The 117639-nt window shown below is 36.6% G+C and overlaps 1 pseudogene; it reads left to right on the top strand.

Annotated features, from left to right (window-relative positions):
* The first annotated feature begins 8749 nt into the window (after positions 1-8749).
* On the top strand, positions 8750-97091 carry LOC125409822 (proliferation-associated protein 2G4 pseudogene; annotated as a pseudogene).
* The last annotated feature ends 20548 nt before the right edge of the window (positions 97092-117639 follow it).

Raw genomic sequence — 117639 nt, 5'->3', positions numbered from 1 at the left:
ACCTTTTTAAATTATGATTGAAAATATGTATTCTAATTTTATACTTTAATGAGTAGAAAAGATGAACATATTTTACTGTTTGCGTCTCTATATTCACTAATTAGTAATTTCCTGTTTTTGCCTTTTCTTTTATTGAGTATTCATTTTTCTCTTGTTTTGCAAAAAATTCTAACAGGCTAAGGATAGCACCACTTGTTTAATTTTAGTTTTCAAGTTTTTTTGATTCCATCTTTGTTGACTCTTCTTGTTTTTATTATAAGTTCTTCTGTTCTGTTGGAGAATTCCTATCAGCTATTTCCATGCTGTTATTATTATCACCTAAAAAAGCATTGGGCAGATCATTGTTTTTTTCCTTTTTCACAGAGTACCCAGGTTAAAAAAAGTGGGGGTGTTTCCAGGTGAATTGAGTTTTTGAATTTGTATGTTCATTGAAACACAGTTCCTTCCCCAAAAGACCTAAGCATATGTTCACTTTCTAAATGTACTAACAGAACAGGAAGGGAAACACTAGGCCTTCACTACAGTTGGCTGGGTTGGAACACTCATCACTTATCCTTTGACAGATACTATTGCTGCTCCCCTTCTCCATTCTTGAGGGGCTGAAGTTACATGGAGAGACACCACGTTTTTTTTTTCGGGATTTATACTGTAGAGAGATGATCAAGGGAGTTTTTATCCTCTGGAAGGATATGTTCAATTCTTCACTACATAATATAAGAATCCTACATATTTTAGAGCATATAAGTGAGTCTACCAGGATTTTGCCTCATTTACAATAGAAATCATCCCAGTGGGAGCAGGTTCTCTACTTCCAGTGATATGTTTCCCTACTGCTAATGGGAAGATTTCCACCTACGTGTAGGACTCTAAAGACCAGGATATCTGAGGCAAGAGATAGTGACTTCCATATATGACATGGAAGTTATAGTCATAAAATCTCAAGTCTATGCTTGGCAAAAAATAATAGACTTGCAAAATGAAAATATCAATTGAGATGCCAATCCATATGGTGAAATTCTACAGGAACCCACCACTAAGTGAGGTGTTGAAAGAGGGAGAATCAGTTTTCTCCAAGTACAAGCCTCCCAAGAGGTTATCTGCTCTGAAATGGTCATTCTTAAACACATATACATGTGGGCAACACTGAACGGAAACTGGGGATTTATAAATATGTGTATGTTTGCAAAAAATAATTAAAGAAGATGTCTTGAATTTGAAAGAGAATGAGAGGATGAGGGAAGAATTGGACTGGATGTGGAGGGGTAGAAGGGATATAAATAAATTATACATGTTGAAAATTATAAAACTAATATTGAACATAAAAGAAACAATTCTTGAATGCAGTGAGAAGGGGTTCATACCTAAGAGAGAAAATACTGACATTTTATGGTTTATTAAGGAATAATGTGCAATGGACAGTAATTGAGTTTAATAAGTTGTTTTATTTTAATTTGTGAATATGTAGGTAGATATACTTGGGGTTGGAGGAGTTGGAGATAGTGAGTGGAGGTAGATATAGTTAAAATGCATTACATACATGTATACATTTTCAAAGACTAAATAATAAAACTATCACTACATAAATTATATTGGGACTCAGAGCAAGAATGCCCCTGTGTGATCTAAGCTAACTTCTCTGCTACATTGGATCCATAGTCTTTGATATTTAAATTTTAGAAGTCAGTGAGGTTGTTTGGAGGCATTATGAGGCCTCTAATAGGAAGATTTCAATACAAGCCTTTGATATTTTGCAGCAAAATTCATCCATCCTTCACACAAGAAGATAAACATAACTCTCCTTTTGAGACAAAACTGAGTTATTAGTTCACCCTTATGGGATGAATACTCTAGTCACCTTCTTTAATTTCTCCTCTTTGTGTTTAAACATTTCACTCTAGAGACCACAGTGTTGTTAAATTTATTCCTATGTATTTAATAATTTTTGTTCCATTATAAATGTTATTGTTTCTTATGTAATTTATTTTTTTCTGATATATAAAAATACACTTTTTGCATAAATACATTGTAGTTACTATTATTTTCATGAATGATCCCATGCTTCTCTTTTAGAATGTTTTGTTAGAGTGTCAACTTCAGTTGTTTATATATTAATATCCTCTTCTGGGCTAAGCAACATTGGGTTTTCAGACAGCTATTAGAAAGAGCAAACTTGAGGGAGGGGGAATGAAGGAAGGCTAGAAAGGGAAAATGGCAGAGAGGGACAGAGTAACTTGAAACTGACTTCCTCTTAGTTCTGTGTCTGTCTGCTCCTCTGTTCCATTGTTCTGACCTATAGAGATGTAGCCAACTATTCCCCCAAAGCTTGGGCAGTGGGAGATACAGCTCACTGGCTTCTTAAAGGCCGCTTCTATCCCTGAGAAAATGTGCTAAGTTTTTATTTTATTTTAATTAACTTGTATTTATTTAGCAAACAAAATAAAGGACTTCCTCATAACATACATATTATCTTTGTCACCATGGATTCATGTTCACATTCATTCTTCCAGTGTGTCTAGTATTAGGCTACCAACTAAAAATTTGACTTTCACAGTGAAAGTCATTATCTTCATTATATTTGTTTCATAAACAAGTTGCCAAATGTAAATATATCACTTTAATAAATTAATTTACGTAAAATAAAAAATTATTTGTTTCCTCTCATTCTCAGTCCTGAATCCAAATTTTCCTGATGCTTAATTAGTATATGTGTGTGCATTCTTACTGCAATTTGAGACCTTTAAAGCAGTAACTCTCATTATGAAAATTAGCTATTTTATTTTAATTATATAAATTTCTAAAATAATATAAAAGTTCAAGCCATTTAATAAAAAAGGATTCAGAATGCAATCAAAAGGCAATGAGAACAGATATTTTTACATGTGAAACGCCAACAAAAATTAATCAAATTATTTATCTCTCAATGATATTTGAGTACTAAATTATTTTATGCATAAATAATTTTCTTAAGATTATCTTTACTGAAATTATATTTGTATTCAATATTTCGTCCTGATTGTTTTCCTTCCCACTGTTTCTCCCAGTTCCTCTCCATCTTCTCTCCAATCCTGAAGAACCTTTCTCTGTCTCTTGCTAGGAAACAAACAGGATTGTAAAAGATAATTAAAATAATAAAAAAATGCATTGAAATTGGACAAAACAGACAACCAGAAGGAAAAGAATACAAGAGAAGACACAAGAAACAGATCTAGTTACGAAAACCCAATTTTTTGAACAATCACAAATCCCATAAAAACACTAAACTATACGCCATCATATATACTCAAAGGAACTAAGGGTCAAAAGGGAAAATAACAAATTGTATAAATAAAATTAAATTAAAATAAGATAATTTTAAAAAAAGTTCTTACACATCATTATGAGACAAGGAACCTTCAAAGATAGAGTTGTGTTCATTTTCTGCTTTCTGTCTAGTGCTGAGCGTGCAACCTACCCTGAAGAACAGTTTATTTCTCCAGCAACACTTCCTCAGAGAAAACTAAGTTTTCATTTGCATGTGGATATCAATTGGAGATAGGTTCTGAGTCAGGGATGGCGGTATATGTTTACTTCTCCTTTCAGCTCTACGATACTACCTGGAGTAGACACATGAGAGCCCTGTGAATGTTGCCTCAATCCCTGTAATTTTATATGTGCTTATATCCTGTTGATAGAGAGATCCTTGTCTCCTCAGCGTCCTCCATTCTTTCTGGGGATTACATCCTTTCTACTTCATTTTTGTGCCCTTAGGGATGATTTGATAAAAAAAAACAAAAAAAAACAAAAAAAAACAAAAAAAAACATCCGTTTTAAAACTGTTTCAAGATTTCTCATCTCTGTGAATCTCTCTATTTGTTCCCATCTGCTGCAGAAGGAAGCTTCCCTGATGATGGCTGAGGGTAGCGTTGATCTGGGAGTATAGTAGAAAGTCATTGTTTTACTGTTGCGTTCCTGTAGTTTAACCCTTGCATTTGACTTCACCTTGAGTCCTTGCCCTGTTTAGTCTCAGGTTCTTAGTCGGCCATGAAGTGTCTGGTACGGATTGTATCTTGTGGAGTGGGCATCAAGGACATTGCATATTGATTGACTACTCCCACAAGCTTTGTGCCACCATTTCAATAGCATATAGGGCATCACTGTGCATCAAAAGGTTTGTAGTTGGTTTGGTGTTTATGTTTCGCCTTTAGTAACATGCACAATACTTCTCTGTAGAAAACACGCTAGCACATAGGGCTGCATCTTGTATGTAGGCAGCAGCTTGATTTTTCCATGTTCAATGACTGGGTCTTTCTGTCAGTTTGTTCAGAACAACCTACAGTCTTAGCTCTAGCCAGGGTTATTTGGTATTTCCTTGTGACCCCATTCTTCCAACAACTGAATTATATGTAACTCATTCCCAATACTGGAGGCTTGATTTAATGACAAGACATATCCAGCTCAGGTTCTGTTTCCCCCATTATTTAAAGATTTTATTTAGATTACCTTCACATCTGTATATATTTTAGGAAGCTTCTGCTGTATCAGGTTTCATACTACCCCTCAAATGGCACTTGATTATAGCTGTCTGTAATTCCTTGCTTATTCCCTCTCTCAAAGTTCTACAATATTATGTATCAGTTAAGTGGCATTTTATCTTATACCAGAAAAATGCCATAACTTTGGGGTCATGTTCCATGCATTAAATCACATCTGTAGATGCTTCACTGAACAATATTTTTCAAATATAACCCATATATAGCAGTCATATTTAAAAATATTTTTTGTAGTTATGAACCATCTGTTCAACACTGATAAGAAGTTTAATAAAGCAGGCTGTAAAAATCAAAACTGTTATATATTTGTTAATTATCTAACACATTCCATAGCTTACTGGGTACATTTAATGAGCCAATACATATTTCAAGGTATATATGGAAATTATGCACTTACATTTAAAAGCACATTTTAACAATTCCTTCAGTTATGTTCTCCTAATCAAAATTTATAAGCAAAACATTTTTTGCACCGAGTCTGATCTTTCACTGTGAATACAATTTCTGTAAAAGTAAGACAGACAATTTATATCTGAAAAAAAAAATCTTAAAAGTACATTGTACATTAAAAATCACTGAAGCATTCTAGGCTAAGCTGTTCTTGGACTAGTTTAACGTTTTCCAAAATTATCAGTAAATTTAAGAGTCATTCAAATTTTCTCAGCCATTATATTAAATTCCAGTAACTCCAGAAACAAATGTAACTGGTCAGTGAGGCATAAAGCATCCAGGTCAAGCAGATCAGAACAAAAATGTTTTCTGATTCTTTGTGTCCGCACCTCATGGATGCCCTGTCCCATGAGCACTACCTCTGTTTCACTTCTGACATTGCTTCTCATTGTCAGCTACATAAACATGCTTTCAAGAGGTAAAAATAGCCAAGAAATAATGGGAGAATATAACTCAAAGGGTTAGTGTGTGTCTATCTGCAACCCAATTTTTATTTTACGATTCTCATTTCATTTCCCTGAATCTAAAATACCTTGGCATTAGACACACTTAATAGAAATGAACTGACATCTAACAAATTAATTGTCTTAAACATGGGAACATTAAAGAATTCACATTCCTAAAATGTGTTTTGTTTCATGAACTATGTGGTCATAACGCTAAACTTGGGAGGTAAAAAGCAAATATGCTTTGGGTTTGTCTATGGAAAAAGGTGTGTTGTGAACTTACTGTCTGTTTTGTGACTATACCTATCAATTTTAAAGTCTAAAATTCTGTATTACATATATATATATATATATATATATATATATATATATATCTTAAAAAGAGCCTAATTTCTTTCCCAAATTTATTGAGGTTTCTCAGCAACCTTTTCTTTCTGGATTATATTGCTAGATTAATATCTTTATTTCTAATTAAACTTTTTAAAATTGATTCTCTGGACTTCACATCCTGTGTTTGCATCCCCTCATCTCCCCATCCCTTTCATTCTTCTCTCTGCCCTTGCAATCTCTTTCCAGGATAAAACAAAATAAAATTTAAAAGAAAAGAGAAAAAAATTTAAAAAAAAGAAAGATCTTGTGGAAGCTGTAGCGTGACACAGCGAGTCACACAGTATACTCTTTAGCTCATCTATCGTTACTTGGAAGTGTTCATTCCAACGAATCACTGGTCTGGTTCTAGGCCTCTGGTTTTTGCTGCACCGTAGACCCTGGACCCTTACTGGGACTCCTCTTGGATATTTTGTTGTTGTCCTGTGTCATGTAGATCCTGTAACTTTGGGTTTGCAAGGTTGGCTCCTTTACATGTTCCAGTAGATCATAGATGGGGTGAATGATGGAATGGACCAGCTTAGAACTCTGGTCGTAGGTTTAGGGAGTTGCTGGATTGGTCAGATTGCCAGTTCTTCCTCACCTCAACACAAGGGTGAGCTCTCCATCGCCTCCCTGACTAGCTCACACAGCAAGGCCAGATCTTCTGCGCTCATTTCCTTCAGACCAGTTTACCCATGTCCCCATCAACAGGTGAGGTGTAGGGCCAGTTCTCATGAGTACCGCATTTGATGAGGGACATGGTCAACGCTCTTGCCTGTTGCAGGAGGCAAGGGGCTGTGGGATAAGGGAGAGGGCTTCTTTCCTTTGCCTCACTGTCACATGGAAGATGGTGAGTGCTAGGCCAGTTCTTCCACTCTCAGAACCTCAGGGCAGGCTCACCTGTGGAAACAGAATCAGAAGTGGGGCTGTCAGCCCTCTGACTGCATTGATTTAATATTGGCACGGAACTGTAGTACTCTCCCAAAACAAGCAAGGGAGTGCAAGACCTGGTTGTCAGTCTGTGAAGGTGGATTGAATTCAGCTACTCAGGGTGGTGGAAGTGCCCCCACCAGCAGGGTCAGCACTACTATGCTGGCCAGGCAAGGTACAGGGCCTGATCTCTGAGTGCTGCAGTAGGTGAGGGGCAGGGGCAGCTCTTCCATTCCCATGACCCAGGATCAGTTCTCTTGCCTGTTGTAGGTAATGAGAGTCAAGGGATAAGGGGAAACATCTCTCCCCAGGCCATGCTACTGTATGACAGATGCATAGTGGGGTACCCTCAGGCCTGGCTCACCTCTACCCCAACAGCAATGCCAGCTCTATGGTGTTGCTAAGAGGATGTGCAGGGCCTTCTCTCCCAATGCTGCAGCTGGTGAGTTGTTAGGACAATTTACTAGTTCCCAGGACCTCAGGGGAAGTTCTCCTACCTGCTATAGGTGGTGATGGGTAGTGTGTGTGTGGGGAAATCAGGACATCTTCTCCTTACTCTCACTACCATATGGCAGATAAAGGGTGATGTTAACATTCTTGGGGTAAGCTCACCTGCTCCCTAAGCAGGGTTAGCTCTACTGTGTTGCCCAGGCAAGGAGAAGGGTCTGCTCTCACAAATAATTCATCTTATGAGAGACAGGGTCAGCTCTCTCTGTCATTGATGGCAAAGGGTGATTGGGAGAAGGGCTTAATGCCTTTAATTTTACATTGGATCATTTCTTTCTCAGAATATTGCTATTTTGTCATATTTTAATTAATTCAGGAATAAAAAATAATTTCTTGTAAGGGATGGAGAGATGGCTCAGCAGTTAGGAGTACTTACTCTTTTGCTCTTTTGTCTCAGGTTTGGCTCCCAGCACCCACACAGCAGATCACAATAACTATAGTTCCAGTGGATCCAACACCTTATTCTGGACTCTGAGGGTGTCAGGAATACAGATGATATATAATCACACACATTGACAAAATGCTCATACATGTAAAATATAGTTCTTTAATCTGTTATAAAATCTACGTGGTCTTCATATTTTTCTCTAACTGCTTTTGACGGGTTCACCTCTACGTACCCTCTGCTGTGCCCAATTTATCCTTGCAACCTATATTTGTTACTTATTCATTCACGTCTTTAGTAGTTGGCATAAATGTCATAAATTCTGACTAGTTGTCCAGAAACTGCTGTCCTAATACATTTTATTGTCTCTGCACTGATGAGATCTGCTCATTGAACCATTCTAGTGCTAAAATGGATCATTTAGGAACCTTAAAAGGAAAATTTCAGTCAAATCTATTTATATTTAATTGCACATCTCTTTGTTGTATCTACTCTTGTGTGCATAACTGTATGAGCATGAATGTGAATGTTTATGTTTGTACATTTGACATTTGTTAATATTAACTTATTAAATCATGGTCAGTTGGATATTATTTAAAAATCTGTCTTTTTTAACCAGGAGATTTAAAAAAATGCATCCTTAATAGACCTCTTTGGACCAGGTCCAAACTAGGGACCTCCATGGGTGTAGGCCTGAGTCAGCTACCCTTGCCAGAACAGGCCCTTGCAAAGGACCTCCACAGGAGTAGGTCTAAGTCAGAGACATCTGTAGGACCCGGCTCAAGCTAGGAACCTCTGTGGGAGCAAGGTCAAACCAGGGATATCTGAGCGAACAGGTGTGAGCCAGTGATCACCACTGGAGCAGGACCGATGTAGTGTCTTCCACGGGAGCAGGTACAAGGGAACAACCACAAGGGAGAAGGCACAAGCCAGAGACTTCTATGAGACTCTGTCCCAGTCAGAGACTTCCAAGGGCACAGGTCCTGGGCAGCGACCTCTGCTGGAGCAGGTCCAAGAAAGCTTCCTCTGCCAGGGCAGACCCTTGCTAGCAACCTCCATGGAGTAGTTATGAGGGAATAATTGCCAAGGGAGCATGCCTGCTTCAGAGACCTGTGCAGGACAAGGCAGAAACCATGGACCTCTGTAGGAGCAGGGACAAGTCAGGGACATCCGCAGGAAAAGACCTGAGCCAGCGATCTGCCCTGGAGAAGGCCCAATGCAGTGAATTCCACAGGAGCAGGTACAGGGGAGCAAACACTGAGGGAGCAGGCCCAAGTCAGAGACCTTTGCGGACTGACCCAGGCCAGGAACCTTCATGAAACAGGTCCTAGCCAGTGGCCTCTTTGGGAGCAGGCCTGAATGACCCATGTGATTTCAGACCCCGAAGTGACCTTAGGGAACACTAAGTGACCTCTGAGATGACTGAAACCATAGTCCTGACTACACCATGAGTAGCAACCATCTGAGTTTTGGATCCACTGGCACCTGAAAGATTGGTCACCAGAGACACAGCTCCAACTACATCAATTAGAGGAAAAGATGGGTAGACAAGATAAAAAGACACTCAACACTACAAAGGGCAAGAAGACACTAGCAAAAACTAGTGTCTCTAAAATAGCAAGACTTGAACACCCCAATAGAGATGAAGCAGAAGAAAATGACCTAAAAGTAACTTTAGGACAATGTTTGAGGCCCCTTAAAGGGAAAATGAAAAATTCCCTCAATGAAATGGAGGACAGACGAACAGAAAACTGGAAGACATCAACAAATACCTTAAAGAAAACCAAGAAAAAGCAATCAAACAAATGAGAGAAACAATTCAAGGCTTTATAACCAAAATAGAGACAATAAAGAAAACACAAACAGGGAATTATAGAAAAGGAAATTATGATAAAATGATCAAGAACCACAAATGCAAGCATAAACAGCAGTATACAAAAGGTAGAAGAGAGAATCTCACATGCTGAAGATACAATGGAGGAAATAGACTCATCATTATTTATAAAATAATTAAATATAACATTAAATATAACAAAAGCTGAACACAAAATATCCAGGAAATATGGGACACATGAAAGGACTAAATACCTAAGAATAATAGGGATAGAAGAAAGAGAAGTCCAGGTTAAAAGCACAGAAAATAAATTCAACCCAAATCATAGAAGAAAACTTTCCCAACCTAAAGAAAAATATGCATATGAAGATACAAGAAGCTTACAGAACAGCAAATAGACTGGATCAAAAAAGTCCCTTTATCACATTTTAATCAAAATACTGATCACACAGAATAAAGAAAGAATCTTAAAAGCTGCAAAGGAAAAGGGCCAATTATCATATAAAGGACAATCTATCAAAATTACACCTGACTTCTCAATGGAATCATGAAGGTCCTGGTCAACTGTTATGCACACATTAAGAGACCACAGATGCCAGTCCAGACTTTATATCCAGCAAAATGTTCAATCACCATAAATGGACAAAACAAGATATTTTATGACAAAACCAAATTGAGCCAATACCCAGCCACAAACCCAACCCCATGCAAATTACTAGAAGAAAAACTTCAACCCAAGGAAATTGACTTCAACTACAAAACCACAAGCAATATATGATCACACAGCAGCAAATCCCAAAGAAGGGGAAAACACATATAATAACATCACTAACAATAAAAACCTAAAATAAAAGTAACTAGTATTTACTGGTCATTAATGTTCCTGAATATAAATGGACTCAACTCACCTATAAAAGACACAGGCAAGCAGATTGGATAAGAAAACAGAATCCGTTCTTATTCTGCATACAAGAATACCTCAACCTCAAAGACAGACATTACCTCAAAGTAAAGGGTTGGGATAAAATTTTCCAATCAAATGAACCTAAGAAGAAAGCTGGTGTAGCTGTTCTAATATCTAGCAAACTAGAACTCAAACTAAAATCAATCAAAAGAGACAAAGAAGAACATTTCATATTAGTTAAAGGAAAAAAATCCATCAAGAAGAAATCTCAATCATGAACATTTATGCCCAAAATACAAGGGCATCCTATGTGTTAAAAAAGCACTACTAAAGCTTAAATCACACATTAAACAACACACATTAATAGTGGAAGACATCAACACCCTACTTTCACCACTGGAAAGACCTGCCAGACAGAAAATTAACAGAGTAATAAGGAAACTAATAGATGTTATGACTCAAAGGAACTTAACAGATATCTATAGAACATTCCATCTAAACATAAAAAAATGTACCTTCTTCTCAGCACCTCATTGAAACTTCTCAAAAATTAATCACATACTAGGTAAGAAAGCAAACCTCAACAGATACAGAAGTTGACCTATGGAATCGAATAGAAGACCCGGATATTAACCCACAAACCTATGAACACCTGATTTTCGACAAGGGAGCTAAAGGTATACAATGGAAGAAGGAAAGCATCTTTAACAAATGGTGCTGGCATAACTGGATGTCAACCTGTAGAAGAATGAAAGTAGATCCATATCTATCACCATGCACAAAACTCAAGTCCAAATGGATTAAAGACCTCAACATTAATCTGACCACTTTGAACCTGATAGAAGAGAAAGTGGGAAGTAGTCTACAAGACATAGGCACAGGAGACCACTTCCTAAGTAGAACCCCAGTAGCACAGACAATAAGAGAATCAGTGAATAAATGGGACCTCCTGAAACTGAGAAGCTTCTGTAAAGCAAAGGACACTGTCAGTAAGACAAAAAGGCTACCTTCTGACTAGGAGAAGATCTTCACCAACCCCTCATCAGACAAAGGTCTGATCTTCAAAATATACAAAAGTCTGGAATAAGCCCACATAGCTAATTGGATCACCATGGCTGAAAATTAGAATTCAACGGCAACAGTAATTTTAGGAAGCCCACAAACCCATGGAAATTAAACAAGGCTCATCTAAATCATCAATGAGTCAAGGAAGAAATAATGGAAGAAATTAGAGACTTCTTAAAGTTCAGTGAAAATTATCATTCAACATACCCAAATTTATAGGAAACAATGAAAGCAGTGTTAAGAGGAAAGCTCACTAAATGACTACATAAAAAAGCTGGAAAAATTCCACACTGCTGAGTTAACAGCACACCTGAAAACTCTATAACAACAACAACAACAACAACAACAACAACAGCAACAACAACAAAAAACGAAACTCATCCAGGATGATTAGATGGCAGGAAATAATCAAATTGAAAGCTGAAATCAGCATAATAGAAACAAAGAAAACAATACAAAGACTAAATGAGGTAAAGACTTGGTTCTTTGAGATAATCAATAAAATAGACAAACCTTTATCCAAACTAAATAAAGGCTGAGAGAAAATATCCAAATTAACAAAATCAGAAATGAAAAGGGAGACATAACAATAGGCAGAGAGGAAATACAGAGAATAATCAGGTCATATTTCAAAATCCTGTGCTCTACAAAATTGAAAAACTTAAAGGAAATGGACAATTTTCTGGATAAATATCACTGCTGTAGGAAGGCTTGTAGCTTGTGGTTACCTGCCTACTGGGGCATGGCATCTTATACTATATATGCAGATATAGAATCTGCGTCTGCCCCTTTCCTTTCCTTTCTTCCTCCTTTTCACCAGCTCGTTTTGACTGTTTGATTGCAGGATTATATCTCTGTCTACCATTCAAGCAGAGAATTCTGATTTGTGAGTTTACCCCTAAATAAGTAACTATCTATTTCTCAATTCTGAGCTAGTGTGGGATTGCTTTAAAGTGTCCGTTCATCACTAAGTCCCCTCAACACTTGGTTCCCACTTGCATTTACACTCCACATCCACCAGCTGAGCATCCTGGTCCTTCCATGGCCCAGAGGGGCTTGCTTTTGCTTAAGTGGTTTTTTGTAGAATTGTCAGCACAGTGAAGTTTGCTGCATGTGGCGACTTGGAAATTTCCCAAGCACATGTATGCACAACTTCTGAATTCCCGGGGGCCGGGCAATTCTTTGCTGTGTGGTGACTAGAACAGCTCCTGGATTCTGCTCCCTGCCTTTAGATTCTGGGTTTCTTTCTCTGTGTATGGAATTGTTGGCTTGTAATATGTAAAGCAACACATATTTCTCAGTATTTAACCAGTACAAAGGCAAAAACTAAAGCAGTCCAGGACCGATCCCTGTCACTGGTTCCATTATTTACCGTCACACCTCGGCAACCACTTTTTGCTGGACAATAAAGATTGCTGTTTACCGGATCACATAACAGGTAATATGGCAGATTTCGTTACCAACGCAACCTTTAGTACCTTTTTTGCTAATACTATGGATTGTATTATGTGAGGCTTTTATGACTATGGGGATACCTCAATTTATTGGTTGCTAAGTTTCAGTTTTCTTCTCCATATTCTATCATTATGGAAAATATGGCACTCTTAGGAACAATACAGTCTTTACAGACTAATGAACAACTAGTTGACAGGATTAATAATCATCGAAAATCAGAGGTTATCTGAGAAAGTTAATACTATGACAGACAAAATTGAATTCATATCTAAGGGTAATAGGAAGTTATTTGAAAGGATTTATAATATTGAATTTGACAATCAAAAATTGTCAAAAAGTTATGATAAATTAACAGAAAAAATGTATCTCCAAGATGGCAATCTACATGATATTCAAGTAAAGCCCAAGGGAGAGAGGTTATCTTTAAAGGAGAAAATTCAAACCTTGGAATCACAGGTGCAGTCTGAGGACCAGAGACTAAGTGCCTTGATGAAATCACTAGAAATATATATAGGCCAGGAGATTCAGGCTTTACAAAAAACAATAATAAAAAGATTTGAAATGACTGAGGAAATTATTGGAGCTGATGAACAGGGAAAGAAGGCACAAGGACAGGATGCAAAATTGCCAGTGGCTGTCAGAAATGGCTTACCCAGGGTTTTAGATTCCTACCTTGTAATTTACTCTGACAAAGTATCAGTTTCTAAAGGCTCAAAAGGAGCCAATGAAGGTAGATGGATACCTATAGGAATGAACGATCTAAAAGAAATTAAGCAAGCTGTTGCAACTTATGTCTTGCATTCTGCATTTGTTAGGGAGATGATAAAGACTCAGGCTTCTAACGTCAATGCAACTGTGCATGATTTTTTTTTCAGTTAGTTTCAGCAGGCCTGGATGATGGACCTCTCTTGATGTTTAGAATTTATTTCAGAGAGGAAGCCAAAATTTTGGAACAACAGGGAAAAGCAAAAGGCCTTGAGATTTCTCAGGATCAAATTCTTGGTGAAGGCCCAAATGCTGACCCACATGTCCAAGCTCTTTATGATGAAGAAATTTGTCCCTATGCTACAAAGCAGCTTAAATGCTTGGTACAAGATTCAAGAATTAGGAAAAAATTTGAATCATATACCAGGGTTAGACAGGGACAGAGAGAACCATTTACTGACTTTTTACAAAGATTAAGTATGACTGTACAAATAGGAATAACAGACCCAGATGTTAGACATATAATTTTTGAATCTTTAGCTTTTGAAAATGCACACTTAAAAGGCAAAAAAATAATTGTATCTTTAAAGGTTAGATCAGCACCTACGGAGGAATGGATTCTGCATACAATGAATGTTGAGACATTTGACTATAATGTTAATCTTGGGTAGGAGAAGCAATTTCCAAAGAAATGAGGAGACATCAAACTGCCAAATGTTTTAATTGTGGTAGGATAGGACATCTGAGAACGATTGTAGAGCAAGAATTTCTAGGAATAATATCTCCTTTGGAAATGGTAAAAATAGGAGACCTCGGCCTTCAGTCAAGTATGGCAAAGTCTGATATTGGACCAATGAATGTAGATCAACAACAGACAGACAAGGCAACCCGATACCATCAGGAAACTCATTGAGGGGCATTTTACAGGTCTCCAAGCAAAAAGTGGCCCAGTCATTCCCAAGTAACTGTGGAGGACATGTCACACTAGGAAAATTGAAAAATTCAGAGTTTTCTGTAAAATACCATACTGTTCTAAACGATGGCATAAACGTGGAGGATAAGTAAAAATTTCAAATAGGAAATAAGAAACATATATTCTGGCAAACTTCTATAAATGATCAAAAAACAAAGCAAAAAGTGCATATACATGGCATTGTCATTATTGGTTTAATAGACACAGGTGCTTATGTGAGTATCATTACTCCAGAATCTTGGCATCAAAATTGTCCTCTTCAAGAGGCAGATGTTCAATTACTAGAAATTGGAACCATATCTCAAGTTAGACAAAGCACGAGATGGGTTGACTGTATTGGGTCAGAAGGTCAAAGAGGGAAGCTGAGGCCTTATGTGGCTGACATTGCGATCATATTATGGGGCTATGACCTGATACAGCAATGGAACACTCAGATTAACATTCCTGAAGTCCCCAAAACTCATAATTCTGGGCAGGATATAATAAGGCACTATGAACAAAGGTCACCAGCCATTCAGGCTGTACAAGAACATAAAGCAACTAGAAAATCTTTAGAGGTACCAAAAGTTCTACTTTTAAAAATGGTTAACTGCGAAGCCAATATTGGTTAAGCAATGGTCTCTAGCTGAAGATAAATGGGACCTCCTAAAACTGAGACACTTCTGTAAAGCAAAGGACATAGTCAAACACAGAGAATGTCAGCCTACAAAATGAGAAAATATGTTTACCAACCCCATATCAGATAGAGGGATGATTTACAAATATACAAAGAACTAAAAAAATTTGTCATCAAAAGAATAATTTATTCAGTAAAAAGAAAAATGGAGTACAGACCTAAACGGAGAACTCTTAGCAGAGGAATCTAAAATGACTGAAAGACACTTAAGAAAATGCTCAACATCATTAGCTGTCAAAAAAACACAAATCAAAACAACTCTGAGATTCCATCTTACACCTGTAAGAATGGATCAAAAACAAGATTAAAAACACTAATGACAACTTATGCTGGAGAGGATGTGAGGTAAAGGGAACACTCCTCCATTGCTGCTGGGAGTGCAAACTGGTACAGTCACTCTGAATATCAGTATGGCATTTTCTCAGAAAACTAGGAAACAACATACCTCAAGAACCAGCAATATGAATTTTGGTTTTATACTCAAAGGATGCTCAATTATCCCACAAGACATGTGTAGTCAGAGGCTGTTAATTTATTCCTAGCTGTTCAGACCTAATATAATCACACAGAAACTATAGTAATTGCAATACTGTTTGGCCAATAACTTACTCATATTTCTAGCTAGCTCTTGGTGTGGAACAATAATCTGTATTCTGTCAATTATATTTTAAATAAGTGCTGATTGGTCAGTAGCCAGGCAGGAAGTATAGACAACCAGATAGGAAGTAGAGGCCGGTCAATGAGAACAGGAAAATTCTGGGAAGAAGGAAGACTAGTTGGCAGTCCTGTTCCAGCCACAGAAGAAGTAAGATGTGACTGCCTCACTGAATAAGGTACCAAACTATATGGCTGACATAGATAAGAATAATGGGCTAACAAAAGTTATGAGTTAATAAGAAGCCTGAACTAATGGGCCAATCAGTTTATAATTAGACTTAACACACCATTTCCCCTTTTCTGTCCAAATAAAGATGAAAGTTTTGTAGATATAAAACATTGGATTCACAAAGATAAAATAGATATCATATAATTATATTGCCAGATACAAATAGACTAAATATTGTAACTCTAATTCTTGCTTGAGCTTGTACTTTCTTTTTATTCAGATAGAAAAGAGGAGATAATGTGGGATTCCCCTCTGTATGCTATTAATATGATGTGTTATCATGTGTTTCCTATAGCAGGACAGAATATAGCCTGAACTATATTCTCAGAGAGTGAGAGAGCAAGAGAGAGAGAGAGAGAGAGAGAGAGAGAGAGAGAGAGAGAGAGAGAGAGGGCAAAGCCAAAAAGATGTCATTTAGCTGCAGAAGGAAACAGACACCAGACCCTTACCAGCAAGACAAAGCCTCGTGTTGATACACCAATAAATAGAAATAGGTTAATTTAAGATATAAGAGCTAGGTGGAAATATGCCTTAGTCAGTGGTCAAGCAGCATTGTAATTAATATAGTTTCTGTTTGATTATTCAGGTCTGGGTAGTCAGGAATAAATGAGCAGTCTCTGATTACAGACATGTGCTCAATTATTTTCATATCAGCATTATTTTTCATAGCCAGAACCTGGAAACAACTTAAATGCCCCTTCACCAAAGAACAGATAAGTACAATGGAGTACTACACTGTGGAGAAAAAAATGACATCTTAAAATTTGTGGGCAAATGGATGAATCTAGAAAATACCATATTGTGTGAGATAACCCATATCCAGAAAGACAATCTGTAATATGAACTCCCTCATAAGTGGCTTTTAGACATAAATCAAAGAAAAACCAGCCTATAATTTACAATTCCAGAGAACTTAGACAAAAAAGATGGCCCTAAGAGAGACATACATGGATCTAATCTACATGGGAAGTAGAAAAAGAAAAGATCTCTACAGTAATTTGTGAGCAGGGGATCATGGGAGAGGGTAGAAGGGGAAGGAACAGGAAGGGAAGGGAGCAGGAAAAAATATAGCTCAATAAAAACAGTCTTAAAAATGCAATCATTTTTGAAGAACAAATATTACTAGAATTTGTCTTATTAAACTAAATACTTGGGATGAAGAGAAAATTTATCTTTCTTGGTTAAAATAAATAAAAGAAAAAATAGAAATATTTAAATAGAAGTTTTTATGAAAATATTGCTTTTATTTACTTATATTTAAGCTAAATGAAGCACAATCATTATTCTATTTTCTATATATTTGCTTCAAAGAAAATTTAAATATGTAACAGGAAGCTTAAAGCTTGGTTTGATTTATTACTTTTGATGAATGTGTAGGTTAAGATGATAAATGAATCTCATTCTATATTATGTCAACGAAATAAATCACTAATGCCACAAATGACATTAGAATGTTAACATTCTACTCACTCAATATACCTTCTACTTGTCTTTCATTCGCAAGCCTGTTCATTTTAGTCATACATGTCTTAAGCTTTACAAGACTAGAAAACTATTATTAATTGTGATCACTTTACCCATAAAAGCTCTTTGGTAGGCTATGCATCGCATCACTTGTTGAAACAGGCATTTGCTAGAAGAATACATATTCCTTCATCCTCCAGTTGATGAAAACATCATTTTTCTGCAAATTGGACATAGTACTTATAACAAGTGTGTTACCAAGAAGAGTTATTTTTTTCAGATGGAGTATCTATAATGTATTATGATTTGAAAACTTTATAATTACCCCTGTGGAAATTCAGTAAGTATTGAAGCAGTGTTGCTCAGTGTGATATATATGGAAGTGTACCTATGAGTATGCCATCCATTATCCCAGGAGTGAACTGGATATGCAAAGAGTAAGCAGTTGTTGAAGTGAAACCAGCTTATATTTTCTCTATGACATCATAGGAGTCATCTTCCTTGAAGCTGGAACAAAATACCTGGCAAAGTAACTTATAGGGAAAACTCTGTATTTTGACTTATTGTTTATGGGTACAAATAATATTCCAGGGCAGTTTTGGCAGCTAGAATTTGAAGACATTAGTCTCATTGAACCTACAGTCAGGAAGACGAGAGTAAGGCATGCTCATGTTTAGCAAGCCTCATATTTTTATTAAGTACATGGCCCAAGCACCTCAATGCTGCCCTGCCCTATTAGTGTAGGTCTTCTCAACTCAGTTAACACAATCAAGATGATAATTCTTCAAAGGTGCATCAAGGGGCTTTCATAAACTACATAAGTTTTTCAGGTATTCCTAGAGGCTGGCTCATAGGGGATTTTGAATTATGTCATATTGACAGTAACACTTGCCATCACAGATGGTGCACGTCGTCATTTAACCTTCCACACCGTGATGATCCATCACACAGTCCCTTGCTGGATGCCTGCATCACATACACTTCTCATTCTCTAGGACCATATATTACATAAAGGTATGCTGTTTATATCGTATAAAATCTGTGTTATTCTCATTCATCAGTAGAGAAGAGAGTAACAATATCATGAACATGAAAGTGCTGGTCATAAAAAGAGGCAAACAAATACATACATACAATATTGGTTTATGAATGTAAATAAGAGAATAAAACTCCTTAAACTTGTAATTTGAGAGCTTTCAAAGTGAATGTTAATTAACTGCATGTGAATTGACAATTCTAGAAATTCATGTATATTCAACTACAGTTGGAATACTGACTTTAGAAAAATTCTATTGAAATGTTCACGTACCAAAAAATTGAAGGCTTCCTATAAAAGTAGTAGCAAAATATTACCTAATAATAAATAATAGAAAAATTAAAATTAACAATAACCTTAGGGAAATGCTGATGAGTTTTATTATCAAATTATTTGTTTATTTATTTTTAAACTATTTATTATTAAACTATTATTAAACAATTTGTTTTATGTTCTTCTTTGGTTAATTAGTAGTTTTTTGTCATTTCAAAAGTTCATGCATGTTTGTAATATATTCTGGCTATTCTCCTTGAACACTCTAATACTACTTTTGAATAAAATTTATTGTGATATTGAGTTTAAAATTTCAGTTTATATAGATGGCAAGGAAATGTGCTCCTATTCGATGTGTATGAGCTGTTAAAGTTATGTATATGACTTCATTCATTGTCTATGTTCTTTGTGCCAAGAGCTGTGGATAATGCCATACAAAAGAAAGCCTTTGTAACTAAAAAAAGAATATTTCTAAATATATTATTTCAAGTCATCAAAAAATCTTTTTAAACAATGTGTTGCTTAAATAATCTACTTCAGCTCCAAATTTTTAGATGTAAATACATATCTCAGAATTCCTGAAGAAATCAGAAAAGTAAAACAGAATCACTGCTAGGTTAGGGGGTGAGGGAACAAATACGAAGGGAATATTAGGGTACAAGTGATATTACTGGGGCAATTAGGAAAAGGTTGGGAAGGGATAATATAAAGAAGGAGAGACATGGACAAAACAATAGAACAAATGTCTGAAAAAGTGATAAGAATTTCTGAAGGGCCATTGACTATGATACTGGGACCTGTTTCCTCTGCATATGCTGGATTTTGGGGATCCAGTCTGTTTGGACGCTCACCTTCCTGGACCTGGAGGGAGGGGGAGGGAACTGGGGCTTCCCACGGGGCAGGAAACCCTGACTGCCCTGGGGGATGGAGGGGGAGGAGGAGGGGGGGGTGGGGGAGTGGGAGGGTGTTGGGAGGGGGGGCGGAGATGGGAACTTTTGTAATTTAATAAAATTTACTAAAAAAAAAAAAGAAAATTTACTATAAGCTATTTACCTAAAAATATATTATAGCACATGTTAAGTCTGTATATAAGTGAACATTCTTATTAATTTAAATGAATTGTTTTTATCTATGTTGACAAAACTTCCCCTAAGAGCCAAAGACCACCTGACAAAACCCCCAACATTGGGCATGAGAAGCCATTTCTTGGTCAGTTTTGTTTAAAAACTCCCAAAACATACAGTCCATTGTTACTGCTGTAAGTTACTCCCATAGGTGGAAGGTATAACTCTATTGATAAAGACACCATGTACTTCAGACACAGAATGAAGTGACCCCTGAATTGGAACTGACCCGAATGCCTCTTCCCTGAGGACTAGATTTCACAGTACCAAATGGTATCATGCAATCTTTCAAAGGAAGGAAGTAACCAAACCAAAAGTCCTACCCGGTTATGATACCTATGAATCAGAACAATAACCAATATACCATGATTACCTTAAGAAACCACATATAACTTGGCTATAACTAACAATTTCCTAACGGTACTGAACACCTGTTCAGCAAGAATTAAATCATGGCTAGTGCTCGAAATCTAGCCTACTACCAGGGCTAGTGAAGTCATGGAGCTTGAAGGAGAACATACCACCACCACTTTAGAAAGTCAGCATAATTCCTAAGAACAACCTAAATCCTTGACCTTGAACTCACAATAAGTAAAGGTTTTTCCTCTGATTAAAGAAACTTTTACTTGATGTGTATGTGTATTGTGCCTCCATGTACGCCTCTGCATCACATGCACGCCTACATGCAGAGATCAGAAGAGGTTATAGAATCCCCGATTACTGAAGTTGCAAAGTTGTAAACTGTCATGTGGGTGCTGGGAATTTAACATGGGTACTCTTGAAGAACAACAAGCACTCTTAACCACTCAGCTTTATCTCCAGTATCAAAGAAACCTTTTGTGATCAATGGACTCCAATATATCACACTACAACCAATCAATATTCAGAACTTGTAGCCCAGTCCCAGTGGATACACTTACAAAGCTGGCCCTGAGGCTCAGAGAGCATTGCTGGAAAAGGGTGGAAAAGGGTTCAAAGGATCAGAAGATCAGGGAGTTTGCTGTCAGTCTTTGTTTTCTAGTAAAGCAAGAAGCTACACTCATAAAGCATCATCAACATTATCTGCCTAAATATCAAGTAGGTATGGACATAGATATGTCAAAATGGATGGGAGGAACAAGCAGGGGCCTCAAATATACATGAAGAACTATATGCAATTAAGAATTGTTGAAAATAAGAGATACAGTCTTCCCCATGAAAGAGCACCCAGGCTAGGTATCTAATACCAAGTGGTCAGCCCTGAAAACACACATAGGATTAATCTTATACAGATTAAGCAGGTTATATTCAGTAATATAAATACAACACACACACACACACACACACACACACACACACACACACACACACACACATGCACGTAAGAATAGTCAATGAAAATAGAGGCCATGAATTAAAAAACAAGGAACAAAGATTATATGGGAGGGTTTGGTGAGATGAAAGGAAAGGGAGAAGATGTTATTTTATGTGAATCTAAAATATAAATGAAAAATAAATGTGAGCTTCAAAATACTCATTATAGCCCATAATAAAATCAGGTTTAGTGTCTTATTATTTGACAATTCTAAAAGAGCATTACCAACAAAATTTTCTTAATGAGGATCAATGGCTTATAAGGAAATAGGACATTATCCTCTTAAAAGTATTTCTTATCACTACTCCTACAAACACTGAAAATAATTTTGTGCTGAAAAGTTCAGGTGTTAATAGGACTGCATTGAAAGTGCAGTCAGGGAAATTTAATGCTAATGGGGAATGAGTTTTACATTTGCTGTCACCAATAGTTTTTCACTTGTATATTTCCTTAAAAACTATGCAAGTTGATGAATAAAATCTACATCTATATTATTTCCAAATGGTGTGTATTGAATTTAAAATACTAATTATAAGTAATAAAAGGGGCTTCTTTTAGTTATATTGCAATATGTTTTCAGTAATGATGTTACTGGTCTCCTGACTTGCAGGGATTGCAGGAATAACAGAATTCCCTCACTAGACACTGCTGTTTTTTTCTTGGCATCATTGCAAAATTATTTACATTTATCTGAAAGTTTGAGTTAAGTAAAATGTTTTCTTTGTGATGATGCCCTCATGCGACCTGACACTTGGGTATAACTAGGAGCAAGAGGATTCAGTTCATTTTTGGAAAAACTTTCCAACTCTAAGGAATGCTTGATGGTGGTTCTCTGCCTTTATAAGTTAGTCTAACCATACATTGATGGCCATTTTGGCATTCTGTTCATTGACAGTCATTTAGTCTGTCTTTCATTCAAGGTTATCATAGGTGTCTTATATGAAAAGGGCCCCTATTAATTCATGTATTTGATTATTTTATCCCAATTGGTAGAGCTGTTTGGAAAGGATTAAGAGTTCTGGGTTTGTTGGAGAATATGTGACAATAGAGGGTAGACTCAGAGTTCCAAAAGGTTTTCACCATGGCCAGAGTCTCAGGTTTGTGGTGTGTCTCAAGATGAAAACCCTTAGCTATGGTTCCACTTCCATGCCTGTCTTCCTGCCTTCTACATGTTCCTGACTGTGATGGTCATGGACACTCACTGTTTGCAACTGTAAGACCCAAATCAAATACTTTCTCTTGTAATTTGTCTTGGTCATGATGTTATGTTATAGATGATAGGAAAAATCATTGACTCACCATCTTGGGGGAAAAAGGTAAAATTTTTAAACATATTTTAAAGTTGTAATGTTTTAGATAAAATCTTAGGTCTGATAACATTGTAGGTCTATTGATATGTAGTAAATTCAATGAGTAAATCAAACTGGGGAATGACAGACAAATGAAGTAGCAACTATTAAAAGAACAGTCACCTTGAAGAAATGAAATTGGCATAGAACAATAAGTTGAACAATGTAAGAGTGTTTGGAAGAGTCCCTGACACTGAAATGCTACAGAAAAGAAGAAATCATATGCAAAACTGAAGTCCCATTATGTCCAATTATTGTATCTCACACTCTTAATTTACTTAGCTTTACAGAATGTCTTCTATCATCTATCTATCTATCTATCTATCTATCTATCTATCTATCTATCTATCTATCATCAATCTATCTACCTACTATCTATCTAGCTATCTACCTACTATGTATGTATGTATATATGTATGTATGATTGTATCATCTATATATCTATGTATGCATGTATGTATCCATCTATCTATCATCTGTTACCTATTTTATCTACCTACTGTCTGTCCGTCTGTCTGTCTGTCTATCTATCTATCTATCTATCTATCTATCTATCTATCTATCTATCTATCTATCTATCCATCTATCTATCTATCTATCTTCTATCTATATTTATCTGACTACTGTCTATCTATCTATCATCTATCTATCTATCTATCTATCTATCTATCTATCTATCTATCTATCTATGATGTACCATCTACCATCTATATGTAGGTGAGGAGTTGAAAGTGGAGATAAGAGTACAGCTTGCTAAAATTGATTATCTCTTTCCAATGGAGTTCCAACTCAGATTTTCAGGTTTAGTTACAGGTGTCATTACTACTGATCATTTTTCTTGTCTTCCTAAATGATTCTGCTTTTTATTTTTGATCATATTACTTTATTAAGGTCCTAAAACATAGCACAAAATAAATAAGAGAGTAGTGGACATGCTAGCTGTGTTTTTCCTCTTTATTTAAAAACACATCTAATAAATAACAATGAAATAGAACACATTTTTAAATGGTGTTTATTAGAGTGAGAATATTCAACTCATTTCTTAATTTGTTAGAGACTTTTGTGATTGGTGAGAGAGGGTTTCCCTGTGTAGCCCTGGATGTCATTGAAACATTCTATAAACCAGACCAGCCTCAAATTTAGAGACCAACCTATCTTTGCCAACAACCCAGGTGTGGATTTAAAGGCATGGGCCACAACTGCCCTGGCTTTAAACAGTAATTTTTTTTAATGCTTCCTTGAAAATAGAGTCTCACTATAGTAGCTCTGGAAGGACTAGAATTCAATCTGTAGACCAGGCTGACCTTGAACTCAACCAGAGTCATACCTGTGTCTACCTCCAAGTGCTAGGCTTAAAAGGGTATGGTACTACCACTCAGCAGAGAAGCTAAATTAAGGAACAACAACAACAAAATTGTGAATGACTTTTAAACTTTGCGAGAAAGTTAAAAAAAACAGAAAAAGAAAGTTAATCATTTTATAAACACCTATAGCTACTTTAGCAAACAAAAATTCCAGTGCTAGATCTGGTTTAATTCTTGATGAGTTGCTAGTGCCAGAAGATCCTCAGACAACACAATCTCTTGTGCTTCTTTTGTTACTTACCAGAATAAATAGTAAACTTCTAGTGTTGAGGACACCACATACTTTAGTGTAAAACATAGAACAATAACACTGGTAAGTTCTTATGATACTAGAAAGTAAGTTTAAACCAGTTGTCTCTGTTTGACAACTTGTACTCAGAAACAAGGAACAGATAATACTATTTTGGTGGCACATGGGAAGATAGTGATTTTGCAAAATTCTTTCAGAAGTAACATTATGGTTTGTTCATTAAAAGTCATTTTCATACCATTTTTCTAATGTTAGGAAACAGAAACTTAAAAGAAGTGAAATAAAACATACACACATTTATATACTTGAGAATATACTGCAACAAGAAGTTATGTTGCACATTCAAATATTAACTGACTTTAGAGTTTCTATTACACATTTCCTTTTCTTTAGTAATAATTGTTCTATTATATTTTTATAATTAATATCATTTTGTGACTTTTTAAACTTTCATTTATGTATGAAAGGATCTATATTGACTTTCCTTTGATTATTGGTAGTTCTAAAAGTTATTTTTTTAATTAATTTTTATTCTTATGCAACATTTTTATTTTTAAAGTAATTGTGTTCAAAGCATTTGTCAGGTGGAAGTTAAAACTCCTACATAATTACTTTTAAAAATATCTGAATATCTGGGTCTTGTGAATTTTGAAGTACTTAAAGCACTATGTTTATTAAACCTGTCAAGCAAGAAATTCTATTAAAAATATAGCATTAGATGATGCACAAAGGCTAATGGTTAAATTTTCTCAGTTCCTGTTCATTTAATATGTTATAAAATGTTGAGGTACAAAAATAAACATTTATTTGTAGCCATAACTGACAGATTCTTCCATGGTGTCTAATCGAGTATATAATTAACTAAAATAACAAGCGCACAAATATGTAATTGTAGCACAATATTTGCTATTGGAAGCTGTTAAAGTGCCATGCTCCCTGCTGCTACACATAGTATTAATATTAACTATATCCTGGCACATTTACCCTCTATCAATAAAACCAAGTAAAAATGAAAATATTCATTCACCCACGGAATTTTTCTCCTTTTAAGGGCAGGTTTTCTGTTATATTCTATGCAAAAGTAGAATTAATATTTTAATTAATTATTTTCTCTTCATCTGAAGAAATTTTCGATTATGAATATGGGTACAAAAATCAATGGAATTTACCAGTAGATTGATATGAATTTTGAACAAAGGACATGTGAATGGCTTAAAATATTTAAGCGAAACAACTAGGGTCACTGGAACTAGTCAACTAAAATGTGGGAGTGTTGGTAAATATTTGTGCATGATACAGTGAAACAATAGTTTAATAGAAATTCATTGAGAGCCTCCGTTTGGATAGTTTTTGTGAATCACTAGATACATGAGTTCAGTGTTCATAGAGATCTGGTTTGTTAATATGTGTTTGATGATATTTGAATGGACATGAAACCTAAGGGATGAGATGTGACAATATTACTCACATAAAACAGGCTACAAAGAGGACGAAGATTAAAAACTGTACTGAAGAGGGCAATCCAAAAGAAGAAAATCAATACAAAATTGATATTTTAAATTTCAACTGAAGCAAACTAAATTGAAGTGGTAGTAAACAACCTCACTGGGTTTGTGTTTGGTAAAGATTAGAAAAATACAGGCTGATAAATTGTTTTATTAAAATTAGATTGTTTATTTCAGGAGAAATCTTATTTTAATAAGAAAACTTAACAAGGTATGTATTCTTAAGCTTGTAAGTGGCTAACATACTGGTGGGTATGATGTTGTGACAGATCTCAAAAACTTATTGGCCTTCTTTAATAATTTATTTCAATTCATCAGTATTTGGCAATCACTATCCAACTCTGCTTGGTTATAGGAACATAATGATTTTCTATTACATTTTACCTAATGTAAGTGAAATTTAAAAGAATTTCACTGTGTTGTATGCTCATTCTCTTGGTATAAGGATTTCAAAGTTCATCCATAGTGGTATGTACTTCACACCACTTTTCTAAGAATTAAAAATTTTACAGTATAAAGGAATTTTTAACTATTGTTATGTATAAAAGGACATTTTTATTTATTATTTTTATTGAGCTCTACATTTTTCTCTGCTACCCTCGCTACCTCTCCACTACCCTTCAACCCTCTCCCAAGGTCCCCATGCTCCCAATTTACTCAGGAGATCTTGTCTTTTTCTACTTCCCATGTAGATTAGAACTATGTAAGTCTCTCTTAGGGTCCTCATTGTTATATTGGTTCTCTGGGATTGTCATTGGGATTGTCATTTTTGGGTTGGTTTTCTTTGCTTTATGTTTAAAAATCACTTATGAGTGAGTACATGTGATAATTTTCTTTCTGTATCTGGGTTATCTCATCCAAAATGTTGTTTTCTAGGTCCATCCATTTGCCTGAAAAATTCAAGATGTCGGGTTTTTTTTTCTGATGTGTAGTATTCCATTGTGTAAATGTACCACATTTTCCTTATCCATTCTTCAGTCTAAGGGCATTTAGGTTGTTTCCAGTTTTTGGCTATGACAAACAATGCTGCTATGAACATAGTTGAACACATGTCTTTGTGGCACAAATGAGCATCCTTTCGATATATACCTTAAAGTGATATTATTGGGTTTTGAGGAAGGTTGTTTCTTAACTATTGTTATACCCATAGACTAGTCTGCTCTTTCCACACTTTAGGTATTATAAACAGAGTTGTAATATAAATGTGTTTATTCTATTCAAAAGCCTAATTGCTGAAATTTTGACAATATATGGAGCTGAAACTTCTAAATCATAGAGAAGTGGCCATTTTCAACTTTTTGAGTATCTTTGCAATCCATATACTAATTTCTATAAAGTTTCTGCAATAAGGGCACAATTTTGCATTTCTGTCTATGGTGTGCAAAAGGTCTCATTTTCACCAACACTTACCATTTTGTCTGTTTTCTCCATTGTGTTTCAGTTGTTATCTTGATAGATTTATCTTGAGGTAATACCTATTTCTTTTTTTCTTGATGAGATAAACATTTTTTATTTGTCAGGTTCTATTTGCATGTTATTTTCATACTTTGTCTATTTTTAGTGGTTTTATGTGATGGAGAGCATGAAAATGAAGGCCTGCCACATATCCTGGCCACTTACATGCTTCCTGAACTGTTACTCCACCCCCACTCCACTCTATTTGGATGATTAGTTCTTTTACTGTAGAGCTGTAAAAAGTCTTATATATTTTGAAAATTAATAGGTTTTGTCATGTAGGATTTGCATAATTTTATTTCTATTTACAAGTTCCTTTTTCTGAGTATTCCCCTGAGGGCCAGCCCAGTATGGTCTCCTGGTTCCCAGGCAGATATTGTGTATTTATTTTAATATAGTCTCACTTGTATATTTTTGCTTTGGTGAGCTTTGCTTTTGGCATCATATCCACGAGATTGATGCCAAGATCAACAACATGAAGCTTCCCCCCTTGATTTCTTCTAGTTTTTCAGTGTGAGGTGTTATATTTCTATTTTAAATAAATTTAGAGTTGCTTTTTATATGGTATGAAAAAGGGTTCACTTTTAATCTTCTATAATTTGTGTATTGATTTGCAGTAGCTATTCACCCCCTTGTGTATTATAGAAGTTTTGCTGAAGAATCTGTTCACTTCAGATGCATGGGTTTTTCTTTATTGCTGTTTGTTTCTTTGGTGTATTACTTTTCTTTATGCTAGTATCAAATTGTTTTCTTAGGATAGCCTTTGCAAATACTTCTAATTGAGGTGTGCTGCCTCTAGTTCCTTTTTTGACTCCATGGCTTTTCATAGATTCATAGGTAATAAATTTGTCCTTTGTACATGAGTGTGTATGTGTGTATATATGTGTGTGTACATGTGTGTGTGTGTGTGTGTGCATGTGTGTAGGAATCCTGTCTTAAGAATGTCTTGAATTTGTTGATATCTTACAATATAGACCTTAAAACACCAGGAGACCTCCTGATCCATGAAGAAAGAATAAATATCTACTTATGTCTTAATTAATATTTTACTTTTTCAGTTTTTCATATACTGATTCTAGAATAAATTCATTTTTCATATTTTATACATTCTTCTGTTATTGAAAATTGAGTTTGTCTCCCAATTAGATATTCAAGTGCAAAGCAGAGAAGAAAGGAAGGAAAGAAGTAAGAAGGAAGAAGGAAAAGGATTTTATGCATTGACCCCATGGATTGCAGCCTTACTGAATTCAAATTTGTTCCATAAATATATTAATGGTGTTTTTAGAGATTTCTACGTGAAAGACCATGTGAAATTTTCACATATGGATAATATAGGGTATCTACTGCCATTTATTAAGCAAAAACCACTTTTTATTTATATTGAAATAAACTATACAAATATAAAGTATCTTGGGGTAACTCTAACCAAATAGGTGAAAGACCTGTATGACAAGAACTTTAAATATCCAAAGAAAAAAAATTGAAGAAGATATTAGAAAATGAAAAGATCTTCCATACTCTTAGACAGATAGGATCAACATACTAAAAATGTCAAAAGCAATCTTACCAAAAGCAATCTATGGATTTAATGTAATCCCCATCAAAATCCAACACAATTCTTTGCAGACCTTGAAAGAACAATACTCAACTTCATATGGTAAAACAAAAAATCTAATTTAGCTAAAACAATCATGTACAGTAAAGGAACTTCTGGAGGCTTCACCATTCCTGATCTCAAGCTCTACTAAAGCACTATAGTAATAAAAACAGCTTGGTATTGGCAAAAAACAGACACGTGGACCAATGGGATTAAATATAGACAGCTGATTTTTTACTTAAAAAGCCAAAAAGTAATAATTAGAAAAAGAAATATCTTTAACAAATGGTGCTGACATACTGGATGTCAACATGTAGATGATTGCAAATCAATTCATATCTGTCATCTTTCACAAAATTCAAGTCCAAATGGAGCAAGAATCTCAACATGAAGCCAGTTACATTGAACCTGATAGAAGAGAAAGTTGGAAATAACCTTCAACACATTGACACAGCAGGCCACTTCCTAAATATAACACCAGTAGTATAGACTCTGAGAGCAACAATCAGTAGATGGGACCTCCTGAAACTGAAAAGCTTCCATAAGACAAAGTACATGGTAAACAAGACAAGAACAACAGCCTACAGAATAGACAAAGATCTTCACCAACCCTAAATCTGACAAAGGGCTGAACTTCAAAAGTATATAAAGAACTTAAGAAACTAGACAACCGAGTACCAAATAATCCAATTTAAAAAATGGGGTCAAGAGCTAAACAGAAAATTCTCCAAAGAAGAAACTCAAATGGCTAAAAGACATTTAAGAAATTACTCACCATCCTTAATCATCAGAGGATTGCAATTCAAAATGACTTAGAGATATCATCTTACACTAGTCAGAAAGACCAAGATCAAAAATATTGGGAACAGCTTATATTGGAGAGGATGTGGTCAGGGAAACACTTCTCCACTGCTGTTGGGAGTGCAAACTTATACAACCATTCTGAAAATCAGTATGGTAGTTCCCAGAAAACTGGGAACCAATCTACCTTAAGACCCAGTGATATCACTCTTGGGCATATACCTAAAGGATACTCAATCATGCCACAAGGACACCTGCTCACCAGCATTCATAGCAACATTATTTATAATAGCCAGAACTTGGAAACAACCTAGATGACCCTCCACTGAAGAATGGATAAAGAAAATGCTACCACACACAGTGGAGTATTACTCAGTTGTTAAAAACAATGACTTGAAATTTGTAGGTCAGTGGATAGAACTTGAAAAAAACATCATGAGTCAGATAACCCAGTCTCAGAAAGACACCCATGCAATGTACTCTCTCATAAGTGAATATTAGATACAACACAAAGATTACCAGACTGCAATCCACAGCTCCAGAAAAGCTAGAGTCTTCTTCTTCCAATAATTGATGGAACCAAAAGCAGAGATCTACAACCAAGCATCAGGCTCAATCCTGGAAATCCTCTGTCTGGGTCTGGCTTCATCATGAAGCATAAGTGATTTTACCTAAGCAAAAGCCTATGAAATGTGGATTCAACAAAGGAGTGGAAACAGCAACAACCAAGTGTGGAGAAGCAGACCTGGGTCTGTCATTTGCTTGTTTCTTTCTTTTCTTTCTTTTTTTTTAATTAAAAATTTCTGCCTCTTCCCATCCCCCCATTACCCTCCCACTGCTCCCCCCTTCTCCCCCTCCCTCTCCAGTCCTAGGAGAAGTCAGGGTGCCCTACCCTGTGGGAAATCCAAGGCCCTTCCCCTTCCATCCAGGTCTAGGAAGGTGAGCATCCAAACAGACTAGGCTCCCAAAAAGCCAGTACATGCGGTAGAATTAAAACCCGGTGTCATTATCATTGGCTTCTCAGTCCACCCTCATTGTCAGACACATTCAGAGAGTCCGGTTTGAACACATGGTCCTTCAGTCCCAGTCTAGCTGGCCATGGTGAGCTCCCATTAGATCAGCCCCACCGTCTCACCCTTCGCGGTCCTGACTTCCTTGCTCATGTTCTCCCTCTTTCTGCTCTTCTGGGTCTTGGGAACTCAGTTCAGGGCTCCAGTGTGGGGCTCTGTCTCTATCTCCATCCATCGCCAGACAAAATCTGCACCAAAACCTGCTTGCTGAGCTGACAAACCTCTTCAGTACTTCAGTAATTCCTGTGACTGTCTTTTTTTTTTTTTTTTTTTTTTTTTTTTTGCTTTTGCAGTACTGAGGCCTGAGCCTAGAGCTTGTTCATGAGTACATGCTAGGAAGTGGTCCATCACCAAGTTATGCCCCAGCCCAGCCCTTGTTTTTTTTTGTACATCATATCTCACTATACAACCCAAGCTGACCTAAAGTTTGTGATCCTCATCCCTCTGCCTTTGAAGAGCTGCTACCACAGATTTTAAACACCTGTAACTACAAGTCAAGTCAACAGTGTCTTTCATCGTAACACATAAAATCTATTTCCCTCACAAAATCTATTTTCCAAAGACCTGCTAACTCAAAAAATGTTGAAGTTTATCATGAGTTAGTGTTTGAAGATGTCACAAATTTAACAACCAAACTTGACATTCAAATGATACTCCCAGGGAACTTCCAGAGGGCCCAGCAAGGTGACCTGGAATCTCATTGACCTGAGAGTTACTACAGACACACTCTCAGTGTTTCAACAGTGGAGCGCATTATTCAGGAACTTAGAGAAATATTTTTGAACAACACCCTGAAAATGCATATTTCTTGTACCCTCACTGATGGAGCAGCTCAAATTCAACACATCAGAAAGGCATAATGCTAACATATACACAAGGGACCTTCTCAATCCTGAGAGTCTCTCAGCTAAGCCTCACTGTCGAAGAATCAAGGGGAAACACATGGAAAAGTATTGCACTCCATTCTACCATTTATGAAGCCCTCCATCTTCCTAATGTCAAGTTTTTCCCTAATCTATATCCTTTACTGAAGGTCCTGTGTTTTTCCCCTGTGATGAGAGTTGAAAATGAGTGCTATGAAAATGGATAAAAGCATTTAGTGCCATTTTTAAAACACTAGTCGGATGTAACAATCCTGCATTATTGTTGGGGTTGTTACTATAGATTGTCATTGTTGGGCATAAACCATGTCTTCTGTAGACGTTTCAGCCACAACTTTTGACATAATTCAGACGTTCTCCTTCATTTCTTGTGTTTAGAAGAGCTTTTATTTTGATAAGTTATTCAATTTTGTATATTTTACTGATCTATTGAAATAATCATGTAATTTTTCATCTTTTTATACTAATTTAGTGGATCATGTGCTCTTTTATCTCAAGAACAAATTCTTTTTGGTTGTAGGGTATGATCCCCTTTTTCCGTTTAGTTTATCACCATTTAACAGAGGAACTTTGTAATGTGTTTGTGGGGTTTTGACAACACGATAATATTGCCCAGACCAAAAAAAAAAAAAAGAGCGTTCCTCTTTTATGATTTTCTTTTGAAAATTAGAGCATAAACTAATCATTATTTAAATGTTACATAAAATCACTAGTGAAGGGATTTGAGATTTTTCTTTGTTGGAATATTTTTGATTTCTGATCTAGTCTCCCAAATACTGGAATTAAAGTAGATTTATCTGTGCTTGAAATATTGCCTTTTATTTTCTAGATAAGATGAAATAAATGTTAATCAAGAAGGATAAATTTCAATTTCATTGTTCCGATAGCTGGCCTGCAGCAAGCCAAGACTGCAGGCAGGGGCACCTCTGACCAGCGAGGGGCTCTGATCCTGTGGAGGGGTAAGTGTATTGTTCCTGACCGCCACACAAGGCCGGTTAGGGAACACACAATACTCCCGCCACCCTTATCTCCCTGACTACTCCAAAGGGGCAGCTTCCCCAGCTATTCCCTCTCTCCTGCAACGCCATCCCAGCTTTCTGCCTGGAACCCATACCCTCCCCTCTCCTTTTTTCGGGGCTTAAATTCCTCCATCTCAGCCGGGGTGGGCACCGCGGGCCAGGTTAGGTGGTGAGTGCAAAGGGACTGGAGTCCCTTTGTTCCAAAAGCCGGCCTGCAGCAAGCTAAGACTGCAGGCAGGGGCACCTCTGACCAGCGAGGGGCTCTGATCCTGTGGAGGGGTAAGTGTATTGTTCCTGACCGCCACACAAGGCCGGTTAGGGAACACACAATACTCCCGCCACCCTTATCTCCCTGACTACTCCAAAGGGGCAGCTTCCCCAGCTAATCCCTCTCTACTGCAACGCCATCCCAGCTTTCTGCCTGGAACCCATACCCTCCCCTCTCCTTTTTTCGGGGCTTAAATTCCTCCATCTCAGCCGGGGTGGGCACCGCGGGACGTACAGGCGGTGAGTGCAAAGGGACGGAAATCCCTTTGTTCTAATTGCCTGCCTGCAGCAACCTAAGGCTGCAGGCAAAGTGATTCCTGGATAGCAAGGGGCATTAATCCAGTAGCAAAAGACCCAGCGGAGGGAAGAGCCATTGGAGAGCCTCTGAAGGAAGAGATGGGCAGGCGCCAAGGCAAGAATTCCTCCAACAATCTGAAAAACAACACGAAAACACCAGATCCCAGCGATCTTATGACAGAAGGACTTGAACACCCTATACCGGAAGAAGTGGAAAACAGTGTCATTATAAAAGCAATAGAGTCTCTTAAACAGGGTATGAATAACTCACTTAAAGAAATAGAAGAGAAATATAACAAAAAGATGGAAGAAATGAGTAAAGAAATGGAAGACAAATATAACAAAAAGTTTGAAGAAATAAGTAAATTCGTAAATGTTACCCTGGGAAACCAAGAAAAAACAATCAAACAGGTAAAGGAATCAGTTCAAGAATTGAAAACTGAAATGGAGGCAGTGAAGAAAACACAAACCGAGGACCGGCTGGATATGGAAAATCTAGGTAAACAAACAGAGACTTCAGGAACAAGCATAACCAATAGAATACAAGAGATAGAAGAACGAATCTCAGATTATGAAGACATAAAGAAAATAGAAGACATAGAGAAAATAAATGCCCTGACCAAAGAAAACAGCAAATCCAACAAATTCTCATCACAAAACATTCAGGAAATATGGGACATAATAAAAAAACCAAATCTAAGAATAATAGGAGTAGAAGAAGGAGAAGAATTGCAGACCAAAGGTCCAGAAAATATATTCAACAAAATTATAGAAGAAAACTTTCCCATCCTAAAGAGTGATATTCCTATGAAGGTGCAAGAAGCATACAGAACACCGAATAGACTGGATCAGAAAAAAACATCCCCTCGCCATATAATAATCAAAACACAAAGCATTCAGATTAAAGAAAGGATATTAAGAGCTGCAAAGGAAAAAGGTCAAGTAACCTATAAAGGTAAACCTATCAGACTTACACCAGACTTCTCTATAGAAACCATGAAAGCCAGAAGGTCCTGGATAGAGGTACTGCAGAAACTAAGGGACCATGGATACAAGCCCAGATTAATATACCCAGCCAAGCTTTCATTCACTATCAACGGAGAAAACAAAATATTCCAGGATAAAAACAAATTTAAACAATACGTAACTACTAATCCAGCCTTACAGAGAATATTAGAAGGAAAATTACATCCCAAGGAATCCAACATTGCCAACACTGCCTACAATAACTCAGACATCTAGCGACCCTTCACTAGCACAACCCAAAGAAGGAAAACACATACACTCTACTACCCAAAAAAAAAAAATGACTCGAGTCAACAACCACTGGTCATTAATATCTCTTAATATCAATGGACTCAATTCACCTATAAAGAGGCACAGACTTAGAGATTGGATACGAAAACAGGATCCAACATTCTGCTGTTTACAAGAAACACACCTCAACCACAAAGACAGACACCTACTCAGAGTAAAGGGTTGGGAAAAGGTTTTCCAAGCAAATGGACCTAAGAAACAAGCGGGTGTGGCCATTCTAATATCTAACAAAATCGACTTCAAACTAAAATCAATCAGAAGAGATGGAGATGGACATTTCATACTCATAACAGGAACAACTCATCAGGAAGAAGTCTCAATCCTGAATATCTATGCCCCTAATATAAAGGTACCCACTTATGTAAAAGAAACTCTTCTAGAACTCAAGGCAGTCATCAAACCACACACGCTAATAGTAGGAGACTTCAACACTCCTCTCTCACCAATGGACAGGTCAATCAGACAGAAACCAAACAGAGAATTAAGAGATTTATTGGAGGTATTGAATCAAATGGACTTAACAGACATCTATAGAACACTCCACCCAAATAGGAAAGAATATACCTTCTTCTCTGCAGTTCATGGAACCTTCTCGAAGATTGACCACATACTCGGTAACAAAGCAGATACAAAAAAATATTAGTAACCACCTGTGTCTTGTCAGATCACCATGGATTAAAATTAGAATTCAACAACAATGCTAACCCCAGGAAGTCAACAAACTCATGGAAGTTGAACAGTCAACTACTAAATCACCCCTGGATCAAGGACGAAATTAAGAAAGAAATTAAAGACTTCCTTGAATTTAATGAAAACAAAGACACAACATACTCAAACCTATGGGACACTATGAAAGCAGTGCTAAGAGGAAAGTTCATAGCAATAGGCGCCCAAATAAAGAAAATGGAGAAAGCACACATTGGAGACCTAACAGCACACTTGAAAGCTCTAGAAAAAAAAGAAGCTGATTCACCCAGGAGGAGTAGAAGACTGGAAATAATCAAACTGAGGGCTGAAATCAACAAAATAGAAACAGAGAAAACAATCCAAAGAATCAATGAATCAAAAAGCTGGTTCTTGGAGAAAATCAACAAGATTGACAAACCCCTATCCAAACTAATCAAGCGGCAGAGAGAGAATGTGCAAATTAATAGGATCAGAAATGAAAAGGGGGACATAACCACAGACACAGAGGAAATTCAGAGAATCATTAGATCTTACTACGAAAGTTTATATGCCACAAAGTTGGAAAATGTAAAAGAAATGGACATTTTTTTAGATAAGTACCATATACCAAAGTTGAACCAAGAACAGGTGAACAATCTAAATAGACCTGTTAGTCGCGAAGAATTAGAAGCTGTTATCAAAAATCTCCCTACCAAAAAAAGCCCAGGACCAGATGGTTTCAATGCAGAATTCTACCAGAACTTCCAGGAAGAGCTAATACCTATACTCCTTAACGTATTCCACAATATAGAAACAGAAGAGTCATTGCCTAACTCCTTTTATGAAGCTACAGTTACCCTAATACCAAAACCACACAAAGACACAACCAAGAAAGAGAATTACAGGCCAATCTCACTCATGAACATTGACGCGAAAATTCTCAATAAAATACTGGCAAACCGTATCCAAGAGCACATTAGAAAAATTATCCATTATGATCAAGTCGGCTTCATTCCAGAGATGCAGGGCTGGTTCAACATTCGCAAATCTATCAATGTAATCCATCATATAAATAAACTGAAAGAAAAAAACCATATGATCATCTCACTAGATGCTGAAAAAGCATTTGACAAAATTCAACACCCATTTATGATAAAGGTGTTGGAGAGACTGGGGATACAAGGATCATACCTAAATATAATAAAAGCAATATACAGCAAGCCGACAGCTAACATCAAACTGAATGGAGAGAAACTCAAAGCCTTTCCACTAAAATCAGGAACGCGACAAGGCTGTCCACTCTCTCCATACCTCTTCAATATAGTGCTTGAAGTTCTAGCAATAGCAATAAGACAACATAAGGAGATCAAGGGGATTCGTATTGGAAAGGATGAAGTCAAACTTTCGTTATTTGCTGACGATATGATAGTTTACATAAGTGACCCCAAAAACTCTACCAAAGAACTCCTACAGCTGATAAACACCTTTAGTAACGTGGCAGGATACAAGATCAACTCCAAAAAATCAGTGGCCTTCCTATACACAAAGGATAAAGAAGCAGAGAGGGAAATCAGAGAAACATCACCTTTCATGATAGCCACAAATAGCATAAAATATCTTGGGGTTACTCTAACCAAGGAAGTGAAAGACCTATTTGACAAAAACTTTAAGTCTTTGAAGAAAGAAATTGAGGAGGATACCAGAAAATGGAAAGACCTCCCCTGCTCTTGGATTGGGAGAATCAACATAGTAAAAATGGCAATTCTACCAAAAGCAATCTATAGATTCAATGCAATCCCCATCAAAATCCCATCAAACTTCTTCACAGACCTTGAGAGAACAATAATCAAGTTTATATGGCAAAACAAAAAACCCAGGATAGCCAAAACAATCTTATACAATAAAGGAACTTCAGGAGGCATTACCATCCCTGACTTCAAACTCTATTACAGAGCTACAGTATTGAAAACAGCTTGGTATTGGCATAAGAACAGAGAAATCGACCTTTGGAATCGAATAGAAGACCCGGATATTAACCCACAAACCTATGAGCACCTAATTTTTGACAAGGGAGCTAAAGGTATACAATGGAAGAAGGAAAGCATCTTTAACAAATGGTGCTGGCATAACTGGATGTCATCCTGTAAAAAAATGAAAGTAGATCCATATCTATCACCATGCACAAAAATCAAGTCCAAATGGATTAAAGACATCAACATTAATCCGTCCTCTTTGAACCTGATAGAAGAGAAAGTGGGAAGTAGTCTACAAGATATAGGCACAGGAGCCCTCTTCCTAAGTAGGACCCCAGCAGCACAGACAATAAGAGAAACAATGAATAAATGGGATCTACTGAAACTGAGAAGCTTCTGTAAAGCAAAGGACACTGTCAGTAAGACAAAAAGGCTGCCTTCTGACTGGGAGAAGATCTTCACCAACCCCTCATCAGACAAAGGTCTGATCTCCAGAATATACAAAGAACTCAAGAAACTAGACACTAAAACTCTAATTAACCCAATTAAAAAATGGGGTACTGATCTGAACAGAGAATTCACAACAGATGAACTTCGAATGGCCAGAAGACACTTAAGGTCATGCTCAACCTTCTTAGAGATCAGGGAAATGCAAATCAAAACCACTTTGAGATACCATCTTACACCTGTCAGAATAGCTAAAGTTAAAAACACCAATGATAGCCTATGCTGGAGGGGATGTGGAATGAGGGGAACACTCATCCATTGTTGGTGGGAATGCAAACTTGTGCAGCCACTTTGGAAATCAGTGTGGCGGTTTCTCAGGAAACTGGGAGTCAACCTCCCTCAGGACCCAGCAATTCCTCTCTTGGGAATATACCCTAGAGATGCCCAAACATACTACAAAAGCGTTTGTTCAACTATGTTCATAGCAGCACTATTTGTAACAGCCAGAACCTGGAAACAGCCTAGGTGCCCCTCAATAGAAGAATGGTTAAAAAAGGTGTGGAACATATACACATTAGAGTTTTACTCAGCGGTAAAAAATAATGACATCTTGAATTTTGCATGCAAATGGATGGACATAGAAAACGCTTTACTGAGTGAGGTAAGCCAGACCCAAAAAGAGGAACACGGTATGTATTCACTCATAAGTGGATTCTAACCATAATTAAAGGTCTTTGAGCCTATTATTTGTGATCCTAGAGAAGCTAAATAAGAAGACGAACCTGATGAAGATTATTTACCTATCCGCCAGGAGGTAGGAAATAGTCAAGAGTCCCAGGTAATCTTGGGTGCATGGGGGGGGGGGGTGGGAGGGTTGTTGGAAGGGGAGAGGGTTAGAGAGAAGGGAGTAGGGGAGGAATGGAGAAAGCTCGGTTGACCGGGATGGGGGGAAGGGAGGAAGGATGAATGTGGGATCAGGGAAGAATATATTTCAACTAAGGGAGTCATATTAGAGTTTACAGGAAACTTGATTATATATGGGATCCCAGGTCCAAGGAGAGATCCCCAGATTGTTCTCTGGACAGAGGAGGGGGTGCCTGAACCGTCCTTGGCCCGTGACCATACTGATGAATATTTTACTTATCACCATAGATCCCTCATCTGGCGTTGGATGACGAAACAGATGGAGGCCCGCGTTGTAGCACCGAACTGAGCCCCCCAAGATCCAAACGAGGAGCAAAAGGAGGAAGAAAATGACGAAGGACTGCGAGGGATACTATCACCCACTGATACAAGTGGTCGGATCTAATGAGAGTTTACCAAGGCCAGATGGACCGTGACTGAACGAACATGTGATCCAACCAGATTCTCTGAATGTGGCTGGTTTTTCTGAATGTGGCTGGCCTGCAGTCTTTCCGAGAAGCCATTGACAATGACACTGGGACTGGTTTCCTCTGCATATACTGGATTTTTGGGATCCAGTCTGTTTGGATGCTCACCTTCCTGGACCTGGAGTGAGGGGGGAGGAACTTGGACTTCCCACAGGGCAGGAGACCCTGACTTCCCTTGGGGACAAAGAGGGAGGAGGAGAGGGAGGGGGGGAGTGGGAGGGCGTTGGGAGGAGGGGCGGAAATGGAAACTTTTTATAATTTAATAAAATTACAAAAAAAAAAAATTTCAATTTCATTTCAAAATAATCCAGAATAAGTAGAAACACATGTGCATTCATAGTTATGAGATATTTAAAATTGTGTTCACATGCATATATGATTATACTTCTGTGAGTGTTTATGTGTATACAAATATGTTTACATAGACATTTTATATGTATATTTTACCTTTGTATTGATGTATTTGTCCATTTTCTATGGTAACATTATGTCATTTTAATTACTTCAATTTATACATTCCTTTTATTTCTAAATCATGTTTTTAGAATTTTGCATTTTTTTCTGCTTAATTATCAATATTTATAACTTTATTAAAATTTTATATAATATATTTTGATCACATTCTTTCCCTTCCCAAACCCCTTCTATATCCTCCTTACCTCCCACCTACCCAACTTCATGCTCTTTCTTTTTCCCTCTCACTCTCTCTCAAAACAAAACATAATATTCAATATATTGATATCAAAACAAATAGATCAATAATATAAAAAGTCAAAACAAGACAAAACATACACACACACTATGTACAGAGTTCATTTATTTTATTTAGTGTCATTCACCTCTTACTAAAAATGATGCATTTCTTTCCTGAAATTTTTTACTGAGTCTTCTTGGCTATAAGCAATATTGAAAATAATGAGTGATTTGTTTTGTTTTTCATTGATTTTCAAATATTGGGAATTTAATATGCCTAAAACAATTGTCAAAATAAGTTATTTTTTGTAATCAATTTGTATCTGCTTTTGCTATTTGGAAAGGAGAGTTTAAATGGACTGGGTTCTTTTCTGGTGCATTTTCCTTGAATCCTTTCATATATATAGTAAAACTGTACATCTATCTATATATAAGTGGGCACAGGATCCCTTTCCATTTGGAATAAAATCCCAGTGAGACTTCTCTGAGTCTGCGTACCTGGTCAGCTTGGTACAACCTTTGACCATTCTGCAGAATACAACTTTGGGCTTCAATGAAGTTCTCAGGTTACATGCTCATTTTCCTGGGACTTAGACTCATGTTTAACATTCTGACTATTCATAAAACTGTGTCTGTAATTGTCCCCTAATGTTACTCACAATTTTAGCTTTTATATATTCATGCTATAAATTATATTCCTTCTCTTATTTTTTTTTTTTAGAAAAAGCTTTCTGGTGATTTTGCTTCTTCAAGCAGCTGTTAAGACATTTGTCTTCTAGTGAAAATCCTCCAAAGCACCATATCTGTTTCTCATTTCCAGTTATTTTTTCTTGTTGTTTAATACTCACAGGTGTCGCCCCACCCATCCCACTGGATTCCATTTTACCAGATTTATCACAATTCTAAAGTAAATGAGTACTTAGTTTTTTCCTGTCATATAAGGATGTTAGTTACTCTTGCCAAGTGCATCAGTTTTATCAGCAGCTCCCATGACAATAAATTCTCTTGATGGTCCTCTTGTTTTATGGACCCAGTCTTTTTTCTTCTTATCAATTTTGGTTTACATCAGCTTCTCAGTGTTGAACTACTACTTGGTAACCTTATTTTGCACATTTATTGTCTTGATAAATTAATTACTTACAAGGTTATAAATATAATTATTCCAACAACTTATAATTTTAAAGCTTTTGTTTGCACTTGATCCCTAATCTAAGATTCAAATGTTTGTCATAGTATCACATCCACTGGATGTAGTAAGCTCAAATTGCTCATCCACAATAAAGAATAACACTTGATATTCCATTGCTTCTATGTTTTCATTATTTTAATCAGCCAGACTCTTTACCATACACTAACAGACCTTACACCAGTCTCTGCAGCTCAATGTATTTGTATTTAAAATACACTTTTAATTAAAATATAGTTATATAACTTTCCTATTTTCCCTTCCTCCCTCTAGGCTTTCGCATGTCCTCACCCTCCACTCCTTCAGTTACTGCCAACTCTCAGACTGGGAACATTTTTTATTTTATTATTATTACATTACTACACACACACACACACACACACACACACACACACACACACACACAAACACACACACGAGAGAGAGAGAGAGAGAGAGAGAGAGAGAAAGAGAGAGAGAGAGAGAAACAAATTACTGCATCCTTTAGTGTTGTGTGTTGTTCATCATTGACCAGTTTCTATTGGATAACTTAATTTAGAGGATTAATCCCTGGGACTGGCTAATTTCCCTTCTCTCAGCATTTGTTAGTTGCTTGTAGTTCTTTGGGAAGGGTGTGGAAAAAGGGGAAAATTTGTTAACTGTCTATGGGATTGCAAACTGGTGTAGTTACTCTGGAAATCATTATGAATAACCCTCAAAAGGCTGAAATAGATCTACCATTTGACCTAATTAAACCACTCCTTGACATATGCTTAAAGGACTGGGCATCGTACTCCACAAGCATCTGCTCAATCCTGCTTAATACTGCTCTTTTCTCAATACCTAAGAAATAGAATCAACCTAAATATCCTTTAACTGACTACTGAATAATGAAAATATAGTACATATACTTCTTGCAACAGTATTCGGCTTTAAATAAAGCAAATCATGAACTTTTTAGTCAAATACTTAGACCTAGAAGAGATTATCTCGAACCCAGATAAAAATAATACTTCCATCATATTCTCTCATCTGTTATTTCTATCTCCAAATCAACAGATGCAAGTATACAACAGGGAGTAACTGCAGAAACTAGGAAAGAATAATGGGGCTTGAGACTTTCTGATGGGAATAGCAAGGTACAGGTGATATAAAGTGCACGATGGAAAAATTGTGAAAATGCGCTCCATTTGGAAAAGAAGGAGGAAAGTCAATACAAAAGAAGAAGGAGGGTCAAATAATGCTAATGTTGTTCGACAAAGTTTTAAGAATTTTATGCTACTTGGGATGCAAAATTTCACCACAAGGACAACACTAAGAAAGTTCCCAGTTCCAGTCACAAGAAATCTCCTCTCAAATGCTTGGTGAAAGTATTGCAAGTGACCCGCAAAACAATATAGACTATTACTGTTGCTTTTGGCTTCTGCTCAGAGGTTGAAGGCAAGCTCATATTACTAAAGGCACCATAGACTTAGGACACAAGTTTGAGCCTTATCAAACCTGAAAGCCCTTTTCATGTAGCCCAGGTTTTATGTACCGGAAAATGCTAAGAAAGCTCCTGATGGAAGTGCACGTAATAGTTCTTTGTCAATTTGACATAAGCTAGAACAGTGGTTCTCAACCTTCCCAAAGCTGCAGCCCTTTAATTTCCATTTCTGCTACTTACTGCCCTAATTTTGCTACTGCTATGAACCACAATGTAACTATTTTTTTTTCTGCTGGTTTTTCGTGACCTCTATGAAAGGGTTATTCGATCTCCAAAAGGGTAACAACCCACAGGTTGAGAGCAGTTGAGCTAGTGTCATCAAACAGGAGGTTGTCTCAGTTTAGAAAATGCCTACATAAATTGTAGGGCAGTTTTTAAAGACAGTAATTGATTGAGCTGGGTTTAGGCCACTATGCATAATGCCACCCTTTCACTGGTGATCTTGGGTTCCATAAGAAAGAAGGTTGAGAAAGCCAGTAAGCAGAATCCCTCCATGGCTTCTGCCTCGAGGTTTCTGCTCTGTTTAAAATCTTGTCCAGACTACCTTTGGTAATAAGCTGTGATGTGGAAGCTTAAACTGAGTAAATCCTTTCTTCTCAACTTGCTTGTTGGCCATGGTGCTTTAACAGTAATAGAAACTCCAATTAAGACAGGAAGGAACCAATTAATAGTTCTAACTGGAAGAAACACCGATAAATAACAATGATTACCAGCAAGACCAAATACCCATAAAGGTGAAAAAACTGGCACTCTCATGTTGAAGAAACCAACAGGTATCTAATTGGATTTGAAGTTCAACCAACATGAAGGACATCATGTCTTAGAAACATACGCAGATTCCTAGGGCTGATAAGATATAGACCCTTGAAGAGAATCTACTGCCACCAGTTTACTAATTGCATTCTAAATATTATTCTTAGAACCACAGATAAGTGGATCCCTCACCCCACATCAGAGAAGCTTTATATCTTATAGGTAATGAACACCATCATCTTTATCTTTTTAAATAAGTCTCTCTTCTATTTCTTTCCTAGCTAACACAGGGCTAGACGCTGTATACTTTCTCTTCTGTCACTGTATCAGATGTTTTTTGACACAGGAAATTGCACCTACTATAATACTGCTTATTTATCTTATTCACTAAACTCACAAAACTCTAACTGTTTATATTTATATGAGAGCTATCCCATAACTATCACTGTAAAGTTAACAATTTCCCTCGTCATACAATAAGAATCAAGCCCTTTTATGCTGCTCTTATGTATTTTAGAGTTTTGTGCTAATTTTCTTTAGTATTTCCACATTCAGTTGTGGTAGAGATTTACTCCTCAGAGATATTATTTCATCTCTTACTTTTTACTTAATTTTTACTCAATTCTGTGAATACTCACAAAATTGTTCAAAATCTTTAACCACAAGGGATCTGAAAAATCAAAACTACTTTGAAATTCCATCTTACATTTATTAGAAGGGATGAGATCAAGAACACAAGTGACAACTCCTACTGACAAGGATGTGGAGATAGGGAAACACTCCTCCATTGCTGATGGGGGTAATCAGCATCTGATATAGAAACTCATACAATAAATATTTATTAAGTGATTTAGTGAGCAAACAGTTCAGATAAACTTCCTCTGAGAACCATAACCAAAAGTTTCACTGTTGACCTCAAAAGGGAACAAATACTTCTTAAATTGCTATTGAGCCATTAACTCCATACCAAAATGTAGGAGATTCCTAATGCTCTTTTCCCACTAGAGTTGCTAGAATAAAAACAGAAATAAGAAGCCTGAAATAGTCTACTTCAGTTTCAAATCCTTGCCTGATTTGTTAAGTGATAGCAAAGAACCTCACACTGGCAAATTTCTCAAATGCTTATTCATCTAATTGTTACACTTTAAAAACTACTGCATTGCTTTTAAATTTCACGATAAAATTATCAACCATGGTGTGCATACTTTTGATTAGTTTTTTTTCAGGTGTGATGTCTTATCTGAATCTGAAATTCTGAATATTCATTTAAGGTGTACTTGGATGTGTATATTATATGAAGACATATAAATTGTCTATGTTAAAAGACCTTTTTTTTACACTTTTAATCTTGAATAAGTACTTATTATTATATCTAGCAAAGAAGTTAAAAAAAATGTATCCAGGATACTCTAGAACATTGAGAGCTAAGAAAACAGATAAGAAATTAGTAACAAAAGAAGAAAATAAATGAGAAGAAGCAAAAGACTTCATGTGATTTCAACATTGGGAATTGACTCAAGAAATTACTCAAGAATCAAGAAAAATTTCTGATATTAAAGCCTTGAATGTTGAAGTACAATATTCATTTTTTATTTTGTACTGTACTAATTTAACAAATATATTTGTTCTTATAATTGCCACCACAAATAAGTGGTCTTCACACAGGTTTTGTACAGATTAGAAAAAAAATACAATTAAAAATTAAAAGCGCAAATGCAGAACTAAAGACATAAAATTACGTGATAGAATTTCTTAGGCTTAAACAAATTTCTTTTCAGTATCTGCTAAAATTTCTCCAGAAATCTTAAGAACATGGCTACACGCCTTTAAAGAATTACATATTTATGTACTATTATTGTAAAATATGTATTTTATTGATATTTTTGCAAGACTTGGCATATGTTCTCATGCTACTGAAAACATGCTTGCAAACAATTAAAGAAAATAATTATTTTGTTAAAAGAAATAGTGGGAGATGTTGCCTCTCACCTGTTTTTCTTACCTTTGTGGAGCTGATTTTCCTGGTTCCTGAAAGCTGAGGATCTTTTAAGGTTTTTGTTTCACTTCCACCCTGGTAACCTTTAGAACTCTGTCCCTTTCTTCCTTCTCTTTACCCCAGCAGAGCATCCCTTGTGAAATCAGCATGTTCAGTTATCATCACAGCCTTTAAAGAGAAATGTATTATTGGTGATTCATGTTAAACCCATATCAACACCAAATAAATTGAAACTTAGAGCCTTATTTTCCAGGTTTTTCACAAATGGATAATAATAAAATGAAATGTAATAAAATATAAGAAAAACTAATACATAGGAATTGTATAATACAAACAGAATTTTTTTAAAAAAACCCAAGAGAAGACGTAAGAATCAGGGATACACTTGTTTACACACTCAAGAATCCCACTAAAAATACTAAACTGGAAACCACAATATGTACACAGAGTACCTGGTACAGAGCTGTGTTGACCCTGTGCATATTTTCTCAATCTCTGTGAATTAATGCAATTTTTTTTCTCTTGTTGATTTAGCTGGCTGTCTTTTCTTGGAGTCCAATATCCTCTCTGGCCCTTAAAAACATTTTCCTTTGTCTTTATTCTTCTTTCATACAATACATCCTGACTGTAGTCTCCCCTACCTCTACTCTTCCAACACCCCTCTTTTCTTCCCCAGACCCACTGATTTTGTTTCCCTTCTGAAATGAAAATATCTCCCAGGAATATCAAGAAAACACAACATAACAAGATGCAGTAAGACTAGTCACAAACCCTCATATCAAAGATGGGTGAGGCAATGGAAAAGGGTTCCAAGAGTAGGCAAAATAATCAAACACGCCCATTCCCACTGTTAGGAGACCCACAAGGACACCAAGCTAAACAACCAGAACATGTATGCTGGGAACCTAGTGCACACCCATGCAGGCTCCATGATTGCTGCTTAAATTTTTGTGAGCCCCTAGGAAACCTGTTTTGTTGATACTGTGGGCAATTTTTTCTGGTGTACCCTACTCCTCTGGTTGCTAAAATTCTTCCCCCTGCTCTTTCACAGGGTTCCCTGAGCTATGTTTGTTTGGCTGTGGTTCGCTTCAGTTGCTCTCATTAACTGTGAGAAGAAGCTTGCAGACAGAACAGGTGTGGATTGAAGATTTTGTGACTGGTTTGGTGACCCAGTGTCACCATTGGATGCCTTGCCTGGTTGCAGTAGAAGGCTTGTTAAGACTTCAAGCTTCTGTTACTATGAGTTCTCAATAGGGTCACCCTCATAGCTCCTAGAAAGTTTCCACTGAAGTAGACTTTGATACTTTTCCCTAAATGGTCCTCTTTCATCTGTGTCTTCCTGTATTCTCTCTGTCAATCCCTCGTCTTCAACAAATGGTGATGGTCTGCATGTGGAAAAATCCAAATGGATCCATACTTATCATTCTGCACAAAACTCAAATACAAGTAGATTAAACACCCCAATATTAAATTAGACACACTAAATCTAATAGAGAAGGACGTAGGGAAAACTTTTGAAAAAATGGAAGCAAAGAAACAGCTTCTTAAGCAAAACATCAATAGTGCAGGAACTAAGATTGGCTATTAGTAAATGGGACCTTGTGAAATGGAAAAACTTCATATGTAGGACAAAACAACAGTCTATAGAATAGAAAAGATTTTTAGCAAATCTACATTCAAAAGAAGATTAATATACAAAATATGTAAAGAATTCAATAAACTAGACTTCTATAAACCAAACAAACCAATTTTAAAAATGGGGTACAGTTTTAAACAAAAAAATTTCAATAGAGGAATCTCACATGACTGAGAAATACTCACAGAATTGCTCAAAATCTTTAACCACAAGGGATCTGAAAAATCAAAACTACTTTGAGATTCCATCTTACATTTATTAGAAGGGATGAGATCAAGAACACAAGTGACAACTCCTACTGACAAGGATGTGGAGATAGGGAAACACTCCTCCATTGCTGATGGGGGTAAAACCTTATACAGTCACTTGGAAATCAATATGACAGAATTTCAGAAACTAGGAATCAATCTACTTCAAGGCCCAGCTATATTAGTCTTGGGAATATATCCAAATGCTGTAGGACACAATGATCTTGTACTCTGTAAAGACTTGTTTCTTGTACTGGTTTAATAAAACGATGATTGATCAGTAGCCAGGCAGGAAGTACAGGCCTGAAAAGGAGAATTCTGGGATGAGAAAAGTCTCTGCCTGCAGTCATCACTCAGATGCAGAGGAAGCAAGATGAGAATGCCTCACTGATTAAAGGTACCAAGCCTCATGGCTAACACACAAAAGAATTGTGAGTTAATATAAGATGTAAAACTTATTTAACAAGAAAGCCTAAGCTAATAGGCCCACCAGTTTTTAATAATGTAGGTGTCTGTGTTTTTCTTTGGGACTGAAGCTATGGGACAGGGTGGGACAGAAATTTCTGTCAACACACAAAGACGCTCAATCCTACCACAAGAACACTTGGACAACCATATTCCTTTTTGTTTTATTCACAATAGTCAAAAACTAGAAACAATCTAGTGTTCCCTTAAATGAAGAATGAATGAAGAATATGTAGTATATTTACACAATGGAGTATTACTCAGTGGTTAGAAAGAAGTGATACTATAAAATTTACATGCAAGAGGATGAAATTAGAATAAAATACCATCCTGTGTGAGGTAACCCAGGTCCAAAGAGACAAATATGGTTAGTACTCACTTATAAATGGACATTAGCTGGAAAGTAAAGGATAACTATGTTATAATCTATACATCCAGAGATACTAAATAATAAGGAGGGCTCTAGGATGGATGTGTGGATCTGTCATTATTTTTATTGGGTGAATATTTTGTATCTGTGTTTCTGTCACACTTTCTGGCCCTTAGAAGAGTGTTATCATGGCTTTGTGTAGATGGAAATTTCTGACCCATGGCCCTGCAGATTTTCACTCCCAAACAAAAAAATATAGGCTAATATTAATATAAAATGTTTTGCTTCCTGCTCATGCTTATTACTAACTAGCTTTGACAACTCAAATTAACCCATAATTCTTATCTAAATTTAGCCACATAGCTTAATACATTTTCTAGTAAGTCATTCTCACCTTCTTTCCCTGTGTCTGGCTTGCAACTGGATCTCTGCCTTCCTTCTCGACTTTTCCTAGTCTGGTCACCTAACTGCCTATACTTCATGCCTAGTGAATTGACAATCAGTGTTTTATTAAACCAATATGAGTACAACTCTTTACAATGCAAAAGAGTATTATCCCACAGCATTTTTGTGTTCCTTGGCAGAAGTTTCTTCTGGAATCCTGACAGATATAATTTCTGGAGCTTCTAGGTAAAACATATTTTTAGGTATCTAGTACTGACATGTAGAAATGAAAATGTATAAAAAATAGAAGGATGAGGGTGTCTATAGAGGGAGGAAAGCAAGATATTAATCTAAGATCTTCTTAATTCCTTCAAAATGTGGGCAGAGAGTGATGAGAGGCCATAGAAGAAGGTGTACTACAGAGATAGGATGAGGTTGCAGGATTAGATTTGGAGAAATAGAAGGAGAAATGAAGATCTATAGTTAGCCTATGTTGTCTCTGGTAGAAGTGGCTTTCAGATTCCAAGGGAATAACTTCTGGAATTGAGGAACTGGATAAAATAATGATGGTGGAAAAAAGTTAGGAGGGGTAAATATGTATTATTTGCTGGAGATAGGGTAAGGGGCAGGAGGTAAAGGAACAGAGGTGCAGGGAGGCTGAATAAAGTAATCTGCTGCAAAGCTGGTGGTGGGATTGTTGGACTGGATTTAGAGGAGAGGAATGACAGGTGTAGATCTATCCTAATTATTTATCTTCACAGAATACTTATTTTTTTATATATCCTTTTTTATATATGTCCTACAAGATTAACTAGCAAGATTTAACACTACTCTGATTTTAGGACCTATCTTATCTTTTCCATTTTTTAAACTTTTTCAAAGTCTTAGATTTATGTACTGTCTTATTATATTAATTTCTTTCTTTCTTGGCTTTGTTTCTTAATTTCTATCAACATTTTATTGACCAAATAATCTTTCTTAAGGTGGTTCATTCTTCATTACATTTCCTTATCCACTGAATAAATAAATAAATGTCTCATTGGGCAATTAGAACTCATTAAATTTTCCAATAATATTATTTGCACTTGGAAATGTAGTAATAAGTATTGTAGTCTATTCTATTGAGACTTTGTCCCACATGGTCTATTTTCTGTCTGTTTTATATAGTTACCTGTTTTATGGAGCTTCTCCAAGTGGTATCAATATTTATTTACTGTCTCCAATTTCCTAATGCAAAATATAGTATAGACAGATTTAATCTCACTATAGAAAATCTGAAAATGGAACAGTTACTAAAAAGAATTAAGCATGAGTGAGATTAATGTCTAGGCGTAAACTGTGAGAACAAGAAGCATGGTTGAATTAGATAATTTTTGAATTTTTCTTTCATTCCAATATTTAGTAACCATAAAATTATGACTTAAATTTTCTAGGTTATCTTACATTCTTTTAAATGATTTGTCTTCAGGAATGGTATTCAGTGCTGTTTTCTAGTAGACCTTGATGCCATATAATTCTTTTCCCATCTCCACATCTTTCCTTTCTATTAAGTAGATTCCTTACCTCTTACTTGAACTCTCTGGACATCTGTGTCCCAGAGTACAGTGCTGTACTTTTCCATAAAACTAAGCAAATTTTTTTGAACATCAAAAAAAAACTCAGTTCAAAAATATATTAAAAAATATTTCACTGGAAGTGGCTTAAAGTATTGTGGAACTAAGACTCATTCATAAGAATTATAAAACTTGGGTGCAAAATAAACCTTTTCTATTTATTTCTGGCAGCATTTTGAGAAATAAACAGCATGTAGTACGTAGCATATATTTTTTCACTTAGAAATTAAGCCAGTGTTTAATTTCTGTTAGAAATAATTCAAAAGGAAATAAACATTTGTTCATTCTTTCTTCTGAGATATTTCCTGAGCCTTAGAGAAAGGATTGATATAGGTTTCTTATGTATGGCTAAGTGTCCACAGTCAATTATTCTCAGTATTTTGAAAAGTTATGAGTCTCTGCATACCTATAATCTATTATTATACTTCTGGTAGATGTTAAGAGTACCAAAATTTGTGGATATAAGCATAAATGTTTAGAAATTGGATTGAGAACAAAATTATTTATCATAGCAAAATCAACAGGTTCTTTCCTTGGGTTTGTGACATTTCTAGTGAGGAATTTGAGCATGCTTACTATACTATACATGATGCCGCAATTGTGGAGTAGGTCTCAAACTCAATCAAGAAAGTGATTACTCTTATAAACTATCTTGTCCCTATTGTGTCATTGGACATATCTAGGCTGGCAGGCTGGTACTGTAGTATACAGGGCACACTGTTGGCTAAGAGCATCTGAGTTTTCCCTAGAAGCCTTTCTAAGTGTTCAAGCACTATGAAGGCCCACTAACGAGAAAAGAATAGGGAGGAGGGGTGTGAGATGTTCTCCTTTGGGCATGAGATGGCTATTACACAAATAAACTCAAAGAAACTATAATTGCAAAATCACATATGTGAAATGCAAAAAAAAAAAATCAAGCAACTTCTGCAAAAACTCCAGCACACAACATGAAGGGATTCTCATGGCAACATCCTTAATTGAGGAGTTGCTTGCAGTGTACTGTTGCTGGGTGAGGGTCACTTTGGTAGTGGGTGTCCACTGATAAATTGCCATTGTCCAGTGGATGACCTCACACCCATATGGGTATTGTAGAAGTATTTACAGTCAGTGGCAAGAAGAGGAAGAGGGAAAGAAGATGAGGAGAAGTAAAACGATGAGGAAAAGGAGAAATAAATTTCAAAAAGGATTGTCCTTAGGGTTATGGGTATTGATGGAAGGAGGAAGTAGAGGATGGATGCAAGCAGTATACATCTCTGCAATTTTTAAAGAATAAGTGGAAAAAACATATACTTAAGACCTATAAATAATTTGAAGAAATAAGGATTTTGAATATTACCCCAGAGAATGAATAAGCAGAAATAGTTTATCGTGGGGTTACAAACTTATGAAATGATTTGTCACAGTGATTATGTTTGAAGAATAATTTCTTGTGAAGAAGGAAAATCACAAGATGCTCAGAAAATAATATCACAAGAAGAGAAAATGTTTAGAGAAAATGTGAATATAAATGAGTGGAAGAAAAGTTACAATGAAATTAAAAATATTCTAAAATTTAACATTTATTAGACTGTAGTAAACACAAGAGCAACAGAAAATACTAAAATAAGGTTGTGAATTGATATCGCATAAAATAAATGGGTTTATGGATAGCTTTCTCTGGACCTTACCGATTGTTATTCGTGAACACATATTAAATACAAATAGTAAAGAGACCTCATAACAAAAGAGGTTTGTGTATGATTTTCATGGGGTTTATGCCACACATAAGCAAAGCTTTTCTCACATGAAGATCTTAATTGTGTGGCACAATGATTGGAGAAATTTTTAAGCAGGTCCAAAATTTGTAATCACCAACGATGAAAATGAATATTTGTCACTGATAACACCACTAATTTTTAAATGGTTTACTTCAAAAAGGTGCACCCTAAAACTAGATGGATATTAGGCATTCATCTTTAAAACCCTCATCCACCAATATCCAGCAAAATGGATACAGTCACAAATCTGTGAATTTTCAGGGATGTAAATCTTTAAAAGTTATTTCTAAGTGATGATTCTGCCAAAAAGTAATAACACAAAGTGTGATTGTCCAACAAGGGGTACTTGTCTCTGGGAGACAAGATCCATAAAGACATAATAAAAAGATAAGATTCATTTTTTATTTGTTTAAACTGAATATCAGATTGTGAAAAGCATGTATTCTATTATAAAAATTGCAATTGATACATTATGTTTATTGAAAATGAAGTTCAACAATCGATTATTTCAGGAAATCTTAAAGTTACCTTTTCAAACTTTTGTGTCAAATTCCAAAACAACAGATATGTTTTCTTTAGTTCATGGGATAAAATATAACCAATTTCTGAAATTCATGAAGCTGTTTACCTAATTTTGAGCTTGCCATAATTTAAGTATCATTGGAGCACAGTTAGAATTTAAAAGAGGTCACTTAGAAAATGGCATTCACCTTAAGTATGTGTGTTTAATAAACTTAAATGACCACTGAAATCCAATAAAAATGTTAAATGCTCAAGTTTAGCACTAATTTTATTATTTTATACTATTAGTATTGAGATAATATCCCATAAATCATAAAATGTTTTAGGCATTTGGTCTCAACTTAGCCATCTTCTGAAAAGGAAACTGTGTCAAAGTGCTTTGGTCAACTTTGTCTCTTTTGAGAACTTCCTAGTTCTGGTCAGGATTTAGTTTCTGGTCCCTTTTGAAATTCAGCTCTTGTGATTTGCATGGTGTAATAATCTTCAGTGCTTTGTGTCTGGATTTTCTTGATGTTCCATGCAATGATTCTGAAGTGAATAGGAGCCTGAGATACAGTCTCATTAACTTAAATTAACTTTTATTAACTTAAATTAGTTAAACTTCTATTAACTTAAAAAGTCCGTCCATTTTACTCACCATTGTCAAGATAACTATATATGTTATGGTGCAAATTAACAAAGAAAATTGTGTTAATACATTTTCTTGAGAACTTTCTATTCAGTTCATTGAACCATTCATGATTCATGATTGAATTGTTTGGTTTTTCAGTACTCAATTTTTGCAGATATTTATATATTCTCTACATATTGATCCAATGCAAAACGCCCATACACTTTGTTTTTCCATACTGTAGTCTTTCCTAAATTTGATAATATTTTTTATTTGGCTGTGCAAAGTCTTTGATTTCATGTAACATCATCTATAAGTTTTAATGATTATTGGAGTCTTTTACAGAAAATCTTATACTTATATTTTGAGATATTTTGCCTAGGTTTTCCTCTAGCTGTTTGACTTACAAGTTTTACACTAAACTGGTAAAAAGATTTATGCGAAGAATAAAATATGCAGACATAGTTCATTTTTTCAAGAGCCATTTATTGAAAAAATACTTTTGTTCTATTGTATTCTTTTGACATCCCTGTCAAACACTGAGCAATTAGAGACATATAGGATTATTTCTCAATTCTTTATTCTTTACATTGGTCTACATGTCTGATTTCTGTGACAGTATTAGACAGTGTTGTGAAGATGGCTCCAAATTATAATATAAGTTATGGTGTTGTGACTATTCTCTTTCTGCTCAGGAATGAGTTGGTTATTTAAATCATCTAAGCTTTGGTATGAATGTTAGGATTATAATTTCTAGTTCTGTGAAGAATGTTACTGCAATTTTATGGGGATTGCTTTGGATCTCTAGATGATCATATTTGGCAAGCCATTTTTATACTTTTAATTTACTCAGTGCATACACGAGAGGGATCTTTCCAGCTATTGATATCTGGTTCAACTTATTCTTTCAGTATGGTAAAGGCCTTTATTTTAAAGGACTTTCACCATCTGGAAAATGTATATATACACAGATCGGAAATGTGTATAATACAAAGATAGGATATACATATATATGTTTTTATATAAGCATATATATGTATATTCTATCTTTAATTTTTATATTATGGAATAATATATTAATATTAATAATAAAATATATTATATTTTTATATTTAATTTTTATATTATGGAAAGCATTTTCTTCATTATTATTTCTCAACAAATTTGTAATTAGTATATAGAAAAATTACAGATATTTTTAATGTTGCTTATTCTTTCCTGTTATCTTGCTTAAAGATACTTATCAGGTCAACCAGTTTTATAGTAGATTTTTAGGGTTTTTAAATTATAGGATTATTTTTTTACAAAAAATTCTATGACTTTCCTCCATCCTAGTTGTTCCCATTTTATTTCTTAATGATTTCTTATTACTCTATGTAAGATTTCACACAATATTTTATAATGGGAAATAGAATTATCCTTGCTTAAGTCCTGATTTTAGAAGAAATACTGTCAGGCATTTTTCTATTTAGTATAATATAGCACATGGGCCATTATTATGTTGAAATGCCTTCTTTCCATTCACAGAGCTTTAAAAACTTTTGTCATGAGTATATGTTAGTCATCATTGAAGTTCTTTTTCATGTATTCAAAAGATGATGTGAATTTGCTTATATATATATATAAAACTTTGGTAAGTACATATATATACATACATACTACATACTTTGGTAAGTACTTTGGTAAGGGAATTTTTAGAAGGTTTGTTCTATCATGCTTAATCACTTGTAGTTCTAGTTGTCATAGTTTAGGTCAGTTAATTATAGCTATGACTGTGTTAGTGGTTTAGAAATAGATGAATCAAAGACAGTGTTTGGGTAAAGGCTTCACCCCAGCCCCTGGCATTTATATACCCAAAGATTCTGGAATATTTGGGGTAAGGTTTCACCCCAGCCCCTGGCATCCATATATTCAAAGAGACTGAAATGTTTGGATTGAAGTTCCATCTCAAGCCCCCTCCCCTGGCATTTGTCTCAATCCAGACTCTGCCTCTGAGAAAGCCCACCAAACAATAACCCTCCCCAGAAACATCTCCCACAGGGTATTTAAATTGCCGCCAGATTTTCCAGTCTTCCTTCCCCATCTTCCCTCTGGGGAGGCTGGATGGCCACCCCAGAGCATTGATATCCTTTAAATTTGTGCTTTTTCTAATTTGGATTGATTTGGACTGATTCAGATTATTGCATCAGTGGAGAGGTTTATTGGGATGCAAAAACTTTTCATCTAGAGGTACCACCAAGGCAGCTGTTTTTCCCACTGGCCCAGAGCCACATGCTGGAAAAACACCCTTCTCCTCTGCACCTGATCTTCACCAAGCTAAGATCGGTAAGTTTGTCTGGGTAAGTTCTGAGTTTCATTTTATTGCCTGAGAGGCCAAGGGCCCCATACGAATCAGGCTGTACTGTGAAAGACACAGCCATGCTAGGCTCCTGACCTGACCAGGACAAGGAACTGCCTTGTTCTGGTGGCAAGGGCCTGCCTTGTCCCTTGATCAGGAGACATCCTGTTAAGTAAGTTCTCACACCCCTCTGTTTTGTTGATCCAAAGTATACCACAGTGAACGCATTGTGCTTGGCTTTGAGTCGCAAGTCTTGGCATGGACTTAAAAAAAGAAACACTTATAATTTGAGGCCTGATCTCCAAATGCCCTTGGGCTACCTTTTACAAAATCTTTTAAATTGGGAATATCTGACACCTTATGTCCCTTAATGCCTAAAAAATATTTTGCCTGTGTTAAACAAACAAGCCCTCCATATGCCCATGGATTCTGGCTGCTGTGTTCTCACTACCACTCCCCAACTCTCCTACCCACTTCGCTAGCTGTTTGTTTTCCTCTCATGCTGAGATTCTTTATATAACAGATCTTTGACCCTGCCCTTGCACTCTAAAGCTGCATAAATAATCCGTCCTTATGTTTCTGCTCTACCAACAGATCTGCTGATCTGGCCCTTAATAGGACCACCTGTGTGCCCACCTGACTTCTGCAGTATACTCCAGGATTTTTAGGTTGGTTAAGTGACATAGACAAGCAAAATTTGTTAATATATATGTGTAAGTAATGTGGCCACAAGATGCTTGTATTATTTCTGTTTCTATGTGTGTTTGAAAATCTATTAAACTTGTAGCTCCTGATTACAACAGCTCTGGAAAAACACAAATATGTGGAGAACCACCATTTTTTGGTTGATGTCAAAGTAAAAATCTAAGCACCATGTTTGATAAGAGTACCCATGTGTGCTGGTCCTACCAAGGAGACATTATACCTCCAATATTCTTTGACTTACTAATATATTCCACTAATATTTTGCCTTCAATGACATTGGTAAGCTGTAAATCATTGGGTAAACTATATGTCCAAATTTAACTTATTTGTCTAATATGGATACACCTAGCAGGTAATGGTGCCCTGACTCTCAAATGCATTTACAGATCCGAGAGTATGGTATTTAGCAACAATCTTTTTATCACAGGGAGACATGCCAGCTCCTGCAGTATCCTATAGCTCCTCCAAGAAGATGCATGGTTGCAGAAGACCTTCTGAATGGAGGATTACCATTGGATATGGCAAAGCAAACCACACAACAAAAATCTGCCTTCCATCTCATTAACTTCCTGGATACTAAACCCAGGTATTGATCATCTTATCCTGCCAAGACAGGTAGGCTGAACCCTACCACCACAGAAAAATCTTTAGGTCTTTTTGTCAGAGGTTGCTTGTTCATTCCCTGCTACAAAGACCACGAAATATTCACTCAGAAACAATATTATTTAAATCACTGCTTTGCTTATTAGCTCTAGCTTCTTATTAGATAGCTCTTATATCCTAAAATAACCCATTTCTATTAATCTGTGTATCACCATGAGGTTGTGGCCTACCAGCAAAGTTCCAGCATGTTTGTCTCTGGTGGCAGCTACATGGCATCTCACTGACTCTGCCTACTCTCTTTCTTTCTTATTTTTTTTTCAGTCTGGCTTTATTCTATTAAGCCAATGGATAAAACTACTTTATTCATTAACCAATAGAAGCAACACACAGACAGAAGGACTTCCCACACCGTTTTTCCCTTTTCTGTTTAAATAAAATGGAAGGTTTTAACTTTAATGTAAGAAAATTACATATAACAAAACAGGTATAAATTACAGTTCAGTTGTTAACCTTTACCCTAGTCACTAGAATTTTATTCATTTATTCCTTAAAAATACAAATAAATATATTAAGAATATACAAAAATATCACTTCAGTGTTGGGTAAGACAAAACAACAGAAGGAAAAGAACCTAAAAGAAGGTTCAAGAATCAGAGACCTAGTCATTTGCATACACAGGAATCCCATAACAACACTAACCTGAAAGCCATGACATATATGCAAAAGATCTGGTGTGGACCCCTGCCTGCCCTGTGCAGCTGCCTCAATTCTGCGACCTCATGTGAGCTTTGTTCACGTTGATTTAGAAGGACTTGTTTTCCTGGTGTTCTCCCCTCTGACTCTAACACTGTTTCTGCCTCCTCTTCTGTGTTGGTGTGGGCTAAAGGGAGAGTGTGGGTGAGGTGGGGGAGGGGAGGTCCCTGTGTGATCCCAGAGTGAAGAGATATTTGAAAGAGACATTTTATTATGACTTAGTGTTCTGAGGTCTCTCCTATCTCTTTCTATCTCTCTCTCTGTTAATAATATCTTACTGTGGGTCTGTTGGTTTGTTCTATCAGTAGCAGGAGGAAGCTATTCTGTTGATCTTAGTTCAATCACACAAGTTAAACTAAACTCATATCATAGGATAAGACCAACTTGGTCATTGTTTATGCTGATTTTAAAGTGTTTTTGAATTCAATTTACAAGTATTTTATTGCAAACTTTTTGTGGCTACATTCATAGGAAAATCTATTTAGAGTTTTAGCATTTATTTCTATGTTATTATGCTGCTAAGTTTTGCTGAATTAATTCCATGGTATTTCTCTCCATTCTATTCTGTCAACAAGTGTGAAATCCATTTATATTACCTCTTCTTTAGCATAGAGTTCATCATTGAATCCTTCAGGTCCTGGCATATCTTTGTGGACAGAATTCATATGTTTTCATTTTATTCATTATGGATATGGATCTCTTTAATAGTTATTCATTTTTTTCTAATTCAGTTTTGGTGGCTCAAATGTGTTCAACAATTTATACATTTCAGTTTATCTGGATATAATTTTTCAAACTATTCCATAATGATCATCAGAATTTCACTGGGCGATATTGTAACATCTTTTTACTTCTAAGTTTATTAATTTATATCTTCCTTCTTTCTTTTGGAGAAGTTAGTTAGAAATTACCAATTTTTTCTTTTTAAAGAACAAACTTTATTTATTATTTTTATTGTCTCTACTATATCAGTTTTTACCATAATCATTTGTTCTTGACATCTACTTTAGAACTTCATTTGTATTTTATAGTGAACATTTGGTTTTTTTTTTCAAGTACTCTGTTTACATAGATATACATACACACAGTGATTGGATGATTCAGCAGCAAATTTATCCAGTATATACAAAACACTGTATATACATTAACTATATACATTTGATTTTGAGAAATATTCTCTTTTCTATGGAAATTATGAGTCAGTGATATTTCATGAACTATAATTTTATAATTAATTGGATTTGTTGGATATGTGCCAAGTTGAAATCAGATCATTTATTTAATGTATTGATAAGGTTTTTATTTTCATTGAAAAGAAAGTAAATATAGACATTTAAGATCAAAAATAAAAATTTTAAAAAAGTAGCAGGAAATATTATACACTGTGATAGTATATATACAAGAGAATATTTCAAAATCTAACATTAGTATGTCAGACTATTAAAACAGTTTTCTGTGAATGCAAACTTATCAACACAAATAAATCATAGTGGCAGAGAAGTAATAGCAAGAAGAGAATAATATAAATGTCCAAGATATTTGTGTCATAATTGTAACTCAGACTATATGTTTTTCCAGTGAATAAATGATTCAAGTGATCATTTTCTATGAATAAGTCAGATCTAGGAAAAATAACAATTCAAAATTTAAAAGTCTATTTATTTCCACTCCAGTGAATTATAAATTATTTCTCTACAAATGAAAGGTTATTTTCACTTATCCAAATCTAGAAATCATCAATTAACTGCTAATAGATTGTTTCTTTACAGTTCTGAAAAAAATTGAAAACTGTATTGAACTCATTCAATTCTTCTATAGTTGCTTTAAATAATCACTGTATGCTAAATAATAACTTTTAAAATCACATGATATAAAAAACAACAGTATTCAGGATATTTTCATATTTGGAAACAACTTTTATCAGGAATAGATTTTTAAAATGGAAATGGGAAATAATGTCTACATAATGGTGGCTAACTGAATAGAAGCTGTTTAAACAAAAGTTAAAATAACATTGTAACAGTCACAGAAATAATAGTATAATTCAATCTAACTAAATATCCAGTAAAATGCTCAATTGCAATCTGATATAATATTCTTAAACTATATTCAGAATATTCTCTGATATCAAATGTGCTACTGTTTCTTACTAGAATTATCATGAATACTTTTTTCCATGCTATCAATTACAGTGCCACCAATTCACGATTTCAGAAAAAGATGTGTTATTTGAAAACAGTAGAGTCAATCCATCATTTTAATGACTCAGCAGGCTGTGGTATTTAAAATTCACCAACTTCAGAGTCTTCAAATGACTCTTCTGCATAAACCTCTTCCACTACCCTAACCACTCGGAACAATCATTCGTCTTCAAGATGCCCTGTCAAGCAACTTACAGATACATCTCTCTATGAAATGCTATAGAAACGTTAATAAAAATTACTTCATAGTTGAAAAAGTTTAATGTTGTAAAAGCCTGACAGTGGTCATTGTTTCTGGAGATGAAATGGTCATCTTTCTCAGTTTTTGACATGAGTCAAGGAGTGAAAACAAGTTTGTATCATCAGACCCATGGGGTTCTGGTGTCTTATCACTTTAATCATTGCAGATATTGTATGGAATAATTGATTTTTCTGTACTATCTTTATTTCATCAAGACTTCACAAAAAATAAACAAAGAAAAAAAAAGACTTCACGTAATAGCAAACACCTTTGCAGTTTTGATCATTTTGTATCAAAATACCAAATATTTTATATTGTTTTTATTTATATTAATTTGGAGATTATTGTAATCGCGACATATTAATCACACTAGTATTATGTCAGATTCCCCTCTGCATGTTGTGAATGTTTTATTACCATTGGTTAATAAAGAAGCTGCTTTAGTCTATGTCAGGGCTGAATAAAGCCAGGCAGAAAATCAGAATAAAAAAAGAGAGTAGGCAGAGTCAGAAAGATGCCATATAGCTGCCAAAGGAGAAAGATGCTGGTTTCTGACCAGTGAGCCACAGTTTCATGCCAATACACCGATTAATAGAAAAGGGTTAATTAAGGATGTGAGCATTAGTTAATAGAAGTCTGAGCTAATAGGCCAAGCAGTCCTGTAATTAATATAGTTTTGTGTGAGTATTCAGAGCTGCATGGTCGGGAAGTGAAAGAACAGTCTTCATTTACACTAGTATTTATTTGATATAGCACTCATTTTTACAATGAAAATAATTTTTACTATCTACCTGTCAATTATTTTTCATATCAAGATTACAGTTTTGTTACTAATGTCAAGATATTGTCTATGGTGTTTATAAACTCTGGTGTCAAATAAGATAGTTCATAGGATATTTAACAGTTTTGGCAAAGAGCAGGATGATATTATGGAAATCTCACAATTGTTAGCTATTATATACTAAATGCTATTTTAGAGGCCTTGAGTCAAACCTAGAAATCTCTGAATGGTTGGTGTAATACCTTGGTAAAACTCTTACAGAAATTGGTATAGGTAAAATTTTTCTTAAAAGGAATCTAATGTCACAGAAAAGAATCATAAAAATCAATAAGTATAGTGGAATTACACATGCTAAAAAGTTTTCAAATATTCAAGAAAATAATAGCAAAAGTGAAGAGAGCCTACAATATGGAAAAAAAGCAAACAAAGAAATGAATAGCAATGTAAGTTGCACATTTTTTCAGGCATTAGCATCTGGAATAAAGAAAGAAAATAAACCAACCCATTCAAAAATATGGTTCGGTGAATTGAGTGGATGTCCAAAGAAGACCATATAAATAGCCAACATATATTTTAGTCAGGCAGTGTTGGAGCATGCCTTTAATCCCAGCACTTGGGAGGGAGAGGTAGGTGGATCTCTGTGAGTTCAAGGTCACCTTGGTCTAAAAAAGCTAGTTCCAGGACAGGATCCAAAGCTACAGAGAAACCCTGTCTTGAAAAGTCAAAAAAAAGTGGCTGGTTTTACTAATAATGCAATATATACATGTATAAAATTAAAAACTTTTAAGACATAAAAGAAAACAAATGACAGCAAATATTGGGAAAGGCATGTGGAAAAAAAGAATCATTTTATTAAAAATATTTTTTCTTACTTCTCACCACTATATACTGTCGAAAGTTTCAGCTGACCTCTAAAATACAAGTTTATAAAATAGATATACAAATCAAATGTACTGATAATTAATCATGAATAAATTTATTTTGGAGCAACTATTTATATATATTTTGACATTATTAATTATGGAAGCTAATGAGATGCAAATACTTATTTCCTTCCTTTTGTTGAAAATGCCTCATTTTTTTCTCATAGTATAACCAGATTAGTTTCTACACCTATTCCTTGCAGTTTTTTCTGACCTCCCCTCTCACCTGGATCCACTTTCTTTTTGTCTCTCATTAGGAGACAAACAATATGCTTATGCATTACAAAAACAGTATAAAATATAAAATAAAGTAAGAAGAATCTAAAGACCACAAGGTTTCATAAGATTTCTGAATATGGAAGACATGATATATAGGCAAAGGCCATACTGAGTATTGGTTGGTTGCTGCCACATGCTTTGTGCCACCATTGCATTAGCATATCTTTTGGGCAAGATGACATTGTAGATTAAAGGCCTCATGGCTAGATTAGTGCTTTTGACTTTCTTTTGGTAACTATGAGCATACATTTCTGTACCAAAGATGCAAAGATACAGAGGTAATGTTTCTTTGTAGGCAACAGCGAGACTTCTCCATGATCAATGTGCTGTATAGGTGTTGTCTTCAGGAATGTGGCCTTGCAGTCCATTTGTGGAGAGTCACCTACAATCTTAGAAATCGCCATGTTTGTTTGGTGATTTCCATGGAACCCTTTTGCCAACAACTCAATTAGACGTATCCTTGGACTGGAAGCTTTCATTTGGTGACAAGAGATATCAAATTGTAGCTCTTTCTTCCCCATTACTTGGCAACTTCATTTAGTATGCCTTCACACATGTATATATTTTAGGAAGATTCTGCTGACTTAGATTTCATCCTTTCTTCTGTATGCTGGCGGCTGGAGTCTTGGTACAGTATACCTATTTAATTTTATTTCAAGGCCTCTCTCCCTGGTGAGAGGAGGGTTTCCTCTCCCTGTTCTCTTGGGTGGCCAATCCCACTACTATGAATCTTCTGATACATACTGTTTCTAGATGTTTTTAGAATGAGTTGTCCTAAGTCAGAGACACTTCAAGTACATCACTATATTTCAGTTTTCCCATTTAAGGTCCCGACGAAGAGTGTCTCACACTGAGTGAGCCATTCACTCACATACTGAATTTGAGGCAGCATTCATCCAAAATCATAGCCCAAACCTACCCAGGCACATAGCTTTGCTTTGAATTCCAGCCCTCATTGGTGGACTCTGAGTTGCCCTAAGGCAAGTAACCCTGGTGTTACTAGGGCAGGGATTTATCCTATGATGTCACAGAGGCCTCACCTCACTTCATTCTGAGAATTGCAAAAGGAGTCAAGATCTCATTTATTTCCAAGCGTGGTCAATCCTTCTCTGCCAATCTATGTGCAAGTGTCTTTCTTTGCAAACACTTAGCTTTGGGGAAGTATTTAGCAATGTTTCTCAGAGATACTTCCCTGGGCATCACCTGCATGCATGTCCTGTCAGGCCTCCATATTCTCACAGGTACCTTCATCCTTGAAAAGAGGAACACAGCTTACAATGCTGCTTTCTAAACTCAAGTCTCTAACCTTCACACTCTGCTTCATCATCTTAGATTCTTTACTGCTGTCATGGTTCATTGCTTTCTCTCACCTTTTAGGCTCCCATCCAGTCTCCACAAGGAACCATATTTTGTTTCTTAATATGACCTCTAGGCACCATTACTCTTTTAGTTTAAGCTGCATTTTGGGTTATTAGCTGAGTGATTGCCTGGAATACTTTTTAGAACAAAGAGTACAAAAGTATATAGATGAACAGTGAATACACACAGAAACACACACACACACACACACACACACACAAGTTGCTGTAGGCAGAGCTCAGTTTGTGAGGGGAAGAGACTTCCTGGAGCACCTGCTTTAACTTGTCACATCATCACCCCGAAAAACGATGATGCTGTCCAGAAATGTGCCAGGATTTCTGTCCTTGTGTTCTGGCAGCAGGTGCAGTGATAGGCTGGTTGTATTAGTCCTGTTCTGAAGGAAGACTCTATCAAGTCCATACTTCCCATACGCAGGAGTTGTAATCTCTCAACCACCAGTTTTCACACTGTGTGTTCTCATGCAGGAATGTTGAATGTAAAAGCATGACTGACACCCAACCCTGGGATTGCTGATCACTCTTGGTCATGGGAATCCTTGAGTTCCCTGTATGCCTCAGAGTTGTAAGGCTCAGCTACTAATTGTGGAAAGCTTGAAAACGTGGAGCTGCATTAGCCATGCTTTGTTCTTGGAAACACATTCTGCCATGAGGATGTTTTACGGGAGCAACACTGTGCGTGTTTGCATTCAGATAGCCTCATATGTGATATAACTCATGAACATAAAGAAAGATGTCATTTAGAAATTGTGGGAAGGCAGAGCATCTGATGGAAGGAGAGACCTTTACAAAAGGTAAAGGGGTTGTCACTGTTGTGTCCTGAGCCTGTCCTTTTGCTATCCATTCCATGGATTCACTGTGGCTGTCGCTGGCTTTCCATTGTGGAACACAAGTTATATGTGACAATATGTGGGTGCAGAGAGACTTGTATCTTTCATTAATATGAGAACTAGGACCCTAAGACCAAAACATGACCCTCTCTTGTGCTGAAAGGATGAAGTCAGTCCAAAACTGATAAGAGCAGGGAATAAGAATTTAAAGTGGGGCTAATTTTAATGTCACCTTAAGAGTACTGTCATCAAATGGTACACTGATGTGTTAATTCTGTGTTGAAACTTATAGCTGTACATAGTTTGGATTAAATGCCACTCACAATAAGTTTTCTTCACAGTGTGATTAACATTTGTGCCACATTTTGGCCAGTCTAATAATCTTTCCCAGGATCTCTTGCCTCCAGTTTCTGGCAGTAGAAATAATGTGAGCATATAACATAAGCCTAGCTGCCCACAGGTTCCTAGTGGGGTTCAGATCTTCTATTGCCCTTTCCTTTTTCATGAAGAATCAAAATTGTGTTTTAGTCCCCTGCACAACTGATGAGTGATGCAGCATGGTAGTGAGAGAAGATAGTAGGAGTAAGAGGGACATCATTAGAATGAACAATATACACCACAGTTATCTGTATTAATATGGAGAATAGGTCTGGTAGCTGCTGAAATCCAACACTGCATATATTTCTGTATCTAAAGATTGGGATGGTTGAGGAGTTTCCTATTATGTGACTGTTCCAACATCCTTCCCCATTTATGAGTTGATAGGCATTGTGTTGTTCCCATTTCTTAACTATTTTGAATGCTATTGATGTGAGCATGTGAGCCAGCTTCTGACACACTGGCTTTCTTTCCTTTGGATCTGTACCTAGTACTGTGACAGCCAATTCTCATGGAACCTATGCCATTGTTTTCTGAAGAGGGTCCATTCTATTTTTCATAATATCGTGACACTTGCTTATATAAATTCTGTTACTATTTGCCAGTAAAAATTAAGCAAAGAAAAAAAAGAGGGTATACAGTGCATCTGGCCATGAACTCACGGTGGAGGAGCTCACAGGTTCAATAGCTAAACTTCCTACAATTTTTGTGCTAAATGGACAGAGTATCAATCTGCCTCCAAATTTGTGTCTTTGTACTCATGAATTAATGCAGCTCTCAAACCTCACCAGACAAATTTCTTTTTTTATTGGAGGGTGGTTAACAGAGAGACTTGCAGTTGGCCAAGATGCAGAGAACAAGAGCCACTGGAATGCCCAGCCATAAATGGAACATCTGTATCACTCTCCTTCCCCATGATCATGGAATACTGTGTAGGAGGAAACAGAGAGATTTCAAGAGCCAAAGGACAGAGGGGACCAGAGAGAAACAGTGACTTCTGGACATAACTAGACTGGTGCACTCATAAACTCACAGCATCTGTGACTGTCTAGATAAGACCTGTACAAGAACAAGCCAGTCAACATTCTGTTGGAGGAGACTGCTTGTTTGTCCCGGCCACCCAGAACCAAAATAACCACACAGAAACTATATTAATTAAAACACTGCTTGGCCCATTAGCTTTAGCTTATTATTGGCTAACTCTTACATCTTAATTTAACTCATTTCTATTAGTCTGTGTATTGCCATGTGGCAGTGGCTTACCAGCAAAGATCCGGCATGCCTTGCTCTGGCAGCTCCATGGTGTCTCTCTCTAATTCTGCTGTCTTCCTCCCAACATTCATTTCCATCTTCCCCACCTACCTATGTTCTGCCCTATCAACAAGCCAAGGAAGTTCTTTTATTCATTAACCAAGAAAAGCAACACAGAGACAGGAGAACGTCCCACACTAACATTCCGGAAAAGAAGAGTAAAGGGTTCTCATGCTCTAATCCCTAGCTGATGGGTTCTGATGAAGTTGCCAATTTTCTTTAAGGGTTTGTGGGTCAATGTTTATTGTCATCAAGAAACATAATGATCATGACAACCCTTACAAAAAGGAGTATTTAATTGAGTCTGGCTTATAAATCTCACAGTTTTAATCAATTATCAACATGGTGGTATTGAAGGTGGCATGCAAGCAGACATGGTGCTGAAGAGGTAACTAAAAATTTTATATCTAGATAGACAGGTAGCCAGAAGGGAGCAATACTGGGCCTGTTTTGAATGTTTGAAACCCTAAAGCCCACCCCCTGTAGCACACTTTCTCCAATAAAGCCATATCTACTCCAACAAGTCTGCACCTCTTGATCTCTGTCAAGTAGCACCACTTCCTATAATCAAGCATCAAAATATGTGTACCTAAGGCTGCCATTCCTGTTAAACCCACCACAAAAGGTGTGGCTCCTGCTAGGTCTACTATGCTCCAATAAGTGGCCCCATACACAGGAATATATGAGCAGCTCTAATGTGTTATTTATTTATGTATTTTTAATAGGGCACAAAGTTGGGAGTTAGGAAGGTGACAGGGTATCTGGAGGGAGTTAGGTGGAAGAGTGCTGGTAAAATATGGTCAGGATATATCGTAAGAGATTCTCAAATGTTAAAATAATTTTAATTTTTCTCTTTTATTAAACATAGGTTCTTTTCTCATATAATATGATCTCAATATAGTTTTATTTTCCTCTACTCTACCCAGCTCTTCCCTACCTCATCTCCTATCCATATCCACTTTCTTTCTATCTTTCATTAGAAAAGAGCATGTTTTGAAGAGATAACTGGTATGAGAAAATCTTTTCTATATGTGTTGTTTTCATTGGTTAATGAATAAAGATGTTTTGATCAGAATCTTAGCAGAATAGAACTAGGTGGGAAAACTAAACTAAACGCTGGGAAAAAGAAAGCAGGCTCAGTGAAGCCACGGAGTCACCAGAAAAGAAAGATACGAGCTTCCAGATGAAACCTTGTTAGTAGCCCACAAGCTTTGTGATAAAATATAAAACAAAAGAAATAAGTTAATTTAAGATATACAAGCTAGCTAGCAAAAGGTATAAATGATTAACCAAGCAGTGATTTAATCTACATGATTATTTTGAGTCAGGGCAGTTAGGATGTAAACTAACAGCCTCTGCCAATAGATAACAAAATAAAATATAATAAAATAAAACAGAAACCATCATATTAAAGTTGGCCAAACCAAGTCAAGAGAAAAATAAAGAAGCCCTAAGAGCAGGCACAAGAATGAGAAGCCTACTCACTCACACATTCAGAAGTCCCATCAAAGTACTTAACTAAAAGGCACAGTATATATGCTGGGAACTTGTGCAGACCCATGCAGGGTATGTAATTGTTGGTTCAGTGAGTTCACCTCAGTTTTTGAAAAGCTATTTTAGAAGGCCTTCTCCTGATTGTTGGAGGAGGCCACTTGTTCATCCTGGCCACTCAGAACCAAAAATAATTATACAAAAATTGTATTAATTAAATCAGTGCTTGACCCATTAGCTCTAGTCTCTTATTGCCTAACTCCTACATATAAATTTAACCCATCTCCATTAATCTGTGCATCACCACAAGGTTGTCGCCTAACAGCAAAGTTTCAGCACATCTACTTCTTGCGGTGATGGCTCCATGGCATCTCTCTAACTTCACCTTCCATCTCCCAGTATTCAGTCCAGTTTTCCCTGCTGACCTAAACTGCCTTCCTATAGGTCCAAAGCAGTTTCTTTATTCATTAATGGTCATTACAGCACATAGAGGAGACTCCTACATCACCTGATGTCCTTCATTCCCTCTGTATCCCCTAATCCTTCTAACTCCTCATCTTAAGGGTTTCCTGAACTCTGACTGGAAGGATTTGATGGAGACATCTTGGTCAGAACTGAGTTTTTCAAAGTCTCTATCTCTGTTCAATTTCTGGCTGTCATCCTCTGAATTAGTTCTCAGCTGCTTCAGGAGAAAATTTCTCTGGTGATGGCTGATAAAGGTATCTACTATAAGTATAGCAGAATATGATTAGGAGTCATTTTATTGTTTCTTTCTACTGCACTAGATTTTTTTTGCCCCTTAAATGCCCTTGTCTCTACCCTCAATCCATCCTTCAATCCTCTCTCTATTCCCCTTCCCACATGATACTCTTGTTCTTATGACCCCTGCTCTATTCCAGCAACAAACTCTATTCTATTTCTCTTTCTCAGGGAGATCCCTTTTAGTTTCTTCCTCTATATCTGTCCACCCAGTGTCTGTAGAATGTAGCTTGGCTACCATTTTAATTTTAATTAATTTTATTTATTTATTTTTTACATCCAATCCCAGTTCCCCCTCTGTCTTCTTTTTTGGCTTCCTCTCCCTTTTCCCTACTTCACCCCCATTCTGCTCCCCAGAGAGGGTAATGACTCTCCTGGGAAGTCAACTAAGTCTGTCCCATCACCTTTTTGAAGCAGGACCAAGTGCTCACCCCATACCCCATCCCAGTGCCTAGAGTGAGCAAGACATCTCTCCATAGAGATTGGGCTCCACAAATCAGTTCATGCATTAGAGTTAGATCCTCTTCCCACTGCCAGTGGCCCCATATACTTCTCCAACCACACCACTGTTATCTATATTCAGGGGTCCTAGTTTGTTCCTGTGCAGTTTCCCAATTTGTCAGTCCAGAGACATTGATCCACTAGCTCAGGTCAGTTGATTTTGTGTATTTCCCCATCATGGCTTTGACCCCTTTGTTCATATTATTTCTCAACCCTTACTTTCTTTGTACTCTGGGAGCTCAGCCCTGTGTTTATTTGTAGATTTCTGTATCTGTTTGCATCTGTTTCTGGAAGAGGGTTCTAACTGTTCTGGAGTTGTGTTATCTGTTATCTGGATATTGTGTATAACTGTAGGCTGGTTATCCTTGCTTTATGCTTGGTATCCATTTATGAGTGAGTACATACTATATTTGACTTACTGGGTCTTGGGTTACCCCACTCAGGATGGAATCTTTTCTAGTTCTGTTCATTTTCCTGCAGCTTTCAAGATGTCATTTTTCTTAGCCACTGAGTAGTACTTCATTGGGCAAATGTACTATATATTTTTAATCCATTCTTTGTTTGAAGTGCATCTAGGTTGCTTCCAGATTGTGGCTATTATGAATAATGTTACTATGAACAGAGTTGAGCAAATGACCTTGTGGTGTGACTATGTCTCCTTTGGATATATGCCCAAAAGTGTTATTGCTGGGCCTTGAGATAGATTGATTTCTAACTTTCTGAGAATTCGCCATACTGATTTCCACCACAGCTGTACAAGTTTGCAGTGGAGGAGCATTCCCCTTACTCAACATTCTCTTGAGCATAAGATGTCATCAGTGTTTTTATCTTAATCATTCTGACACCTGTCAGAAGGTCTTATCTCAGAGTCGTTTTGATTTGCATTTCGCTGATGGCTAAGAATGTTGAGTATTTCCTTAACTGTCTTTTGGTCATTTGAGATTCTGTTGAAAATTCTGTTTAGATCCGTATGCCATTTTTTAATTGGATTATTTGGTAATTTGGTGTCTAGTTTCCTGAGTTCTTTGCATATTTTGGAGATCTGTCAAATGTGTGGTTAGTGAAGATCTTTTCCATTCTATAGGCAGCCATTTTGTCTTGTTGACCATGTCCATTGCTTTACAGAAGCTTCTACATTTCATGAGGTCCCATTTATTAGTGTCTGTACTACTGGTGTTATATTTAGGAAGTGGTCTCCTTTGCCCATGGATCTATTTGCATTCTTTTGCATGTCAACATCCAGTTATACAAGAACCATATGTTCAATATGCTTTCCTTTTTCCACTTTATATTTTTAGGTTCTTTGTCAAAAATCAGGTGTTCTTAGATTTGTGGGATAATATCAGGGTCTTCAATTCAGTTCCATTTGTCACTTGTTTGGGAGGATTTGATTACTGTTTCTATTTTTTTTTCCTGTGGGTTGCAAATCTATTTAATTTGGTTATCAAGTTCTGATTTAATTTTGGTATGTGTTATTTAGGCAGAAAATTATCTATTTCCCTTAAGTTTTCCAATGTTTTAGAGTATAGTTTTTTTTAGTTTTTTGAAGTATAACCTGATGGAGGAGGGTTATCTGTCTATTGTGTTATTTTCATTGGTCAATAAAGAGACTGCCTTGGCCCCTTGATAGGACAGAAAACTAGGTAGGCGGAGTAAACAGAATAGAATGCTGGGAAGAGGGCTATGAGGCAGACGCCATGGAGCCAGCCACCAGGTCAGACATGCTGAATCTCTCCTGGTAAGCCACCACCTCGTGGTGATATACAGATTAATAGAAATGGGTTAACCAAGATGTGAGAGTTAGTCAGGAACTAACTCTCTAGAGATAACGGGCCAGGCAGTGCTTAAATGAATACAATTTGTGTGTTGTTATTTCTGGGACTAAGCTAGCCGTGCGGGAGCCGGGTGAGGCGAAAAGCAGGCCTGCCCGCAGCCCCTCACTACAATAACCCTTTACAATGATGTAATGTCTGCTTTTGAGGTTGACGTGTATTTCTTTTATTCAGCAGAAGGATGGATTCTGTTTTCATATCTAGTCTGCTAGCCTGTGTCTTATTATAGGTGAATTGAGTTCATTTATATTAAGGGATATTAGTGACAAGTGATTGCTAGTTCCTGTTATTTTTTTTTCTTGTTGCTGGTGGAATTGTGTGTGCATTTCTCTTCTTTGTGTTTTGCTGCTGTGAGGTCATCTATTGCCTGTGTCATCTATTGTTGATGTAGCTGACTTCTTTGGGTTGTGATTTTCTTCTAGTATTTTCTGTAGGGATAGATTTGTGGCTTGGTAGTGTTTGAATCTAGTTCTGTCATATCTTGTTTTCTTTGTCTATGGTGATTGAAAATTTTTTGGAGTATCATGGTCTGTGCTGGCATCCATCTCCAAGTATCCATCTCCACTTGGTGTCTGAATAATGCATATCCAGGACTTTCTGGCTATCATTGCTTCCATTGAGAAGTTGGGTATCTTTCTGATAGTTTTGCTTTTTTATGCTACTTGATCTTTTTCCTGTGCAGCTCTTAATATTCTTTCTTTATTCTGTATGCTTAGTATTTTGACTATTATGTGGTGAGGGAAATTTCTTTTTTGTTCCAGTCTATTTGGTGTTCTGTAAGCTTCTTGAACCTTCATAAGCATATTCTTCTTTAGGTTGGAAATTTTTTTATTCTATAATTTTGTTGAAGATATTTTATGTTCCTTTGAATTGGACTTCTCCTTTCTCAACCCTAATATTAGCTTTGGTCCTTTCATGGTGTCCTTTATTTCCTGGATATTTTGTATAGGCATTTGTTGGATTTATGGATTTAACAGTCTTTTTTTGTAATTTTATTAAATTATACAAGTTTCCATTTCCACCCCTCCTCCCACCACCCTCCCACTCTCCCCACTCCCTCTCCTCCTCCCTCTCCATCCCTAAGAGCAGTCAGGGTTTCCTGCCCAGTGGGAAGTTCAAGTTCCTCCCGCCTCCCTCCAGGTCCAGGAAGGTAAGTGTCCAGACAGACTGGATCCGCAAAATCCAGTATATGCAGAGGAAACAAGTCCCAATGCCATTGTCAATGGCTTTTCAGAAAGACTCTGGGCCAGCCACATTCAGAGAATCCGGCCACATTCAGAGAATCTGGTTGGATTGCGTCCTCGTTCAGTCCCAGTCCAACTGGCCTTGGTAAACTCTCATTAGATCCGTCCCCTTGTATCAGTGGGTGATCACATCCCTCGCAGTCCTTATTTCCTTTTTCATTTTCTTCCTCCTTCTGCTCCTCATTTGGACCTTGGGGGACTCAGTCCGGTGCTCCAATGTGGGTCTCCATCTGTATCGCCATCCATCGTGGGATGAAGGTTCTCTCTGATCTTGCCATCTTTGCTCACATTCTCTTTCCTTCTGCTTCTTGTTTGGACCTAGGAAGTTAAGTTCAGTGTTACGATGTGGGTCTCTGTCTCTATCTCCATCCATTGCCAGATGAAGGTTCTATGGTGAAAAACAATGACATCTTGAATTTTGCATGCAAATGGATGGAAATAGAAAACGCTTTACTGAGTGAGGTAAGCCAGACCCAAAAAGAGGAATATGGTATGTATTCACTCATATGTGGATTCTAACCATAATTAAAGGTCTTTGAGCCTATTATTCCTGATCCTAGAGAAGCTAAATAAGAAGGTGAACCTGATGAAAATCATGTAGCTATCTGCCTGGAGATTGGAAATAGACAAGAGTCCCAGGTAACCTCGGGTGCATGGGGGGGTGGGATGGTTGTTGGAAGAAGAGAAGGTTAGAGAGAAGGGAGTAGGGGAGGAATTGGGAAAGCTAGGTGGACTGGGATGGGTGGAGGGAGGAAGGATGGATATGAGATCAGGGAAGAATATATTTCAACTAAGGGAGTCATCTTAGGGTTTACAGGAGACTTGATTATAAATGGGATCACAGGTCCAAGGAGATCGCCAGATTATTCTCTGGACAGAGGAGAGGGTGCCTGAACTGCCTTGGCCCATAACCATACTGATGAATATTTTGCTTATCACCATGGATTTAACAGTCTTTTAACCAATAAATCTCTTTCCTCTTTTTTTATTTTCAATGCTTGAAATTCTCTCTTCTGTGCTATTCTGTTGTTTATGGTTACATTGGTGGTTCTTTACCCAAATTTTTCTTTTCCAGAATTCCCTTAGCTTGTTTTTCCTTTATTACCTCTATTTCTGTTTTAAAGTCTTGAATAGTTTTCTTCACTTGTTTAATTGTATTTTCTTGGTTTTCTTTAGGGATTTTGTTGATTTCTTCCTCTTTTTGTGTTTGTTGTTTCCTATACTTTAAAGGATTTTTTTTGCTTCCTTTTTAAGGGCCTCAATAATCTTAATAAAGTTATTTTAAGGTCATTTTGTTCTGTTTCATCTGCGTTGGAGTGTTTAGGTCTTGCTACTGTAGAACCATTAGTTTCTGGTGGTGCTGTACTGCTCTTTATGTTGAGTGTGTTCTTATCTTGTTGTCTACTAATCTCTTCATCTAATTGGTGTAGGTAGAGCCTGTGCTTCAGGTGACTCATCTCTTCTAATTAGTTGGGGGCTGTGACTTCACTGAATGCTCCTTTAGGTGCAGGTAGAGCAGAGCTTTTGGTGGTTGCTCCTCCAGATACAAGTGAGCCCAAGTCTCAGATGGTCGTTCCTCAAATTGCAGAATTTCTTAAGAGGCTTCTGGAAGCTGATGATGAAAGTCACTTCTGTCATTGCTCCCTGGTGGTCACTTGTCAACCCTGGCAGTTGCTGGCCTCTGATGCTCTCCCAGGAGGATTGTTTGACCTCTTTTTCTCTCCAGGGCCAGTAGCTTGGATCTCTCTGGTTATCATTTATTTATGGCTAATATTAAGACATAAGCAAATATATACCACAGTTATCTTTCAGGTTCTGGGTTATCTCCCTCAATATATATTTTTCTAATTCAATTCATTTGCCTGCAAAATTCATGATGTCATTTTTAAAAGATCTGTTTATTACTCCATTGTATATATGTACTAAATATTCTTTATCCATTCTTTGATTGAGGGACATTTACTTTGTTTCCAATTTCTATCTATTATGAATAAAGTAGGAATGAACAGTTGGTTTACTGTATGTTTCAGTGGAAAAAAAGTGCTCTTTGAGTATATCTGGATATTGACATATATTAATTCCTTTCTTTCTGAGGAACTGCCATACTGATTATGCATGATGGTTATATAAGTTTACCTTCCTACCAGCAATGGATGAGTGTTCTTTTTGCTCTACTTTCTTGCCAGCCAGAGTTGTCACTTGTATTATTAATCTTAGTCCTTCTGAGAGGTATAACGTGGACTCTCAAAGTAGTTTTGGTATGCATTTTCATGATGACTAAGGAAGTTAAACATTTTTAGGTGTTTCTCAGCCACTTCAGTTTTCTTTATTGAGAATTCTCTCTTTAGATATTTGACCTATTTTTAATTAGGTTATTTGGTTTATCAATATCAAGTGTATTGAGCTGTTTATATTTTGCATATTAGTTCTTTATTGGGAGTGAAGTGGGTAAAAATCTTCTCCCATTTTGCTTCATCCAAGTGATGGTGTCCTTTGTCTTACAGAAATGTTTCAGTTTCATGTGGTCCTTTTTCTTAATTTTTGATTTCATGATGGCACTGTCAGTGTTATGTTAAGAAAGGTTTCTACTGTGCCAATTAGTGCAAGGCTATTTTCTACTTTATCTTCTTCCAAATTAAGTATATCTGGTTTTATTTTGAGATCTTTGATCCAGTTGGTCTTGAGCTTTCGGTAGGATGGTAGATATGGATCTATTTGCATTCTTCTACATACAGACATCCAGATAGATCAACACTATTTGTTGAAGATATTTTCTTTTTGTTTCTTTTTCTAGTGTGTATTTCTGGCTTCTTTATCAAAGATCTGGTATCTATAGGTGTTTCTGTTTATGTTTGGGTTTTAAATTTGATTCTACTGATCAAAGTGTCTGGGTTTCATTTTGTCAATACCTTGCTATTTTTGCTATTGTAGCATTGTAATTAGTAAAATCTGAGATCTGAAATGGTGAGACGTCTTATACCCACCTTGTATATTTTTCAGGATTGTTTTGACTATCCTGGGTTTTTTGGTTCCATATGGAGTTGAGAATTGTCCTCCTAAGATTTATGAAGAATTCTATTCAGATTATGGTAGGGATTATGTTGAATCTATAAATTATTTTATTTTTAATTTATTACTGTAAATGACCATTTTTACCAAGTTAATCTTACAGATCCATCCGCATGGGAAATATTTCCATCTTCCAGTATTTTTATTTCCTTCTTTAATGTATTCAAGTTATTATACAAGTGTTTCATTTGCTTGCTTAGACTTAATCCAAAATATTTTATATTATTTGAGGTTATTGTGAAATCTATTATTTTTCTGTTTTTTCTCAAGTCTGTTTGTCATTTATATATAGGAGGGCTACTAATTTTTTGAGTTAATTTTATATCCAGCTAATTTGCTGAAAGTATTTTTTATTTGAAGAAGTTCTCTGGTGAAATTTTAAGGGCCACTTATGTACTCTATAATGTCATCTTTAAATAAAATTACATTGACTTTATTCTTTCTAATTTGTATCCACTTGGTCTTCTTTGGTTATCTTATTGGTCTAACACTTCAAGTACTATGTTGAATAAATAAGAAGAGAGAGGACAACCTTGTCCTCTTGCTGGTTTTAGTGGAACTGCCTTGAGTTTCTCTCTATTTAAGTTGATGTTATCTATGGGCTTGTATAAACTGTTTTTATTATGTTTAGGCATATTCCTTGTATCCCTAGTCTCTCTAAGACTTTTTATCATGAAAGGGTGTTGGATTTTGTCAAAGTACATTTCTCCATCTAATGACATGATCATGTGAGTTTGTCTTTCAGTTTGTTTATATGATTGATTATATTGGTCAATTTCCATATTTTATCAATCATCCATCTCTGGGATGAATCCTACTTGATTATGGTGGATGATTAAGTTTACTAGGCATTTTACTGAGAATTTCCTGCTTGTATATTCTGTCTCAGTTAGGGTTTTATTGCTGTAAAAAGACACCATAATCACTGCAACTCTTATAAAGAAAAGCATTTAATTGGAGATGGCTTACAGTTTCAGAGTTTTAGTCAGTTATTTTCATGGTGGGAAACATGTGGGCATGCAGACAGATACGGTGCTGGAGAGGTAACTGGTGTTCTACATCTGGATCCCCAGGTACCAGTAAGTAACAGTGACACACAGGGCCTGGCTTGAACTTATGAGATATCAAAGCTCATCCCCTAATGACACATTTTATGCAACAAAGTAACACCTACTCCAACAACGCCACACTTCCTAATAGTGACATTCCCTATGGGCCTATTAGGGCCATTCTTATTCATACCACCACAGTTCTTATTGACAGTTGGTCTGTGATTATCTTGCTTAGTTTTATCTTTATGTAGTTTGGATATCAGGGTAACTATGGCCTTGTAAATCAAATTGGATAATGTTCCTTCTGTTATTATCTTGTGGAATAATTTGAGGTGTATTGATATTAGCATCCCTAGATGAATTTTACATCAAAACCATTTGATCCTCTTTTTTTGTGATTAGAAGACTTTCTATGACTGTTTCTATTACACTGGGATTATAGCTCTATTTAAATTTCTTATATAACCTTAATTTAACTTTGGCAAGTGATAGGTTTGAGAAAATTATCAATTAACTTTACATTTTCAAATCTGTTAAAATATAGGATTTCAGAGTATTTCCTTATGACTGATGTGTTCTGTTATGTCTCCCTTTCAATTTCTTTTTATTAATTTGAATATTTTTCTCTGTATTTTAGTAAATTTGGGTAAGACTTTTTCTGACTTACTGATTTTTTTCAAAGCACCAACTCTTTCAATTTGTTGATTTTTTATATTATTCTTACCTGTTTGTTCATTTCTAGTTTTGTTAATTTCCACACTGATTTTAATTATTTCATGCTGTCTAACCTTCTGGGTGAGGCATCCTCCATTTGTTCTGAAGCTATCAAGTGATAAATTAGTAGTATGAGATCACTTCAATTTTGTATGTAGACTTTCAGTTCTATGAACTTGTCTCTTCAAACCGTACTCATTGTGTCCCATATATTTAGCTATGTTGCATATTAATTTTCAAGTTTGGAAACTCTCTAACGTCTTAATTTTTGTCTTTACCCATTTTTCATTCAATAGTGAATTGTTCAATTTTCATGAATTTGTAAGCTTTCTGTTTTATGTCTTGTTGATATCTAGCCTTAATTCTTGTTGGTCAGATAGAATTCACGATGCTATTTCAAGTTTTTTGTATCTGTTATGACTTGTTTTATGTCTGAATATGTGATCTCTTTCAGAAAAAGTTCTATGATATTCTGAGAATGTATATTCTGTTGTGTTTGCATGAAAACATTCTATAAATATCTAGTAGGTCTATTTAATTTATCATGACAGTTATCTTCAAAAATTCCCTGTCTTTTTTTTTCTATATCACCTATTTATTGGTGAGAATGGAGCAATGAAGTTTCTCCCTATCAGTGTGTGTGTGTGTGTGTGTGTGTGTGTGTGTGTGTGTGTGTGTGTGTGTCTGTGTCTGTGTGATTTAAGCAGCAGTAGTGTTTCTTTTATGATTTGGGTGCCTTTGTGTCTGCTTCATGGATATTAAGAATTACAGTATCTTGTTAGTGGAGTTAGTGGAGTTTTCCTTTGACAAGTATTTAATATCCTTCCCTATCTCTTATGACCAGTTTTGATTTGAAGTCTAATTTGTTAGACTTTATATTAAAATGGGCATACCAGCTTGCTTCTTATGGCCATTTTCTTGGAATATTTGTTTTCACCCTTTTACCTCCAGGTGCTATTTATCCTTGATGTGAGGGTGTATTTCTTGAATATATCAGGAGGATGAATCCTATTTTCACATCCATTCACTTAGTTTGTGTCTTTTTATTGAAGAATTGAGATAATTACTGTTGAGACATATCATTGAGTTTGCTGATTATTTACTTGTTTGTTTGTCTGTGTTCCTGTTCATAAATATCTCTTGGACTTCAGAGGCATCAAACTGCCTGAGCCCTCTACATGAACACTGGAAAGCAAACTAGAGTCTTCTGAAAGTGTGGTGCATGCATTGAATCACTGACAATTTTCCCCAGTACCAGCTAAAGTGTTTACTTATTGTTCTTTTTGTTACATGCATGCTGTTGTGGCATATGTCTTGCAAAAAGAGCACATTTGTCTTTTATAGTCAAGGCTGCAGTAAAGTTGCAAGATCACCATGGGAAACCATTTCAGAGACAATTTTGATTAATTATTCCATGAATCATAAGTTCATTTTGGGTTCATTCCCAAAATGTGCAGTAAACATTATACCTGTAAAAGTTACATTTTACACACACACACACACACACACACACATATAATATATATTATACAAAATCAATAACTAGAAAAATATAGGCCATGGTAAGGCATGGCAAGGATTAGAGTAAGGAAAGGGAAGTTGGAGGTGATGTAACTATATTTTATTTTTAAAATAAAATAAATTAAAAATATTTTAAATATGCTATATATTTACAAAGAAATATCATAAAGAAAATCATAAGGAAAATTAAATCATGCAATTTGTTTAAAAATGTATAGGATGAAAGATTACTATGTTAATCAAAATATGTCAGACCCAGAAGGATATAGTTATAAGTTTAAAATTCATTAAGTGTGTGTGTGTGTGTGTATGTGTATATTTGTGTGTGTTTGTGTAGGTCATGAAGACAGAAAATAGAACATAAAAGGAGAAGAGTTCTTTCTTTCAGTGTTGATGGTGATAGTAGTGGTAGGGAAGGAAGTCTATATGGTAAAACAGGCAATGATTTGGGAGAAGTGGATCAGCAACAGCATGACAGATGGATGAAATAATAGGAGATACAGTTGAAGGCAGATTGAATAAATACAAAGTACAATGTAGATGTGCCATAGTAAGGTCCACATATCTTTCATTTTTATTTACAGCATTAATTTTTAAATAATACTGGAGAAAATAAGTGTGTCAAGAAACAACATCACATACATACAAATTCAATAAAACCTTTTTCTCAAAACTAAATAAAAAACAAAGGAAAATACATTTTTATTTGTTTGCTTATATTCTTCTGTGAGACTTGTTTTAGAAATAACATTACAATTTGCTTATTTCATTTTTAAAATTCTTTTGATATAAAAATGAAATACAGTATAAAATGGATGTTGGGGTATCTAAACTATTATTTTAAACTTTAAAGCACAATTCTCAATATTTTAAAATAATTATCTATTTGTTTCTCCCTTCATTTCTATATATTGCAAAAATTCTGGATTGCTGAGTTTGTAATCAGTGGCCATCTACTTTGTGAAGAGCATTATTTTGTATGCTAATTGATGCATTTGGTACTTGATTCATGGGCGTTTGATAGGAATGTCAAAAATATTCTCAAATTATTTTATTTTAAATTCAAGTGAGTTTTAAAATATTATTTTGGTGGATTTACAGATTTGCTATGAGTTCATACAAAATAGATTTTATAATTAAAATGCTGACACAATGTAAACTATAAAAGCATGAGCAGGCTTGCGCTAAAAATACTTCTGATTGCTTTGGCTTCCTTTGCAGGGCTTATACTACAGCAGCAGCCGTTGTGGCTGCAGATAAAAGTGTGCCTTATGTCTGGTTCATATCTGCTCATCAGATGCTGTTTTCGCTGTACATACTGCTCAAACTCTTTTCTCTTGTGCTTAAAGTTGCAGTCACTTCACATTCCTGTTCTGGAAGATCACTTGCAATGAGCAGTCTCAATTAAGTTGAACTTCAATATGTCCAACTTTTCGATAAAGCAATTAATTAGGTTTGACAGCAATTGCCTTTGACATGTGCTGTCACACCCTATCAAACCAAAGGAATTTGCACTCTAGGTAATACACAGAGTTTGGATAGAAGTCTTACAGACAGATCTTCAGGAAATGTAAGAGCCGTTTGAGATAAATAAAGGAGGCAAGTTCTGCTAAAAGTGTTATATTCTCTCTCCTATAAAAGGGTAAGGGCAAAGAAAGCATGGCTCTAAGCAGTCTTCAGAGAATAATGTGACAGAAAACACAGAATAAAGAACAAGCTTCATCAAACCTAGAAAGAAGTGATAATTTCAACTGGATTATCAGGAGACAAGTAATTTTAACCTAAAAGAATGTTGACAATGTTTAATTTGTTAAGTTTGACACTCAGTAGTTAAGGTCAGCTCTTATGGATAATAGTGCTTACTAATTGATTTTAAGGGATTCTTTCCTTAATGTGGACATGTACTTTTCAATTCTAACTCCTTTTTTTTCTTTACTTTGATATTGCATCAATTTATTATGCATTAAACACATATTATGCATTAAACACATATATTCGTTTATATATACAGCAACTATTTGAATACAGCAACTATATGGTGTTTCATAGTTTAAAATATTATAAATCAAAGCAACAACCATGATGAGGACAAGAGAAAAAAATCCAAAATTAAGGGTACTATTAAAATTATATGTAATAAAATTGCATACAACCTGTAATTTACATAAGAAAAAAACTAGGAGATTCAGTGCCTAAAGAACTTGATGAGAAGTGGAATTTTAGGGGATAACTTTTGGAGATTTAGGCAGTCAATATGCAGTCAATATTGAGGCCCTATCTCACAACAAATATTTCAAATGTGTTTGCTTTGTGTACTGCTGGTATAGAATTTAGCTACCAATGTTTCAATCCAAACACAAACCTCTCTCTACATCTACCTACTTCCATCAACATTCTAATTTTTTCATCATCTACTGTGAAGGAAAAGACTGCTCTGTAATAATTCTTTTGTACCCTGTAAACATTTGTCATTTGAATTAGTTTAGTAAAAAGCAGACTGGCCAGTTACTAGCCAGGAAGGAAGTATTGGTGGGACAGCCAAACTAAGTGTACTGGAATGAAGAAGAGTGGAGACAGGAGATGCCAGTCAGATGCAGAGAAAGCAAGATGTGTAGAAAATGAGAAAACAAGCCATGAGCCATGTGGTAGAGGGTAGATGAGAAATATGGGTTAATGTTTATGTAATAATTAGCTAGTAATTAGTCTAAGCTATTGGCTAAGCATTTATAACTAATATCAAGTCTCCAAGTCAATCATTTGGTAACTGGTAGGAGGTGAAGACAAGAAACCTCTGGCAAAAAAAATTGTGTTCAATGTCTGGGACCACATACATCCACATAAAGCTTGAGAAAACTTTAAAATGGTTCTAAATGCACAACAAGGAAGATATAAACAGCTGTATCTATATCTATATCAACATCTGTATCTATATCTATATACAGATAAAGTATATCTGTATATTTTAAAATAAAGTCCTTAAAAAGGGAATAAAGTAATGTAAAAAAAAATAAGCCCTGTAAAGTTGAGAAATGTACAAAGATGTTGAAAGGAGGCTGCTAGTCAGTTCTTGGCCACTTACCCCTGAAATAATCACACAGAAACTCTATTAATTAAATCACTGCTTGGCTCATTAGCTTTTGTTTCTTATTGGCTAACTATTACATATTAAATTAACCCATTTATAGTAATCTGTGTATCACCACGTGGCTGTGGCTTACTGGTTAAAGTTCCCAGCGTCGGTCTCTGGTGGGGCTCCATGCTTCTCTCTCACTCTGCCTCCTTTCTCCCAGCACTCAGTTTTGTTTTCTCCACCTACCTTAGTTCTGCCCTATCAACAGGCCAAGGCAGTTTCTTTATTAACTTGTGGTATTCATAGAATACAGAAGGGAATTCCACATCACAAAGTGTCTGGACCCTGTATATTGTTATGTTGTCTTTATTTTTTTTGTTGCTAAGAGACACTGGATTATAAAAGCTGCTAGATTAAACCTTCCTATATATTTAAAAAATATTTTGACTCAAAACTTTAGTCAAAACCTCTCTTTGGGGGAGTGGTTATGATTTATTTCCACAAGAAAAGAGAAGCTATGGATTCATTCTGGGTTAAAGAAAATCAGGTTTGATTGGAGACAAACCCCTGGAAACCTTAGTTTTATATATATATATATATATATATATATATATATATATATATATATATATATATATATATATGCATATATATATATATATGCCTAGAAGTACATCAAGACACATGATTTATATTTACCTTTTCAAACATAAACACGATCTTTGGCTGGCTTGTATAATGAGGTCCTTACTTGTATTAATGCAGATATGTATGAGAGTTTTTAAAGTTTGTGTATTTTCAAAGCAAGGGGACCAGACTCCAATAATACTGATGGCCCAGATCCAGCATACCAAGAGCTTCAAGAAAGCTGACTAAGATGATCCAGCCCACAGAACATTCCAGTCAAGATGTAACAATTATTCTGTTTTATTTCAAGGTTTCCCCAATGATACCAATACCCACAAACAGCACGAAGTACTCTAGAGTACAATGCCCAAATTCCCAAGAGATGGGTTATGGGTGGGTTTTAGTTATTCTGTAGATTATGAATGTTTGCCCCTGTTTAGGAAGACTAGTTACAAATTGTTATTGTTCTTACTCAAAAAATGCCCAGATAAATAAAAGAATTAAATTTAAGATCTATTTCTAAAGAAAAAAAGGGGTATGCTATAAGAATGATAGGGGAAAGAGGTAGATTAGTGAGTCTACTTTAATCTAAAAAGCAACTACTAATTTCACAATATTTTCTGTTAGTATAGATTTTGATTTATTGATACACATTTAAAATTAATTTTATTATGCTTTATGTACATTTCTACTCTTGTTTAGTGCATTGTGTTTTTATGCAGCTCATTAAAAAATGTAATGGATAATTAAGAAATACAGATTAATAGCCTTCTATAATAGTTAATTTATAGTTATAGTAGGTATGTTTTCAAGGTCATACACATTTATTTAGATAAGAAATGATCATTGAAAACTACAAAGACTTACAGAGTAAACATTTAATATGTTTAATAATCTTTTGTGACAGTAAGACACATCTGCTCCTGGAAGTATCAATATACTTCAGAATAAAAGATGGGCATCGAAGAAACTCCATATAGAATTTGTTTTCCTTATGCAAAAGCTAGATTTTGAACAAAGAAAATGCCTGTTCCTCAATTGTTGAGAGTATATTGTTGCTGGTCAAATTGAATCAGCATGATGAAAAGAAAGAAAAGCAACTGTCAAACTTGGACAGACAAAGTAAACGGTCCTTCAAAATTCCCGGTTTTTCAAAAATGTCCTCCTGTTATACTAGGCTTGTGATATAAACTTGGATGTCCCAACATTTTAGAAGAACTTTGGGTGACTCTCTAGGCAGCCAGATGTCTCTATCATTAGGTAGTATTTTACCTTTCTGTGGTCTTTGTTGGAGTTAAAGACAAAGTAATCAGATTTAAAGTTTTTCTTAGTTAGGATAGAAAGGGAATTAGGTACAAAGCGTTAAACTCACCAAGATAGGATAGATAATGAGTATTTTCTCTAAATCTGCCAAATATAAATGTACTGGATATTATAACTGTAATCCTTACTTAATAAATGTTTTGTTGTATATAATTTTGCTGTGCTTAAAGTAAAAATTTAGTTTTTAATTAGACAAAAAGGAAAAATGCTGTGGAATAATCTTTTTGTAAACGCTAAAGGTTTGTCACTTGAATTGATTTAATAAAAAGGTGACTGTCTGGTAGACAGGCAGGAAGTTTAGGTGGGGCAACCAAACTAAGGATGCTGGGATGAAGAAGGGCAGAGGTAGAGGAGATGCTAATCAGATGCAGAGGAAGCAGGACATGTAGATAATGACATAACAACAAACCATGAGCCACATGACAGAAGGCAGATAAAAATTATGGGTTAATTTGAATGTAGAAGTTAGCCAGTAACAAACAATCTATCAGCCAGGCATTTACAATTTTTACTAAGTCTCTGAGTTGGTTATTTAGGAACTGAGCGTCAGTTGCAACAGGAAAACTGTATTAACAAAAGACAATTGTGAAAAGCAATGAATGCAGAGTCATATGGCTGTCAAAGGTGCTAAGGATAAGTGACCATTGTATACGTAGTCCTAAACAAGATATTTACACCTTACCCTAGAAGACTCTGGAAAATTTTAGTAAAGGGAACAGGGAGTCTTCAAGAGTTGCAAGATAGAATGCAAATTTAAAGAATGTCACCCTGTAAAATTGACATAACTATTATAATCGTCAGCTCACAATATCTCTGGCTACTTGTACTAAGCACACACAAGATTAGCCCTGTCAGCAAACAATCATGGAAAGGGAGGGGTTCATGGGGACCTACTGATGAGCTATTAAATATCAATAGATTCCTACAGATAGGGAATTATTATCTCTGGCTGTTTACCCACTGCTCTACCTAGTAGACACCAAAGGGAAGCTCCAAATTGACAGCTACACAGACAGCTATGTTTCAAATTAGTGGGTCACAAAAAAACAAACAAACAAAAACTATAAGTAGACATGAATTTGAAGAGAGAAAGTTGCAGGGAGAAAAGACAAAGACATGGAAATGAACAAGGTAGTGGGGAAGTAAAGACTGTTTCACTGTTAGCAGACACTGAATACATGTTGAAAGGCTAAGAACAGATGAAATGATAGATAGATGACACAGGCCATAGGAAAAGTAATGCAAAGAACCCTGAGGTGGTTTAGGAAAGAGTAGTCTTAAACATGCACTTATTCTCTAGGCTAGGGTTCAGTGCCAAAATTATGAATGCATACATACACACACATGTATAGAGAGAGGGAAGTATTTGAGAAAAGTAGAAATTTAGAGGCTCTATCATTTTTAATACAACATATAAAGATAATTTGGAAAATATATAAAACTGAAAATTGTCTTACCTACACAGAACTGCTCACAGAGGAGAACAATAATGAAATTTTAAGAACAATCTCTTTTTTCATTTTATACAAACATTTCATCAATTTTAGTCATTTTTCTTATCATTGACACCTATTATTCATGGTCAAGTTGGACATAATTCCACAGAATTAAATAATTGAATAATGATAAACTTTCTAAAAGTCATTTTGAAATTTGCTTTTAATGAATATTTGCTCAGATATTTATATAAAAACAAAAATTTTATTGCTTAAGATAATATTATTAATTACCTTAGTTCTTGGTGTAGCATGAGTCTTTCAGATCATGTATCCGTGAACATCTAGCCTCTTGCTTGCTCTTGGAAATCGTTTCAGAAGAACACAGAACATCTTCTACTTAGGACTTCTCTATTTCAGCTTTTGTATTACAACTGAGCTATCATGGCTAAAACAGAAGCTGAATAATCCTCACAGCTGACAATATTGCTGGCTGGTACTTTAGAGAAGAAGTTCCCCAATTCTTGAGCAAGATGCACTATTCTCAAATTGTGGACTTCAGATTGGTAAACACCAGAGAACTTGCTTAACATACAAATTATTGAGGCATACCCTTAACTACCAAATTAAAATACTAAGGCTAGGTCTTAGCTATCTGATTTTTATAGACTTCAGTGGATTCTAATTAATATTTTCAGAACTGTTTCTTAGGATAAACTACAGTTTGTTAGTGAAATATATCATTCCTTTCTCTTTTGTTCAAGTGTCTTCAAGTAAAGGTTAGGTTTATCGAAGCTAGCTATATTTGCATATGTGTTGTCTGGGCTTGCTTTTTTTTATTTTATTTTATTAAATTATAAAAGTTTCCATTTCCGCCCCTCCTCCCAACATCCTCCCTCTCCCCCCTCTCCCTCTCTTCCTCCCTCTCCATCCCTAAGAGCAGTCAGGGTTTCCTGCCCTATGGGAAGTTCAAGTTCCTCCCCGCTCACTCCAGGTCCAGGGAAGGTGAGAATCCAAAGAGACTGGATCGCCAAAATCCAGTGTATGCAGAGGAAGCAAGTCCCAGTGTCATTGTCAATGGCTTTTCAGAAAGGCTCCGGGCCAGCCACATTCAGAGAATCCAGCCACATTAAGAGAATCTGGTTGGATCACGTCCTCGTTCAGTCCCAGTCCAACTGGCCTTGTTGAACTCTCATTATATCAGTCCCCTTGTATCAGTGGGTGGTCGCATCCCTTGCGGTCCTGATTTCTTTTGTCATTTTCTTCATCCTTCTGCTCCTCATTTGGACCATGGAGGGCTCAGTCCGGTGCTCCAATATGAGTCTCCCTCTGTATCGCCATCCAATGTCGGATGAAGGTTTCCTCTGTTCTTGCCTTCTTTGCTCACGTTCTCTTTCCTTCTGCCTCCCGTTTGGACCTAGGGAGCTAGGTCCAGTGTTCCAACGTGGGTCTCTGCCTCCATCTCCTTTCATCGCCAGATGAGGGTTCAATGGTGATATGCAAAAAATTCATCAGTATGGTTGTGGGCCAAGGCCGGTTCAGGAACCCTCTCCTCTGTCCAGAGAACCATCTGGGGATCTCTCCTTGGACCTGGGATCCCCTTTATAATCAAGTCTCTTGTAAACCCTAAAATGACTCCCTTAGTTGAGGTATATACTTGCCTGATCCCATATCCATCCTTCCTCCCTCCCCCCATCCAAGTCCCCCGATCTTTCCCCATTCCTCCCCACTCCCTTCTCTCTAACCTTCTCCCCTTCCAAAAGCCCCCCACCCCCCCATTAACGCGAGGTTACCTGACACTCTTGTCTATTTCCAATCTCCAGAAGGATAGCTACATGATTTTCATCAGGTTCACCTTCTTATTTAGCTTCTCTAGGATCACGAATAATAGGCCCAAAGACCTTTAATTATGGTTAGAATCCACTTATGAGTGAATACATACCATATTCCTCTTTTTGAGTCTGGGTTACCTCACTCAGTAAAGCGTTTTCTATTTCCATCCATTTGCATGCAAAATTCAAGATGTCATTGTTTTTTACCGCTGAGTAAAACTCTAATGTGTATATGTTCCACACCTTTTTTAACCATTCTTCTATTGAGGGGCACCTAGGTTGTTTGCAGGTTCTGGCTGTTACAAATAGTGCTGCTATGAACATAGTTGAACAAAAGCTTTTGTAGTATGTTAGGGCATCTATTGGGTATATTCCCAAGAGTGGAATTGCTGGGTCCTGAGGGAGGTTGACTCCCAGTTTCCTGAGAAACCGCCACACTGATTTCCACAGTGGCTGCACAAGTTTGCATTCCCACCAACAATGGATGAGTGTTCCCTTCACTCCACATCCTCTCCAGCATAGGCTATCATTGGTGTTTTTGAGTTTTACTATTCTGACAGGTGTAAGATGATATCTCAAAGTAGTTTTGATTTGCATTTCCCTGATCGCTAAGGAGGTTGAGCATGACCTTAAGTGCTTTTTAGCCCTTCGAAGTTCATCTGTTGTGAATTCTCTGTTCAGTTCAGTATCCCATTTTTTAATTGGGTTAATTAGAGTTTTAGTGTCTAGTTTCTTGAGTTCTTTGTATATTTTGGAGATCAGACCTTTGTCTGTTGAGGGGTTTGTGAAAATCTACTCCCAGTCAGAAGGTAGCCTTTTTGTCTTACTAACAGTGTCCTTTGCTTTACAGAAGCTTCTCAGTTTCAGTAGGTCCCATTTATTTATTGTTTCTCTTATTGTCTGCACTTCTGGGGTTCTGCTTAGGAAGTGATCTCCTGTGCCTATATCTTGTAGAATACTTCCCACTTTCTCTTCTATCAGGTTCAAAGTGGTCGGATTAATGTTGATGTCTTTAATCCATTTGGACCTGAGTTTTGTGCATGGTGATAGATATGGATCTATTTTCATTCTTCTACATGTTGACATCCAGTTATGCCAGCACCATTTGTTAAAGATGCTATCCGTCTTCCATTGTATAGCTTTAGCTCCCTTGTCAAAAATCAGGTGTTCATAAGTTTGTGGGTTAATACCCGGGTCTTCTATTCGATTCCATAGGTCGACTTCTCTGTTGTTATGCCAATACCAAGCTGTTTTCAATACTGTTACTATGTAATAGAGTTTGAAGTCAGGGATGGTAATGCCTCCAGAAGTTCCTTTATTGTATAAGATTGTTTTGCCTATCCTGGGTTTTTTGTTTTACCATATAAACTTGATTATTGTTCTCTCAAGTTCTGTGAAGAAGTTTGATGGGATTTTGATGGGAATTGCATTGAATCTATAGATTGCTTTTGGTAGAATTGCCATTTTTACTATGTTGATTCTCCCAATCCAAGAGCAGGGAAGGTCTTTCCATTTTCTGGTATCCTCCTCAATTTCTTTCTTCAAAGACTTAAAGTTCTTGTCAAATAGGACTTTCACTTCCTTGGTCAGAGTTATCTCAAGATATTTTAAGCTATTTGTGGCTATCGTGAAAGGTGAAGTTTCTCTGATTTCCCTCCCTGCTCTTTATCCTCTGTGTATAGGAGGGCTACTGATTTTTTGGAGTTGATTTTGTATCCAACCACATTACTAAAGGTGTTTATCAACTGTAGGAGTTCATTGGTAGAGTTTTTCGGGTCGCTTATCTACACTATCATATCGTCTGCAAATAACGAAAGTTTAATTACATCCTTTCCAATTCGAATTCCCTTGATCTCCTTATGTTGTCTTATTGCTATTGCTAGATCTTCAAGCACTATATTGAAGAGGTATGGTGAGAGTGGACAGCCTTGCCATGTTCCTGATTTTAGTGGAAAGGCTTTGAGTTTCTCTCCATTTATTTTGATGTTAGCTGACAGCGTGCTGTATAATGCTTTTATTATATTTAGGTATGATCCTTGTATCCCCAGTCTCTCCAACACCTTTATCATAAATGGGTGTTGAATTTTGTCAAATGCTTTTTCCGCATCCAATGAAATGATCATATGGTTTTTTTTCTTTCAGTTTATTTATATGATGGATTACATTGATAGATTTGCGTATGTTGAACCAGTCCTGCATCTCTGGGATGTAGCCCACTTGATCATAATGGATTATTTTTCTAATGTATTCTTGGATTCGGATTGCCAGTATTTTATTGAGTATTTTTGCGTCAATGTTCATGAGTGAGATTGGTCTGTAATTCTCTTTCTTGGTTGTGTCTTTGTGTGGTTTTGGTATCAGGGTAACTGTAGCTTCATAAAGAGTTTGGCAATGATTCTTTTGTTTCCAAATGGGTGTTGAATTTTGTCAAATGCTTTTTCAGCATCCAATGAAATGATCATATGGTTTTTTTCTTTCAGTTTATTTATATGATGGATTACATTGATAGATTTGCATATGTTGAACCAGTCCTGCATCTCTGGGATGAAGCCCACTTGATCATAATGGATTATTTTTCTAATGTATTCTTGGATTCGGTTTGCCAGTATTTTTTTCCTTTTTTTTATTAAATTATAAAAGTTTCCATTTCAGCCCCTCCTCCCAACACCCTCCCACTCCCCCCACTCACTCTCTTCCTCCCTCTCCATCCCCTAGAGCAGTCAGGGTTTCCTGCCCTGTGGGAAGTTCAAGTTCCTCCCCCCTCCCTCCAGGTCCAGGAAAGGTGAGAGTCCAAACAGACTGGAGCGCCAAAATCCAGTATATGCAGAGGAAGCAAGTCCCAGTGTCATTGTCAATGGCTTTTCAAAAAGGCTCCGGGCCAGCCACATTCAGAGAATCTGGTTGGATTACAACCTCGTTCAGTCCCAGTCCAACAGGCCTTGGTGAACTCTCATTATATCAGTTCCCTTGTATCAGTGGGTGCTCGCATCCCTCGCAGTCCTGACTACTTTTTTTATTTTCTTCATCTTTCTGTTCCTCATTTGGACCGTGGAGTGCTCAGTTCGGTGTTCCAATATGGGTCTCCATCTGTATCGCCATCCAACGTTGGATGAAGGTTTCCTCTGCCCTTGCCTTCTTTGCTCACGTTCTCTTTCCTTCTGCCTCTTATTTGGCCCTAGGGAGCTAGGTCCAGTGTTCCAACGTGGTTCTCCGCCTCCATCTCCATCCATCACCAGATGAGGGTTCTATGGTGACATGCAAAATATTCATCAGTATGGTTGTGGGCCAAGACCGGTTCAGGCACCCTCTCCTCTGTCCAGAGAACCATCTGGGGATCTCTCCTTGTACCGGGGATCCCCTTTATAATCAAGTCTCTTGTAAACCCTAAAATGATTCCCTTAGTTGAGGTATATACTTGCCTGATCCCACATCCATCCTTCCTCCCTCCCCCCCATCCCAGTCCCCCGATCTTTCCCCAATCCTCCCCTACTCCCTTCTCTCTAACCCTCTCCCTTTCTGACAACCCTCCCACCTCCCCATGCACCCGACGTTACCTGGGACTCTTGTCTATTTCCTACCTCCTGGCAGATAGCTAAATAATCTTCATCAGGTTCATCTTCTTATTTAGCTTCTCTAGGATCACGAATAATAGGCTCAAAGACCTTTAATTATGGTTAGAATCCACTTATGAGTGAATACATACCATGTTCCTCTTTTTGGGTCTGGCTTACCTCACTCAGTAAAGCATTTTCTATTTCCATCCATTTGCATGCAAAATTCAAGATGTCATTGTTTTTTACCGCTGAGTAAAACTCTAATGTGTATATGTTCCACACCTTTTTTAACCATTCTTCTATTGAGGGGCACCTAGGCTGTTTCCAGGTTCTGGCTATTACAAATAGTGCTGCTATGAACATAGTAGAACAAATGCTTTTGTAGTATGTTAGGGAATCTCTAGGGTATATTCCCAAGAGTGGAATTGCTGGGTCCTGAGGGAGGTTGACTCCCAGTTTCCTGAGAAACCGCCACACTGATTTCCACAGTGGCTGCACAAGTTTGCATTCCCACCAACAATGGATGAGTGTTCCCCTCATTCCACATCCTCTCCAGCATAGGCTATCATTGGTGTTTTTGAGTTTGGTTATTCTGACAGGTGTAAGATGATATCTCAAAGTAGTTTTGATTTGCATTTCCCTGATCGCTAAGGAGGTTGAGCATGACCTTAAGTGCTTTTTAGCCCTTCGAAGTTCATCTGTTGTGAATTCTCTGTTCAGTTCAGTATCCCATTTTTTAATTGGGTTAATTAGAGTTTTAGTGTCTAGTTTCTTGAGTTCTTTGTATATTTTGGAGATCAGACCTTTGTCTGTTGAAGGGTTTGTGGAAATCTACTCCCAGTCAGAAGGTAGCCTTTTTGTCTTACTAACAGTGTCCTTTGCTTTACAGAAGCTTCTCAGTTTCAGTAGGTCCCATTTATTTATTGTTTCTCTTATTGTCTGCGCTCCTGGGGTTCTGCTTAGGAAGTAGTCTCCTGTGCCTATATCTTGTAGACTACTTCCCACTTTCTCTTCTATCAGGTTCAAAGTGGTCGGATTAATGTTGATGTCTTTTATCCATTTGGACCTGAGTTTTGTGCATGGTGATAGATATGGATCTATTTTCATTCTTCTACAGGTTGACATCCAGTTATGCCAGCACCATTTGTTAAAGATGCTATCTTTTTTCCATTGTATAGCTTTAGCTCCCTTGTCAAAAATCAGGTGTTCATAAGTTTGTGGGTTAATACCCGGGTCTTCTATTCGATTCCATAGGTCGACTTCTCTGTTGTTATGCCAATACCAATCTGTTTTCAATACTGTTGCTCTGTAATACAGTTTGAAGTCAGGGATGGTAATGCCTCCAGAGGTTCCTTTATTGTATAAGATTGTTTTGGCTATCCTGGGTTTTTTGTTTTGCCATATAAACTTGATTATTGTTCTCTCAAGTTCTGTAAAGAAGTTTGATGGGATTTTGATGGGAATTGCATTGAATCTATAGATTGCTTTTGGTAGAATTGCAATTTTTACTATGTTGATTTTCCCTATCCAAGAGCAGGGAAGGTCTTTCCATTTTCTGGTATCCTCCTCAATGTCTTTCTTCAAGGACTTAAAGTTCTTGTCAAATAGGTCTTTCACTTCCTTGGTTAGAGTTACCCAAAGATATTTTATGCTATTTGTGGCTATCATGAAAGGTGATGTTTCTCTGATTTCCCTCTCTGCTTCTTTATCCTTTGTGTATAGGAGGGCTACCGATTTTTTGGAGTTGATCTTGTATCTTGCCACATTACTAAAGGTGTTTATCAACTGTAGGAGTTCTTTGGTAGAGTTTTTGGGGTCGCTGATGTACACTATCATATCGTCTGCAAATAACGAAAGTTTAACTTCATCTTTTCCAATTCAAATCCCCTTGATCTCCTTATGTTGTCTTATTGCTATTGCTAGATCTTCAAGAACTATATTGAAGAGGTATGGTGAGAGTGGACAGCCTTGCCATGTTCCTGATTTTAGTGGAAAGGCTTTGAGTTTCTCTCCATTTAATTTGATGTTAGCTGACGGTTTGCTGTATAATGCTTTTATTATATTTAGGTATGATCCTTGTATCCCCAGTCTCTCCAACACCTTTATCATAAATGGGTGTTGAATTTTGTCAAATGCTTTTTCCGCATCCAATGAAATGATCATATGGTTTTTTTCTTTCAGTTTATTTATATGATGGATTACATTGATAGATTTGCGTATGTTGAACCAGTCCTGCATCTCTGGGATGAAGCCCACTTGATCATAATGGATAATTTTTCTAATGTATTCTTGGTTTCGGTTTGCCAGTATTTTATTGAGTATTTTTGCGTCAATGTTCATGAATGATATTGGTCTGTAATTCTCTTTCCTGGTTGTGTCTTTGTGTGGTTTTGGTATCAGGGTAGCTGTAGCTTCATAAAAAGAGTTTGGCAGTGATTCTTCTGTTTCTATATTGTGAAATACATTAAGGAGTATAGGTATTAGCTCTTCCTGGAATTTCCGGTAGAATTCTGCATTGAAGCCATCTGGTCCTGGGCTTTTTTTGCTAGGGAGATTTTTAATAACAGCTTCTAATTCTTCACGACTGACAGGTCTATTTAGATTGTTCGCCTGTTCTTGCTTCAACTTTGGTATATGGTACTTATCTAAAAAAATGTCCATTTCTTTTACATTTTCCAACTTTGTGGCATATAAACTTTCATAGTAAGATCTAATGATTCTCTGAATTTCCTCTGTGTCTGTGGTTATGTCCCCCTTTTCATTTCTGATCTTATTAATTTGCATGTGCTCTCTCTGCCGTTTGATTAGTTTGGCCAGGGGTTTGTCGATCTTGTTGATTTTCTCCAAGAACCAGCTTTTTGATTCATTGATTCTTTGGATTGTTTTCTGTGTTTCTATTTTGTTGATTTCAGCCCTCAGTTTTATTATTTCCAGTCTTCTACTCCTCCTGGGTGAATCAGCTTCTTTTTTTTCGAGAGCTTTCAAGTGTGCTGTTAAGTCTCCAATGTGTGCTTTCTCCGTTTTCTTTAATTGGGCACTTAGTGCTATGAACTTTCCTCTTAGCACTGCTCTCATAGTGTCCCATTGGTTTGAGTATGTTGTGTCTTTATTTTCATTAAATTCAAGGAAGATTTTAATTTCTTTCTTTATTTCTTCCTTGACTCAGGGGTGATTCAGTAGTTGACTGTTCAACTTCCTTGAATTTGTTGGCTTCCTGGGGGTAGCACTGTTGTTGAATTCTAACTTTAATCCATGGTGGTCTGACAAGACACAGCTGGTTACTATTATTTTCTTGTATCTGTGGAAGTTTGCTTTGTTACCGAGTATGTGGTCAATTTTCGAGAAGGTTCCATGAGCTGCTGAGAAGAAGGTATATTCTTTCCTATTTGGCTGGAACGTTCTATATATGTCTGTTAAGTCCATTTGATTCATTACCTCCAATAATTCTCTTATTTCTCTGTTAGGTTTCTGTCTGATTGATCTGTCCATTGGTGAGAGAGGAGTGTTGAAGTCTCCTACTATTATTGTCTGTGGTTTGATGACTGCCTTGAGTTCTAGAAGTGTTTCTTTTACATAAGTAGGAGGCTTTATATTAGGGGTGTAGATATTCAGGATTGAGACTTCCTCCTGATGAATTGTTCCTGTTATGAGTATAAAATGTCCATCTCCATCTCTTCTGATTGATTTTAGTTTGAAGTCAATTTTGTTGGAAATTAGAATGGCCACACCTGCTTGTTTCTTAGGTCCGTTTGCTTGAAAAACCTTTTCCCAACCCTTTACTCTGAGTAGATGTCTGTCTTTGTGGTTGAGGTGTGTTTCTTTTAAACAGCAGAATGTTGGATCCTGTTTTCGTATCCAATCTCTAAGTCTGTGCCTTTTTATAGGTGAATTGAGTCCATTGATATTAAGTGATATTAATGACCAGTGGTTGTTGATTCCAGTTATATTTTTTTGAGGGGGTAGTAGAGTGTATGTGTTTCCCTTCTTTGAGTTGTGCTTGTGAAGGGTCGCTAGCTGTCTGAGTTATTGTAGGCTGTGCTGGAAATGTTGGATTCCTTGGGTTGTGATTTTCCTTCCAATATTCTCTGTAAGGCTGGATTTGTAGCTACGTATTGTTTAAATTTGTTTTTATCCTGGAATATTTTGTTTTCTCCGTTGATAGTGAATGATAGCTTGGCTGGGAATAGTAGTTTGGGTTTGCATCCATTGTCTCTTAGTTTCTGCAGTACTTCTATCCAGGAACTTCTGGCCTTCATGGTTTCCATAGAGAAGTCTGGTGTAAGTCTGATAGGTTTACCTTTATAAGTTACTTGACCTTTTTCCTTTGCAGCTCTTAATATTCTTTCTTTAATCTGTATGTTTTGTGTTTTGATTATTATATGGCTAGGGGATGTTTTTTTTTTTGATCAAGTCAATTCGGTGTTCTGTATGCTTCTTGAACCTTCATAGGAATATCATTCTTTAGGTTGGGAAAGTTTTCTTCTATAATTTTGTTGAATATATTTTCTGGGCCTTTGATCTGCAGTTCTTCTCCTTCTTCAATCCCTATTATTCTTAGATTTGGTTTTTTTATTGTGTCCCAGATTTCTTGAATGTTTTGTGATGAGAATTTTTTGGATTTGCTGTTTTCTTTGATCAGAGCATTTATTTTCTCTATGGTATCTTCAGACTCTGAGATTCATTCTTCCATCTCTTGTATCCTATTGGTTATGCTTGAATCTGTAGTCTCTGTTCGTTTACCTAGATTTTCCATATCCAGCCGGCCCTCGTTTTGTGTTTTCTTCATTGCCTCCATTTCAGTTTTCAATTCTTGAACTGTTTCCATTAGCTGTTTGATTGTTTTTTCTTGGTTTCCCAGTGTATCATTCATGGATTTACTCATTTCTTCAAACTTTTTGTTATATTTCTCATCCATTTCTTTACTCATTTCTTCCATCTTTTTGTTGTACTTCTCATCCAGTTCTTTAAGGGAGTTATTCATATCCTGTTTAAGGGACTCTATTGCTTTCATAATGGCATTTTTTTCCGCTTCTTCTGAATTAAGAGGTTCAAGTCCTTCTATTGTAGGGTCATTAGGATCTGGTGTTTTCATGTTGTTTTTTAGATTGTTGGAGGAGTTCTTGCCTTGGTGTCTGCCCATCTCTTCCTTCAAATGCTCTCTATTGGATATTCTGGTACCAGGTCAGGTTCCCTTGCTGGGCAGGGACTTCACTGACAGAAGGCCTACCTTTCCTCAGGCAGTCTATTGAAACACAGGCACTCCCTCCTGCTGGGTTGCACTCACAGCCCCGGCCCAGTGAGCAAGGGAATTGCTCTGGGGAGATCTTGTGGCCCCAGAGGGAAGGGGGAAAGAGAGGAAGGTGTGCCTGGATAAAGGCTGGGACGGGATTCAGGAGAGCTCCTCAGGGAGGAGCCGCCACTGCAGGGTGACCAGCAAGTCGAGGTGGGCGGAGAAAGTCTGAATTCCTCCTAACCGAAGCCCTCGGGACAGGAGAAAACTCACCCCTCCTCCAATGGATGTCTGCTAGAAGTTCACTCTCTCTTGCTGGCCAGGAATATGGTTGAGCTGAGACAGAGCTTGCCTGTCGTTAGGCAGGCTCTCAAAGCACAGGAACTGCCCCTGCAGGACTGAGCCCACAGCCCAGGCCCAGTGTGCAAGGGAGCAGCTCTGGGGAGATTTTGTGGCCCCAGAGGGGAGGGGGGAAGAGAGGAAGGTGTACCTGGATAAAGGCTGGGACGGGATTCATGCTGGGCTTGCTTTTATGCTGCACTGATTGAGCTGAATATTATAGCACACACCATATCATTAGTTGGAACTGTGCAACTAAGTTGCTTCCGTGACTTGAAGAAGCCTCAGAGCTTATTTTATATTGCTACTGACTGGTGAGATAAGGTATCCAAAAGGCAAGAAATTTATCCATTTGAAGTAAGGAGCCACTTCTAAGACACTCTTAGATAGTGGTGTGGATTCTTATCTACACCTATGTCCTGGACATCATAATAAACAGAAAGGAAGACTCTTACTGACTAGGACTCCTATACACCCACAGCAAAATCTGTGTGGGGATAGGGGTAGATGAGTTAGAGAAAAATAACAAGTAAAAAACTGGCAGCAACTTAACAACCAATCAGTTACAACTGAAACAGGAAGACAAATCACAAAATTGGTAGGTATGTCATTCTGCAATGAAGCTTTAAAGAGGGACAAATGTTGATGTGTAAAACACCAATCTTACTTCCCTTTGAAGCCTTCTGGGAATTTACACAAAACTTGTCAGCAGGCCAATGAACTATTCCCCAATCCTGATAGATATTTCTACTATTGTAAATGTTATATATAATGATTTAGTCATTTTTGAAGGACATGAGTTTTTAAAAGCTACAAGGAGCCTCCAATTAGCCCTCCCATTCCCTTGCTTGATAATGCTTTCATCAGGGTCAAAGAGACTGTGGCAATAGTTTGTGGCTGGTAAGGGAGACAGGAATGTGAAGCCAAAAGAGTGGTGGTCAGAAGATATCAGGGGAAGATGAGCACCAGAAGCAAACTATAACTGAGGACCTAGTTATATCCAAATAGAAGAAAAGTGCGGAGTGGACAGGTGATATTATCCAATAGGAACTTTGATCTTTGGTGAAAGCTTCAGGTTTAGGTGTGTCATTACTGAGCCTTTGTGAGAAAGATGATGTAATGATTGTGGTAGAGATAGGGAAAATCTTCAATAAATAAAAGGAAATGATGGAATGTATTGCCATTCTTACTAGCATTTTCTTATTATTAATTTTACTTAAGGGTACCACTTCTCAACTTTGAAGAGTGACTGTGACTTTATAGTCAAGAGAGATTCCTTGGTAAAAATTGATCTTGGTATCCATGTGAATGACTTCATTGTTAATGTGGCTTACACTTTCATAATATCAGTATAGATTCAGGAACCCAAGTGACAAAGCAGAAATCTGATGTCAATCACCTTTGTATCAATTAAAAACCAGAATACACAAGTGACAGACTAGAATAAAGTCAGTCACCCACTCATTTAATTGTTACCAAAAGAAGGTATGTTTTGATACCAGTTGAAGTGGCATATAATCCATGGATATAAAACTATTATCCAGGACCTCACAGACTATTAGTTAGACCATGAAAGGCTGTTTGAGTTAAGTTAAATACCTCAAATTTATGCTGTGGATATTCTCCCCAGCTCACAAGAAGGCAAAGCAAAAGTGCAAGGCAGAGAGCCACCATTTACAAATGAGACTCTTCATAACAATATTGCCTGAAAATGAAACCTTGCCAGGCCTTTTTCAATGAGGTGAAATGAGGTATTGATGTCGTGCTCTTTTTAATGTTAAGAGCATTTGAAGATGAGAAGAACGCTTGAATGGGTGTGGCATCATGTGTCAAGCATGAGGTACCATAACCATTTAATATTCTCTGTGACAAGGAGCCTGAATTTGTTTCCTAGTGTAAACTTACGGTTCTACCCATGCCCAATGGCTCCATGTGGATATCCAGTGCTTCCTTTGAGCTTGACATCGGTAAATCTGAGATGGAGGTGAAGGATGCAAATCAAAAAGCTCTTCACTAGATTCCTGCAAGTCAAAAAGAAAAAAAAAAAGGCTGCTAAAACTGTATAAAAGTCATCAGTGTAAAGACAAGACAATGGGGTTGGGGATCAACAGTCTCACTATGCAGATTTTACTGTCCTGGTACTCACTAGGTAGACAAGGTCAACTTGAAACTCACTGAGAGTGTCCTGCCTTTGCCTCCTGAGTTCTGGGATTAAAAGCATGTGCCACCATGCTTGCCTTACTTTTTGAAATAATTGGACTTCTGTTCTTTGAAAGAAAAACCAGGAACCACAGGAATAGACTGAAGAGAAGTGACTTTCTGAAACTGTGTACTCGGGTGAGTTGCTGGGGGTTTGCAGAGAAAGGTTACAATTTGTAACTCTGATATGCTGTTTTAGGGAACCAAAAATCCCACTGATGTAAGAGGTTTTTTAAATGACATGGCACTAAAATAATTTGGGATCTGCTCATAAAAATAAATAAAAAGTTACAAAGAAAATGCTAGAAATTAATACACAATGTTGTCAATTTGCATGATCTTGCTAACAAACCCTTCTTGGTCATAATTCACAGCATTTGCATTTAAATTCTTGAGGATTTCCCATGCATTCATTGCTCATCTTGCACTCACATGCAACGGTTGCTATGGGTGACCCAGAAATGAAACCAATCATGACACTGTAATTTAAAACTAAAACATCTGGCAAAAATCTTTCTTCTCCGAGCATGTTGTCGTAGAAGTAAATGAAAAGGTCGGAAGACTTTTCATTTGCCTCTGTGATAACATGAGCTACTTGAACTAAGGAACATATTAATGTTTCCTCTGCAGTTTTCTATTACATGTCAGGAGCCCCATTCCAAGACATCACAGTGGAGGTGATAGAAAAAGACAGATGATAGAATGAAACAGTTGGTACTAACACAAAATAATCAAGCATCTTTATATTTCCACTTTACATTATAACAGGAAGCTTGATTAGATTCTTATTCTGTGGTTTTTACCTAAAAATAAACCTAGCTCAGGAGGATGGTTTTGTCTATATGTGTTGATTCTTATAGAAGAATTTCTTTTAAAGGGATAGGCATATCACAATCACAAGCACTTAACTCTTGCATACACAAAGTCAGTACGTGTCAGAAGGGATTCCCATGCATCATTTTATGTGTTTGAAATATAATAATGAAGTCTTGTCTTAGAAAACAAGTCTTCATTTGTGTTCATGAATATGACCATTTTAGCATTGTCAAAGAAAACATTATAAAACTGTATTTAAAATTAGAACACTCAGTATTATCCAGACCAGTTAACAGTATACATAAGAGACTTTAACAATTCATGTGGCATACTAAGTACTATATTGGCAAGTGGCCTCTAAATTATAGCCTCTTTCATTCATCATTTATTTTCACTAGCTAAAATAAATACATATGCTTCTTGACATATGATTAGGTTATATCCTGTCAGACCATCATATGCTGAGCATAAAGTAAGTTATTAAATCTCTTACTGATGAAGTCAGAAATGGTCTCTAAATGTTCATATTCATGGTTATTAAGTAACCACTTGCCTATTGGTGGTGCTGCCTTAGGAAATTATGAAGTATCGAAGAAGTCAATCGCTGAGAATGGGCCTGCAAGTGTCACAAGTCAGACCTGCAATCACTCTGGCTCTTGGATTCCAGATCCACCAACACTGAATGATAAGCCATCTTACTCTCCTGCCACTATGGATGGGAACATGCATTTTTGTTAGAAGGAACTGTCCTGTGAATTCACACTAAATAAACCACAGCTCTCTTCTGGTGTTTCTGTCGGGTATTGTGTCAAATTGAGCAGAAAAGTAAGAACATTTTTTTCCTTCTCTCTTCCTCCTTCTCCTCCCTTCTTTTCTTCTTCTCCTTCTCTTCCTCCTCCCTCTACTTCTTATTCTCCTTGTCCTTCTCTTTCTTCTTCTCCCCTCCTACTCCTTTTCTTCTCCTTTTCCTCTTCTCCTTCTCTCCCTCTCCTTCTCCCTTTCCCTCATTTTCTCTCTCACCTTCTCTTCTTCCTCCTCTTCCTTCTGTTACTTTCTTTTTTGTCCTTTTGAGACAAGGTTTCTCTGTGCAGTGCTGGCTGTCCTGGAACTCTTTCTGAAGACAAGTGTGGATTCAAACTCAGAGATCCTCCCACCTCTGAATTCTCAATGCTGGGATTAAAGGCATCCACCACCATCATCCAGCTGAAATACAACTTCTAAGTTGCTGAACCCAACATATTATACACCAGCAATGGTTTGCCCTTCTAACTCTATGGCTGACAGGGCTCTTTGACTGTGTATTACTGCCTCGCATCAGGAGAGCTCATATCACCTTATCAACACAGTAGGTAAAAAGCAAAATTTAAACTTGCAATGTAGTTTTTGTTGAGGGCATATACTTCTTAAATAGTCTATAGAATACAGAAGGTTTGAAATTTTATCATAATGAAATTTAGAAAGACATGATTTATATACCAAGTGCTGTTTAAATTTCAAGTATTGCAGGTTTATATTAAGTAAGAAAATGCAGAAATGTTCGGGACAAAAAATAATCAGCTTGAAAGAGTGATAATAGATGTCATGTTTAGGGCCAAATAGTCTGTCATTGCTGATTATTCGCATTTTGACCACTTATGACCCTGTACATAATCACCATCCTCAGTTATATAGATTTTCCCATAAGGGCTGGAGGCAACACCAGTGTTTGGTATAAGAAAAAAAAATATTAGAAGGCATCTTAACAATGTTTTCACTTAGCAAAACCCGCGTAGTAATTTCATCTCTAAAACCTATGACCTCCCTAGCCACTGGTTCCTCCCCATGTGTCAGGAATCTTGGGGTCCGACTATTGAACAGGTCTCAAGTTCAATTGGATAATATTAGTTACGCCCATCATAATGATGCCACTGCTGTACCAGTTGTGGTTTCCCACTGGCCAGCCAATGTTGGTATGCATGGGGTCTCCTTGGATGTACGTGGTTCTCTTCCCTGAATAATTGCAGAACAGTTTTTGACACTAGGAAAGTTAGCCAGCAGAAAGAAAATTCTTGCTCAGACCCAAATCTATTTGTCTGTGTTCTATGTTCAAAGTGTGTGATTTTTGTCATCAGCAACTTGATTTTATGTTTAAGTTTGGTGGAATAGCAAAAGTGATGGCAATAATTTATATTGTTTGGGGAACCTATGGGCCTTCTCTGAACAACAACTCATAAGAAGTTTCCACACAGCACTGGGAGTTGTTTAATGACTAATGGATTCTAGGGTGAGCAGCATCTACTCCTGGAGTTTGTTGGCACCTCTGTACCACTATTATTATTGTATTTTGAATATGTCTATAATTTAGTGAGTTTCCAACTTTTCTTCCACACATGCAAGGCTCGGGGTACATCACCAAAGAGGGAGCAGCCAGAATGCATGATTATAAGGTTTTATTCCACAAAGGCGTATCTTCTGGACATGAAATGCCCATAGATTGATGAAATTTCTCTACTATGTTTAATTTCATAAGTCCTGCATGAGATTGGTTCAACCAACATTTTATTATAAGGGGTGGAGAGGACCAGAAGGACGACTCCTACTGGGGGGATGACTGGCTTTTATTGACTGTTTTTGAGGATGTGTCACTTTCACCACCCACTGCAAAGTACTCAATGTTCCAGCAAATATCCTCCTACCAATGTTCACACAAGCATTTCTGATAAAACTCAGAAGGTCACAAACACACTCACACAAAGGCAGATGTTTGAGAGGAGCTTCTTAGAGAGAAGAGGGCTTCAGCTGAACAGACAGTGCGATGTGAGAAGGCAATGGATTAAAGTCACTAAAGTGCACAATATATATGCATGAAACTGTCAAACACTAAATGAGTATTTTAATTAAAAGTATAGACTTGAAAGTCTCAGTATAAAAAGACTTTCTAATTACATCTTAAATTTAGAAGTACTAAAAGTGAAGACCAACCAAGTAAATAAAATAATTTTTTACTACTCTGCATAATCAAAGCACCATAAACAATTCAGACCTGTGTGAAGTTGCAGAGCAGTAATGTCTCCAATAAGAAACAACTTCTAGGAATTTGCTGCAAACAAACAAACAAAAAACAAAATAACGTTAATAGAGTATTACAATTATACTGCCTTCCAGAAACAAAATATAACTAATATAAGCAACAGACCATAAAACATCACAAATGGGGCCTGCAGAGATGGGTCTGTGGTTAAGGGTACTGGCTGCTCTTCCTGATATCCTTGGTTTGGCCCTCAGCACCCAAAAGGCACTTAACAATAGTTTTTAACTCTAGTCTAATCCAATGCCCAGTTCTGCTCTCTGCAGGCACCACTTGTATGAGCTGCACAGACATAAATATAGGAAATGAACCCATATAAAATTAAAAATATAAAATCTCAAAAACAAAATCACCAAAACATAACACATATTGACCTTTGCATGAAAATTGATATGACAATTTAACTGATGAAAAGATTTTTATTCTTTAACCCACATACCTGTTGAATGTTTCAAAGTTTGGAAGCACATTGTGTTGGTAAATAAAATAAATATTCTCTTTCAGATAATACTTCTACAACTTGTATGAACAGGACAGTTAGTGACCATATACAGAGACATTTTCGGTTGTCATGATTGGGAGGGACATTACTGCTGCTAACCAATGAGTTTAAGTCGGGGATTTTGCTCAGGATCATGCAATATGCAGAGCACAATCTTCCATAATAAAACACTGTCTGTTAATCAAAAAGATTAATAGTGCCACATTTAAAAACTTTTACATTTAGTTAGCTTTATATTATTGATTACAAAATAAGTAACTTACATAGTAAAATAATTTAATCTAGTAATTTATTCTTCAGATGTAGTTACAGATAAAAAACAATGTATACAGGATTATTGAAGCATAGCAAGGCATGGCAAAAAGAAATAGGTGAACAAATATGATATTTATCAATAAGCATTAAAGAATTCATCCATATGCACATGAAAAATGACCAGATAAATGATTTGTGTTTTACTATAGAACTACCTCAGATATACTATGAAAAATGAGTTTAGAAAATGAGGAGCAAAGTGTCCATGTTCTTACGCATCTGTAATGTTGAGGAATTGGAGAGAATAAGCAAGTAAGGGAGGATGTTTGATTTTAGTTGTTTCCAATCAATAAAATATCAGTTACTCTAGGAATAAATACAAGAAGTAAATAGTTTTTTGGAAAAAGTCCTTTAAAAGAGACAACATGAAAGACAAATAGATCTAAAGATTCCTTAATAAGTAAAACAAATAGTTTAAGCATAAATAAAATAAAGGAAAAAATAATATTTTTCCCTATATTGTTGACTACATCTAGGCAAGCATTGGTTTTGTTTAAATATAATGACTGTTCATGTATTTTCATAGGATGCTGGTTTTCCAAGGAGCCTACAAAGGGAAGTGAAGCACTATTCTGAATACTTAGAACAATCAAGTAAAAAGGCATGGAGCATCAAGAATAATTCTCCATGAGCAGAATGGAATTCTAACTGACTGGATCTCTGAAAACTGTTAATTAAGTTACAGGCTAATCTTGTAAAAGTAATTATTTTTAACATTAGACACAACCAGTAAAAAAGTAGGAGACTGATTTTTCTCACTGCTGCAACCTTCAAGATCCACTGCTGTGTGGTGTTTTTTTTTTCCAAGTTTTAATAAGAAATTTGATGATAAATGGTTCCTGCTGGTATTTTTAAGGCAGCCAAGGTTAGAAGACAAAGCTCTTGCTAATAATTGTGTATTAGATGGAATGAATTGAAGCATGTGGAGAACGACAACAGAGCCATTCTTGGCTTCAAAGGATCCTATCAAGCTATGTTTTAAGAATTCCTTAGTTTCATTATTGTTACAAATCTAACAGTTAGCTCTCTCCTATTAGCTCTCCCTCCCAAGTAAGCAGGGTACCTACATATTCAGCTGTCAATCACATCAAAGGAATTTCTGCCTTTAAAAATAACTGCATACCTGTGGATACAGCTTGGCGTTAACGTACTTTTCTAACACGTGTAAATACCCCATGAAGTCAACATAACAAAACCAAACTGAGGAAAAAAACAAATATTTAGAGTGACCTTGAAAATTTTGAGACACATAAAATTTTAATTTAAAGACATGTTAATCATCCTACCATTAAGTGATATAGTATGATACAATAGTTTCTTTAATTATAGGTTATGGTGATATCCAAATGCTGTTCAAATAGCAAAGTCATCTCATGAACTCAAGATAATACCAAATACATATTCACTTGCTATATTTTAACCAGAAAAGAAATGTTTTGTTCCTAAAAGAGTATATAAGCTACTGATGATTTGAAAGCACCAGCAACATCCTTCTAAACACATAGTCTGTCCCTGTGCTCTGCCATTATCTTGTTGAATCAAGTAACTCACCAAGTCAGCATTTCATTCCTTTAGATTTATTTGTAATTAATACTGATTTTGTGGCTGATTCTGCTGAGCAACTCATGACTGGAAAGATCACGAGGGACAGCAAGATGGTATCTTTAAGTTAGACAGACCACAATGCATACAAGGCTACTAGAAAACAAACAAACAAACAAACAAACAAACAAAAACCCCAACTATCTTAAAACTTTTACAAATCAGTTCTACTGAATACCCATTTCAGTAGAAATGAGAAAGAAAGGGTGTTAAAACTTTTATATATACCAGGAAAAATTTCCTCTCAACAGGGATATTGATATAATTCATTTGGACTGTTGCATGTGTTATTTCCTCTTGGTGTATTTATGGAAAGCAATGCTTCCCTACAGCTAGGATCTTCCACAGTGCGGGGCTTTCTCTGTGGTTAAGTATGATGCTTAAGCTGAAAGTGTCTTTTTAAACATTATTAGGTAGACTTGCCTCCTCTGTGAAGTCTGTAGAGCAATACCAAGGAGCTGACATTTAACTAACAAATTTTCCCTTAGATGAATGATTTGAGTCAAGTAGCATAAAATGACTTCAAAGTGCTCAGAAATTGAATCCAAGAGTCAGATTATGTTGAACAGCAGCCTCCAGGGCATGTTTTATAGCCATGTCAGAAGTTCAACTTTCCTTCTACTGAGGAGCTTACAGACTAATGCACTACAAGGTAATTCCTGTAGTCCTAATTACGCTATCACATTCTATTATGAATTGGAGTTTGCAAAACAAGATAGCTCCAATATTACTGGGATTATACATTAGCAGAGCAAACAAAATCAAACAATGTGCATCCTATACACCAAACTGCACAACCTTGATAATCAGAATGCTCCAATCATTTGGTGATAGTAAAATAATCAAGTTAAAGAAATTGGATAATATAACTAGTAAAACCCCTTTATCTTCCAAAATGTTTTTATTTTAAAATAAATGTTATTTCTTTATAGTTAAAAAATAATATACAGAAATCTCTATCCCTCACTGAGTCCTTCCCAAAAGTAAATTCTTGTTTAAATATGGTATTGGATGCTGACCTTGATATAATCCGTCAACCTTACTCAGATTTTATTTGTAATCATTTCAGTAGTCAATGCTGTAAAAAAGAAATTCTGTCACTTCACGAATCTATTATAATCCCATTTATGACTACATTTATATCCTTCCATCACTTCCCCAATCCATTGCTTCTTTTGACAGCAGCATGTTCCGAATATTCAAAACTATACCATTTCAAAGATGCTATACAGGTTTTGGAGGGATGGTTCAAAGGTTAGGAGCATTTGCTGTCTCTGGAGAGCATCTGCCTTGGATTGCAAGCATCCACATGGCAGTTTGTGAACTCCTATAACTCCAATTATGGCAGGTTAGATATCCTTTTCTGATGTCTGTGAACACTGGATAAAACACAGAACACACACACATCCAATACACACATGAAATACTAACATGCAAAAAATAAATCTTCCAAAACCAAGAATGGTATAAAAATAGAACAATAAGTACGTAAGAGTCTGGGATTTGGCTGTTACTCAGAGAACATAATTTTCTGTGTATCCAGGCACAATTATGGAAGTATCAATGTTTTTTCCTTTTTAATGCTTTGAATTATTTGATGGTGTTGATGGACATGTGTGTGAAACAATTTACCCATGAAAAAAACAATGACATTTGTATCATTTGTACTTTTTTCTAATATACCTTTCCTTCCTTCCTTTCTCCTCCTTCCTCTCTCTTTCTTTCTCTCTTTTGCATGTCTATGTATCTCTCCTCTCCCTCTCTCTTTCTCTCTCTCTCTCTCTCTCTCTCTCTCTCTCTCTCTCTCGCTCTCTCTCTCTCTCTCTCTCTCTCTCTCTCTGTATGTGGGTGTGCTGGCACTACCTTCCATTGAGTGTGTGTGAAGGTCAGGGAAAAACTTGTAGGAGTTCATTTTCTCCTTCCCCACATAAATTCTGGAACTCGAACTCAGACTGTTAAATTGTAGTAGCTGTCTTTACCAAATGAATCATTTCACTTGCCATATATATATATATATATATATATATATATATATATATATATATATTATCTTGTGCTCTGTATACAATTGTTATAGCTGCTAATAAAATATTGTAAAGGAGAGAGAAAATTTGATTGACATATTTATTTAAAATAGTTTCTGAAACGAATAAATGTTTTAAATATACAGTCAAAATAAGAGATATCTTAAGGATTGTGGCTTTTCTTTTGTCCATAACAATCTTATTTCTGAGAGTCATTAATAAATTTGTAAAATGACAAGAAATGACTAAGACTCCCCATGAGCTTATTTCTATAGAAATCAGTGAAGCTGACATGTTTTTCTTTATCGAGTTAAATATTTAACCATTTAGTTAAACAAAGCGAGTACAGTAAAGCAAGAAATGAGAACATACACAGGACAATGAACAGATTTTTAAATTTTTTGTAGGCAACCTTTTTCTCTTTAGTGTCTTACTGAGATAAAAACCGTGAACACCAGAGTCTATATGTCATAAGCGCAAGATAGGCTGTGCACACAGAAGTACTTCATGAATGTAACACTTTTCAACAAAAGCTTGTGGGGTATTATTTTAGTAGAACTCCCAGAGTCACAGAGTGTATGCTAGTCCAAAGTTCTACATACTGTGATTCTAGCCTACATGCAACAGTGAGAATTTGAACATGTTTAAGTGTGTCCATACTTTACTGTCTTCCCTTCACTATTTTTTGAATTACAGTAAAATTAAGAACAGACTGAAGTTTGTTGCCAAGGTTTTAAATTATTGATTTCTTTTTTATAAAGCCAAATGTGTTTAAGTAAGGTAAAATTTATATTCTTAGGTTACTTAGACTCTGGTTAATTGTATTTATTAATTATTTAGCATGTTGATAAGCACAACTAAAAGATATTTTTTAAAAATCTTACTGGCAATTAATTAACACCAATAACATTTTAGAGATCCTCCATTTATAATTGTCATGTTTGTAATGTACAGTACAATATTTCTCTCTACAGTTTCCAAGCACTTAGTGGAGCAAAACAAAGATGCATAAAGAATCATAACAGATGATACAGTGAGGGATCATATTTCTTCATTATATTTAGTTTAAATATAGAAGAGAAAAGAGAAAGGAGAAACAAGAATTCCTAAAGCATGTAAGCATAGGAAATGGACTTACAAAATATTTGATATTTAGTATAAGAAACCATGTAAAAAACAACAAAGAAGTATCTTTCCTGTCTTTGAAACATGTTTCATATATTCTTAAGCAAAAGCACAAAATTAAACAGTTAAAAAGTGAAGTCAATATAAAATGACTTAACTGTAAGAAAATTAAATGGGAATAAAGCAAACTGTGTACTAACATGTATTTATGTTTAAATGAACTTAATAACTTATTTATATTTAGATGAATGTTATTACACATAACTGTTGTAGCTTATTCCATAGAATGGAAGTTGAAGTAAAATATAAAGTTATTCTATTAATTAAAATGCTCATGATGTAACAAAAATTAGTTCAAAGAATAAGATCTGGGAAACCTAAGAAAAAGATACCACTTTGAGAGAAAAAATATGGATGTGTCTAACTTTGTTACTACAGGCAGTTATCCATCAGGCCAAGTCTGTTCATGTGCTGTCAGATAAATTTTGTTTGAGTCAGTGATACACCCCTAAAAGCCTCTAGTTTTATTTCTCACAGAACACGGTGAAGCTGTCTGATACGAGTTCACTTCTTTGCCCTTTCATAAAATAAGCAGGAAGGTAAATGTCACCAGTTTGCCTTTGCTTAACATTTTTTCATGTAATTGGGTAGCTGGCATAAAGTTTCTTGTCCCATCCATGCCCCTAATTTAGACTGATCCTTAGAGTCCTACAAGTGACTGTGTGCTCTCTCTGACCTTTTCTGCTTTCTTCTAAATCCATTAGTTTAAGGCTTGTCCAAATGCAGAACAGAATGCTGTCCTTATTACAGTGTATGATTAACTTCTTCCCTTTACAGACCTAAAAAAATTTAAGAGATATTAGCTTTTCCAAAACTTTATTTCTAATACACTGATCAAGTATTATAGGTTTATAAACAGAGTCCTAGAAGAATGTAGCAAGAGGGCTGGAGAGAAAGCTCATCCATTAAGGGAATTTGCTGAACTTGCAGAGGTTCTTGGTTCAGTTACCAATATCCATGTCTGGTATCTAATATCCAAGTGTTGTTCCAGGGATTCTGACATACTCTACATACGTGATAGATATAAACTTACACAAACACACATACATGCACATAAATAAAAAAAATGAGCCTTTAAGGAACAGGAGTATAAACAAGAGAAATGGTAATTGTCTGTAGCTTATTTTATTCCTGATTAAGATAGGCTAGTAATAATGTAAGAATTAAGTTAGAACACTATATGCTATAGTCTGAAGACCAAACCCAACCAGATGTGTGGCCTAGATATTCAGAATTTTTGACAAAAGCCAAAACAAGAATGTGTTTTGGTATGTAAAATGACATCAGGTCAGCTTCAGGGCCAAGAAAAAATACTGGGTAGGACCACGTCCAGTCATTTGTGTGTATACAGGGACTTTCAAGCAGGATAATTAAGTATTGTGGTCAAAACTGTATTAACTATGAGACCTGTATTATTTTCGATCTAGCTCTTGATAGAAAATAAAGTGACCTCTGAATTTATGTAATAGAATATTTCACCCTGGGACTAATTACACCTATACCAAAGTTGTTTATTCATTCTGTTTCATGCTTAATTTCTTCTAAAAGTAGAAAAGGATGAAGGTGAGAGATTTTTAAGGTTCAAAACCTCTCCAATGAGCAATTTCCTGGATTGTTAAACAAATGGTTTAGACAATTACCACCAAATTCCAAGGTGAAAATTATTAGGAATGAGTTGCATCTTTTTTTTTTTTTTTTTAGCAATTTTGGCTTGTGCTCATTTTTTTATTTTTCCTTTTTTGTTTATGTGACACATTTTGACATTACAGGCTTTGCTTCCCCAAACAATGACTTTCACTTTGTATTCTAAGCTGGCCTAGGATGATCCTGCCTGTGCCTATTGAATTCGGGAGAAATAAATATGTGTACCTATGGTTGACCAATCTAAGATGACTTGGTAAAGCTTATCTTTTGTAATAGCTGTGGTCAAGGTTTGCAGACCGGATCTTCCCCACATGAGGAAGGACGCTAAGAAGAAATCCCACACTAGCTCAGAATGTTAATATAATAAAATGTTATTTATTTTGGGGTAGACTCACAAATCTCAATCCTCTGCTGGAATGGGGAACAGCAACTGATTCATGCAGCCAGAAAAGAGGCCACACATGTGTTTTACATTGTCATGTATAGTGAAAAAGACCATGCCCAAGGGGGTGGGTAACTTAAAGGCACTGGCAGTAGGAATTCCTAAAGCACCCCGACTTTTGTTTTAATAAGACACTTCTAAGCCTAATACAAATTATAAACAATAAGAACAAATATCAGGTATAAAAATTAGAATTACAATCAGCATAAACAATATCAAGCAAGAAACATGTAATAAATGTTTCAATAATTATCCTATCCTAATGAGCTGGGCTCCTTACAACACCCACATTCCGCTAAGATCCTCTCACACTTTCACAAATGTTTCAGTTTTTAAGATGGAAACTATTTTTGTTTTTGACATGCATATATGTCACAATGAATAACAAATACTGATGTCTGTCATCATCACAGAGTTAATAAGAATGATCGCAGTCACAAAATTTTGGACAGGTATGCAAATTCCCCTTTCCCCCTCACCTGTCTTTTCTATACTCATGATTAAAGATCTTTTGAAACATACTGCCAGTTTCTCTACAACACTTCTTTTCCTTCCTCCAAATTTTGTTCACTTTACTGAAGTAGGGGAGCCTTTTATGATAGTGATTTGAGGTAAAACTGATCAAACCAGTCTCGCTTACTGGGTCATTTGGGCAGAAAGGACATTCTTCTTTATTTATACAACATACTATCCACTTGGATGAAAAAAATTTACTCCTAAATGTATGCAGAGACTCAGCAGGCATAAAGTAGTTGTGAATCTGAGCTCACCATAGTGTCTTAGCCACATCACATTTTACCATCATATTTAACCTCACTTCTGTCTAAGTACCTTGTCTGTTCCATTTTAACAATGGGTGGGGGGTAGAAAAGACTTGTGATAATGACTGGCTTTCAAAGCCTTAATGTTTTAACAAGTATTAGTTAGTGTCCTTTAGTATTTTTGCACTCATATATCAATAGTTAAACATTTCTATAAGAATTCCGAGTTTGGAATGAGCTCCATGCGAGGCATCAAAGACAGAAAAACTGAGAAACTCTAATTGTATTAGAGCTTCCTACTTCCAACTTCTTTAACCAAAATCAGCTGAATGTCCAGCAAAGTCAATTTCACAAATAACTCATTGAGTATTCATCAGATTCATGGCATCATACCAGGATATGCAGTAAATTAAAGCAAAATAAAATACTAAGTCATAAAATGCCTTCAACCTAATTGAAAAAGAAAGTGGTTAAAAATTACATTAAAGCTATTATATGAGATAGTATAAGTGCCACAGGAAAGAATGAAACACTATTTTAAAGTATTTCAAAGAAAAATAAGATTAGTCAAATTAAGGTAAGTTTTATAAGCTTACTACTCAGATTTTTACAATTAAAGGATTTTGATGAGAAATAATAAAGAATAGAAAGATCTGAAAATTAAGAGCTATCACATAGAATGAATAACATGTGTTACAATATTTTCCCTTACTGGTTCTTTTCTTGTTGGCAATCATGAATATTTACCTATGAAGTGTTATCTTTTGATGGACCAGCACTTAGCTTCTTCATTCTGTGTTGTGGTCCCCTGGATGCTGCCCATCCTCCAGTGAACAATATAGGTTTGCTGGAGTATTCTATCTGCTCATCAGGGTTGCTAAAGCTTGCACGGATTTTTTATGTGGCTATCATCAAGTTTCTCTCAGTGACGGATCATGGTCATAGAGAAAACCCTGTAAAGATTAGGGGGTTTATTTTTTGTTTATTTATTGCTTTTTATTTATTTATAAAAATTTCCACTTCCTCCCCTCTTCCCAATACCCTCCCACTCCCCCCACTCCTTCTCCCCCTTCCTCTCCAGTTCTAAGAGCAGTCAGGGTTTCCTGCCCTGTGGGAAATCCAAGGTCCTCCCACCTCCATCCAAGTCTAGAAAGATGAGCATCCAATCAGACTAGGCTCCCTCAAGGCCAGTCCATGCAGTAGAATCAAAACTCAATGCCATCGTTCTTGGCTTCTCAGTCAGCCCTCATTGTCAGCCACATTCAGAGAGTACAGTTTGATCACATGCTGCATCAGTCCCAGTCCAGCTGGCCTTGGTGAGCTCTCATTAGATCAGTCCCATTGTTTCAATGGATAAACGCACCCCTCGCGGTCCTGACTTCCTTTTTCATGTTCTCCCTCCTTCTGCTCCTCATTTGGAACTTGGGATCTCAGTCTAGTGCTCCAGTGTGGGTCTCTGTCTCTATCTCCATCCATCGCCAGATGAATGTTCTATGGTGAAATGCAAGATATTCATCAGTGTGGCTATAGGATAAGGCCAGTTCAGGCACCCTCTCCTCTGCGGCCCACAGAACTAGCTGTGGAAATCCCCTTGGACACCTGGAATCCCCTCTAGAGCCAAGAAGCTAGACAACCCTAAAATGGCTCCATGGTTAGGCTAACTTCTTCTCTGCTTCCATATCCACTCTTCCTCCATCTCAATTATCCCATTTCCCCAAGCTCTCCCCAGTCCTCCCCTTCTCCCTTCTTTTTCCCCATCTCCCCTTCTCCCCATCCACCCCACACGCCTGCTCCCAACTTATGCCCGATGATCTTGTCAACTTCCAACATCCCAGAGGATAAATATGTTTTTCTTTGGGTTCACCTTCTTATTTAGCTTCTCTCTGATCACGAACATTAGGCTCAATGTCCTTTGTTTATGGCTAGAATCCACTTATGAGTGAGTACATACCATATTCCTCTTTTTGGGTCTGGGTTATCTTAGTAAAGCGTTTTCTATTTCCATTCATTTGCATGCAAAGTTCAAGATATCATTGTTTTTTACCGCTGAGTAGAACTCTAAAGTACATATGTGCTACACCTTCTTTATCCATTCTTCTACTGAGCACCTAGGCACCTAGGTTGTTTCCAGGTTCTGGCTATTACAAATAGTGCTGCTATGAACATAGTTGAACAAATGCTTTTGTAGTATGATTGGACATCTGTTGGGCACATTTCCAAGAGTGGAATTGCTTAATCCTGAGGCAGGTTGACTCCCAGTTTCCTGAGAAACCGCCACGCTGAATTCCAAGATTTGGGGTTTAAATTGAGCTTCTAAAGAAGATAATTAAAAATATCTTCATCGATATTTTTAAATCGATATCGGTAAAGATACCGATTCATTGCTCTGAGAGATCAATACATGTAGTGGGCTGGACATTACTGAAAGATAGTTGAGGAACATGAAAAACTTAGAGGCCTCCTGTTTTCAGCCTAAGAGAAGTGGGGGCCAAGTTTGCTGAATTGTGGACTGCAAAAAGCAGACTTCACTGGGAAAAGATCACCCCAGTTTCCTAAAGGAGAGACAGTTCAGTTCATCTGTATGGTGCCCCTTTGGAGATAGGAAGGAGCCACTTTCTTTCACACATACACATCTATATACTATTATTGACATATCTCAATATTTCTTTTGGCTCCTGTTGTTAAAAGAACAGTCCTTAAAGTGAAAGTATGTGTCAGGTTAACGCTGACTTAAAACTGCTGGTAAAAGAAGGGGATACCGGTATATTCCTGTCCATGAGCTTGACAGGAAATTTATTATGCTACAGCTGAAAAGTAATTAACCTCCACTGTGAGAGAATTCTATTACGAGTAGCTATTCTGCCATGCAAAGTGCACTACATGGAAATGTTACAAGCTATCAAGCAGAAATGGCAGATTTGTGTGCATTTTAAACTCAATTTCCATTATTCCAGTTCCATCTCCTCTCCATCTCTCCTTCTCGACCACCTTCGCTCTTATTTTCACAGAACCTGGAAATTAATATGCACAGGGAACTTGAAAGAAATTTCAAGAGGGCTACAAAGCTTTGAAAGACATTTCTGTCCCTGCTCATGTTTAGGAATTTTTTCTTCCAATAATGCAACCTGGTGCTGTGAAAAGATTGCAGTACTATGCAAAAATATTATGCCATGAATGTTGCCAGAGGCAAAACCATAAAGATAATAATTTACTCAATTCTTTTAGTTGGTCACCATTCATGCAAAAATATGCATACATGTTTATTAAATATTTTATAAGGAACACATAGCATAAAATAACTAAATTCTACTTAGATTATTTACGTGGTAACATTCATTTTAGAAAAAAATGTATTTAAAAGTGATTGATATACTAACCAACCATTTTAGTGTAATGTCATTTTTATGTGTTACTACAGTTAAGTCTTGTCACCAAATAACACCAAATGAAGTAAGGATATTGCACTCAATTTAAGAGTCATATAGAAGCATACAACACACACACACACACTCACACAGACATGAACACACTAAATGACACTAAAATCAAAGATATACAGTTGAACAAAACCAACATAGTAGAACCATATAGCTTGTCTAGTGTTTCTGAACTATTAGAATAGAGAAAGAACAGGAGGATGAATAGAAAATGAAAGTGTAAGTTGTTCAAACCCACTGTGTCAAAGGCTTTTAGAATTTACCTTAGAACTCATTGACTTATTGTTCTTATTTGAGAACTATGGAAAAGTCTGCTGCTGGGATCTGTGCAATTTATCCTATCCCTGCTGGTCAGAGGTATTAGAACTTAGAGCTTCTATCTGCTGACCCAGAGTTCATCTACCTGTTGTATAATGTGTTTAAATTTCAAAGTGATCTCAGAGATTTGTTCCAGAGAAGCTGTTTTACTTATAGCCACACTGTGGGAATTCAGCCAGTACTATGTTTCCTTCCATTACATAAAATATCCACCTACTTTTGAACTCCCTAAATAAAGAAAAAAGAACTGTTCTATCATATTTATGTAATTCCAGAAATAAGATAGGAAAAATCAGTACTGAAATACCTCTCTCTCTCTTCCAGAGAACACTATCTAGATGTGGGGCATTTTCTGGCTTTGACTATTTATAGTCTGCTATTCTGGGAATTGAACTTTACAAACATGAAAGCCAACTTGTAAATTTTTCCTGACAGAGAATAACACTGAGCTCTGGGAAGCAGATAGTGGTATGCATTCTCTCTGGGATCTGTCACTGTTCATGATCATTAAAGACGGCAGATGGGATAAACAAATATCTGTTATTTGACTGGTGTAAGGGAGTCGAGATGGAAAACAATATTGCATCTTTTTTGGGATCCTGGGCTGTCTGCCTTCCCTCTAGGAAAATGCCATGAACTGAGAGACCTGATTGTGCTCGAGTCTAATTTAGAGGCCAAAAAAGCAAAACCTTCACTGAAAATTACAGAGGATGAAAAATTTTAGAAATGACACCCTAATGGTTTCCTTATTCTCCCCAATTCCCTAACAGCAATGTGTGTGAATGACAGCTGTGCATTAGCAGCAGGCCCCTCCCCTGCTCAGGTCAAGAGACTGGGTGTGTTTCATAGCAAAGGACTTGGGTTAACAGCGGCCTAAGGAAGAGTGAACATTTGTTTCTTTTTTATGTAAATCAATATTTCAAAGTGACAGCAAATTCTAGGATTTCCAAGTACTATAATTAATGAAAAATATTTAAACACCATTGTAACAGAGGTTTCGATTGTAATATATTGGAAAAGATTTCCTCTATCTTTTCTTTAAAAGTTTTCTCTTGAGGACCAAATTATAGTGTATTCATTTACTTTTAATTTCTCTTTCTCTCTATGTATGTGTATGTCTGTCTGTATGTGTGCATATGAATAGAAGTAGACGAGAGAGAGAGAGAGAGAGAGAGAGAGAGAGATCCATAAAGAGATATAAGGAAGACCAATGTGCTGAATCACAATATATGGAGTTAATGGTCTTCTGACTTGACACATATGTGCTCAATGCTGCACACTAGGACACATATAATAAAGGTGGAGGTTGAGTCAAGTATCTCATGAAAATAAGAATTTCTGATCATTTCTTTGGACTAATGACATATTTAACATAGATGCTAAAAATGTCTTTAGAGACTTAACTTTATACTGAGAAATTCAGTTTGGCTATAATTTAGCATTCTGGGAGATCAACATGGGCACATTTCACTATAGCTCGCATATCTTTGGATAGACAGTTAACTGTTACAGAGACTCAGATGTTCCATTATCATTCTAATTTAGACTCTCCTTTTTCTTGTAGAAAAAGGAGGAGAAAAGTTTCAAAAACTAGCCTCTCTTCCCAGTGAATGAGTTTTAGAGTCAGGGAGTGTACAAACAATTAAGCATTTCATCCAGAATTTGTCATTTTGGCATTACTTCTAGAATAAAAGTCACCAACATCTGACAGGAATAGCATTGTACTCAAACACCTTTGAACATTAAACAAAGAGTAGTAGAAACATGTTGAAAAGGGATATAGAAAGTTATATATCTTTAAGATTCATGTATATTCCTTATCTTCTAACAAAATAAAAAGTGAAAATGGGCAGATTACTTGAGAAGTATTGGAATATCTGGCTAACAGTTAAAAATGGAAGCAATTTAAATATAGTCATAATCGTAAGTTCCTGAACTATTTTTAACCTTTTATTTTTGAGATTATTATTTCATCATTTTTCCCTTTTTTTCCTGGACTCCTTTCAAATATGGTAGTTGATCTCTTTCAAATTCATGACTTCTTTTTCTTTGATTATTACTACATATGTGTACATGCATAAATATTTCTATATCCATATATATAACCAAAAACAATCTTCACTGTCCACATAATGTAAACTTGTCTGTAGGGCTGACCACTTGGTATTTAAAAAAAACAATTTGTATGATTTTTTTCCTCAGAAGACTACTTCTCTAACTTCAAGTGTTCCACAATTGTCTGTAATTTTTTGTGTAGCTTTGATGTCATGATAGTTTTTCCCATTCCACATTAACATGCCTCTTGATGTCTTTCTTGTTCAGGTCTGGTTCAGGTTACCAATGTGAGATTCCCTTCTGTATGCTGTGAATACCTTTGATTACAAAAGATACTACTTTGGGCCTATTGTAGCAGGCCCAAAGAACAGATCAAAGAGGGAATTCCAAACAGATAGAGGAGGTGGAGTCAGGGAGAAGCCATGTAGCTACCTCAGAAGACAGACACCAGACACTGGACAGAACCTTACCAGTAGAACCTTACCAGTAGAACAACCACGTGGGGGGTGAGCTTGCTTCGGGCCGTGGCAGGGTCCCGGCGAGGAGGAGCTTGGGCGTTCCCCGACCCCATAGACGCCCAGGTCGCCCTGCAGTGCTGGCTACCCCCTCCCGCCTGCCATCCCGGCTCCCATCCAGCAGGGGCCCTGACTTCTAGCAGAGGACCATCGGTGGGGTGAGTTTGCTTCGGGCTGTGGCAGGGTCCCGGTTAGGAGGAGCTTGGGTGTTCCCCGACCCCATAGACACCCAGGTCGCCCTGCAGTGCTGGCTACCCCCTCCCGCCTGCCATCCTAGCTCCCATCCAGGTACGAATTCCTATATTTCTCCCTTCCCCCTGGGGCCATAAAATTTCCCCAGCTCAGCTGCCTTGCAAGCTGGGCCTTGGCTGTAGGCGCAGCTCGGCTCGAGGCAGTTCCTGGGTCTTAAAGGCCTCCCTGAGGACAGGTGGTCCAGGTGCCAGCTCAGCCACATTCCTGACCAGCAGGGTCCCTGACTTCTAGCAGAGGGCCTTCTGTGGGGTGAGCTTGCTTCGGGCCTTGGCAGGGTCCCGACAAGGAGGAGCTTGGGCGTTCCCCGACCCCATAGACGCCCAGGTCGCCCTGCACTGCTGGCTACCCCCTCCCGCCTGCCATCCTAGCTCCCATCCAGGTACGAATTCCTATATTTCTCCCTTCCCCCTGGGGCCATAAAATTTCCCCAGCTCAGCTGCCTTGCAAGCTGGGCCTTGGCTGTAGGCGCAGCCCAGCTTGAGGCAGTTCCTGGGTCTTAAAGGCCTCCCTGAGGACAGGTGGACCAGGTGCCAGCTCAGCCACATTCCTGACCAGCAGGGGCCCTGACTTCTAGCAGAGGGCCTTCTGTGGGGTGAGCTTGCTTCGGGCCTTGACAGGGTCCTGGTGAGGAAGAGCTTTGGCGTTCCCCGACCCCACAGTCGCCCAGGTCGCCCTGCAGTGCTGGCTACCCCCTCCCACCTGCCATTTCAGCTCCCATCCAGGTACGAATTCCTATATTTCTCCCTTCCCCCTGGGGCCATAAAATTTTCCCCAGCTCAGCTGCCTTGCAAGCTGAGCCTGCATTGTAAGCGCATCCAGGAAAGAGGGAGTGCCTGTGCTTCAATAGCCTGCCTGAGGAAAGGTGGGCATTCTGTCAGTGAAGTCCCTGCCCAAGAAGGGAACCTGACCCGGTAACAGAAGTTCCAATAGAGAACATTTGAAGTAAGAGATGGGCAGACGCCAAGGCAAGACCTCATCCAACAATCTGAAAAACAACATGAAAACACCAGATCCCAAGAGCCCTACAACAGAAGGGCTTGAACACCTTAACCCAGAAGAAGTGGAAAAATGTGCCATTATGAAAGCAATAGAATCCCTTAAACAGGATATGAATAACTCCCTTAAAGAATTGGATGAGAAATATAACAAAAAGTTTGAAGAAATGAGTATAGAAATAGATGAGAAATATAACAAAAAGTTTGAAGAAATAAGTAAATCCGTGAATGAGACCCTGAGAAACCAAGAAAAAACAATCAAACAAGTAAAGGAAACAGTGCAAGAATTGAAAACTGAAATGGAGGCAATGAAGAAAACACAAATGGAGAACCGGCTGGATATGGAAAACCTAGGTAAATGAACGGAGACTACAGAATCAAGCATAACCAATAGAATACAAGACATAGAAGAACGAATCTCAGAATCTGAAGATACCATAGAGAAAATAAATGCTCTGGTCAAAGAAAACGGCAAATCCAACAAA

Source organism: Myodes glareolus, chromosome 25 (assembly GCF_982192425.1).
Source record: "Myodes glareolus chromosome 25, mMyoGla1.1, whole genome shotgun sequence".
NCBI lineage: Eukaryota > Metazoa > Chordata > Mammalia > Rodentia > Cricetidae > Myodes > Myodes glareolus.
This window is presented reverse-complemented; position numbering and strand designations above follow the sequence as displayed.